This window comes from Melospiza melodia, chromosome 24 (assembly GCF_035770615.1).
Source record: "Melospiza melodia melodia isolate bMelMel2 chromosome 24, bMelMel2.pri, whole genome shotgun sequence".
NCBI classification, from domain to species: domain Eukaryota; kingdom Metazoa; phylum Chordata; class Aves; order Passeriformes; family Passerellidae; genus Melospiza; species Melospiza melodia.
In genome coordinates, this window is record NC_086217.1 from 4,253,547 (window position 1) to 4,391,604 (window position 138,058).

The following is a 138,058-nucleotide window of genomic DNA, read 5'->3' on the forward strand; positions in this document are numbered from 1 at the left end:
ATAGAAGAAAAAGTTTCATCAGAAAGCTGGCTAAGAATAAAATAGAAAAGAATGATAACAAAGGTTTGTGGCTTGCGCAGAGAGTCTGAGCCAGCTGACTGTGATTGGCCATTAATTAAAAACAACCCCATGAGACCAATCACAGATGCACCTGTTGCATTTCACAGTAGCAGATAATCAATGCTTACATTTTGTTCTTGAGGCCTCTCAGCTTCTCGGGAGGAAAAACCCTAAGGAAAGGATTTTTTATAAAAGATGTCTGTGACAGAGGTTTGTCTCCAAGACCAGCAGAGAGGAGGGGCCACTTGAATTTGCTTTCTACAGGGACCCCATTTGGAGTTTTCCTCACAAATTTACCCTAAACCAGGACACTGGGGCAGTGGTGCAGGTGAGTCCCATCTCCCAGAGGATGCTTTGGCGCTGGATCTGGAGCTTTGGCCCTGCCTCAGTTACAGGCAGGACCCTGCACCAGGGATGCTCCTTCTGGGTGAGCAGGGGCTCTAACTGGTGCCAAACTGGTTTCTTTTGGGCCAGCTGGCTGCTGAGTTGGTTCTCTCCATTCCCTGCTGCTGCTGAATTCAGGACAACAAACAAATCTGTGTGTGTGTGCAGTATAACTCCAGCACATTGATTTTTGGGGCTATTGCTTCTCAGCTGCCGAAGAAGATAATTCAGTGCTTTATTACCATGCTTGGATTGTAGATTTATCCCTCTAAACAGACAGTGAGCTGGTAGTTAATTAAGCTTTTGTTTCAAGCAGCAGCACAGGGAAAGGATTGGCTGCTGCAGAGCTTCTCCTTGGGGATGAGGGCCCTGGGGGTGGGGAATGCCACGTTCCCATCCCTGGGGGGATGGATCCTGCATGGCTGATCCTGGTGGGAATTGGAAGCTGCAGAAGTAACTCTGACTCTTGTTCCCTTCTGATCTCAGCACCCTGCCAGGATGGGCATGGAGATTGACAAGAACATATTTCTATGTTATTTATTTTATTTTATTTTAAATTTTAATTATTTTATTTTTAAATTTTAATTTTTATTTTAACTTTTATTATATTTTATTTTATAATTTAATTATTTAATTATTTTAATTAATTGATATTTTATTTATTTTAATTATTTTAATTTTTATTTAAATTATTTTATTTAGGTTTATTTTATTTTATTTTATTTTATATTGTAATTATCTTTTTTATTTTTATTTTTTATTTTATTTTGATTTTAATTATTTTATTTTTTATTTTAATTGTTTTATATTATCTTTATTTTAATTATTTTATATTGTAATTGTTTTGTTTTATTTTATATTTTAATTATCTTGTTTTTAGTTTTAACTATTTTATTTTATTTTATTTTATTTTATTTTATTTTATTTTATTTTGTTTTATTTTATTTTATTTTTTTTTTTTTTATTTTTAATTTTATTTTTATTTTATTTTCCAGGTCAGTGCTGCAGGAGGCACCTGGAGGAAGCCAAGGTGGCTGAGCTGCCTTCTGCCTGCCCAAGAAACATCCAAACCCTTTGGGGGCATTTTCCAGCCCAGGATCAGCTCTGGAAGGAGGAATGGGAGGACACCATCTCCTCCCTGGTCCCTTCTCCCCTCAATGTCACTCACCCCTAATCCTTAAATAATTAATTTGTGGTGCTCCACCACATCCCAGACCTTTCCTGCTGGGAAGCTGCTGCCACTGGGAAGAGCTGGTTTGGCACAACCCAGAGCTTGTGGGATGCACAGAAGGACTTTGGGGTTTTCCTTATGGAGGTCAGAGGGTCCCACCCCACAGAATTCCCCCCAAACTGAGCCCTGGTCCCCCTGCTCTGCACTCCTGGCTGGGATGTCCCCTGTCCCTCCCAGGCTCTTGGGAAGGCACAGCTGGATCCTGGCACACACCAGCAGTGCCCTGGTTGCCCCACCACCCCCTGCATGCAGTGTTTGTGTGCACTAGGGAGGTTTCCAGCCCCATGGAGCTGAGCTGATCTTGGAAAGAAGCTTTGGAATGAAGGGCTCTGTCTCCTGCTGCCGGCTGGAGCTGGGCTCTGGAGGGCAGCACCAGATTTTGAGGTGGTTTTACAGCTCAGGTGAGCACCAAGGATTCCTGTCAGGAGCTGGGAATGGAGTGAGCAAGCAGGAAATCTGGGGTAGCTGGATCCCCACAGCACCTTCACCAGGCTGCTGCTCCATCCCTGCTCAATGGCCAGGTGAGGAACACCAGGTGGCTTCTCCAGAGGAGCCCTGGTGCTCCCAGCTGCACCCAAAAGAGCAAATGAGCACCCAGCTGGTGTTTGGGGGCTGCTGGTTGTGTCCATGAGGGCTCCAGGGAAGGGTGTCCTTGCCAAGGCGACCCGAGGGCTTGGCTTGGCAGTGCTGGCTGCAAATCCTCAATCTGTGCATCCATCCCTCTGCACCCTGCTGGGATCCCACCCAGACCTGCTGTGGCAATGGCTCCTTCCCTGGCACCTGCCCACAAAAAGTGTGGATAAATACAAAAATCCTCCAGCATTTAAGGAATCCTGGAGAATATGGTTTTGCCTTTCACTTCTGGCTGGAAAAAAAAAGTGCTGTTTTATGACAAAAAATTCTGGTTTGGGGTAAATTTCCAGCTGCTGTTCTTGAGCTCAGTCGTGGCTGGTGCTGTTGCAGCTTCATGCTCCCTGGAGCTTTGCTGACCCTGGTTTCCACTGGGGAGAAGGAAGCAGTGTGAGCATCTGGGGTGCCTATGGAAATGCAGCACCACAGCAGCATTTCCTCCTCCTCAGCCCCACAGGAAAACCCTGTGGGCTCTGAGTCTTCACACTCAGAGAAAACCCTGGGATTGTGCACAATCAAGGTTGGTTTGTAGAGCAGTGGGTGACTGGTGCTGGAATTCAGCACCTGAGGTGCAGATCACTGAGCCAGGCCAGGCAGGTGGGGCTGCAGGGAGGTTTCTCTCTCTGGAGGAAACTGGGATGGAGAAAGGCTGGGGAAGACCATGGGAGGAGAGCATCCCACCGTGGACAAGGCAAAGGACAGCTGTCCCTAGTGTCCCCCTATGCTTTATGGTACCCAGAGCAAAGAGGGACAGCCAGCCATGGGGCCAGCATGGCATGAGGGGCTCTGTTGGCACCACAGCCCCCCAGCCCACAGCCTGGCCAAAGGGGGACAGCGTTGTCCTTCCAGCCATCCTGTGCTCACCCCAGGGTGCTGCATCCCTTCCCTCACGCCCCATCCTGGCTGGGCATGGAAATGGGGCTCTGTGCACACTTGGCTCCTTTAAGCCCCAACTTTTGTGAGGTTTCTGCGCTCGTCACCTTCCGCAGGAGAGCCGGAAACACCTCTGCTGAGCTCAGCACTGCTTGCCCTGCCTCAGCTCTTTGTCTTGTCAAGGACACCACCCTGGTCCCCTTGGCAGCACCCTGGAGCACCCGGGGACTTTGGGGAGCCACGCTGTGGCTGTGACCGTGCCCCCGAGAGAGATGGGGCCGCAGGGCTGCAGCCTGGCGCTGTCAGAGACTCAGACCCGCTTTTACCCACAAGGGAGGTTTGCCCTGGTCCTGATCACCCCCCAAATCAAACATCACGCGGGCACGGTGCTGGGTGGCATTTCTGGTCATCCCTGCCTCCCGGGGTCCCCACGCCGGGATCAGTCACCTGCGCGGGGATGCTGCCGCCCTCTCCGCCCACACCCGCTTATCCCCCCCGCACAAAACGCCATCCCCTCACCTCGGGGGGGTGCCCACCTTCACTCCCCCTTCCCCGCTGCCCGAATCCCCCCCCCGTGCGGGCGCGGTAGCCGCTAGATGGCACGCGGAGCGCGGCGGAGCGCGGCGGGGGCTCCGCGGGGCGGCGCGGGGCGGAGCGGAGCAGCAGCGCGGGGTGCGCGGAGCGGAGCGGAGCCCGGGGGCCCGGCCATGGGCTCGGCCGGCAGCGGGCAGGGGCAAGGCTAGGGCGGGGGGGGTCCCCGCAGCGCCCCCCGCCCCGCACAGCCCCGCTCGCCGCTGCTGGGGGGGCGCGGGGCCGCCCCCTGCCCGCGACTCCGAACGATGATCACTGTCAACGCGGATGGCAAGATAATGGTCAGGAGATGCCTCGTCACCTTGAGACCCTTTAGGTAAAGTTGGGGTTTCCTCCCGGCGCTGCTGCCTCGCCCGGATGCTGCGGGCGGGGAGAGAACGGTGCGGGGGCTGCGGCTGCGGGGCAGCGATCCGGGTGGGGATGGAGCCCGGCTGGGGATGGCGGGGAGCGGGCAGGGATCGGGGCAGGGAACCGGGCAGGGAACAGGGCAGGGTCCGGGGAGGGAAACGGGCAGGAATGGGGGCAAGGATCCGGGCAGGGATCGGGGCAGGATCCGGGCAGGGATCCGTGGGGCGTGAGGATGGAACCCAGCTGGGGATGGCGGGGAGCGGGCAGGGATCGGGGCAGGGCTGGGGATAGAGCCCAGCTGGGGATGGCAGGGATCGGGCAGGGATCCATGCAGGGTCCGGGCAGGGCTGCCCGCGGGGCAGGGATCCGGACAAGGATCCATTCAGGGATCCATGCAGGGTCCGGGCAGGGCTGCCCGTGGGCACCGTGCGGCTCCTGCAGCTCCCGCTGGCCGCCGGTCCCGGCTCGCCCCGGTGTCTCCGGGGTTATCGCGGGGCTGCTGCCGCTGGCTTTTCTGGGAAAGGTTCATGGGGATGTTGGTGCTCGAGGGGATTCGGTTCCTCTGGTTTGAGCGGGCTGGTGCAGCTGGGGATTCCCAATCCCGCCCTGAGCTGGCAGTGGGGCTGGGGTGGATGTCCAGACCTGAACCCCTCCGGCTCCAGCACACCCGTACCCACCCTTTGCTTTTTCCCCTTGCTGGAACTCCCCATTTCTGCTTCCATACATTCACTTCCCCTCTCCAGCCCTTGCTCTCCGGCTTCTTTGCTTCGCCGGAGACGTGCTTGGGTTGGTCCCGAGCTTGAGATGTTGGGAGATGCTGGCACTTAGGTGGTTTCGCGATGGGGAGAGGGACCAAAACCCCTTAGAGATAGAGGGGAACGTGCCGGGGGACGAAGCTCAAGGTGGGGCCAGCCCAGCCCAGCGGCTCCCAGCGCTCCCTGCTGTGTTTGGAGCTCTGGGGTCACCGCAGGGATCGGCTCGGTGCCTTTTGCTTAGCCCGGGTACCGCCGGGAGGGAGGGAGGACAGGCTGGGCTGGCACTCGGGTGTGAGAGGTTTCCTGCCTCTCCTCGGGAGCTGCTCGGCTCTGTTTGCACTCAGGTGTGAGAGGTTTCCTGCCTCGCCTCGGGAGCTGCCTGGCTCTGCTTGCCTGGAGCGATTTCTGCTCTGGATGCCGCGGCACTGCCCTGGGACTGAGGAACGTGGCCAAGGGGATGGCACAAAGCACTGGCAGAGGTGTGAGGGCTCCCAGAGCTCAAGGTGGGCTCTGGCAGAGGTGTGAGGGCTCCCAGAGCTCAGGGGTGAGCCTGGCAGAGGTGTGAGGGCTCCCAGAGCTCAGGAGTGCAGCAGGGAGTGACTGTGAGGGACACAAGAAGGGCACACTCATCCCAGGGGATGCTCTTTGTCTGGCTGTTTGCTCTCCTAACTTGGGTTGAGTTCCACAGTGAGGAGGTGGCTGGCTGGCGCATCCCTGTGCCCTGGGCATCACCCTGAGGCAGGGGAACCCCATCTCCAGCAGTGACCTGGGGTCAGGGTCAGGGGAGAGCACAGGGATGGCAGGGTGATCACAAAGTCCCATCAGGGGTGAGGGGTTTGTGGTGGCTGGATGGTCTCTGGTTGCACAGTCCTGGCCATGTGCCCTGGGCTGGCTTCTGCTCTCCTACCAGTACAGACCAGTGCTGGTGCCACTGGAACCACCGGGGTTACCTTGATTTAACAGCCAGGCTCTCCCTGTGCAAGAGGAGGAATTCCCAAGCCCCTCTCCTTACTGTCCCACAGTGCCAGGACCTCTGCCCCTCCTCCCTGCTGCTGCCATGAGTGTCACCCCTCCATGCCACAGTCCTGTGTCACCTTGCTCCCAGCCCAGCGTGGCTGAGTGTTGGCACTGCCCAGCTCCAGCCTGGTGCCAATCAGCTCTGCACCCCTAACATCAGCACCCCCATCCTCAGCTGTGGGTCAGGGATAACCCCCAGCAGTTTTGTTTTATTTTATTTTATTTTATTTTATTTTATTTTATTTTATTTTATTTTATTTTATTTTATTTTATTTTTAAATTTTATTTTATTTCTTATTTTATTTTTTAAATTTTATTTTATTTTATTTTATTTTTTAAATTTTATTTTATTTATTTTATATTTTATTTTATTTTATTTAGATTTTATTTTATTTATATTTTATTTTATTTTATTTTAATTTATTTTTTATTTTTTTTATTTTTATCTTCAGTGGGAGAAGGTGCTGGCAGCCAGGATGGGTCCTGTGAATGCACAGGTTCCCTGCTGCTGGCTGGGCAAAGCCTCCCTGCTCTGGGAATCCCTGGTGTGATCCCCTGCCTGATGGGGATCAGTGCCATTGGCAAACAGCAGCAGGAAACCTGATCCTGTGCACCAAAACATTTCATTAACCTCCCTCCAGACACGCTCAGCAAAGCAATGCAGAGCCCTGAGCTGGGAGAGCACCTGCAGAGAGGGAGCAGATCAGTCTGGGAAACCACAGGAACGGCCAGGGGTGGCTCTGACTTCATCTCAGCACCAAAGGGGTCTCACCCGTGATGGTGAGAGGCAGGAGAGCTGGGTCCAGGCAGGAGAGCTGGGTCCAGGCAAGAACTCACCAAGGAGCCCTGGCCCACCTCACCCAGCCCTTGGCTCTGTAGCTCTGTTCACCAGCTGGGAACCCAAGCCAGGCTTTCTGTGGGATGTGGCAGTGGTCAGTGAGAGCTCCCTCTGGTCCCTGCATGGATCCCATGGCTGAGCATCAGTGTGACAGCACCACAGCCCTGTCAGGCTCCAAGCAAAAGGGGTTTGAGGGAGGGGAGTCATTCATCAGCCTGACTTGTGCTGGTAGGAATGGTGGCTCAGCTTTTGGGAGTTGAAATCGTGTGGAATTAAAGGTGTTACCTGACCTGCAGCCCTTGGTTTCCCCCTGCAGGATTCTCCTGTGGGTCCCAGCTGGGTGATGTGGCACCATGGGCACAGTCCCAGTGTCACATCCCCAGTGCCACAGCCCCATCATCCTGCTGGGTGTGCTGGCCTTCCTCCCCCAGCACATCCCAGCTCAGCACTCAGACCTCTTGGTCACATCCAGCCTTCAGTTCCATGGGCCAAAATCCTCCATGGCTGGGGCATCACTTCCAACTTTCATTTAATTTTCATTTAACACTTGAGGAATTTCACTTTCTTTTCTTTTGGGCACCAAGCCAGAGCCCAGAACTGTGAACATTTCAGTTTGGGGAGGATGTGGAGAGTGACTTGGCACCAAACTGTGCCAAAGTGATGAATTAAACGTGACATGGATGACAGGCAAAGCCAGCATGCAGGATAGATGTTATTTGGTCCTTGGAGCTCCAGAGTCTTCAGAGAGTTTTGATTTTGGGGGAGAGAACCCAGTGCATTTGGACCATCTGGGATATGGTAGGTTTTACCTACTTTGCTGTAAATTTGTTTTCTGTATAGGGAGTTTCCATTCAGGTGAGTCTGGGCCAGGCACTTTTATTCACCTGGAGAACAGGAGCAAAAGAAAGGATTTGGGGTTCTCAGGCTGAAAGCCCAGCCCTGCACCATCCCTGCTCCCTGGAGCACAGCTCTGGGCTGGATCCACTCATCTCCCAAGGACAGCAATTCCAGTAGAGCTCCAATTCCTCTTTTTTTCTTTTTCTAATTTTTTTTTTTAAGGAAAAAAAGCATCTTGCATCTCCCCTACTCTCTCTGTAATCCGGTCAAAATGAAAGAGGTTTAGTTTCCTAGGGAGATGGTAGAGCACAGATCACCTTTGTAGCTTTTTCTTCCCTTCCCCTTTTTCTTTCTGCTCAGTGTTTAAGGATCCCTCCTTGCCAGACTATAATTATGAAGATTAAAAAGCATCACCAAGGTCTTGCATAATGATGAAGATATTGTCAATAGGAGGTGTGAGAGCAGGATCAGGGCTGAGCATTTACTGAGGTGATGCTTTTTTAAAATGGGGATAGCAGGACAGGGCCATGGGTGGGTTTTGGACCAGGATGGACCCTGGGGTGCAGGACCTGCCTGGGCTTTGAACTCTTTCAGTTTGTTTCTTCTCCAGCCTGCTGTTCTCTCCAGACAGCATTCCCTGAGGGCAAATTCAGCCCTCCAAAGCCAAGCTGGGTGCAGCAATCCCCTCCGGAGTGCTCCTGAGAGCCTTTCCCTGCGCTGGGCTCAGGCTGTGGCAATGGCAGATCAGGCACTGACGTCCCCAGCTCACCCCCTCTCCAAGCTATTTATGGGACACCACGTTACTCTGCAGCATCAGGGACGCTCTGCTGCCCCCACCATCACCTCCCTGCTGGAGCTGGACCTCAGCTCTCTGCAAACCTTCCTCACAGGCAGCTCTGGAGGAGCTGAGGGCTGTGTGGTGTCTGTGTGCACATCCCACAGCTGGAGAAGGGGTGGCTCTGCTCCACTGCTGACTGCATTTGGGGCTGTGCCTGCAGGGATGGGAGCCTGGATCACTGAGTGCACAGTGGTTTAGGTATCCTGTAGAAACTGCTTTCCACTCCTCTAGGGGCAGCTCATTCAGAAATGAAGGGATCTGAGCTGGCCCGGGCTGCACGGGGATGTCAGGCAGTGCTAGCGATGCACTTGAGCATCCCCTCACCAGGTGGGTCAGCTCTGCCAGGTGGGTCAGCTCACTCAGGTGGGTCAGCTCCAGCTCTGCCAGGTTCAGTTCTCCCAGGTGGGTCAGCTCACCCAGGTGGGTCTGCCCTGCCAGCTCTCCCAGCTCTCCCAGATTCAGCTCATCCAGGTGGATCCCCTCTCCCTGGTGGGCCAGCTCTGCCAGGTTCAGCTTTCCCAGGTGGGTCAGCTCCAGCTCTCCCAGCTCTCCCAGCTCTCCCAGCTCTCCCAGGTTCAGCTCTCCCAAGGTAGATCAGCTCACCCAGGTTCAACTCACCCAGGTTCAGCTCTCCCAGGTGGGTCAGCTCCAGCTCTCCCAGGTGGGTCAGCTCCAGCTCTCCCAGCTCTCCCAGCTCCAGCTCTCCCAGGTGGATCAGCTCTCCCAGCTTCAGCTCTGGCCTGGCTGTCAGGGAGGGTTTGTGCTGGTGCTGGGTGTGCTGCTGGCACAGCTCATTGGTGCTGACAAGCCCAGGGTGCTGCTTTTCCCCCTGATTAGGTGGGAGGTGAGAAGGCTGACATGCCCAGAGCCAGGTGCCCCTGCTCCATGGGGATGGGGCAGGGCTGATCCACGGGGATGAGCAGGAGTTGTCTGCTGTGAGCAAGGCAGATCCTCTTGGGGCAGGCAAGGAAACCCTTTGTTCCTGAGCTGGCTGCTGCTGAGATGAGGCTGCCCTGGATCTGGGCTCAGGTGTGTGCTGTCTGTGTGACAGCAGCATCAGAGCTGCCTGCACGGAGGTGGGAGCTCAGGGCATCCCCTGGCAGTGCCCAGGAGCCTCTCCAGGCAAGGAAAGCCTGGCTGTGCTGTGCAGGGACAGCAGGGAGCTCCTCCACCAGATCTCCCTGGGGAAGCCCAGCCCTTCTTGAGCTGCTTGACCTGACACTTGAGCTCTCCACAACATCTCCAGGCACTAACAAGGGCTTTGAAGCAGGTCACTTTATTTGTTAGCCCTTTCCAGCAGCAGATAATTGCAGTGCAGAGCTGAAGGCTGTTCCTATTCCTGTGCCTTTCAGCTGTGCAGGGATGCTCAGTGGAGGGCTGGGGGCTCCACTGCCCCTGGAAAAGCCTGGGTGGCTGTGCTGTGGCAGCTCCTGAGCCCTGTGGAGGATGCTGAGAGCTTGTAGGAGAGCTGAAGGCTGCTGTGCTCTGTGCTTTGCTTCCCTTTGGCTCAGGGATGCTGAAAGGCAGCAATGCCAGGGCACCCCTGAGGGCTCCCTGCCCCACTCAGGACTGATTTACCTGTTACAAACCTGTTGTTTCTCCAGGCTGGCTGGGGTTGTCTTTTCTCTTTCTCCTCCTGGAGATTTCCCCTGGGTTTGAATCACGCTGCTGCTCTGGGAGTGTCACATTGACACCTGGCAGTGGCTCTGCCAGGGCTTTCCCCTTTTTTTTTTTTTTATTTTTTTGTGGCTGCTGCACCTCCAAGGAGTCCTGGGGATGATGGCAGCGTCTCTGAGCAGTGGAAGGAGGCCAGACATCCATCCCTTGGCACAGAGCACTCTGCTTTTCACTCCAGCCTGGCACAGAGCTCTTGCCTTCAGCCCTTCCACGCCCAAAAGAGGGACTTGGCTGAATTTGGGCAGGGCAGGAGCAGTGCTGGGAGCTCCTGTCCCTCCTGGAGGTGCCATCCTGCCCTGTGTGTTCCCTGGGAGCCACTTCCCTGCCAGCCCTGTGAGCAAAGCAGGGCTGGGATGGCCCCAGGCCACACGAGTGCAGGTCCCTCCTTGTCCCCTTGTGCACAGGGCACACAATGACAGTGCTGCTGGCCTAGTTACAGGGGAACAAAAGGCTTTGTATAAAAAACTAAAGGGTTTTTTTTTTTTTAGATCCTTTGGGAGGAAGGGAAGGTAAAGGTCTCTCTTTACTCCTCTCTCCCAGAGGAACACGGGAATTGTTTATTGTAGTGGTTCCTGTGCTCTGGGCTGCTGGGCTGGCCCTGCTGGAGCATCGCAGGGCAGTTGTGGTCTGGTTTAGCTTCCCTGCTGAAGATGCAGATCCACCACTCCCCCTGAGTGCATGGGGGTTTCCTCAAGGCCTCAATTCCTCAATTCCTCAAGGCCTCAATTCCTCAATTCCTGAATTCCTCAAGGCCTCAGTTCCTCAGGGCCTGCATTGGAGAGACTGCAGGGATTTCAGAGGGGGCTCTCAGGCAAACCCCCTGCTCAGTGCCAGGGTTTGTGTCCTGGGCTCTTTGTGAAGGGTCTGGGGTGAGGTGCTGGTGGGGCTGGGGCTGCACAGGTGCTGCTCCCTGCCAGGGCTGGGTGAGGCACAGGGACGGAGCTGGGATTGCCCCAGACACCCAAAGCCTCTCCTGCTGCTGTGCAGAGGGATTACCCCAGGGGCACGGGGTGCTGGGGCTGGCTGCTCCTCACACCTTGCTCCAGCTCTGCTTTCTCTCTGCAGGATTTTCGTGCTGGGCATTGGATTTTTCACGCTGTGCTTCCTGATGACATCCCTGGGAGGGCAGTTCTCAGCCAAGCGCCTGGGGGACTCCCCCTTCACCATCCGCACCGAAGGTGAGCACGGCCCCACAGCCTAGCCTGGCTCACTGGGAGCACACAGTGTCTGCTAGGGAAGGCAGGAACCTCCCCTGACATGGAAAATGCAAACCCCCGCCCTCTGAATTATTATAATTTTGGAATTAAGGGGCTCTTGGGCAAAGATATGGGAGCAGGAGTAACAGTTATTAGGGAAGAAAATAAAAAGATAAAATAAACAATGCAGTAAAGCAAAACAACACTGACAGAGTCAGAACACAGCCTGACACCTGACATTTTGAAAGTAAGGGGCTCTCAGGCAAAGATATGGGAATAGGAATAACAGCTCTGTACTAGGAAAATTAAAAATACAAATGCAATTGTACAAACAGACAAAAACAGCACTGCCAGAGTCAGACCATGCCCTGCCCCCTGTGTGTCAGGGCGGTGTCCCAGCCCCATCCCATGGGGGCTCAGCCCTCCTGCAGTGCCAGCTGTGGCTCTGCTGCAGCAGGGATCCTGCACAAGGGGGGAGTTTTCCTCTGCAGCTCCAGGGCTGCTGCAGATGGGCCTGGGCTCCCTCTGGCCATGCAGGGCAGCAGAAAGCTGCTCCTCTGGCAGTGCAGGGGGCAAAGGCTGCTGTGCTGTGCCAGGCTCAGATTGCATCCAGGCAGGAATGCTTGGCTCCTCCCCTGGGTGGAGCATCTCCCCATGGGGTGCTGGGATTGGATCAGCCCTGCAGGGACACTCAGTGGCCATGGAGAGCAGAGATCTCCTGGAGGGAGGGTTGGCTGTGGGAGAGATAAAGAAAAAACTGCCCCATGGACAGCAGAGAACTGCCCCAGCTCTGACAGATGGGGACAGAACACACACCCCCATTTCCAACCTCAGATCCTCATGTGGTGTCCCCATGTGCTTGGTCCAGCTGAGCTGATGAGTGCCAGGGATGCAGGAGGATGGTGCTTGGATCTTCCATTCCCATGGGTGTAGCCATGATATTTTCTGAAAAATCCTTTCCTTGGTATTTTTTCTCCTGAGAAGCTGAGAGGCCTCAGGAGCAAAATGTAAACATTGATTATCTGCTGCTGTGGAATGCAACAGGTGCATTTGTAATTGGTCTCATGTTGGTTGTTTCTAATTAATGGCCAATCACAGTCCAGCTGTCCAGACTGTCTTGGTCACTCACAAGCCTTTGTTGTCATTCTTTTTCTATTCTTAGCCAGCCTTCTGATGAAATAATTTCTTCTATTCTTTTAGTATAGTTTTAACATAATATATATCATAAAATAATAAATCAAGCCTTCTGAAACATGGAGTCAGCTCCTCATCTCTTCCCTCATCCTCAGACCCCTGTGAACACTGTCACACCCAGCTCCTTCCTGGCCCTTTTTGGGATTTTCAGGATGGCTCAGAGCCCTGTTGGCCTCTCTTGCCGTGTGTGGCTTTGCCCTGTGGCTCCAACCTGGCTGTGCTCACACCCAGAGCTGTGGCAGGTGGGGCTGAGTGCTGGGGATGCTGACCCTGGCTCCCAGCAGGATCAGGATCAGCACTAGCAGCAGTGTGGGTGTGTGGGCTGCCTCTGGTCTGGCCTGTGGAGGGTCTGGCTCAGGTGCTTGGAGGTCTCGGTGGGTTTGAGCACTTGGGGCCTGCAGGGAGTGGAAATTGCTCCTTAGGGAAGGGGAAATAAAAGGCCTTTGTGGTTTTTATGCAGGTCGTTTTATGCAGGTTTTATGCAAAGCCTTTTTTTTATGCAGGTACTGAAATGTAGAAGAGAAATATTCTGATTTTTAGCAAGTGTTATGTTGTATTTAACACCTATTTTGGCAAGACACAAAATCAGCTCAGGAGACACTTGTGTGGTGGGACAGTCACTTCCCTGCTCTGGGAGGACACTGCTGCCATGGACTGAACTTCCCCTGATGTTTTCTCTGAGATTCCAGTCAGGTGAAATGCACAGAGGGAACTGCCCGGCTTGAGCTGCCCCGAGCAGGGTGAGATGGGCTTGGTGAGGCCATTGTGGTCTTCTCCTCCCATACTAGAACCATGGAAGGATCTGACCTCCACAGCCTCATCCAGGATGTGATTTTGGAGCAATAAATCCCTTCCTTGAGGAGCTGGGAGAAGTGCCAGCTGCTTCCCTACAGGAGGAAGGGGATAAAGTGATGTTTTCCAAAGGCTGGATGGTGTTAAACCTCTTAGTTGACCTTCCAAGAGCTGTTTTTGCAGCCTGTGGCAGCTGGATCTGTGTTCTCCCTGTGGGTGGAGGACATGGTGGCTGATGTTCCTCCCCTCTGCTCCCCTGGCTGTTCCCATCACCAGCTCCATTCAACCCCTTTCTGTGTTTTCCCGGTGGCCCCAGCCTGGAGCAGGTGGCAGGGTCGGTGCTTTTCAGTGCTCCTGCCCTTGCTCAGGGTAGGTGTCCCCATGGGGAGGGTGGGTTTATGTTCCTGTCCCCAAGCCAAGCACATACCTGGTGAATGAAGCCTGGTTTGAGGGGATTTCTTCCTTCCTGGGATAAAAAACAGCACAAGGAGAGCGGGCAGGAGCCCCCAGACCAGCACCTTCTCCAGAGCTGGCATTTGAGGAGATGGGCTCTGAAAAATCACTGAGCTTGAAATGAAAGGTGTCGTTGTCACAGCTGCCCTGTGGCCCAGAGGAGCCCCAGTGTCCCTGAAAGGTTTGTAGAGAACTGAAGGAAAGGCAGAAACGCTGATGAGCTGTGGCACAAGAGCAGCAGAGGTTTCCAGAACCTTTGCTGGTTCTAAATTTGAGGGTGAAATAATGGCAAAAATCTCATTACTCAGCTCTTCACCCCCTTTCTGGATGCCTTGGAGTGGTTTTTCCCATCCTTATCCTGAATTTAAGCCACACCTTTGAATCCACTGGCTGCATCCTTGTCCATCCCTTGTTTCCTGGGAGCAGTGTCAGCACAGCCCCAAATCAAAACAAATCTCCTTTTTCAGACCTCACACCTCAAATCCTCCCCATTCAGGGGTTCAGGTGATTAAATCAAGGTGTGTAAAAGGGTTCTCCCTCCTGCCTGAGCCTCTCTGGCTCTGCTGAGGGCTGTGAGCACCAGCCCTGCTGCCTGGGAGAGATGCTGCTTTGCTCCAAGGTGCTGCAGGTTGAATGCTGCTTCTGGTCTCATTTAAAGAAGAAAATAAGTAAATTATGACCTAGGTCCTCTAATTTTTCAAGGTGCTGGTCTCTTAGCTTTCTAACTGGGTAGATGAGCTGATGAGGTGTGGGGCCAGCTGAGGTGTGGCACAAAGAGCAGCAGAGGTTTCCAGAAACCTGCAGAAGCACCTGGGGTCAGCCCAGAGGGCTCTAAATTTGGGGTGAAATAATGGCAAAAATCTCATTACTCAGCTCTTCACCCCCTTTCTGGATGCCTTGGAGTGGTTTTTCCCATTCTTATCCTGAATTTAAGCCAGACATTTGAATCCACTGGCTGCATCCTTGTCCATCCCTTGTTTCCTGGGAGCAGTGTCAGCTCAGCCCCAAATCAAAACAAATTTAAAACAAAACAGATTTAAAACAAATGTCATTTTTTCAGGCCCTCACACCTCAAATCCTCCCCATTCAGGGGTTCAGGTGATTAAATCAAGGTGTGTAAATATGTTCACCCTCTTGCCTGAGCCTCTCTGGCTCTGCTGAGGGCTGGGAGAGATGCTGCTTTGCTCCAAGGTGGTGCAGCTTGAATGCTGCTTCTGGTAATGCCTGACTGGTTTCATTTAAAGAAGAAAAGCAGTAAATTATAACCTAGGTCCTGTAATTTTTCAAGGTTTTGGTCTCTTAGCTTTCTAACTGGGTAAGGCAAATCCTGCTTTGTTAGAAAGCTCAAAAATTCGATGCAAATCCAATTTTTTCCCCTATATTCAGTGGCTTTGCCAAACAAACTATTGCTTCCAGATGAATTGCTGCACATTTGGCTGTTGTTGTGCTGCTTATTGAGGAAGATGAGCTTCATTCATGGCCTCACACACTGGTTTAAGCACAAAGCATCCTCTCTGCTGTCTCTGGAGGGAGGTTGTGTTCTTTGTCCCCAACGCTTGGCAGGCACAACCTGAGAGGCTTTTCCTCACTCTTTAACACCTGGTTCAGGCTTTTGGGGTTCATCCTTTCCTGTCACAGCTTTTACAGAGGCTGCTGTGGTTCCCACTGTGCTAATTTTATTTTCTGAAGTACGTGCTGCCTCCCAGGCTCAGGATGAGTTTTGATTTAGGAGTGAAAAGGGGTAATAAAAGCATAAAGAGCCATTAACGTTCCTCCTGGCCACGGTGGGGTGTTTGTAGGGACTGGCTGTGCCCCAGGGTGATGAAGCTGTTCCCAGGGGTGAGTAACCCCCAAAGCAGAGTGGGACCAAGGCTCAGGGAATGTGCTGGCCAGGAGCTGCCCAATGTCACCACAGACTCTCTCTGTCACCTGGGACAGGCTGTGGTGTTGAGGGGAGGATCTGGTGGCTGGAGAACCAGGAATCCACCCATGGCCAAGGCAGGAAGGGTGGGGAGCTCTTGGATTGCTGTTGATAATTGCTGTCCCAAGATGTGCAGGGTGTCTCTGCTCCAGCACGTGCAACTGAAGAACGAGTCTGGACTCTTCACTTTTCGGTCCTGAGGTTGTTTATTAATTCTTATCTATAAAATTTCCTCTCTGCCCAGCCTAGATCTGCTCAGCAGGGCAGCCACAGGCACTCTCTGTTGTCTTTTTATACTACAAACTACGTATAACATATTTACACTTAATTCCCAATGCCTATCACCTATGTTAGACAGTGAGCTTCTACTCTAAACCAATCCCAAAGTGCCAACATCACTGCAGAAAATGGAGAACAAGAAGAAGAAAGAAGGACTAGACACGCCCAGATTCCTCCATCTTGTCCCCATAACCCCCACACCAAAAATCCTAAAATCTACATTTTCACCCTGTGAATATTTTATTATTACACTATTCAAACCTGTGTGGCTTTCAGGTCCTCATACAAAGCAGGCAACTTACTTCATGGGTCAAAATCAAGTCTCCAGGTGTTCTGAGCAGCATGCCAGGGTCTCTGAGCCCCCTGATGGGGTTCTCAGCAACTCTGGACATCCAAAGGGATGTGCTGAGTTCCCACAGGGAGCCTCCCTGGAAATGGGAAATGGGGAATCACAGCCTCTGGGGAGATGGGAAAATCCATCCCTGCAAACTCTGAGGTGAGGGGAGGGCAGGGCTGAGCCCTGTGCTTGGGGCAGGAGCTCAGGGGGCTCTCCTGGCTGAGGGGAGGTGCAGTGAACATCCAGGTGCTGCTTATTAGCACTGTGAACTCTCCAAAGGTCTGTTTGAATAACAAACTGGCATTTAATTAACATGTGCTCTGGATCCCAGGGAAGGCCAGGAAATATTCCTGGCAGTGGTGGTGGCTGTTCAGCACACAGTGCTGGGCTGAGGCGAGCTCAGAGGGGCAGGTTAATTGTGCTGGGCTGGTGATGAGCTTTTGGTGTGATGAGGGAGGGGAACCTGCACAAACCAGCGACCTGGGGAGAGGTCCTGGGTATGGCCTCAGCTCTGCCATGCCCAGGCCTGAGTGTTTCCCAGGAATGGGCTCCTGGTGGGAAGGAGCCTGGTCCCTGCTCCCCCTGGGCTCCTGTAAGAGCCCTTTGGAGCATCATTCAGTAACTGGTGGGTGTTGCAGGGGAGCTGCCAACATCCCCCTCCACGTGCTCTGGGTGGGCAGCTCTACACTGGAGCTGGAGTATAAATGGGGTGGGTTTGTGGTGAGTGTCAGCTCCTTCCTGGGCCTGAGCCCAGCTTTTGTGGCTGTTTGTGCTGCTCCTTGTTCCCAGGGCCGTGCCAGACCCAGCTGAGCAGGGGAAGCTGCCCTGTGCCCTTCAGTGCGGGCTGGGCTGTGGTGTGGGAACCCAGAACATCCCTCTGCCTGTCCAGCACGGCCAGGACCCTGCCAGGGGGCTCAGACACCCTGGCACGGAGCCCAAAACACCTGTGGGTTTGATTGTGACCCGTGGAGCAAATTACCAACCTTTTATGAAGATCAGCAAGCCATGACAGTTTAGGTAGAATAATAGTGAAGTTATCACAGGGTGGAAAAGTAGATTTTGGGGTTTTTGGTATGGGGGTTCAGGGGGCAAGATGGAGGGATCTGGGCGTGTCCAGCCTTTCTCCTTCTTCTTCCTGGCCTCCATCTTCTGCTGTGATGGTGGCACTTTTGGATTGGTTTAGAGTAGAAGCTCACTGTCTAACATAGGTTATGGGTATTGGAAAGTAATTGTAAACATTGTACAGGTAGTTTTTAGTATAAAGACATAACACTGCCCCGAGGGCAGGCAGAGTGCCTGGAACTGTCCTGCTGGATGGACCTGGGCAGGGCAGGAGAAAGAATTTTATAGATAAGAAACAATAAACAACCTTGATACCAAAAACTGAAGAGCTTCGATTCATTCTTCAAGCACCAGGCTGGGAAAAGAAACTTTTAACATTCTCGGGGTCGCAGCGACCCAGAAAGACCCTGAGACTGGGGGATGTCAAAAAATTATTTGCTTTAAAATAATCCAAAAAATCCTTTGGGCTGTGGATGGATGCTGAAGTTCATGGTCCCTGGTCCACTTTAGGCTGAGGCTGTTGCTGTTTCTCCCTGAGTGACCTGCCCAGCCCAGCTTTGAGCCTCAACTATTGCAATTCAAAGGGAGGGAGACATGAAAATGCCCCAGCCCCGCCCAGAGCTTTCCTGGCTCCTGAACTGTGCGAGCAGTCAGTCATAACCAAAATAAACATAGATGTGAGGCAGGAGCATGAACAGGAGAAATGGATAATGTCACAGTCCAGAAGTTAATCCCATTTAAAATTTGATTTTTGTATGTGAATACCTTTCTTGGAGGCTCTCTCCAAAAGCCAAGCTTCTTGGTGTGTGCCAGAAATCATTCCTCAGATGGACTCTCTGCTTGGTGATTCGCTGCAGCAGAGGCTTTGCATCTTAACAATAAATAAAAAAACCCTTCTGAAATGCAAGTTATTTTATCCTAATCCTCTGCTGTCAAGTAAACACAGAAAGAGGTTCCTTTGTTTTGAAATGGCCACTGAGAGAATTTATTCAGCAAACAAAGATGTAGATAAAAAAGGGAAACAGAGAAGTCTATAAATTTTGAATGTGGGAGATGCTTTGGAAGGGCTCTAGACTCAGGAGATTGAGTTTTCTGTGCCCTCTCATTTAGAATTTAATATGTTTGATGATCCTTTTTCCCCCCAAGCATCTTCCTTGCAGTTGGTTTACTGCCAGAGTCAGGGGGCAGGAGGCTGCTGCTGAAAAAGCACCAAATTCTGTAATCATGGTGCTGGGAGGGATTTGGCTGTGGTCCCTCAGGCTGGATTTGGTGGGATGTGCATCCTGCTGGTGGAGCGTGCTGCTGCAGGGGATTAGCCAAGGAAAATAGGTTATTAAGTGTTAAAACATGATTAGATGTGGCTGGAATGGTGCCTGCAACTGCTGGGGCTGCTTCAAAGAATCAAAAGCCTTTGGATTCCTCTTGCTGTTGGTTCCTGCAGGGCTGGGTGTGAGGTGCTGGAGGAATTTGCTGCAAACCCAGGGGAGGTGTGGGACAGGTCCTGAAATGGCTGGAGCAGAGCCCTGCCCTCGTGCTGGGCTCCTGCTGCCTGCAGAGGGGTCTGGTTTGATTTCAGTTCACCTTGCTGTCAGCTGCCTGTCTTGGTTTGGAAAGCCAGGAGTCTGCTAAGGAAGGCAGGAGCCTCCCCTGAAATGGAGAATGTAAACCCTCCCCACCCCTCCCAATTGCTATAAATTTGAAATTAAGGGGCTCTCAGGCAAAAATATGGGAGCAGGAAATAATAGTTCTTTAATAGGGAAAAGAAAAAAAAAGGATAAAATAAAGAATGCAGTACACCAGAACAACACTGACAGAGTCAGAACCCAACCTGACACCCTGTGGGTCAGGGTGTTGGCAGCAGTCCCATTGGAATTGTGGCTCAGCCCTCCTGCAGTGTCAGGGCTGGTTCTGCTGGAGCAGGGATCCTGTAGAGAAGGATGTATTCTTCCTCTGAAGATCCAGGGGAAGAAGAGGCAGCTGCTGCTCCTCTGGGGAATGCAGTGGAGAAGCTGTGCTGGTGTTCCAGAATCTCCAGATTCTATCCAGGCAGGAATGCTTGGCTCCTCCCTCTGGGCTCACATCTCCCAATGGGATGCTGTAGTTCTTATCAGCCATGCAGGGACATTCAATAGCTGTTATCAGCAGATGTCCCCTCCCAGGGGAGTGTGATTGTGGTCACTCAGAGAGAGAGATAAGGCAAACTGCCCACTTGACAAAGGTGGGGATGGTAATGGAAAACATCTTGCATTGCCATCTTCAACACTGACCTTTGATAGAAGCATCTGAAGTGGCTCACAGGTATCTCTGTCCTTGGGGTCACTGCTGCAGGGGTCCTGGAACCCGCTGCCTTTGGGTAGTGGGGCTTTGCTGAGCTCTGGGGTTTGTGTTTGCTGTTCTCATAACTGTTTTTTCAACCTGTATTTAAGTGTTTCCTGCTGCTCAGCTGCAGAGCTCAACACCTGCCTTTTCCCACCCCAGCATCTCCAGCTGGTTTCCTGTGGCTGAGCACAGCTGGGCTCCTGCGCTGCGTTTCCTCCACTGCTTTAGGAGCAGGATTGGTGGGAATGGGATGAAGGAAGGACAGAAGTGGGGGAGAGCTGATTTTAGAGCTAAAGCTGGAAAACAGAAGTGAGAAGAGGTGAAGCTCAGCCTCTACAGGGCTGCTGCACCTTGTGCTAGGTCGCTGAGAGGTGTTTTGGGGTCTGATCTCAGGGCTGCCGGATATGGACTCTGATGGGGTGATAAGCAGCTTGTGGGCTAGAAAAGAGGTTTTCCCAGTCCTACAGCATCACTGCAGCTGGGCAATGGTAACTCAACCTGAAATCTCTCTGGGGGTGGGCAGTGCAGCCCCTGCAGTGACTTCCCATGGTCTGTGATCCAGCAGAATTGCAGGTCACCAAAGAACAGCTTCTGCTGCAAAAAGATTTGGTTATTTACTTCATTTTGGAGGGAATAAAAATAAATGTAGAAAAGAAAAAAAAATACATACATATACATATATATATATATATATATACACACACACACACACACACACACACATATATATATATATAAAATGTGGGAGCCTGCCCTTGCTGGCTTGGGGTGTCTTGCCCCACATGCAGACCATGGGGAGGGAGGCTGAGCACTGGGGCTCCCTTGTGGTGTCACAATGGCTCTGGTTTGCCACGTTGGGCTACAGGACTCAGGAGAGATCCAGAGCCACCAGCCAAGGCGTGTTGTGCTGGAGATGGTGTGTAATGTCACCTGGCAGGAATCCTGCCCTGCTCTCCTCAAAGCCTCTCAGTATTCCAGCTCTGCCTCTCCTGCTTGCTCCAGTTCCTGGAGTCTCACCTGCTTAAAGCGATTTCTTCCATCAGTGAACACAGAAGAGGAGAGAGGACGATGTTCAGGGCTGTGCGGCACAGCTGTAAGCTTTGCTGTTTGTGGTTTCTGTTTCTCTCCAGAGCAGGGGTGTTGTGGAGGGGTGGGAATTGTGCTGCAGATGGTAATGCTGAAGGTTGCTCGGGGTTTTGTAGGGCATTTTCACCATTTCAGAGCCACAGCACCGTGAAGCAACGGGATCTCATGTTATTTCAATGCCTTGGATTGCTCCCTGAGGAGAGGAGCAGAGAGGCCAAATAGAAATGTGAGAACCTACATGATCTCCTCAGAGGGGTCCTTTGCTCCTGCTCCCGGCTCTGCTGCTTTTCCTTCTGCTCCAGCAGCGTCCCAGCTGGGTCAGCATGGCCAGGTAACATCACCATTTGTTCTCACAGAGGAGGCAGAAAGGTCAGGCTCGGATTTGCCAATGATCAGAGTGAGCTCGAGCAACTCTGCCATCCCCCTCGCAGTCAGCTGTGCTGGGAAGGCAGGAGGAGGAGGAGGAGGAGGAGGAGGAGGGATCTGTCCATGATCCTGACCCCCTGTGTACCCTCTCCTTGTGAGGGCTGACAGCAGAGGAGGGCACAGCTCAGTTCAGCTCCATCCTGGCTGCACTGAGATGCTGCTCAGCCCAGTAGAGCTTTAAAATAAAACACAGGTGTGTTCACCCTCCCTTATTGCTGTGCCGTGAGGGCCCTGATGAAGGAGGAATGATGAGGAGGACTCCATCTTATCAAAGGCTAATTAATTATTTTATTATACGATATTGTTCTATACATCTAAAACTGAATCTGCCAGGCACTCACTCTGCACACCCTGCACAGAATCTCGTGACTGTCAGTGACAGTCCTGACACACACACACACACACACACACCTGAGAGGCCAAGGAAACAAAACACCATCACTCTGGGTAAACAATCTCCATGTTGCATTCTACTTTGGCACAAACACAGCACAGCAAATGATGAGAATTGTGTTTTCTTTCTCTGATGTTCAGAGAATGTGAAACCCAGAAATATTCTTGGGAAGAATTGTGCCTCGCTTTTCTCTGTGAAGAGAAATGTGGGGCTACTCTCCCTCTCTCTCAGGAAAGGTAATTTTCAGGACCCATTTGAAAATTTGGGTCGCTGCCACTTGTGACAGATTCCAGTCAGCTTCTGGGCAGAGCACACAGTTCTTCTCACACTTGGGGAGCTTGGGGTGGGCAGAACACCCAAAAGTTGCTTTGTGGCTTTGGGAATCCCTTTTCTTACCTGCTCTGGGTGGGGAGAGCACCTGGGAGTGAGGGCTTGGGCTGCTGCCTCCTTGAGACACAGCCCACACACCTGTGGTTCCAGGGATGTTCCTGTTCCCTTTGCTTTCAAGTGTGGCATTCACATCCTCTGAAAAAATCCCTTTGCCCAGGATTTCTCTCCTGGGAAGCTGAGAAGCCTCAGAGAAAAGGAAAAAAATTCTTATCTCATTTGCTTCTCCTGTGTTGTGTTCATGTGGAATGTGTTTGGAGATTGTTTACCCACAGGTGATTGTTTCATTGGATTCTGGTGTGGGTTGATTGACTCTTTGGCCAATCAGGGCCAAGCTGTGTCAAGACTCTACAGAGTCACAAGTTTTCATTATTATCTTTTCAGCCTTCTAGAAGCATCCTTTCTGTATTCTTTAGTATAGCTTAGTATAGTATTCTTTAATATAATATAGTATCATAAAATAATAAATTAGCCTTCTGAGAACATGGAGTCAGATGCATCATTCCTGCCTTCCTTGGGACATTCCCAGCAATACAATATTCAAGAAATCATGTGAGTTTTAAATTTATCTTGCTGCCTTTAACGCTCAGCGGAGGCGACAGGAGAACCAGTTGTGAAGGCTCATGTGAGCAAGTGACAGTGACAGGGAAGGGAGGGATCTGGGCAGGCTCTGCTCACAAACGGGGCACTAATTATCCCCAGTTTCCTCCTGAGTGAGTTATGAGCCTCTCCTGGGCTGCTGGTGTCATGTTTTGATGTTGTCTGCTGAGCAGCCCTGGATAACTGCAGTGTTTGTGAGCAGCTTGTCAGGATCAGCGGATGCTGGAGTGTGTCTTGCTGGCAGAGCCCAGGATGCTGCTCCAGGAGGAGGGATCAAACTCTTCTCAGGGTCTGAATCCAGAGTTTGCTCAGGTAAAACTCCCTCAAAAGACAAGAGGTTCCCCTCTTGTGGGGAATGAATTTGTAGGAAATTTTTAAAACTTGGTAGAAGCTTTATGTAGTGTATATTTGTATGTAAATTTTAAGATAACAAATGTTGACTTAGATATGATATGGAATAGGATAAATATTGTTAAGAGTATTCAGAGTAACACTATTGTTAGTGTTTTTAAAACACCTTTCAGTGTTACCCCATCTCTAAATTAAAAAAAAAAAAATGAATCCCCCACGCTCTCCCATCCCCTTTTCCTGCACTGCCTGGGTGTTGTTATCCAGGCTGCTTTCCCAGGTGCCAGGTGTGGGTCTGAGTGTGGTGTCACCTCCTCAGCACCAGCTGGCACCTGCAGATCCTGCGTGTCCTGCTGCTGCATGCAGAGCTGGATTAGGCTCTCCTGGAGCCTGTGGGTGCCAGCCAGGGGGAAGCCACGTGGAGAGCAGGCTGGGCAGCTCCTCAGTGCTTGGGGCTCACTTCCAGCCTCTCTGCTCCAGCCCTTCCAAAGCTACTCCATGGATCCTCGGAGGCTGGAGCAGCCAGCTGATGCTGGAAGAAGTTGTGTGGTTGGTGCCAAGTGGAGCTGGCTGGCTCTGGGAGCATCTCCTCGCTGAGGAGCTGTGCTGGGAGTGATGGGCTTTTGATTTCTCCTGGAGCAGCAGGGCTGGCTCTGGGGCTCCCCTGGAAATGCTGAGCTTGGCACCGTTCTGTAAGAGCCGAAATGAGGGATGTGGGACTCCAGGCACTCTCCAAAATGCAGTTTATTGTATTCAGGATGTCACAGCAGTCCAGGGTCGTGGGTGACAGAGCTGTGCCTACAGCTCTCAGCTCCAGCTGCAGGCAGGCCTGGAGACCCTTTGGTTTTGGTTACAATGCATTATAGACTTTTCTTTGCTGAGCATCTTAATACAGTAGAACCAATCTAACCCTTATCTATACCCTATCATAACTACTATAATTACCATATTCATGTTACCATTCTCCAATCACTAAAAGTTAGTACATTACAGTTTAAGCTAGAAGTTGTTTTTCAGTTTTCTTGCAGGGGAAAATTCTGAGACCTCTTTTCTACTTGCAACATTTGCTGCCTTGTTTGCCTGTGCTCTCTTTCTGCTTGGTACAAACATCTTCTTGTTTGAGGTGGGTTTATCCTTTGCTCTAAGCCATAAAAACCCCTTCTAACTAACACACCCTTTGCCTCCTTGGTTATCCAGTAAGTCTGGCTCAGCAATTCCTTTCTTCTAAATTAAATCTTGCTTCCATCTCTATTCCTTCCTCAGACTCCACATTCAAAAATCTTCCTGCTAAGCACACATATCTGTGAGACTTTCTTGTCAAACTTTCATCCTTCCCAACCCCGTTCTCTTCCTTCCTTGTCCAAGCATTGGTGGGGAGAAAGGAGTTAAGGGAGACACCAAAGCCAGGCAGAGCCCAGCTGCAGGGTGAGGACTTTCTGCCCCAAACTTTGCCTTTAGCCAGCCCCTGCTGGATGCTCAGCTGCCCCAAGGGCTCTTTGAGCAGGTGACACAACATCCATGAGTGCCAGCAGTGTCACCATGCTGGGGTTTCACCCCATGGCCATACAGGAGTGTCCTTAATCTGCATTTTTTTGGGAGCCGACCATTGTTTTGTCTGGGTTAAATAAAATAATGTCGCCTCTCCTTCTTCTTCTGCTGTCCCCACTTCAGCCCCAAGCTCTGCATCCATCATTATGTGCACTGTGCTCCCATCCTTGACCGACTCGTGGAGAGGGAGTTTAAATGGAGGTGTAAAACTTTACTGCCCTCATTAAATTGGTGTTGCAGGCAGGGAAATGAGAGCTGTTGAAATAATGAAAATAAAGGCATCCCTGGGGCTCCACGTGACACTGGATGCTCCTGCCCACTTCTGTGGGGATGTGCAAAATGCAAAATGCAAAATGCAGATTGGTGCTTTGCAGGGCACAGAGGGGTAAAGAGAAGTGTCAGGGCTGCTGTTGCAGTGGTTAAGGCTTAATCCATCCTGGGAAAATGTCTCTTCCCGAAGAAGTGCCTGTTTCATGCAATCACTGCTCAGGATTGAATGCCTGCAGGCTTCAAGGGAAGAAAAAAAATTATGCCTCCAAAGCCATTGGAAAATGGAAGTGTGAATTCACACACCTTGAAGTGGGGCAGCAGTGATGAGGACCTCAGGGATGTGTGCTGGCCCCTTGTCAGAGGAGGCTGGAGCAGCTTCTGCTGCCCTGGCACTCTGTTATCTCCATAAGCAGGGACACCCAGGGAATGATTAAATCAATTAATTGATTTTCTATAGCTCATAAGGAAGTCAAATGGCATTTCCATCAAGTTGTGATGAGCCAACACCCCACCATGGCCAGGAGGAATGTTAATGGCTCTTTATGCTTTTATTACCCCTTTTCACTCCTAAATCAAAATTCATCCTGAGCCCGGGAGGCAGCAGGTACTTCAGAAAATAAAACTAGCACAGTGGGAACCATAGCAGCCTCTGTAAAAGTTGGGTTTTCCCATTGATTTATTTGTTTCTCTGCCTCAAACGAGAGAGCAGGGCTCAGTTCAGCTTGAGAAGAGATTAGCTGAGGCTCATCCTGCAGCTCTGCCAGTGCCCCCCAGCTCTGGCCCTGCTCGGAGGATCCGGCCCCTGGGCTCGCTGGAGACTGGTGGGTTTGGAGGAAGGGATGATTTATTTGCCCCTGGAAGCAAAATGGCAGGATGCCCAGCACTGTTTGGCCAATCTTTTTGGCTGAAGGAGAAAGGGTGATCATTTTAGAAGTGTTAAATGAGTGAGTTCTGAAGAAATCGCCTTTTGGGGCAGCTGCGAGCGTGGCTGTGGGCTGGAGCACTGGGTGTGCAGGGCTGGAGGATTGATGGGGTGCTGAACCTCCTGGAGCCTTTTCTGGCTGGTTTTGGGCTGTGCAAGTGCTGGGTGCAATCCTCCCTTCCCTGCAATCCATGGGGCTGTTGGCAGTATAATTGTCCCTGGATGGGCAATAGGGACCATCAGGAGGAGAACCTTGAATGCTGGTGCTGTTGGAGAGACTCCTCCTGTAAACACCAAGAACCCACACAAAGGTTGGTCCCTGGGTCCGTGGAGTCACTGTGGGGCAGTCCCTGTCCTGTGGGACCTGTGTGTGCTGATTTCTCCTCAAACTGGGGGTCTCAGCTGCAAATCCAGGCTCCAGTTTGCCCCCAGTCCCAACAGCATCCACTCCAGTGTGGGGTGCAGCCATGCCCCAGGAGCTCTGCTGTCCTTTGGGCTTTGCTACAGCAGCTGCCCTTCTTCCATCTCTGTGCTGGAGTCCTGGTGTTTTAGGAAGCAATTTAAAATCAATGTTAATCTTGTAATTTGGAAGCCTGTCCTGCGGTGTGAGGTGTTTGAAGCGCTGCAGAACAGCTTAAAATGCAATTTCAAATAGTGCTGGCTGGCAATAGAGAAGCAACTAAAAACTCCCTGCTGCTGCTCTTTTAAAAGAAAACAGTGAAAGGGGGATGAGAAAGAGGAAGAAAGATGCATTAAAAATATAAAAAATACATAAAAAGAAATAAAAAGAAATAAAAAGAAATAAAAGCTGAACTGCAGCTTGTGTTGAGGTTGTGTGTATTCATCTCTCCTTCCCAACTCCCCCAGTTGTGGGGGGGGAGGAGGAGATCCAGCTCTCTTTACCTGCAGTCATGGCTCATGGAAGGACTCCTGGGACTGTCCCCATGTCCCAGAGGAGACATCAGGTCTCTGGTGTGTGTATGGTGGGGTAAGAAGCAATAAATCTGGGGGGAACAGCCCTGAGCTCTCCTTACAGCTGTGAAACGCTCCTGACTGGGAGTGTGAGTGTTTGTATTGTTTATTTTCCTGCCTTTTCTTATGTGTATGGAAATTGGGAGCAGACATGTTTGGGTGGAGCTGCAGGCTGTTCCTGCAGGGCTTCCTTTGGGATGGGAGGGAGCTGGAGGGGTGGAAGAGCATCAGGATCCTCTTGTGCAGGCTCAGCTCGGGGTCCTGCAGCTGAGGGAGGGAGGAACGAGACCCCAGAGCTGTTGGCTGTGGATCCCAAGTGAAAGGAATGGTCGATTTGTCTTTACAAACAAGCTGTGGGTCTGCTGGTAGATAAAACCAGCACTGGGAGATCAAAGAAACAATGGGAAGGATTCCACTGATTGATGAATGGAAAAAGATATTTACCTTTATAAATAAACTGTAGGTTTGCTGATAAATGAAATTGGATCTTGAAAGGTGAAAGAAACAACGGGAAAGTGCCATGGACCCCAGGCACTGCTGCTGTGGGGGGCTGCAGGAAGGCAGGGGGGTCTCCTGAGCCCAGGGAAGGGTTGCAATTGCTGCTGTCACATGGCTGCACCTGCAGAGCTGTCTTGGTTTGGAAAGCCAGGTGTCTGCTAAGGAAGGCAGGAGCCTCCCCTGAAACGGAGAATGTAAATCCCCTCCCTCCAAATTGCTATAAATTTTAAATTAAGGGGCTCTCAGGCAAAAGTATGGGAGAAAGAATGACAGTTCTTTATTAGGGAAGAAAATAAAATATAAAATAAACAATGCAGTAAACCAAACCAACACTGACAGAGTCAGAACCCAGCCTGACACCCTGTGGGTCAGGGTGCTGGCAGCAGTCCCATTGGAATTGTGGCTCAGCCCTCCTGCAGTGTCAGGGGTGGCTCTGCTGGAGCAGGGATCCTGGAGAGAAGGATGTATTCTTCCTCTGAAGATCCAGGGGAAGAGGCAGCTGCTGCTCCTCTGGGGAATGCAGTGGAGAAGCTGTGCTGGTGTTCCAGAATCTCCAGATTCTATCCAGGTAGGAATGCTTGGCTCCTCCCTCTGGGCTCACATCTCCCAATGGGATGCTGTAGTTCTTATCAGCCATGCAGGGACATTCAATAGCTGTTATCAGCAGATGTCTCCCCTGAGAGAGGAGTGGGTGTGGAAGAGATAAGGAAAACTGCCCAGTGAGCAGAAGATAGCTGCCACACAGATGGCAAATAGAATAAATACATCTTGCCTTGCAATTTGGGACAGGAACCCATGGTCAGGTCCTGCCTGCCCTTGTTTTTGGGAGGGCACAGAGGGTCTGACAGGCTCTGCCTGCCCAGGGGTGCAGGGAGAGTGAGGCAAAACACCCTGAGGCTGCACACTGACACAGCAGTGCAACAGGGGAGGCATCAGTCCAGGAGGAGGTGATACAGGCAGGTGGGACATAATCTACTTTACCAGCCAGTGGCTTAAGGCTGCTTAATTTGGCTGATTACCAGGAGCTGCTTTACTGCCAGTGCTCCCAGGGCTCAGCAGCAGATCGATGGTGCTGCTGGAGCTCTGCTGAAGTGTCCCCTTCACCAGAAGTTCCTGAACTCCTTCATGGACAGCTCCAGCTGTGTGGCAGCTCCCTGTGTGCCTCCTGTTGCTCTCTTCCTTTGGGGCCCTGGCTAAGCAGGTCTGTGTTTTCTCTGTATAATTTAAATCAGTGAATCTGGAGCAGTGTAATGGCAGATGTGGGTGGATTTGCTGGCAGCAATAACTGGCTGTGAGCCCATGCTGGGGAATGGGTGCCTTTAAGGGATGCAGCCACCCTGAGGGACCTTCTCCATCCCTGGAGCAGCTTCCCCAAAGGGATGGAGACAGGAGGGGCCATTGCTGCCAACCTGAGCCTGGCCTTGGGCTCACTTGTTTGCAGTTAGAGCTGGGGCTCTGGGCTGTGATTGCAATGGATTATGTGTCAGAGTTAGTCCTTGGCTAGTTGGCTCTTTGGTCTTTTAATCTGCTTGAATCAAAATCAATAGTGAAAGTAAATAGAGGAGCATCAGAGGGGCAGGAAATCAAAGGCTGGGGCTTTGCTCCCTGGGGACATGCCAGGGTGGATGGGATCCCAGGACAGCCCTGGGTACCACCCCAAGGAGCTGGGCATGAGGTCTGGGTCTGCCTCAGCCCCACTGGAGATCCTCTGCTTTCCTCTGCAATAAATCTTTCAAGATTGTGCTGCCCTTTTGAGGGGTTTAAATAGCCTGGAGTTGTCCTTTAAAGGAGAAAACCACAGCAAATGATGCTTTAGATTGAAATTAATTCAGCTGGTATTTTCAATGGACATAGGTAATATCTCACTGTGTCTGAGCTCCAGCAGCAGCAGGGGATTTGCTGTTGTGGGATGGCCAGGCAGGGCTGTGACACTCTGAGAAGGGAGGGGACCAACAGCCAACCAGCCAGGTTATGGATATTGGGAATACAGTATGGGATTGCATTTTAAAGGAGACTCAGGGGTGCCCCCATCACTCTCACAGCTCCTGAAAGGTGCCTGTGCTCAGCTGGGGCTGGGCTCTTTCTGCAGCAGCACTGACACAACCAGAGCACACAGCCTCAAGCTGCACCAAGGGAAATACAGGTTGGATATGAGGATAAAGTTTTTAACTGAAAGAGTGATAAAGTTCTATTGTGGCAGGTGTCCCCCAGTCAGAGAAATAAAGAGCTTTGACTCCATGATTTCAGAAGGCTGAATAAAAGCTTTATTAAGCTATACTATACTACCTACTACACTAGAGGAAAATTTTCACTGTGAAAGTGATGACACACAGGAACAGAAAAGGCATGGATGCACGATCTCTGGAAGTGCTCAGGGCCAGGTTGGATGGGGCTCTGAGCAGCCTGATCTAGTGGAAATTGTCCTGGCCCATGGCAGGAGGGTTGGAACAAGGTGATCTTTAGGGTCCCTTCCAACCCAAACCATTCTGGTAACAGGAAGGAGTGGCCAGGGAGGAAAGGAGATGCTCCTTTCTCAGCTGCTCTCCACTCCTGCATGGTCAGAGAACACGGAAACAGAATATGCTGAGCTGGGAGGGATCCACAAGGATCACTGAGCTCCACTGAGCCTCACCTTTGAGTTCAGCTTGGCACATCAGCAGAACTGCCCTGGCTGCTCATCCTGCTCCTGTTCTGGAGGTCCCAGTGGCAGGTACTGGCAGGGGGTGACGCCTGCTCACGGCTGCTTTCACTCCAAGCAGGTATTTTAAAGACAAGTGCATCATTAGTGAATTCCCCAGGGTTTCAGCCCATCCAAATTTGAGCATATTGGCTGTTGACTATTCCGCTGGTTTCACAGAGAAGCTATTCCTTCTTCCACAAGACATCACCCTTAGGGGTTGCTTTCCTTTTTTCCCCTGATTTCATCCAATTACTTAGCTGTGTGCTCTTCAGAAGCCCCATAAATAATTCTCCTCCCTCTGCTGTGTTTACCAGCGTGTCTCATGAAATCCGGTAAGATATGATTGATTGCAATCATTATTTCCTAGTGCTGCTTTGAAAACCTCTGTCAGTTCAGTGATTGCCTGGAAAGCGTGGCTGCCACTCAGGAAAACTGTCAAAACCCTGTCATACCTTAACAAACTCCAATTAATCCATTGGTTGGGTTTACTTGTATTCGCTGTCCCATCATTGCTGATTATCAGGGGAAATTAGAATATTTTCCCTTTCTAATTAGCAGCTTGGTGGCTTTGTTTTTTTAAAAGAAAGTGGTTTTCAGCACTGTTTAATTTTTCAGAACTGGAGTTTTGTGCTGTAAGGTGGGTTTGGGTTTATCTTGGCTGCCTGCAGTGCTGTGGGTAAAATCTCCTTGGGGATCTTCATCACTGGCTTTAGGGAGAAGCCTGAGCTCCTGGCCAGGATCTCCTCCATCCTCTGGATCCCCGTGCCTGGCTCAGGCAGCTGAGCAGCCCTGGGTGGGAGTCTGAGTCTCTGTTCCAGGTTAACAAATTAATCCTGGCTCTTGCATTTTTAAAAGAGTCGCTTCAGCACTTTTGCTCCTTTCTTCTGGTTTTAATGAGACACACTTTCCAAGAGATGCAATAATCATTGCCAAAAAATGTCAAGGCGTTGTTAGCTTCCTTAAGCTGCTGGAAAAACAACAACAACAAAGCCCAGGAACAGAAAGAGAGAGGTGTTGATGCGGAAGAGCTTCGGCTTCATCTCCGAGTGCCAGGGGAGGGCTGGGGGAGATGTGTCCTGCCTCAGCTCTGCTTTCTGGCAGGCTGCCCCAAAAGATAATGCAGGGAAAGCTGGGATTTTTTATTTTTTTTTTATTGCTATTTTTACTTAGTATTTGGGATTTTTTAAAAATTTCTTTATTTGAGCAGGAATATCTCGGCTCACTGTTGACAGCAAAGCTCAGAGCTCTGCTCTCAGAGCATCCTGCAGAGGCTCAAAACCAGCTGGGAATGGGATGGTGGCAGTGACAGGAGGGGAGATCTCAGGGAAATTCAGGGGCCAGGCTGGTGGTGGGTGCAGAGTGGAGTTGTGGCTCTCTGGGATCCACAGGGAAGTGGATTTGTGCCCTGGTGGGAATATCCTCATCCCTCATCAGTGATTTGGGAGCAGAGCTGTCTTGTCAGCTGTGCCTCTGTGGTGAACCTTTGGAGCATCATCCTTGCCTGGGCTGCCAGGAATTCTCCATCCCCACTGCCTTCCCAGGCACAACCTCTGTGTGTTCCCAGCAAACTGTCACAACCTGACCCCCCAAACAGGCTGGGATCCAAATCCCCAGGCCAGGATGGGCTCCATGGGAATCTGGGGGTGGTGGTTTCAGCCTCTCTGGTCAGCTGGAGGGGTGGTGGTGTTCACAGGGGTCCCAGGATGAGGGAAGAGACAAGAATCTTGACTCCATGCTTCAGAAGGCTGATTTATTATTTTATGATATATATTATATTAAAACGATACTAAAAGAATAGAAGAAAGGATTTCATCAGAAGGCCTGCAAGGAAAGGAAAGAAAATGGAATGATAATAAAATCTTGTGACTGACCAGACAGTCCGAGACAGCTGGACCGTGACTGGACATTGATTAGAAACAACCACATGAGATCAATCAAAGATGCACCTGTTGCATTCCACAGCAGCAGATAATTTTTGGTTTTATTTTCCTTGAGGCCTCTCGGCTTCTCAGGAGAAAAATCCTAAGGAAAGGATTTTTCAGAAAATATGGCTACACTGTAGGGGTTGGGTCAGGTTTTTTCCCTGACCTCCAGCCGCACCCACCGCAGCACAAGGGATCAGTAATCACTGCCTCATGCAAAAACTGAGTGCAAGGTCTAAGCTCTGACCTGCTGGCCATGCTGGGATGTCAGAGCAGGAGCAAATTCTGAGTAAAAATGTCCATTTTGGGGGATGGTCAGTCCTGGGGTGGACAGAGGGTGCTGGGGGCTGCAACTCATGAACACAGCCCAGCTGTGGGAGGGATGTCACTGGAATGGGCTCAGTCTATGGACAAATAACTAAAGTGGATTTTCAGATTTAAGCCCATGTCAGAGCTATTTCCCTTAGCTCTGCCTTTTCCTGATTTGCTCAGCTGTGTTTGGGGCAGCCCTTGTCAAAATGGAGCCTCAGATTCCAAAATTCCACTTTTTAACCTCCCCATAGCATCTTTTAATTGCAGGCTCATTGGTGCTGCTGCTCTTCAGTGGGACAGGCTGTGACTTTGATATCATGCAAGGGACAGGGTGACCTTCCTGGTGGGTTGGCAAGGTGGCTCCTGCACTCCCAAACCCACCCAGGAAAGTCTGGGGCTGCACAGGACCTTGGGCACCCACTGATTGAAGCAGAAGTCACTGATTCTTGCCATGGAGCTGAGGGAATGTCTGGGGAAGAGCCCAGTTTCACTCTCCATGAATGGTGGTTTGTCCTCTTTTTTTTTGAGGAATTGCTTTTGCTCTCAATGTTTCTTCTGTTTTGTTAGATAGAGTCAGGGAAAATAATGTGCTGCTGATAATCCCAGCCAAGCGTGGAAGGCAGCCTTTGGCAAGGTCTGGCTGGCCCAGTGTCATCTTCTTGGAGGGGTTAAGGGTTGGCTCCCAACGCCGTGTTCGTGAGTGATCCCATGTTATCCCAGAGCCTGGAGCTGCAGTGCCAGTGCTGCCTGCTGGGGAGGATGAAACAGGAAAGCCTTGCAAATATGATTGCCTGGCAAAAGATTTTGAGAATATGGAAATTATAAGTGAGATTGAAATGAAAGCAAGCTTTGAGATACCTCAGTTACTGAACAACTGGAAAACAATGGTGTGGCCAGCTGAAGGTAATCCCCTTTTGATGGGGGGGATACAATGCCCTCTCTTGCAGACAGGCCCAAGGGTCAGAGCAGACCCTACAGCTTGGCAGAAGGGGCCCAAAGAGGAGTTTTTAGGGTTTAAAATGTAACACAGTATGGTAATGTAATGATTCTTATAGGCTGTATGTAAATGCTATAGGATTTGTATCTTGTACTAGATTGGTTAGTGAGAATCAGAATATTCAACACAGAAGAAGATTTATTGTATTGTAACGGGAACCTCGCTCTCTTACCCCTTTTGCACTCTCACCCTCTCATCCTCTCTCCCCCTCTCTTCTCTCGGCCCTGCTCTGAGCTGTGGCTGGCAGCTCCCAGGCCCTTTGCAATAAACCCCAAGTTCCACAACCTGGCTTCAAAAATCTCCCATCTCCATCCATCTCCCCGATGCTCCTCCGCTGCCTTCCCTGGGAATCAGCCTTCCCAGCCCCTGGGAGCTCTGGCTGAAGTGTGGGTGAATTCCTGGGGGAGCAGGGATGGAGCCAGGGCTTGCAGCTCTGCAGCAGCAGTGGGAGCTGTCACGGTGCCCCTGATCCACCACACCACACCCTGCTCCCATCTGAACACCCAGACACCCACACCAAGGCCTCTGTGCTGTTTCACATGCTCAGCCAGCTCCTGTGGGGAGGAGAAGCCCATGCCAGGGCTGTCCCTGGCACACCATGCCATTGGGATGCCCTGGTCCATTCTGCCCCCCTGGCTGTGCCAGGATAGGGAATCCCAAACACCATCTGGCTTTGCAGGACTGGTTGTGCATCTGTTTGGAGGTGCATGAGGTGTCCCTAAGTCCTGGTAGCAACCCAAGACATCCAGCAGCTGCTTTCCTTCCCAGTGCCACCCCCTGGCTCCTGCTGCTCCCTAAATTAAATATGTGCTGCCTCTTGGAAAGCACATGAGAGTGGAACGGCAGAGATAAGCTAAACGGGAGAGGTTCAGGGGATTATGCACTGATTAAGTTATTACCAACATGAAATGAGCCGAGCTGAGATGAAACAGCAGCTTTATTTTCTGTTCCCTGACTCTGGGCTCATTGCCTGTCACTAGATGGCAAATCAAGCTGGGAGCCAGGAGCTCCTGGATCCCCCTGTGCTTTCCAGCAGGTCAGTGCCATGCACACCCATGGGACAAACAGTGTTAAACAAGGCTGGGAACTGGGGGCCTTCCCTCCTGGGGGAGTTGATGCAGCACTTGAGCTATTTCCAGTGCTAGGTCTCCCACCCCATTGCAGATTTGAGCAGAAAATTTCTTCTTTTCTGGATCAGGAAAATCTGGTGCTGCTGGGAGGATGTGTTGGGGAGCACCACCCCTTTGATGAGTTTCCCATGTTTTTCCTTAGGCATCCTCTGCAAGCTGCTGTCAAAGGCAGGATGCTGGGCTAGGTGCAGAGTGAAAAATAGAAGTGGCAAATGAAAGGCTGTTTGCTTGGTGCTTGGGAATGAAGTCAGTTTGCCATAAGCCCTCGGGACTGTGACAGTGTTCACAGGGGTCTGAGGATGAGGGAAGAGATGAGGATCTGACTCCATGTTTCAGAAGGCGTGATTTATTATTTTATGATATATATTATATTAAAACTATACTAAAAGAATAGAAGAAAGGATTTCATCAGAAGGCTGGCTAAGAATAGAAAAGGAAAGAATGATAACAAAGGCTTTGGTCTCGGACAGAGAGTCTGAGCCAGCTGACTGTGATTGGCCATTAAATACAAACAACAACATGAGACCAATCCCAGATGCACCTGTTGCATTCCACAGCAGCAGATGATCAATGCTTACATTTTGTTCTTCAGGCCTCTCAGCTTCTCAGGAGAAAAAATCCTAAGGAAAGGATTTTTCAGAAAATGTGTCTGTGACAGGGATAGGTTGGATCAGGTGGATAAGTCAGGATTTCATGCCTGGTGAGGGGGCTGGATCCAGGCTGAGATAACAACTGGCTGTCCTGTATTTTCTGTCCCATCTTTGATAGGACTGGAGGAGCCCAGCCGGATCTGGGCAGGGGTTTACCCTGCTTGGGCAGTGTGATGGGGCTGTGGGGCACAGCCAGGGAGGGGACATGGGGACAGCAGGGCACTGAGAGGCTCCAAACACCACCGAGCCCACTCATGGGGGTGGGGAGCAGCAGGGGCAGATGTGGGGCTGGAGCTGGGGTCCCAGGGTGGGGTGTGCATGCCAGGCTGGCCGTGTCTCAGCTCTCTCTGTGTGCTGCAGTGATGGGCGCGCTGGAATCCCGAGGGGTGCTGCGCAGGATGAGCGACATGCTGGAGATGCTGATGAAGAGGATGGACATCCTGGCCAGGCTGGAGAACAGCACTGACTTCCACAAAGGGGATGAAGCACGATTCCCTCTGGACAGGTCAGTCAGACCCTGTGCAGCAGGGCTGGGCGTGGGGGCTTTGCAGGAGCAGAACACCCCAATGTGCTGAGCTGCTCTGAGGGTGGTGGGACCCAGCAGGACCTGGGGCTTGGGAGGATCTTTTTTAGCCTCATTTGCCATGTCTGGAGCTGTTTCTTTTGGGATTTCTGAACTGACTGTGATTTTTAGGATTTGTGGTCACTCCCAAGCTTGTCAGAGTCCAAGAAGCATTTGCACTATGCTCTCAGACACACTGTGATTTTTGGGGGTGTGTCCACTGCAGGACCAGGAGCTTGACTCAGAGATCCTTGTGGGTGTTGTTGTGATATTCTATGATTCCATGATTTCCTGAAGCAGCTGTCCCAGCTGCAGGTGTGGCAGTGTCTGCACTGCTGTGCTGCGGTGCTGCTGGAGGTGGGACATGCCAAAGCAGCACCTGGCATGTGGGATGTGCTCCCTGAGATCGGGACACTTGCTCTGTGCCTGTACTCCATGGGTAGCTGTGAATCTGGTGGCTGTTCAGAATCCAGGGCTGATGTGCTCAGCATTGGAGTTGAGCAAGGTTTAAAATGTCCAGAAGGGTTTAAAATGATGCCCTGGCTCCCTGTGCTGCACATCTCAGCTGGCATTGTGAGAGGTGCCATCAGACCTCCCTGTTGTGGCACACTGATTCACTAGAAAGACATTTCCCTGTCTCTGGGAGCCTTTAAACATTCATTGATACTAACTGGAGTGTCAGTGCACAAATGGTAACTGGTGGTGGGGGAGCAGAGATGAAAAACCACAGGGGCAGCACTTGGGACAAGCTTGGCCGTGTGGAAAAGATGCCAGTGTGGATTTTGCTCAGGTGCAGCCTCAGGTGACACAGGAGAGGTGGATGGCAGGGATGTGACATGCAGGGGTCACCCCTGCCCTGCTGCATCCTGCTGGATCCCTCATAACATTCCCACCTCCACCTCCTGCCATCACTGTGCTTTCCCCTGCTCCCATCAGCATTTCCATCCCTCTCCCTCGCTTTCCTCACGAGCCTCTTTTGTGTCTATAACAGAAAACAGTCAGTGAGCCTGTAATTAAAGGCTGAGCTCTGCCACAGTGCCTGCACACCTGAGCTAGAGCTGCAGGGCAGCCGTGGAATGCGTGGTCCTGACTTTTATGTACCATCATTTCCAGCACTGAGAAAATATAATTTGCCTCAGCCATGGTAGGTGCTGGGATTTTGTTGTTCCGAGGCTGGCTGGTACCCAAGTGACTGAGATCACCAATAATCCCAGAGAGGAGTGGACAGGACTATTACAGCCAGCACTGGAAGGTGCTTGCTCACATCGAACCATTTTCTTGGCCAGTTTTGTGTTAAAAGAACCACTGATTTCAGGTGATGGTTGTTTCTCTACACCAGCAGCCAAGAGAGAAACTTAAAAGCATTTCTGTGGGCTGGCAGCAGTGGCTGCAGATGGGGATTTGGTGTTTCAGATCTGCTGTGGGAGTGATGGCTCTGGGGCCATCACCTGGAGAGAGGATGGGAGCTGATGGACCCACATCAAAAGATCCTCAAGTTTTGTGTGTGTGCTCAGATGGGCCTGAGCTGGGGGCTGAGATCACAGATGTCTTAATTGGCAGTAATGGAAATTCAGGGGCAACGAGTTTATCACCTTTTGCTCCTTATAAGTCACCCCTAAAGAGAAATCAATTCTCTTCACCTGATTCTGCATCCAAACCCATCTGTCTCCTCTCCTTGTTCTCACCCGGCCTCTGAAGATCCCATTCTGGTCATGGGGCAGAGCATGTCCAGGTGAAGCAGCCACCACGGGGGAGTTTCTTGTGGGTGGGATTTTGCTGTGGCAGTCCCTGATGAAGCACTGGCTGCATTTGCCAACACTTGGGAAGTATTTCCTGAGCACTCCCTTCCTTCCCTGCAGCGCTGGGTCTGGCTGAGGGCTGTGCCCAGAGGGGATGGGATGTGTTGGAGGTGTCACAGCTGGGTTTGAGTGGCTCCACCTCTGGTGCTGCCTCAAGCAGGGTGACCTTTCTTGGCTTGTCCTGGTCCCTGCTGCCCCCTGAGGGGTGCATGAGGCAGCTGGAAGGGTTCAGAGCTGTCCTGCTCTGAGCAGAGCCTGGCTCTGGGCTGATCCCACAGCTCTGGGTGCTCTCTGAGCTGAGCAGAGCAACCCAGGGGGAATCCAAAAGCAGCTGCTGTGAAACCCTGGTGCTGGGTGCTGAGCTCCCTGTCCTGTTGGGGAAGATGAAACAGGAAAGCCTTATCAATATGATTGCCTGGCAAAAGATTTTGAGAATATAGAAACTATAAGTGAGATTGAAATGAAAGCAAGCTTTGAGATCCCTCAGTTACTGAACAATGGCAAAACAATGGTGAGGCCAGCTGAAGGTAATCCCCTTTTGATGGAACAACACCCTCTGCTTGCAGACAGGCCCAAGGGTCAGAGCAGACCCTGCCAGCTTGGCAGAAGGGGCCCAAAGAGGAGTTTTTAGAGTTTAAAATGTAACACAGTATGGTAATGTAATGATTCTTATAGGCTGTATGTAAATGCTGTAGGATTTGTATCTTGTACTAGATTGGTTAGTGAGAATCAGAATATTCAACACAGAAGAAGATTTATTGTATTGGAATGGGAACCTCGCTCTATTACTCTCTTACCCTCTCATCCTCTCTCCCCCTCTCTTCTCTCATTCCTGCCCTGAGCTGTGTTTGGCAGCTCCCAGCAGGGCCCTGCACCCAGGCCCTTTGCAATAAACCCCAAATTCCAGTCCTGGCTGCAGAGATCTCTCATCTCCATCCATCCCCACCATCCCACCCCACAATGCTCCTACACTGTCCCTTGAGGGCGACCACCTGCAGTCCTGGGGACCCCTGTGCTGAGGTGGATTGGGCACCTCCAGCTGCCCCAGGACCCAGCAATGACTCCTGGACCCAGATCAGCCCCACGGAGACACCCAGAAGCTGTTCCTTGTTAGGATCCTGGGATTCCACCGAGGGCTTGTCTCCTTCCCTCCCTGCCCCCGTCTCTTTGATCACCAGTGACCGACTTGAGGCTGTCAGGGAAAGATAATACAATTAAAGGGTGGTAATTTCAAAGGGATTTTACTCTTCAAAGCGTCCCTGCTTGGCACTGCTGCTGCCTTCGTCTCCTTCCCGCTCTGCACAGCTGCCAGTGTGGGCTTTGTGCTTCCAGTTGCCCAAAAGTGGATTAATTCTTGTTTTTACAAAGTGCTCTCCTGCTTAAGGCCGGATCTCCAGTGGAATCAGGAGGGCTGGGTTTTGCAGAGCTCCAGCTGAGGGGAAGGAGGTGAAGGCTTTGCTGAGCTTTATGGAGTAACCTGTGAGCACTGCACCACTCCAGCAGAGGCTTGGTGGGGTGGCTTTACCCCTTGGAAAGTGCAAGGAAAACTCTGTATATGCAGGGTGGCATTAATGGCCTGCCTTGGAAAGCCTCCCAGATTTCCAAGCTGCAAAATCTTTCTTCCTCCACTGGGGCTGTCTCACTGAACATTCCACAGGTGCCTCCATTTCCAGCCGATAAAACTCTTGGAAAACCCAAATGTCCCACTCCAATTTTCTCCCCCTTGGAAGAGCTGCCCAAAAGTTTTGTGGGCTGGCACACAGGCTGCACTTGTGAACTCCAGGGGTTGCTGGCTGCCTTCTCCAGCCCTGCCTGAGCTCCCTGCTGCCTGCATCCTGCCCGTGCTGGGAAGGGAAGGATGGATTCCCTAACGAGGGCCAGCAGGCTGCCAGTCAGCTGCAGGAAAATCAATACTGCTGTTAATTGAATGCAACCCTCGTAAATCATCCGAGGGGAAGGAAATTAGGAGTACTTATGGAAGCCTCCTGGAGAGCTGTTTACTGGGCAAGGGAAAAATATTAGTTTGCAGGGGAAGTGTTGATCTCTTGCTGAAAAGTGCTTAGGAGGGAGGGAGGGAGGGGAGGATAGGGTCTGAGGGGCTGACCCAAGCTGGCACTGTAACCCCGCAGTGTTGGGGCTTGGAAAAGCCCTTTTCCAGGAGCTGGGCTGCCCCTGCCCACCTCCTGCCCCAGGGACATGGCAGAGGGCAAGGCTGGGATCTGCAGCACTGGCATTCCTGGTCATCCCTGTCCCCACGTGGTGGTTAGCCTGCAAAGGGTGTTATTTGCTAACGACTGATTAATCTTCAAGCTTAATTACTGCCAAGGCTCAGTTAATTTCCACACACTTTAAGTATTTGTTCTTGTAATCATTACATGACTCCATATTCCCCCAGTAATTAAAAGTCTCGCAATATGACACTAAATGGATGATGTTCCTGCATCCTGCCAGCCTGGCTCTATTAATTCCTGAATTGTTGCTGGTGGTGAGCTGGCTGCAGAGAAATCCCTGCCAAGGCTGTGGTGTCCTGCAGCCCAGGTGAGCCTGGAGCAGTCCTGGACCCCTCTGAGCATTGGCTCCCATCTCCTGAGGGGCTCAGAGGGGGCAAAGCTCTTCAGAGCAGCCAAGGGAAGGTGAGACCACCCTGTGGTCCAGCCTGGCTTTGCTGGGTGCTGGTTCTGCTGAGCTGAGCTCTGCTGCAGGAGCAGGGGTGCATCAGGAGACAGGAGCCTCCCTTCCCAGCACTCACCTTCCTCACAGGTCCCACAGCCTCTTCCATCCTGGCAGAGGGGATGAATTTTTCCTTGCCAGCTCCTGAGGATGTCTGCCTCTGTGGATGATTTCACAGAATTCACAGAATCACTGGGTTGGAAGAGACCTTCAAGATCGAGTCCAACCCAGCCCCAACCCCTCGCCTAAACCCTGGCCCCCAGTGCCACATCCAGGCTTTGTTAAACACACCCAGGGATGGTGACTCCACCACCTCCCCGGGCACATTCTAGAACTTTATCACCCTTTCTGTGAAAAACTTTTCCCTGCTCTCCAACCTGCATTTCCCTTGGTGCAGCTTGAGGCTGTGTGCTCTGGTTCTGTCTGTCCTGCCAGCCCCAGCTGAGCACAGGCACCTTCCAGGAGCTGTGCAGAGTGATGAGGGCACCCCCGAGTCTCCTTTTCTCCAGGATACACAACCTCATTTCAGTGTTACTTGGAGAGGATGGGCACAGTGTAGGGACTCACTGCTGCTCTGGAGTCCCCATCAGGATCAGGAGAAGACATAAATGGGGAAATTCAGGCCTGGGCAGCTGAGATAAGTTACTTTTCTCTTAAGACAGAGCAGGGAGGTGGCTGTGTGCTGCCAGCAGGTCAGCAGGGTCCATCCATGCACCCACATTTCCAGAGGGGCTGTGGCACCATGGAAGAGCCCCACAGCCCAAATGGTGCTGGGCATCACCAGCATGGTGATAGGAGAGGTGCCAAGGTATGCCCAGGTCACTCACACCCTCCCTTCCTGCTCCCAGGCTTGCACCTCCCCCAGCACCTCCTGCTCAATTTGCTGAAGTTAATTCAGCAGAGGCTCTGCTTTCGTTTATTTTTAAACGTTATTTTTATTTCAATGTTTATATTTATAATTTTATATTTACATTTATACTATATTATTTATATCTATATTAAAGTTATATTTGTATTTATATATTTATTTATACTTTTATTTACATTTATCTTTATTTAATATTTAATATTTAATATTTAATATTTAATTTTATTCCCATGCCAAAGCATTGACACACTGAAAACTGCTTTATCACAGGGCTGGCAAATGAGGTTTCTTGAATGAGCACCTGAGGCCAAGTGCAGTGACTGCTGTTTTTGTGCTGTGGTTGTTTTTGGGTGGCTGCACAGGGGCAGGGCTGGGCAGTGGTGGTGTGGGGCTGCCTTTACCCAGCCTGTGTGTCTGCTTTACCCCACAAGGAAAATCAGAGCCTGTTAACCTCCAGCAGATCCCCTGATTTTGGAGCAAACAGAGGGCCAAAATACCCCTGGCTAAAATGAAACACAGCATGAGCACCAAACACACAGCTGGCAAAGGAAATGGGGGGCTGAGGAATGTATCTTGCCCCAGGGGATCCTCTGCCCCAAGGATTCTGACCACAACTGGTGGTTTTGGGCTCACTTTTAGGCAGGTGCCTTTTAGTGAAGCCTGTGAGGCTGGCAGTGCCTTCCCAGCTCACTGAAGGGAGTTTTTCCCAGCCTGTAGATAAATGTATCTGATTTATGCCCCAACAAAGTGGTGATCCCATAACCCTCCTTTTCATGATCCCCTGTGTTCCCATAAATAAACCCACAGCTGCCCAGGCCTGTGGCTCAGCCCAGTTCTGCTCTGAGGGTCAGGAGGAAAATGAAGTTTTTGGGCTTGTGGCTTCAGCTTTGTGTTCTGCTTGGGGAAGATCTCAAAGCATTTTGAGAGTATTGATAAAATATATAGCATTGATAAAATATTTTAATTAATGGTGTTGGTTATACTTTGTGCTGGTGAGCTACAGGGTTTGGTTGGAAAGCTGATTTTCATAATTCTTTTCATAAAGTTTATTGCCAGCTCACTGAAATGTCAGTGTCCCCCCCTGGGGTGTGCAGCCATGGGTTTTGGGTTGGCTCAGGGCCTCTTAGAAAAGTATTTGTGTGAGAAATATCACCCACAATCAACTGAAATGAAAATAAATGGAAGTGCTTTAGTGAGCTAAATGCTGCTGCATTTATAATGTGATTTATTATGTAACTTGGTGTTGGAGCCGTTCAGTCAGGGCTCTGCCCATGCATCATCTGGCATTTGCTTCAAAGGAGTTTCCAAGGAATGCTCCCATCCCAAATCGTGTTCTCTGGGATAATTTCCCTGGGTGAATTCCCAGTGAGGACAAACATGGCCAGAGTGAGCTCAGGTCTTTACTCAGGTGTTCGTGGAGGGGAGACTGAGCTGTTTGTGTCACCCTGAGGTGGAAAACCTTGGGATGTACAGAGACCCCAGAAATTACACTGGGAACAAATGCTGTCCTCTGGTTTTTTAAAAAATATTTTTATTTCATTTGACTGGCAGGGGCAGCCTGTGAAGAAGAAGCCCACTTCTCAGTGGCATGGACCTTCTCACATGTGCAAAGCCAGGTGTCCTGTCCTTGTCCAGTGTCAGAAAGGCACTGAGGGTATGAGTGACCTGGCAGAGCCCCCTCCAGGGGGGAGCAAAGCAGATGTGCCTCAGCCCCTGCACTTCTTCCCTCCAGCATGACTCTAAATTTCTACCATGATGATCATAAGCAGAGCTTTGGGCTTTTTCTCTGCTTGCTGGGGGTCTGAGCCTTTCCCAAATGGGGCAGGATGTGGAATCCTCCCTGCACATCCCATGCCAGCACGGGGTGTGCTGCCCTCCCACCACAAGGACCAGCACTCATCCAAGCCCAGGGGAGCAGCACTGCAGGGATGAGGATTAAATCCAGGGTTACAAGGCCAATAAACAGAAACTGCCCAGCTGAGCCTCCTGAGCCACTGCTGCCCCTCGTGCTACACCTCCTGTGTTGGGGTTGTCGGTGTCAGGGGACTGTGACACAAATTTCAGACAGAGCATCAGCACCCCAATAATCCCCCTGGCTCTGTGTCCTGCCCTCTCCCACATGGGCAGGCCTGGATTCTGGGTTTTTGGATACAAACCATCTCAGAGAGGATATACAGATACACACTGGGGCATGGATCTCCCAAAAATGTTTTACCTCCAGCATGGATGAGTTTTACTTGTATTCTCTTATGTTTGTGGAGCAAAGCTTTTAATTTCTCCATCTTCTTGAACATTTTAATAACTTTTTTTTGTTTTCCAGCACTCTGATGAGGGCTTTTCCCCACATCCCTGGGACCCCTCAGCTTTCCAGCCACTGAGTTGGTAACTTCCCAGAGCTGGGTGACTCTGAGTGTTTCCCATTGGAGGGGATTGGGGATGAAGGGACAGATGGATGGATGGGAAGAGCATCCTGAGCCCTCAGGGTGATCTGCTGGAGCTGCCCTTGGGGCTCATTTCTCCTGGAGATGTCCCAGCTGTTTGAACAGGCACCACCTCACAAGCTGCAGCAGGAACCAGGCGGACAGAAAAGATCCTTTTTCCCTTGGCATTCCCTTTCCCTTCCCTGTGGGATTTCAGCTCCCTGTTCTGGAGACTGATGCTGCTGTGGGGCTGGATGTGATTTGTGTCCCCAGAGCAGTGAAATAGCAGCACCAGCCCTGCTGCTTTCTGATCTGCTTTGGGTCTTTGGGCAAGCAACTTAAAAAAATATTTAAAGAGGCAAATGGCAGCACAGACACAAGTGGAAATCCTTTGGTAAACTGCTCTGTGCAAATGCTGAATTTGTTGATGTATTATCTTCAGAACATCTGCTTTTCTCCATCTGTATTGGTCTTCCCAAAGCCATGGCTTTCACAAGTTAATAGCAAGAAATATCGGATGAGCAAGCAAATATGTTTAGGGCTTGTATTATGAAGACAACACACAAAGAGAAAGAGATTCATCTTTTCATAATGCCACTTTTATAAAAGGCAATAAAAATACAGTGGCTTGTAAAGGGATAAACAGGCTGAATCCAAGCTGGTGCTGTGGAGTTGGGGACAAGAGCAAAGTGAAGGGAACCAAATTAATGCATAAAAAAGTGACAGAAAACCCAACCTCCGGCTATATTCTATGGCAAATGATCTGTCAGTGGGGAAAGATACATCTTAATAGCAGTTTTTGAAAGGAGATGAATACTGTATACAGAGCATTATAAGGCACAGTGTGATCTGAATCCTAATCAACAGGGGGAAATATAAATCTGAAAATAATGAAGACGAAATCTATATTGATGGTTAGGAGTTAAAATACTGTATTTGCTGTAGTAAACGGTTTTAAGGTCCCAGGGAAAAATTTATTCTAAGAAAGCTGTGGTAATTTAGTGTAGTTTCAATAGCTGGCAGAGTGCCAGCACATTTTGGTGGCATTTAGCATGTCACTATGGAAAAATGTAAAAAGCAGGAAGGGAAAAGGCACAAAGCTGCTCCCTGGGCAGTGGTGGTGCTGGAAGAAAGGAGATTCTTTTTCCACTGGGCTGGCAAGGGCTGTGCTGGCAATCCTGGCTTGGATCCACCACGTGGTGGGATATCCCTGCTCTGCTGAGCTATTGCTGAGCAGAACAAGCCACTTACCTTGTCCTTCCTGGTGTCTCCAGTTACTAACAACAAGGCTTCAAACTCCTATGAGGCACAGAGAACCTTTTCACATTGAAGATACACCTTTAACTGCCTTATTTTCTTGTCCCCTGCCTGGGTGACAAATTGCTGTGCTGATAGTTGATGTAACTTATGCTTAACCTGCTTGTCATCTCCTTAATGCCTCACATGAAATGTGCTGCTCCTGTGATGGCCTTGTTACCCAGCAGATACAAACACTGGGACCTGTCAGTGTTCCCAGCTGGCAGCGTGGCTCTTCTCCCCAGGTGTGAAATCTCTCCCTAAGAAAAACCCCATGAGGGTTTGGTGGCATCCAAGGTTGAGGAGCATGGGAGATCTGAGCCTGGTTCTGTGTTTCAAAGGGACTTTTCTACTTTTCTCCCTCTCCTTTTGATGCCTCAGGTTTTGGCTTTTACATTTTTCAGATTCTGTGCTACTTTTGAGCTTCACATGAGGGGATGGTGAGCTCTGTGCACAGAGCAGGGAGGCAAAACAATTCCTGCTCCAGCTGGGCACCAAGGACAAATGATCCAAATCTCAGCCCAAGAGCACAAACACCGTGGGCTGGAGAGAGAAAAACAAGGATGGGACTGGATGGGCTAAAGCTGGAATGGGACAATGAACTGCAAGATGCAAATGGAGCAGAACTGATCACAGTGAGAGACCCCGTGCCCGGTTGTGCATTTTGGGACCATTTTGGTTCATCTTGTGTGCAGCCCTGGCTGGGCTCTTGTGCTGCCCAAGGTAGATCCATGGAGACCTTTCAATAAATCCCTGCTTTATTCTTTAGCTCTGTCCAGTCTCTGCTCTAGGTCAGCCTTCACAAGGCATCACTTTCATATGTTCCAGGAGTCATGTGGACATTAAAAATGTCCCTTTCCAGTAATCCTCTGTGTTTTGGGGAAAGCCTTGTGGTGCTCATGCAATGCCCGCCCTGTTTGGAGGACTGGAGTGTGATGCTCAGAAATACATTTTGCATCTAAGGTGAAATCTTAGTGTTTGGGGAGCAGCTGTAGCTTCACAAGTGTTTTGAGGTGAAATCTTTGTGTTTGGGGAGCAGCTGTAGCTTCACAAGTGTTTTGAGGTGAAATCTTAGTGTTTGGGGAGCAGCTGTAGCTTCACAAGAGCTGGGCAAGCTGGCACAGAGCCTGGGCCAGCTCTACCACCCAACACTGTGGCTGCCTGGCAGGACAAGGCTGAGCTGGAAGAAAGCAATTTATTTAGGATAACAATCCTGATTTTTTGAGCATTTTTGAGCATTTTTATGGCTGCCCAGTGCTCAGCCCTGGCTGAGCTGAGGCCTGGACATCATCAGTGAGGAGCTGAGGGCTGAGGTTGCTGTTGATTTTTGAGGCTCACCTGGTTCCTTGGGTGTTTGGGAGCAAGTAAGGATTGGGATAGCTTCTGGGAAGAGGCAGAAGCTAGACTGTGAGCTGATCTAAGTGCTCTGAAGGGTGAGAGCAGTGCTGCTGTGGCTGTGGTCATCCTCTCTCCTTGCCATGAGTGATGGAGAAACCTGGTGAGCACCTTCACCAAGCCCACATGCTTTTCCTGTTGAAAACAGGAGTTTGGGATCACTGGCTCTAAATTCACAGCATCCATGTGATGTTTCCTCCTAAACTGCCCATCCCAGGTGTTTACTGAGTGCATCTGCTGGAGAAAAAAGGGTTGCAGAAATGGGGGTTTGCAAGCTTTCAGACCAGGACAATTTTATCTCCTTGGAGCCATGCTGACAAGCAGAGCTTATCTCAGGTTATTTTTGTGCCCATATTTTCCAAGGGCCTCACGAGCAGCCTCCCTGCTGCACTGGTTACAGCAGAATACCTGGGGTTTATTCTCTGCAAAGGTTGGAAGTGACTTGGGGGCAATGGTGTCCTCTGCATTTAATTATTATTTCTTAAAAGCCCAAGATCAGTGGCTCCCTGTGGAGATATGCAGCCTGAATATTGATGGTCGTAAACCATGCCAGAAGGAAAAATGTGGGCTGCTCGCTGCTGGCAAATGGACTTTAAATCAACAAGCGAAGCAGTGTCGGTTCATAAAACCAGGATTTTTTTAGCCTTGAGGACAGAGGTACTTTAAATCCCAGCCTTTGGGTTCACTGATCTGCTGGAGAACAAACATAAAACTTCACCACGAAGGACCTGACATCAGCACATATTTTTTGTGCCATGAGTATTCAAGGTAGCCCTTTTGGTTTTGCTCACTGCGTGTGACATTCCCCTGTATTGTAACGACCTCAGTGGCAGCAGCAGGGAAAACTTACGACCTAAACATTGAAGAAGGGAAAATTATTTGCTGGGATAACTCGTGGAGATGTGGTGGCTGTTTGTGGTGGAAGTGGCAGGTATCTGAGGTTGGAAATGCAAGATGTGCTGGGGGTGTGTGTTCTATTGCCATCTGTCAGAGCTGGGGCAGTTCTCTGCTGTCCTTTGGGCAGTTTTTCCTTTATCTCTCCCCCAACCAACCCTTCCTCCAGGAGATCTCTGCTGTCCATGGCCACTGAGTGTCCCTGCAGGGCTGATCCAATCCCAGCACCCCATGGGGAGATGCTCCGCCCAGGGGAGGAGCCAAGCATTCCTGCCTGGATCCAATCTGAGCCTGGCACAGCACAGCAGCCTTTGCCCCCTGCACTGCCAGAGGAGCAGCTTTCTGCTGCCCTGCATGGCCAGAGGGAGCCCAGGCCCATCTGCAGCAGCCCTGGAGCTGCAGAGGAAAACTCCCCCCTTGTGCAGGGTCCCTGCTGCAGCAGAGCCACAGCTGGCACTGCAGGAGGGCTGAGCCCCCATGGGATGGGGCTGGGACACCTCCCTGGCACACAGGGGGCAGGGTTGGATTCTGACTCTGGCAGTGTTGCTTTGTATTACTGCATTTTTATTTTTATATATTTTTAAATGTTTTATTTTTTCCTCATAAAGAACTGCTATTCCTATTCCCATATCTTTGCCTGAGAGCCCCTTAATTTCAAAATTATAATAATTCAGAGGGAAGGGGTTTACATTTTCCCCTTTCAGAGGAGGCTCCTGCCTTCCTTAGCAGACACCTGTCTGCTAGGCACAGGAGAGGTGTTGGAGTGGGAGGGCTTGCTCCTTGTCAGGCCTGGCAGGCTCCACTGCTGATGGATGGAGTTCTGTTTGCCTTTTTCCAGCTTACACCAGGTTTTAATTGACACTGAGCCTCTTTACAGAGCTCTCTTTTCCTGTTCACACAACATGTTCCTGAGATGAGCTGTTCACCCAGGACAGTGTTGATTCCAGGTTTGATTCCATGGAAGCACGTGCAGCAATCCAGGCTGGTGGGATCTGACCTCAAGCCTTGGTGGAAGGTGCCTGTGGGCTTTGCTGGGGCTGCAATGCCCAGCTCAGCCCCAGCTCCCTGTGCCTGCACAGCCCTGCCTGCTGCTCCTTGCTGGAAATCCACTCACCTGAATCTCAGAATCACTGAGGCTGGAAAACACCTCTGATATCACCGAATCCAACCATTAACCCAGCACTGCCAAGCCCATCACTAAACCCTGTCCCTAAGAACCACATCTGGGTATTTTTGGGACACTTCAGGGATGATGACTCCACTGCTTCCCTGGGCAGGCTGTTCCAATGCCTGGCCTCACTTTCAGTGAAGAAGTTTTTCCTGTTATCCAATCTAAACTTCCCCAGGTGCACCGTAAGTCTGTTTTGTCTTGTCCTGTCACTTGTTCCTTGGGAGGAAAAACTGATCCCCACCATTGTGGATGGGCTGGATCAGGAGATCCACATGTCCTGTGTGTTTTTCATCGCTCTGCTCCAAACTCAAACTTCCTCTGCCATGCTCAGTTTTACCTTCTTTTCTCTGTATTTTTATTCTTTTACTCATTTTTTTTTTCCAGCACAGCTTTCTACTGCAGGACCAATTATCACAGCAGAGGATTTTCAAACACAGCACACCTAAAATAAGAAAAAAAACATTTTTTGCCAGTCTATTTAATATTTTTCCTGCATAAAATCCACAGGTGGATCCGTGTTTAACAGCACACTTCAAAAAATGGCAGAATATGTATAAAACACTGATTTAAATAGGTTTTCAATCAAACCTCCTGGAAAGCAGTGACTTCTTTGCCTGTTAAATGCTGCACCAGGCATGCCTGTGTTTCATCCTGGAGCTAAGTTCAATCTGCTGGGTATGGATTTCTCTTTGAGTACCTCTGAGTGTCACCACTGGGACACTGTGGTACTTTCTGAGACCCCTGTTGAAGGGAGGAATGATGAATCTGACTCCATGTTTTTTGAAGGCTAATTTATTATTTTATTATATTATTATATTAAAGAATACTATACTAAACTATACTAAAGAATAGAGAAAGGATCTAGACAGAAGGCTAAAAGATACTACGGAAAAACTCGTGACTCTCTCCTCAGAGTCTGACACAGCTTGGCCACGATTTGCCATTAAGTAAAAACAATTCACATGCCGGATAAACAATCTCCAGCCACATTCCAAAGCAGCAAAACACAGGAGAAGCAAATGAGATAATATTGTTTTCCTTTTTCTCTGAGGCTTCTCAGCTTCCCAGGAAAGAAATCCTGGGCAAAGGGATTTTTCAGAAAACATGACAGTAACAGGAGACATCAAATTCTCAGGGTTAATTTGGTTTCTTTCCCAGGTTCCAGCCAGCAGCTGGGTTGATGGAGAGGATCCAGGCCATAGCTCAGAACGTGTCGGACATTGCAATAAAGGTGGATCAGATCCTTCGGAACAGCCTCCTGAATGGGAAAGGTCAGTGGTCCCCGTGCCCCAAACCCCCTGTGTGTTGTGCTGTGCCCATGGGAAGGTCCAACCATGACAAATTTGGTAAAAATCCCAGAAATGGAGGCTGATCTTGAGGCTGCCTTCCTTGGGAAAATCGTGCGTGACAAATCTGAATGGCAGTCAGGAATAAATGCTGAAGAATTAAATGCAAAATTAAAGGTGACGAGCAGTGCACAAGCCCCTGGATAGAAAAATTTGGTGGTTTGAATCCAAATTCACAGGGGCTGGGATTCAGCAGCAGGAGAGACATTCCCATCCCCTTGTGTCACTGCTGGGAGGGCAGCTGGGCTCTGCAGATGCTTCCCCACATGCTTGTGTGGTTATTGGGGTTTAGGCTGAAGATCCTTCCACTGCCTCTTGCACCTCATGCTTTTCAATTATGAGCAAAGGAGGGCTTAGAGGAGGGCTGGTGGCTTTTATTGGCCCAGCCATGGAGGGAGAAATGATCCTGATGCCATTTTAACCACTTTATGGCTTATTCTGGAACTCACCCTGGGGGCTGAGTCTTCTTCCAGCAGCTCAGCAGGACAGTTTTTATTGCAAGTTTACAGCATAAAAGGCTGTCAAGTGCTTCCCTAGATCCTGCAGCCTGCTTACAAGAGTGGGGACGGGTGGAATTTGGGGTCTGGACCAGGCAGAGGGCACAGGAAAATGCTGGAAATGGATCTGCTGAGATTTAGGGAAGGAGAACATTCCCTGCATTGAAGCAGGGTGGTTTCCTCTGTTTCTTCCCTGATTTGGGAAGGATGCTGAAGATGCTTCACATCTTGATGTTCTGTTCCATCCAGTGGGATGGGGCTGTCTGCCAGCCCAGCTGTGGCACCAGTGAACATGCTTGGGGGCTGCCAGCCCTGTCCCATCCCATCCCATCCCATCCCATCCCATCCCATCCCATCCCATCCCATCCCATCCCATCCCATCCCATCCCATCCCATCCCATCCCATTCTCCTCACAGCATTTCTGGCTGCTCCTCTGTCACACTCCAGCTCTCCCCATGCCCAAATTGTCTCTCTACAGGGATAGAAGGCAGGAGGGATCAGTGTGAGGTGCCCAGGGACCCCAAGTACCCCGACTGTGCTGGGAAGGTGGAGGTGAGTTGGGGTTCCCTGTCTGGGATAGGGTCTCCAGCTGGGATGAAAGGGCCCAAAGCAGTGACCCTGGGGGTTAAACTGGGAAGGGCAGTGGGGAAGGGGATGATTTCCAGGATAAAATGTTTGTTAATATTGGAAAGGTGCAGCCCATTGAAGGAGGACGAGCAGACCCAAAGGTGTGGAAAGCAAAGCAGGGCTGTGCTTTGATGAGAAAACACAAGGGAGGTATCCAACCTTCTCTGGCAGCTTTGCTACAGAAATGGGATTGTTTTCCCCGAGTAATACCCTCACCACGTGTACCTTTAGCTGGAGAGGTACAAAGCCTTGAAGCCACAGGCTGTAGCAGAATCAGCTGTGGGCCCACCTCTGCCTGCAGCCTTCCCTGCCTGCAGTCTGTGTGTTCAATGCCAGAAACACAGCAAGGAGGAAGCTCTGCCACATCACCTCTGAATATCTGGAGCATTCCCTGGTGAATAAGCCCAGCAGTGCCCAGAGCAGCACCTTGTTGAGGTGGCCAGAACCTCCATCTCAATCCGTCCTGCCTGACCCAGCCTGCTCCTCATACTGGAATGCAGCCTGGCACTTGGCCCAGAGCATGATGGCTTTGTCAGAGAGCATATTTACATCAACTAATTAAAAGCATTGCCCTTTTCCCTCCTCTTGCCAACCTGCTTCAAGCTCAGGCTTCTGCAGGGCCCAGTCTCCCTGGAAAGATGTTGAATGGTACAAGAGAATGACGTGGGGGGTACAAGAAAGTGATGTGGATTTTTCACTTCCAGGGGTGTTAGCCATCCTTTCCTTCCACGACTTGAGTAAATTCAGGATGTAATGCAATTGTGGAAGGCTGTAATCCCATCTCCCCTCCTGGTGATTGCTGTGCTTTACAGATTGGGCACAGCAAACTGTCCCTGAGCAGATTTGTTTTTGTAGTTGAATTAGGAAGAGGCTGGCAAGAGCCGTTGTGGGGGATGATAAATCGCTGCTCTGGTCCCTGGTTATTCTCCTCTGTGTGAAATCATCCCTGGGGACTGCTGGCAGATCTGTCTGCTGCCCTGCTGCTCCGGGGGCGAAGAGATCAGCAGCTCCCCAGCAAAGCCAGCCACAAGAAATCCCTGTGGTGCATCATTTCCTGGGGATTAATGGCTGTGCCCCCAGGGAAGGCTGGAACCAGAGCAAGAAACCCAGGGAGCCCCAGCAAACCTCCCTGGCTCTTCCTCTGCCCCAAATTCCCTGGAGGCCCCGAGTGGGTGAACACCAGCCCTGTGACACTGAGGCTGGGTTTGCAGCCCTTTTCCACCCTCTGCCTTTCATTTTTATCTCCCAGACAGAGAAAGGGGATGGAGAACAGAGGTTTTTCACAGCAGGGGCAGCTGGCAGGGCTGGCACACCTCCTCCATGGGCCTCACGTGTTTCTGTGCCCCTTGCAGTGGATGAGGGCCCGCTGGACCTCTGACCCCTGCTATGCTTTCTTTGGTGTGGATGGCACCGAGTGCTCCTTCCTCATCTACCTCAGCGAGGTCGAGTGGTTCTGTCCCCCCCTGCCCTGGAGGAACCACACGGTGGCCGTTCCCTCACCGCCGCCAGCGCCACGCGCGCAGGTAAGGTGGGCCCAGCCTGGCCTCTGCTGGGCCAGGGGCTTTGTGGGGAGGCATCAGCAGAAATAAATACTCAGGTTCAGCAGGGCCATGATGCCTGATGTGGATTTTCACACATTCACAGGGTGGCTGGGGTTGGAAGGGGTCTCTGTGGGCAGGGAACCTTGCAGTAGAACCTGTTGTTCCAAGGCTTGCCCAACCCGGCCTTGAGTGTTGCAAGGGATGGAGCATCCACCACCTCTCTTTGCAACCTGTGCCAGTGTTTTACCACCCTCACCATGAAAAGTTTCCTCTTTATATTTATTCTGAGTCAGCTCTCTCAGTTTAAAGCCATCACTCCTTGTCCTGTTGCAACAGGGCCTTGTTGGGAAGGATGAAAGTTTGACAAGAAAGTCTCACAGATATGTGTGCTTAGCAGAAAGATTTTTAAATGTAGAATCTGATGAAGGAATAGAGATGGAAGCAAGTTTTGATATAGAAGAAAAGAATTGCTGAGCCAGTCTTGCTGGATAACCAAGGAGGCAAAGGGTATGTTGGTTAGAAGGGGTTTTTATGACTTAGGGCAAAGGATAAACCCACCTCAAACAAGAAGATGTTTGTACCAAGCAGAAAGATAGCACAGGCAAACAAGGCAGCAAAGCTGTAAGTAGAAAAAAGATTTCAGAATTTTCCACTGCAAGAAAACTGAAAAAAAACTTCTAGCTTAAACTGTAATGTACTAACTTTTAGTAATTGGAGAATGGTAACATGAATATGGTAATTATAGTAGTTATGATAGGCTATAGATAAAAGTTAAGGTATAGATTGGTTCTGCTGTATGAAGATGCTCAGCAAAGAAAAGTCTATAATGCATTGTAACCAAAACCAAAGGGTCTCCAGGCCTGCCTGCAGCTGGAGCTGAGAGCTGTGGGCACAGCTCTGTCACCCATGACCCTGGACTGCTGTGACATCCTGGATACAATAAACTGCATTTTGGAGAGCAGCCTGGAGTCCTGCATCCCCCATTTTGGCTCTTACAGGCCCTGCTAAAAATTCTGTCCATCTCTTTTTATAAGTCCCTATAAGTACAGAAAGGTTGCAAGAAGATGTGTCTGGAGCCTTCTCTTGTCCAGGCTGAACACCCCCAGCTCCCTCAGGCTCTCTCCACAGCAGAGATCCTTCATCCCTCTGATCACACTCCAACACATTCATGCCTTTCCTCTCCTGAGGAATCTGGTTTCTCATGAGGAGCACTGTGTTCAGTGGGATCCCTCTGGGATTTGGGGCATGAAGTGGAGGAGCTGCCATGGCTCCAGGGGAGCAGGAAGGGCTCAGATCAACTCTGCTGAGATGGACAAACCTCCCCCAGGCCGCGGGGCAGCCCAGGGGCTCCTCTGGCTTCTCTTTCCCTACACTCACCGTGCAGAGCGTGCTCCTTCCCTAGGCAGCATTCCGGAGGGACCTGGCTCGCCTGCTGGAGCTCATTGGCACGGGCAAGGAGTCCCTGAGCTTCATGAAGAAGAGGATCCGGCACCTGGCCCAGCAGTGGCTGCGCGCGGCGCGGCGCCTCGAGCAGAGGCTGGCGGGACGGCAGCGGGACCAGAAAAACGTACGGGGACACTTGGGGCAGCTGAACCCAGCTGGGAGGGAAATTCATTTATGGGAGCATGTGGGTATTGTGTTTACAGGGTGCCCTGATGAAGGGAGGAATGATGGATCTGAGTCCAAGTTCTCAGAAGGCCAATTTATTATTTTATGATACTATATTATATTAAAGAATACTGAACTATGGTATACTAAAGAATACAGAAAGGATACTTACAGAAGGCTAAAAAGATAATAATGAAAACTTGTGACTCTTTCTGGAGTCCTGACACAGCTTGGCCCTGATTGGCCAAAGAGTGAAAATAACTCACAGCAGAGTCCAATGAAACAATCACCTGTGGGTAAACAATCTCCAAACACATTCCAAGTAAACACTATATATTATCCTATACTAAAGAATACAGAAAAGATACTTTTATAAGTATAAAGATATAGTATATCTTTTTAGTATAAGATATACTTAAAAGTTAATAATGAAAACTCCTGACTCTCTCCAGAGTCCCAACACAGCTTGGCCCTGATTGGCCAAAGAGTGAAAACAACTCACTGCAGAATCCAATAAAACAATCACCTGTGGGTAAACCATCTCCAAACACATTCCACATGAGCACAGCACAGGAGAAGCAAATGAGATAAGAATTGTTTTCCTTTTCTCTGAGGCTTCTCAGCTTCCCAGGAGAAAAATCCTGGGCAAAGGGATTTTTCCAGAGAATGTGAGTGCCACATGTGGGTCTGTAGGGTTGGTCTGTTGTTTGTGAACATGACTCCACAGGCATTTGGGATGTGGCAGGACTGGTGTTGCTGAGCAGTGGGGTGGATTTTGGAAATGGGTCCTGGTGGGTGGAGATGGTGTCTGGCTGCCATTGGAGTGTGACAGGTCTCCTCTGAGGATAAGCTGAAGTTCCTGGCCCTCCTGTTGGTGTTTCTGTTGTGCCTTTGGCCCCTGTATGCAGGGAAATTCAGCTCCAGCCCATGGTTCAGACTGTGATCTACATGGAGAGCACGAGCCAGGCCCCAGGACACAGAGTGGCAGTCAAAGGGCCAAGTTCTGGCCATTGGGTCTGTGCTAATTGGACATGGCTCATTTGTCTGCACACCTGACTGAGCTCCCTGAGTAATTACTGCCTGCAAAGGAGCTGGAGGGAATCAGGGACCATAAGTCATTCTGGGCTGGAAAACCCAGATTGTCCCTTTCCCCAGTGCTGACCCCTCTCCTTGTCTCTGCAGATCCTTGTCCATATTGGCTTCCTGACAGAGGAGTCAGGGGACGTTTTCAGCCCACGGGTGCTGAAGGGAGGCCCTCTGGGTGAGATGGTGCAGTGGGCTGACATCCTGGCTGCCCTCTTCATGCTGGGACACAGCCTGAGGGTCACAGTCTCCCTGAAGGAGCTGCAGAGGTGAGTGCTGGATGGCATCAAGGTCTTGGGTGGAAGCAGCAGGTCTGAGAAGGCTGGGGGAGGCTCTTTGCCCACCTGCATCTCAGACAGTGCTGGTGCTGTGCTGCACCACCAGTGTCGTGACTAGGGGAGATCCCATCCTTCTGCATCCCTGGAAAAAGTGGGAAGGACTGATGGTGATGCTTTGCATGGAGCTGATGTGGACATATCTGGAGCAGGGCTCTGCCCTGTGGCTTCAGTGCTTGATCTGAGCAGAATTGTTCCTGCTGCCAGCACACAGCATCACCTGTGTCCCCTGACACCTGCCTGGAGCTGGCCATGGGAAAGCTCCCTTTGCCGGCCCATTCCCCAGGGATGCTCCCTGCTGGGCTGCTGGCCAGGTGGCTGCAGGATGCAGATGTCCTGCAGGTCACTGGCTCTTCCCACCATGCATGGCTGCACTCAACCCCTGGGGCTTTGCTAGTGGTTAAGCAGCCCTTCCCTTCCCTTCCCTTCCCTTCCCTTCCCTTCCCTTCCCTTCCCTTCCCTTCCCTTCCCTTCCCTTCCCTTCCCTTCCCCCTCAGGAGGTGCTGGGGGTGACTTGGGGACCTGTGGGGGGATTTGCTGCTGCTGGAGGCACTTCCCACAAGGGGATTGTCTCTTTCTGACATGGGGCAACACAGGATGGCAGTCTCCAAGAGAAACCAATATTAGATGGAAAAAGAGGGAGAAGCTAAGAGTGGGCCCTGTTCCTCTCTGCTGATGTTCCTCTCTGTTATTACTGGGCTGACACTGCTGCCTTCTGTCACCTCATAAGATTTGTTCTCCTCCTGATCAGAGGGCAAGAACCAAGGAAATTGCAAATTAGATGGGTTATAAATCAAGAAGAGCCTCGAGCTGCCTCGGGGACTGGGCAGGCTTTAGGAGATGCTAAGCCAGCATCAGCCACATAATGAGCCATGCTGAAAAGGGAGTGAAAAAACCCCAACAATCCTGGAGAAAAACAACAAAACCCCCCAACCCAGCCCTTGCAGCATTCAGAATTAATGGATGGAATTAGCTCCTAACTAATTAACTTTAAAAAAATCCCGGTCCTAATGCAAGAGGCTGCATCTCCTCCAAGAGGCAGGAGTGACATGCTAAATAATACCCGTGTAGTCAAGGATGAAAGGAGTTAATGGCTGGGAGGGCTGTGTTGCTGTTGTTGTGTGGTTCTTGTTTGTGTTTTATAATGACAAACCTCATGGTGGTTGTTTAGGGAGGCGGGGAGCTTTTGCAGCACCCGTTTCCCTCTGTGAGTGACTCTGGTGAGAGCTGCCCTGCTGCCTGGAGTATTTTGCCTTTGCCAGAAGCCTGGGAGCTTCCATGTCACTTCTCAGTGATGAGAGCTCCCCTGATGCAGATTTGGATGTGTCCCTTGGGACTCCTGGGAATGGCAGCTCCATCTCTTCCCCTCAGTAGCTGAGATGGGAAGTGAGTGAGCTGGGCTGGGGCTGCACATCTTGCTCTTCTCAGTGTCCCAGAAAATGTCCCCACCTCCCCAGACACATGTCCTGTGCCTGCCTTTGGTAATGTTTTAAATGCTGGACACTCACACTGAGTGCTCACTTTCATGTTGATGGTGTTAGAAAAATAAATCCACAAACACCAGAGGTTTATGTGCAAAAAGGAGGCAGAGGAGTCCTTTGACTGTATTTGAATAAAGAGAGAGGCCATGGGGCATTCCCCTGGAATCTCAGATTTTTGGAGGACACAGCCTCCCTTTTTACCCCAATTTCCCTTTTCTCTTTCCCCATTGGCTGAGGTACTTGAGAGGTTCAGACTTCCCAATACACCTGATACCAGAGATTCCCCTCTAATGTACAACTCTCCCTTTTCATTTTTAATTCTTACGGAATTTAGAGTTTTCTTCCCCATTGTTTCTTTCATCTTTCAACATCTAATTTCATTTATCTGCAAACCTGCAGTTTATTTGTAAAGGCAAATATATTTTTCCATTCATCAATCAATGAAATCCTTCCCATTGTTCCTTTGATCTCCCAGTGTTGCTTTTAGCTACCAGCAGACCCAAAGCTTGTTTGTAAAGACAAATCCACTATTCCTCTCAGTGGGGTGGGGTCAGTGCAGGCAGGAGCTGGGATGTAACCACATCCCCTCTGTCCCTTTGGAGACCAAGCCCAGCGCTTGGAGTGCCACCACTGGCACCTTTGTGCAGCCCCTCAGGAGATGGGTTAATGTGGGTGTCACAGGGGGCAGAGGAATGAGTGGTGCCAGCAATCCTGGTGCTGGATCCTGCAGATCTGTCAGTGACATCCCTGCTGCTGGGCTGCTGCCTCTGAGGAGAGCTGGGAAAAGCTTTTGTGACCAGGAGCAAGTGGGAGGCTTAGCTTAACGTGAGTAATTAGTCCTGAGGTGTGCTAAGAGTTAATCTTGAGCTCTTCCTTACAGCCTGGAGGCGTTTTACCTGCAGCCACAGCTTTGGGCAGGGGTTGCAGAGAGCCAGGGATGCACAAAGGGCTGGAGCTGGGCTGGGGGATGCAGCAAAGAAAAATCCCTGTCCCTGGGGAAGTGGCAACCCAGGCACTCTGATTCCTCACCCCTCCTGTCCCCTGCACCCCCTTGAAGCAGCAAAGCTTTGCACCTCTGTACACTGAGCCTGAATCTGTCCTCTCCCATCCTGGCTGTCTCTTGCTGACCTTGAGCAGTGTTGGGATGGGTTTGGGGATATTTTGCTTGTGCAGTGTTAAGGTGGGTTTGGGGATATTTTGCTCCAGGAGTGTGAAATGTTGACTCCATCCTTGTGCATTTTTCTTTGGCAAACCCTGCTTTTTCCATGGCTGGGAGCTGTGGCTGCTCCAGCCCAGCAAAGCCTTCACTGGAGCCCATAAATTATTCAGCACAGATTAACCTCTCTCCTGGTTTGGATTTTTTTGTTTTTTTTTTTTGTCTCTTCAAATTTCTGAGCTGATTTTTCTGAATGTATTGATCATTGGCAAGGGATCACTGGAAGATTTGCCTGCATACACTTCAGCCAGTGGTTATCAGAGCTGTTCATGATTAGCATCTGTATTGATTGCAATGCAGCAGTGCCTGGAGGTGGTCTGGAGTGGGTCAGGAATGCTGAGGATCAAGAAGATGAAGGAGGAGAAGTAAGGCCCTGGTCAAAAAAGCTGGTGATGGAGGGCTGGGGGTGAAAACATGTTGGGAATGTGACACCCATGTGTGTGCTGGGCACCTCTCCCTGCCCAGCAGTGAGGGCCAGGGGTGTCAAATGCTTCTTCCTCAGGGACCGATGTTAATCTGGAACAAAGATAAGGAGCTCAGGGAATCTGCAGGCTTCATCCCCAGCTCAGCTCAGCACTGTCCAAATGTCCCTGTGGGGTCTGAGAGTTTATTTGGGTTATGTTTTACCCACCACAGACTTTAAAGATCTGTGAATTCCACTGCCGAGTCCTACCCAGGGGCTATTTTTTCTCCTGTAGTTGAGCTAAGTGCAGGTGTTTATTCTCCTTTGAACTCCCAGTGAATTTGTGACCTGCTTCTGGTGCCTCTGGAGAGGTAAGGGGTGAATCACAGGGTTATATGTTCCCTCCCAACCCAAACCATTCTGTATTTCTGTGTGCATCTTCCCAGAAGGAAAATGAACTGCAGAGAGCAGGGAGCCAGGAGCTGTTTTCTCTCTGAGATTTGTGCTGGGTGGGCAGCCAGCAGCATTTTGAGCCTTGTCTTGAAGCAGGGAGGGAAGAAGCAGAACCCCAAATCTGAACAGCAACACTTGATTCATGCTGAAGATCCCTGGTGCTGTGTTGGTAGCCCAAAAGTGCTTTCAGGGAGGTGAGAATCCAGGCCAGTGTTGGTGTTGTTGCTTGCTTGCTAGGGGAGGAGTGGGAAGTGCCTGAAAGCTCTGAGCTGGGTTGTTAATGAGGCAGCTCATGAGTAGATGGTGGAAAATTACAAGCAGCACTTTGGAGCAACGGCTGTGCCCACAAAAAAAGCTTTAATAAACCCATGCCCTGGGGTCAGGCAGGAAGGATCCTCTCAGCCTTTTTCCCTGGGAGGAGCAGCACAAGGGGCACTCCTGGATGCTCCAGCTCCTACCCTCATCCTTGAGCCATGGGAGTGGTCGTCTTGGCATGTCCAGCTGCTTTTCTGGAGCTAAGGAAGAGGCTGGGGGAGAAGGGGCTGCAGAGCTGTGAGCTGCTGGGGAGTTCAGAAAAGCACTGAAAGGTGATTTTCTCAATGGTCCCCTCGAAATTAACTGCTCATAAAGCAGGACAGAAAGTCGAAGAAAATGGGATTTGATGCCTCTTGGGGTCAGAGCTTTACAAAGCATTCTTGGAGCTTAATTGCTCCTGTGTCAAGTTCTGGACTCTTAATTCTAGTCCTGGCAAAGCGCTGGGTTTGCAGCACGTGCCTGTACCCTGTGCTGGCAGCCCTTTCCTTCTGTGGCCAGCATGTTGGGTGCTGAGCCACCCTCCCTGTGCTGGGGTGGGGAGGATGGAGCCTTGGAGCTGTGGTGGGCCTTGGCTCTGCTCCCACTGCCCCATCTCCTCTCAGTGCCTGGCACTCAGCGAGAGCTGTGATTTTCCTGCTCTTTCTGTGCTCACTGAGGTGTGCTCAGCCTGCAAAAAGGGCTGTTCAGATGGAAACACCATGTCCAGAAAGCACATTTCTGATTGTCTCCTGGCAGATTAAAGCCATCTTTCTGTCTCACATCTGTTCACATGAAAACCTGTGCCATGCCCAGGCTCTGGCTTCACTCCCCTCGCCAGCTGGCAAAACCAGTCCTGCTCTTGTGTGGGAGAGAAAGGAACTGCTTGTGGAAACAGCCAGAAGTGGCTGATTCCATGTGATCCTGATGGAGCTGCAAAGAAAAGCTGTGGATTGATCAGCTCTGCACCACTGGGGAGGAACCTTCAGCCTTTACCAGGTGCTCCTGGTGCTCGAGTCCAACCTGGCTTTGGGCTCCCCTATGGATGGGGCAGCCACAGCTTCTCTGGGCAGCCTCTGCCAGGCCCTCACCACCCTCACAGAGCAGAGATCTTGTCCTCCAAAAAAAGGATTTCTTCCTTTTTTTGGAGCTGCTGGAGCAGCTGGGACAGCAGGAGAACAGTCCATCTGTCCCACATCTGCCCAGGCACTACCAGCACGTGAGTGCTCAGTTTCTGCTGCTCCCTGCAGGAATCCAAGTATTGATTTCTCCTTTCCTGGGAAGTTCCTTCATATTTGCTGAGTCTCTGACCAGAAAGAAGTGTTTGTTCTGGCACCGTCCTGTGCATCTCCAGGTCTTGGAAATAAATAAAAGGATTACTGAACTTCCTTCCTGGATGGGTAGGGCTGTGTTATACAAGATCAATGATGGACCAGAGAAACAGTCCAGGAGCACTTTGCAAAAGTGAAACCATTTCAGCTACTGAAATTGGCTGGAAATCCTCATTTCCAGTGAGTGTTCATTCCAGCAGGGAGAGAGCTGAGGGCAGAAGGCAGGTGGTAGGATATTCATTTTATGGGCTTAGATTTGCACTTGTTGGTTGAGATGGGGTTGTCACAGACCCCTGGGAGCTGCTCAGGCCTGGCTCTGGCACCTTTAATCCCTGGATAACATCCCTGTGCCTGCTGGGCTCTTGCAGCTGAGGGAGCAGTGAGAACAGGATCCCTGCTCTGTTCTCAGCCTTGCTGATGGCACAGATGTGGGCAGAGAAGATGCAATTAAACATAATACAAAATATTGGCCCAGGCTGCCAGGAGATGCCCACGAGATCCATTTAGTCCTGGACTTCTCAGCACCAGGAGTGATAGTGCAGAAAGAAACGTTGGGTTAATTTGAAAATAGGTCAATGGGATGTAAAGATAACCCTGCAGTCATCTGACTCCAGAGCGCCTGCACCATGCCCAGGGAGGGGACGGTCCCCTGGCTGATTAAAGTACCTCTGAGAGGAAAATAGCAGGACAAGAAGCTGCTGGAGATTTATTCTGGAGTAGGCACAGCTGGTGGAGGCAGCTGGCGGAGAGGCGAGCTCGGCATCCGCTTGGATCGGAGCCGCTCCGGCTGCTCCCTCCCAGAGAGGAGCCAGGGCTCAGCTGATCCAGGATTTGGGATGGGACAAAGCCCTGGATCACCAGCCAGAGGTGCTGAGCTGGTCACCACCCATGGCTGGTCTGGGAGAGGAGGTTTCCCCAGCAGATCCCCGGGCTGTGCTGGCGGCAAAGGCGGCGTTTGCGCTCATCAATTTTATTTGCGTAATTTCAAGCGCCATTAATAGTACATGGCACGAGGAAAAATCAGGGAAATTGCACTCCAACCATGAGTGAAATTGGGTTTAGTAGAAAATTAGTTGACTTAACTGGCAAATGATGAAAGCCTGAATAAAGAATGTTTAAATAAGGAGGAATAAAAAAAAAAATTTCTCCCCCCCCGCCCCCATCTCAGAGGTGCAGGCTGGATTTGCATGAGTGGAATATTAAAATCAGTGGTTATAAAGTGTTTAGGGAGGATAAGGGGGGTAAATGGAGAGATGTTCTGCTTAAAGCACTGCTCCTGCTCTCAGAGCTATTCCAGCCACGCAGCGATGGCACAGGGAGTATAAATGGATGTGGCAAGTCCTGAGCACCTGGAGAGGGGATGTGTGGCAGATTGTGGCACTGATGGGAGCTGGGAGAGTCAGACCTGCTCTTCCCAACTGGTGGGAACTTTTTTGGAGGCTTCAGTATGAGTTACACTAATTGCTGTCTCCTGCAGCCCCTCGTCAAGCTTGGTTAGGGCTTCCTTAAATTACAGATTATTTTGTAGTGCAGTGGCTTGTGTGACATGTACCAGCTAGAGGATGGTGTGTGCTGCAAGCACAGTGTAATGGTTTGGGGATTTTTAGTTAAATACAAGCTTTATGGATTGGTTCCACCACAGTGCAGGTTGGTGTAAATCACTGTTTGTCTGATGACTGAGGAAAAAGCAGCACTGTGTGAGCAAATGTGTTGTTTAGAATTCATCTCTACAAAATCCTGGCTTAAAAATTCCCCTTCAGCCTTCCCGGGAACTGAGTCTCCTTGGTGCCCTATTTATTGTACCGAGGTGGCTGTGGGAGGTGAGAGCCTTTCTATTCCTGCCATCTTCCCAATCAGTCCTGTCGTGTAAAATTGTGCATAAAAGTGACAAAACTGCAACCTGTTCCCCCTGCGGCATCCCCGGCCAGGCTGCCCTGAGCTGATGCTGAGATTCCTTCTGACAAGAGCAATGAAGCAGCTGCAAAAGCAGCTCTTTGTCTTAAATTGAAATTCTCTGTTTTTCCTGGCTTTGGCCAGCGAGGTTGTTCCACATTTACACATTTTCTGGAGTCCCTGTCATGGTCAGGAGTTTGGGGTGACCCTGCACTGGGTCAGGTTGGGGATGGGGCTGGAAGAAGGATCTTGATTCTCAGTGCTCAAGGGCTTGGAGCTGCATTAGAATCATAGAAAAGTCTGTGTTCAGAGGCACCTTTTAAAGGTGTTCTGGTCCAAAACCCTGCAATGAGCAGGGGCATCTTCCACCAGGTCAGGTTCAGAAGAGGAGGGAGGTGTGGCCAGGAGCCAACCAAGAGCCCTTTATCATATTTCTTATGGTAAACAAATTTCTGGCTCTGTGTGGCTCCTTCTCCTTCTGTGGAGAACAAATCCTTGTGACAGTTGTGTCCCTTGGTTTTCCCTGGATGGGAAAGTCATCAATTCCCTCTGGAAGCAGCCATGGGATTGAAAGGTGAAATGCTGAAGGGCTTGACAAGGGCTGAGGACCTTATGGAAATGCTCCTCAGAGGATGGACCCTGGGGCCATGGGTCCATTTGAGCTTCAGCTGAGGAACACATAAATCCCAGGTAGGGCTGGAAAGGGAATTGTCAGGTTCAGAAGGGAAAATGCTGAGAAATTGAGAGAACCAGTAAGAGAGCTCACAAAGAAGGAAAGATTCAAAGCCTGGGAGTGTAAAGCCTGACCAGAACTTTTATTCCTTAAAGAAGAGAAAATACCTACAGGCATGGTTGGGATGAATTCCCATCTCCAAATAGAGGTTTGGAGTAAGTGAAGAAGCCAGAAGAAAACAAAAACAGACGTCCTGGCAGGCAGGAGCTAAGGGTGAGATTTCACAGTGTCTGAGCTCAGATTTGTGAAATAAACCAGGAATTCCTCAGCCTTGTTGGAAGGACTGAGAACGGAACGGGACAACTGTGTGGTGGGAGTGAGACAGCCTGGGTGGACCAAAGCAGCTCAGCAGTTTGGTTTTCCATGAGGATAATTCTGCTTTTTGGGTGTGAATGAAGTTAGGAGGATGAGGAATTATCATCTTTAGGAGGAAAAACAAAATACAGGAGCATTAAAACTGTGGAGTGAATCAGCCTCTGAGCAAACTGGCACTGGGAAATCACAAGTACAAGCAACATGGATTTTTGAGAAACCTGCTGAAGCTGGAAGGTGTCACAGGGTTTTTTTTTTCCTGAGAAGGAGGAAATATGGTCCAGACAAGCAGATGGGCTGTCAGGCTGACATCAGTGGTACACTTGGTGGAACAGCTTTGGAGAGAGGGATTCATCAGTTCACAGAGGTAATTGGAAATGGAAGGAGACACACCACAGGTTTAGCAGCCCTGTATCTTGCTGGATTAATCACATCTTGCTCTGGCAGTGAGGTAACTGATGGTCTTGATAAAGAGATTACTGTCAGTTGAGTTTATCTGGATTTTCATAGTGCATTTTATCCACTGGAGGAGGGCAGAGGGGCTGAGTGTGGCTGTTTGTAAGGAACTGGCTGGAAGCCCTCTGAGTGAGACCCAGGGCCCAGCTGCCCCCTGTTTTATGGAATTATTTCATAAATGGGACCAAAAGTGAGAAATATGAATGAAATGTGCCCAGCATCCAAGGACAGGCATTGCCAGCAGAGTCAAGGAGAAAGCTGAGAGTGCTCTGGGATGTGGTGGGGAAGGAGTGGAATAAGAGAGACATTCCAGGGATGTGGAGCTGGGAACAGGGAGCTTTAGGCTCAGCTGGGAACCTTGCAGGCAGAGAGGAGAGGAAAGATGTGGCTTTACAAGTCTGTCACTGGTGTGACTGCAATGAAAGTAAACGAAATCTGGTGTCTTCAACAAGAGTGGTCCAAGGGAGGGTGTGTGGGGACTGGGATGCTGGAGAGCCCTGGCTGGGGATGCTGTGCCTCACAGTCCATCTGGGAGGAGCAGGAGCTCAGCTGGAGCAGCTGCAAAGATGGGGAGGGACCAGGACTCTCCCGATCCTTGGCCTGGGAAATAAAAACTGGGGCGAGGAGAACCATCTGCCTCCCCCTCCATCAAAGAGGAGCTGTTTGATGGCTCAGCAGGGAAAGGAGTGTTTGTGCTGGGGGCCGATCCCTCCTGCTTCTCCCCAGTCACCTAGGGGTGCCTCCAGGACGAGGGAACTGCCCTCTGACCAGTCCTCTGCCTTTCGACCTGATTTACACCGACTACCACGGCCTCCAGCAGATGAAGCAGCACATGGGGCTCTCCTTTAAGAAATACAGGTAAGCAAAGCCTGCTCTTCATCTCCATTTCATTAGTTAACAAGCAAAGATTAATGACCCACCCAAGGAGCCAGACCTTTTGATTTTACCTTTGATTTTTGCCTGCCTGGTGCCTTGCTGTGCCCCCTGCTGCCACAGCATGAGGCATTCTGTGCCTCAGGTATTTAGGATAAAACCTCAATAAAAGAGAGAGAGTTGGAGGAAAGACCAAACCCTGCATGTGCCTGCAGTGTGTTGATATGTGCTTCCATTCCATTCCTGCAGCCAGGGGAGGGTGAACCTTGGGAATTTGTAAGGAGCCCTATCCCTGGCTCCTTGAACATCAAGACAAATGTCATCATCCCCTGGTACATCACCAGCCTGGAAAATCTGCGATTTAATTTAGTGCTGATAGACCAGCTATTTATTACATTTTTTCCCATCTCTTCCACTATCCTACACAATTTTATTAGAGAGAAAAATGACAAGCTCTGTTATTGCTTTTATTATAAATGCATTTGCTTTTGAATTCAGCTTGTTTCGCTCTTCCCTTGCTTGTTGTTCCTCTTCTCTCCTCAGCCTTGTGCTGGTAGTGCCTGCCTCAGCATTCCCAGGATATTGGGAAAGGCATTAATAATAAACTTTTGGGAAGTTCATCTGCTGGGGAGCTGAGGGTCCTGCAAAGGGAAATTGTCCTGCAAGGAGGGAGCAGTGCTGGGAAGGGCTCCTTGGGATGCTGCTGCACCCTTTGTCAGGAAAATTAATCCAGAAATGCCAGAGGTTTATGTCCAAAAAGGAGACAGAGGAGTCCTTTTACTTTATTCGAATAAAGGGAGAGGCCATAGGACATTCCCCTGGGGTCTGTCTAATTTTTGCAGGATGCAGCCTCCTTTTTACCCAATTTCCTGGACACATTTCCCTTCCATCTTTCCCCATTGGCTGAGGTACTTGAGAGGTACAGATTTCCTGAAATGCCTGATACCCAAGATTCCACTCTAATGTGTAACACTCCCTTTTAGTTTTTAATTCTTATGGAATTTATGTTGTTTTTTTTTTTATTCTTATGGAATTATGGTTGTGTTTCTTTCATCTTTCAATATCCAATTTCATTTATCAGCAAACCTGCAGTTTATTTGTAAAAGCAAATATCTTTTTCCATTCATCAATCAATGGAATCCTTCCTGTTGTTTTTTTTTTTTATTTCTCAGTGCTGGTTTTATGTACCAGCAGACCCACAGCTGGTTTGTAAAGAAAAATCCACTATCCCTCTCACTTGGGATCCACGGCCAACAGCTTCAGGAGCAATGAGCTGCATCTCTGCTCCCCTCCTGCAGCCCCTGCCCCTCGCACTGTGGGTTCTCCTGCTGGCATGATAATGTATAACACTCCCTTTTAGTTTTTAATTCTTATGGAATTTATGGTTTTCCCCCATTGTTTCTTTCATCTTTCAATATCCAACTTCATTTATCAACAAACCTACAGTTTATTTGTAAAAGGAGATATCTTTTTCCATTCATCAATCAGTGCCATCCTCGCCATTGTTTATTTTACCTCTCAGTGCTGGTTTTATGTACCAGCAGACCCACAGCTTGTTTGTAAAGACAAACCCCTCATTCTTCTCACTCTCTTTGGGGTGCAGATGGGGTTCTTGGGGACAGCAGGTGTGCTCAGGGGGTGTGTGCCCCGCAGGTGCCGTGTCCGGGTCATCGACACCTTTGGGACAGAGCCAGCCTACAACCACGAGGAGTACGCCACGCTGCGCGGCTACCGCACCAACTGGGGCTACTGGAACCTGCAGCCCAGCCAGTTCATGACCATGTTCCGTGAGTGCTGGAGCCCGGCGTGGCTGCCTGCAACAGGGGCTTGACACAATCTGCTTGTACAAATGGGTGTGATGCCGTTGGGGGTCCCAGGATGAGGAAAGAGATGAGGATCTGACGCCGAGTCTCAGAAGGCTTGATTTATTATTTTATGATATATATTATATTAAAACTAAACTAAACAAATAGAAGAAAGGGTTTCATCAGAAGGGTAGCTAAGAATAGCAAAAGAAAGAATGATAACAAAGACTCGTGTCTCAGACAGAGAGTCTGAGCCAACTGACTGTGATTGGCCATTAATTAGGAACAATTCTATGAGACCAATCACAGATGCACCTGTTGCATTCCACAGCAGCAGATAATCATTGTTTACATTTTGTTCTTCAGGCCTCTCAGCTTCTCAGGAGAAAAAATCCTAAGGAAAGGATTTTCCATAAAAGATGTCTGTGACAAGCTCTTCTGCCCAAGCTGGCCAAAAGCAGCTCTTTATATAGGATTCAGGGGTTTTGCAAATGGTCCAATAGCAAGGGTTAAAGGAAAGTGACCTATAGTCTTAGAGGGAGATAAGCAGGGGTCCAAAGGCAGAACAGGGGCTTCTAGCACAGTCACCATGACTTGGCATTTCCTGTCTTAGGCTGCTGACTGCCAGGGAGCCCTTGCAGGCTTAGGGCCTGCTACAGGTCGTGATGGTTTGTTTACTGATCTCACAGTGCAAAAGCTACACAGAGGGGATTTCAGTATCAATCAAAATGAATGCACCTTAATTGAGTGCCCACAGTAAATGGGATAGAAGGGTTGGAAAGGAGATGCAGGATAGAGAGAGAGGAAGAAAAAGGGGGGGGTGCTGGGTGACTCAAGCATTCCATTTTCCCAGCTGTGTGAAGCCCCTCTGGCAGCCTAAAAACACCTCACTGTGTGAAGAGCAGCTCGAGTGGGTTCTGAAGCCTGGATTTCATGAGCTGCTTGGGTGGGGATTCAAGCTCCATTTTCCTCCAGCAAGGCTATGTAGCCAAGCTCATCTCAGGCTGTATCCCCACCCCTGGGGACATCCCAAAAAACATCTCTCCAGCCATCTGTCTCCTCCCCTTGGTGCCCACAGCTCACACTCCTGACAACTCCTTCATGGGCTTCGTGTCAGAGGAGCTCAACCAGACTGAGAAGCAGCTCATCAAGGCCAACAAAGTCAGCAGCATGGCCGTGGTGTATGGCAAGGAGGCCAGCATCTGGAAGGTGGGTGTCCTTGGGCTGCTGGGGACAAGCCAGGCAGGCAGGGGTAGGCACAGGCAGGGCTGGGAGGCAGCCCCAGCCTCTGGATCTCACCCTGAGCTGTGGAGGTGCAGATCTGGGTGTGTTTGTGGAGAACCATGCTTGTCTTGGTTCCTGGGGGAGTGATGGGACACATCCAGAGCCTCCCACAAACAGGGAGAGGCTGGTGGGACACCATTCCCTGCTCCTTGCTCTGGGTGGTGCTTCCTCCCAGCAGGCTCTGAGGCTGAGGATTTCATATTGATGATTTTATGTAATTAGCTATAATGATTGCCACTAATTAATTGCAGTGATTGCTGCATTATGATGGGGATAGTTTGTGTCTGCTTTCAAGCACTCTGTGAAAAGGGGTTGTGCTCCCTGAGCCTGGAACACCTGGGGGAGAGGGGTGGGGACCCACCAAAAACACCCCCCTGCATCTCCAGAGGGGCCGTGCATGCTCCCCCCACCTTATCCAGAGCTAGCAAGCTGCTTTTCCTTCCAGGACTGTAAAAAGGAGCTAATTTTCATTGCCTCATTGTTGATTTATTTCTATTTTTCCCTCTGTGCACTGCCTGGGGCTGCTCCAGTTGCAGGTACTGTACCACACCAGCTGCTGCTGGGCTTTGCCTCTGCTCCTCTTCTCGGGAGAGAAAAGGTTTCTGTCAGACTCGACTTTGCCTTGACGTGGGCTGGGTCCTCTGGAGCTGCTGGGATTGATGTGGGTTGATGCAGTGGGGGCTGTACCTCCTCCCCTTCCCAGCTTTCCTGATTAGCAGCTGCTAATTAGCAGGGATGCTTGTGGTGAGCCAGGATCCAGCCAGGCTGTCTCCTCTTTGCTGGTGTTTGTGGGGTTTCCATCCCTGCCCAGGTCTGAGAACAAATCCCCCCTGCCTCTGCCTGGTTTGGAGCTCCCTAAAAGCCCTACTGAAACCCACTAAATCTCATTTTAGGAGAACTGCAACATCTTGTCTTATTTTTCTACCATTCCCCTGCCCTTTTTTATCCAGAAGTTTCCTTGGAGCTTAGTGAAGGTAATTTGGGAAGGCACTAAAGAGAGTTCAAACCCCAGAATGGACATTTCCCTCCACCCAGGGTGCTACAGGCATTTGCTGTTTTGAGTCAGAACTCACAAACAACATCAGTTTTTCCCCCAGACTGCATATTTGGGGTAATTTATTGCTGGTTGAAGAGGCTGGGGCTCCTTGAGGCCAAGCTGATTGGCCTTTCCTTCCCATCTTGTACACTCCATGGAATAAAAAAGGGAATGGAGGAGTTTTTCCTTATTTTGAGTGATTTTGAGGTCTAGAAAGGCACAGAGCACCTCCATCTTCTGGAGCCAGGTGCTCATTTACCAGCCTTGGACCAAACACCCTCTCCAGAGCAGGATGTTTTTGACATTTAGAAACATTTCATTAAACCTCCCTTCCCTTTATTTCTCATTTCCTACCCCTCTGAACTTCTTGCCTCTGGCTCACAATAGGAGCTGAAGTTTTAATAAGCTGGGAAAGCCTTAGAGCCTTGGAGGATTCCTGAGATCCATGGCTGAGGGCAGAAATTCAGCATTTGAGGAGGTTTTAAGGCAACATACAGAGTTTTCTCAAATTCCCCATTTAGAACTCCTTATTCCCCCTGGTCTTTGCTCTTTTGGGGCCGTTGCAGCACTGGAAAATCCAGAATCCAAAGGATGGGCCCTTTGTGGTTTTTTCCAAGCAAAAAAACTCTCCAGTAAAGAAATTGTTAAAAAGAAAGGCTGCTTTGGAGCAAAAGGAGGGAGGCCTCTAAGAGAAGAAAATTGATGACCCCTTTCATTTTCCAGGTAGTGAAACGGGATTAAATCTGAATGAGAAAATCCTTGGAACTTGTTACTTGGAATAAGAGGCTATTAGCAAGCTCAGGCTCCTTCTGAGCCCTCTGAAGCCTTTAATTCAGCAGTTCCAGAGTGGAAGCTGCCCTTGGAGGGGACAGGGGAGGCAGGAACCTGATGATCAGAGTGATGGATCCTGCAGCCATTGGGGCTCTCCAGGAGCCTGGGGCAGTCCAGGATGTGTTTCCAAGAAATGAAGAGGGACGGGTGGGGATTTTGCACTGCTATGGGTCTGCCTGAAGCATGGCAGGTGCTCTGGCACAGCAGTTTGAGAGTTAACCCCCCTCCATAACCATGGGGAGGAGGTCAGACCCATCCTTTGGTGTAGTTCACATGTCTGCCTTCCTCCCCAGGGCAAGGAGAAGTTCCTGGCCATCCTCAACAAGTACATGGAGATCCATGGCACTGTTTATTATGAGACACAGAGGCCACCTGAGGTGCCAGCATTTGTCAAGAACCACGGGCTGCTGCCCCAGCACGAGTTCCAGCAGCTGCTGAGGAAGGCAAAGGTGGGTGAGGCCGTCCCAGGACCCTGTCCCCCATTACCTGTGCCCCTCCCAGGCCTGCAGGCACTCCCAGCTGGGATAATTAACCATGAGGGATAATTAGGCAGGAGCCAAGCAGAGCACATTTCAGATCAAGATGTGTCTGAGGAGTTTCTCCTTGCAGACTGTCCAGGGGTCTACAGGCAGAGTGCAAAGTTTCCTTATTAATTCATTTATTGCTGAGTGGGGTGGGTTTTGTTTTTGGTTTTTTTTTTTTTTCACCTTATAGCTGTGATAAAAATAAACCAGATTCTTGCAGTGTGTGGGTGTGGGCACATCCCTGTTGCCTTCAGCTGCTGCCTGGGGGAAATATTCCTGATTTACCAGCCTAAACAGCTGTGGCAAAGCAATGTTGTTCCATGCAGGGCCAAAGTGATGGCTGTAACCACCATGGGGGATCTTGCAGCTCCTGGAAACTCCATGGCTGTGCAAAGTGGGCTGTGGTTGATGGAGTGGGGTCGTGCATCCTGGAAAAAGGAGACTCAGGGGCAACCTTATCACTCTGCACAGTTCCTGAAAGGTGCCTGTGCTCAGCTGGGGCTGGGCTCTTTCTCCGGGCAACACTGACACAACCAGAGCACACAGCCTCAAGCTGTGCCAAGGGAAATACAGGTTGGATATCAGGGAAAATGTTTTTCACAGAAAGAGTGATAAAGTTCTGGAATGGCTGCTCAGGGAGGTGGTGCAGTCCTCATCCCTGGGTGTGTTTAACAAAGCCTGGATGTGGCACTGGGGCCCAGGGTTTAGTTAAGGTGCTGGGGCTGGGTTGGACTTGATGATCTTGAAGGTCTCTTCCAACCTGGTCATTCTATGAATTCTATGAAAAGGGGAATTTTCAGCATAACTTATTGAACCCCTTTAGAGAGTTGGTGTGCAGGAGCAGAGCAGCAGAGAGGGGAGGGGATGTTGGTGGGTTTATCTGGGAGGTTTCCCTGTGGGGAAAATCACTCAGTCTCATGGCCTCTCGCTGGTCAGAGTGACTCTGAGATGCATTAGAAAGTCTCTTTTCCCAGCCTGGTGCTTGAAGAAGGAGTCAGGGCTCTTCAGTTCTTGGTCTCAAGGTTCCTTATCTATAAAATTCTTTCTCCTGCCCTGCTGAGGTCCTTCATCAGGACAGTTCCAGGCACTCTGCCTGCCCTCGGGGCGGTGTTATATCTTTATACTAAAAACTACATGTACAATGTTTACAATTACTTTCCAATACCTATCACCTATGTTAGACAGTGAGCTTCTACTCTAAACCAATCCAAAAGTGCCAACATCACAGCAGAAGATGGAGGCCAAGAAGAAGAAGAAGGAGAAAGGCTGGACATGCCCAGATCCCTCCATCTTCCCCCTGAACACCATTCTAGAAAACCCCAAAATCTACCTTTTCACCCCATGATAAATTCACTATTATTCTACTTAACTGTCATGGCTTGCAGATCTTCATCTGAGGTTGGTAACTTGCTCCATGGGTCATAATCAAACCCACAGGCACTTTGTGCTCTGTGCCAGGGTCTCTGAGCCCCCTGGCAGGGGTCTTGGCTGCTCAGGAGGATGTCCTGGGTTCCCACAACTCAGCAGCACTGTGTTTGTGCCTTGCAGCTCTTCATTGGCTTTGGGTTCCCCTACGAGGGCCCGGCCCCGCTGGAGGCCATCGCCAACGGCTGCGTGTTCCTGCAGGCACGCTTCAACCCTCCCCACAGCTCCCTCAACCACGAGTTCTTCCGCGGGAAGCCCACGTCCCGAGAGGCAAGTCTGGAAAACTCTGTTCACTGTTGGAATATTACCAATATGGCTGGATGGGATGTGCCTGAGCTTGTCTGGCCCTTGGTGCTGAACCAAATAGCGGCAACTGTGGTGATTTCACCCCACAGACACTTTGGGCTGGCTGGGTGTGTGGTGTTTCACCCCACAGACACTTTGGGCTGGCTGGGTGTGTGGTGTTTCACCCCACAGACACGTTTGGCTGGCCGGATGCTGCAGTTGGGCATGTGGGGACAAGTCCAGGCCTGCAGGAGCTCTGAGGGCTGCAGGATGGAGCTTCCCCCCATAACAGGGGCTGCTCCTCAGGTTTCCCTCTGTGGGGAAGCTTTAAGGTGATGGTGAAGGAAAGGAGTCGGTTCTGATGGAGGGTTTGGATCCAGAGCTTTATTCTGGCCCACAGGCCTCTGGATCCAGCAGCAGCTCCAACAGAACTCCCTGAGCCCGTGGTTGCTGTTCCTTTGAACCCCAGGAGAGGGGCAGGGAAGGGGCAGGGAGCCACCAAACAGGTACAGGAGGGGAGGGACAAAGGAACAAAGGACACCTGGATGGCCCAATGCCCCCCAGGGGTAGAGGGCATCCTGTGAATCTGCCAATCACTTGAGGCCCTTCTGGAATTCCAGGATGGACAGACAGTGCTGGGAGGGGAAAAGAGAGGTGACTGACACACCTGGGAGGGAATTATCAGAGGAGGGACCAGGTTCTGAGGTAAACCCTGAAATCACAATGCAACAGTTCACTCTGCTGTAAACATTTAGAAAGTTTAAAAAAGGACAGTAGAAGACAAAGACAATAAAGCAAGGATTTACTGCCAGGTGCCTCTTTGCATTCAGCCAAGAGCACACCTGCTAATTTGGAAACACCCTTTATAGACCATTTCTATTGCATTAGCCTGTGACATATTCATAAACAATATAAATATAATAGTAAATATAAAAAAATATAAATATATTGTATTTATATTCTTTATGAATATGTCACAGGCTGATGCAATAGAAATGGTCTATAAAGGGTGTTTCCAAATTATTTATATTTATAATCATAATTATATTTATAGTTATATTTCTATTTATATTTATAGAAGTTAATATTTACTATTATATTTATATTGTTTTATATTTACTAATAGTAAATATTACAATTATAAATACAAATATAAATATAATAGTAAACTTTTCCCCAAAACTAGTTTACATATTCCCAGAACTGTTTAGCATAGCTCCACCTCAGATCTGCCTTTTTAGAGCATGCATATTCCTTGGCTGTGGTTTTAATGCATTCTTATAATCACCTTCAGTTTTGGGCCTTACTTTCTATCAGTGGCAAGCATTGATACTTGGCATATCAGTAGCAGGGCCCTCATCATATATTCCTTGGATATTATCCCATCCAAGCAAACATTTTAACATAAGCATATCTATATCAGCTATTTCTAAGTTTTAGTTAACAACAGAAATAAATCTGTGTCTTCAAAGCAAAGTTACTTTAGCCCTGCACATATAGAATCCATTTTAATATTTGCAAAAAGCCAATATTATAACATATATCTATAACACAAGTGTGATGTGGGGGCTGCATGGAGCCACCCCCTTGGCACCAGGCCTTGGGCCAGCCTGGGGAAGAGCAGCTGCCAGGCTGAGGTTACTTTTTTTGGGCAAGATTTCCTCAGTGGATGTCTGCAGATGGGGTTCCTGGTTCAAGATTTGCCTTGGATAGAAGGGGCTGTGCTGTAGGTTTGGGGTTTCCAAGGAGAAGGTTGAGCAGGAGCCTTCTGCAGACCCCCAGCCCCTTCCCCACCAGCCCAGACCCACAGGTCCCCACACCCTGCTCCCAGCCCAGGGCAATGCCCCCTGCTCATCCCTTTGTCCCCCCAGAGGGACACCAGCACCTGCACAGTGTGCCAGGGCTATGAAATCCCTCCCAGGCTTGCCCAGCGCTGGGAATTCAATCTAAGTAGAGCAGGAACTCTTTAAAAGTTAAAGGCTTGGGGAAAATTGCCTCTTTTATTATTAATAAAGTGGATAATGCAGTGCAAAGCTCCCTCACTGAGCAGGGAGTGAGCTGGGGGCTGTGCAGCTGGGCTGGGCTGGGCTGTCCTTCCCCCCCTGATTGCCCCATGCACCCCCAAATTTTGTGTTAATTGTGCAGCTGGACTGAGCTCTGCTGCCTCCCCTGATTGCCCCATGCACCCCTGAATTTGGTGTTAATTTGGGCTGGGCTGGGCTCTCCTGCCCCCCCCCCCCCCCCCGATTGCCCCATGCGCCCCCAAATTTGGTGTTAACACCCATTTGGGCAGGGCTGGGGCTGTACCTCAGCCTGGAGCCAGGGTGAGGGCTGTGAAATGTCTCGGGGTGTTTCTGTGCTGGAGGGGAAAGAGGGGATCAATCTCCAGGAGAGAGAAGAGGAAGGACAGCACTGAGGGGGATGAACCACACAGCTCTTCTCCTCCAGCTGACAGGGGCTCAAGCCCTTCTGAAATGTTTTATGGTGCCCCCAAAACATGTCCTCTGCTCAGCAACCTCTCTCTTCCCTTTCCAGAGGAGATCAGGGCTGAAACAGAAGAGGTAGGTCCCCAGAAATCACCTGTGTGGGCAGCCCAGGGAAAAGCAAGGATGTCAGTACCTGTGGAGTACCAGTGTGTGGGCTGCCTGTGGCATCAGGGTCATGCAGCTTCCAGCACTGCTCTCTCCCAGTGCCAGCCTTTCCCAGCCTTTCCCAGCCTTCAGTGGCAATGGATTTTCCCCCTGCCTTGTTTCTAGAGCCGGCAAACCTGGGAGATGTGGTGCCTTCACACACCTTTCCTGCTTTGGGGGTTTTTACCATCAGACCCACAGAATGGCTCAGGTCAAGGGTAAATTATTCCTGTGGTACAGAGTGGAGATATTCCAGGCTGCCAGAGGAATTCAGTGTTGTTGGGAATGGGGCACCTCAACCCAGTGGGAATTACAGCACATCATTCTGAGGCTGAGAAGCAACTGGATTCAGAGGAATCCATTTTCCAGCACGCCCTATTGCAGTTGGTCAAACCCCACTGTGAATGTGAGGCTGCTGCTCCTCTCTGCCAGCCAGCTGTGAGCAGGAAACAGCAGGGATTGCAGCAGGGATTCCATTCCAGCAGGGATTGCAAAATCCAGCTGGCACCTCTGTGTTTCAGGTGTCCTCCCAACACCCATATGCTGAGGACTTCATTGGGAAACCCCATGTGTGGACTGTTGACTACAACAACTCTGAGGAGTTTGAAGCTGCCATCAAAACCATCATGAGGACACAGGTATGACTGAAAAATCACATATCCCACATCTTCAGAGCAGTTATGGTGTGACCTCCCTGCTGCTGGGGTTGGACAAGTGTCTTGGTTTGAAAAGACAGATGTCTGCTAAGGAAGGCAGGAGCCTCCCTTGAAATGGAATATGTAACCCCTCCTCCCTCTGAATTGTTATAATTTTGAAATTGTATAATAATAATTATATTATATATTATATAATAATTATTATTATAATTTTGACATTTTGTTCTCAGGCAAAGATATGGGAATAGGAATAACAGTTCTTTATTAGGAAAAAAAACTTAAAAGAAAATACAAAAATAAAAATGCGATAATACAAAACAGCACTGCCAGAGTCAGAACAGCAGCTGTCCCCTGTGTGCCAGGGAGGTGTCCCAGCCCCATGCCATGGGGGCTCAGCCCTCCTGCAGTGCCAGCTGTGGCTCTGCTGCAGCAGGGATCCTGCACAAGGGGGGAGTTTTCCTCTGCAGCTCCAGGGCTGCTGCAGATGGGCCTGGGCTCCCTCTGGCCATGCAGGGCAGCAGAAAGCTGCTCCTCTGGCAATGCAGGGGGCAAAGGCTGCTGTGCTGTGCCAGGCTCAGATTGGATCCAGGCAGGAATGCTTGGCTCCTCCCCTGGGCGCAGCATCTCCCCATGGGATGCTGGAGGGACACTCAGTGGCCATGGGCAGCAGAGATCTCCTGGAGGGAGGATTGGCTGTGGGAGAGATAAAGAAAAAACTGCAGGGACACTCAGTGGCCATGGACAGCAGAGATCTCCTGGAGGGAGGATTGGCTGTGGGAGAGATAAAGAAAAAACTGCCCCATGAACAGCAGAGAACTGCCCCAGCTCTGACAGATGGTGAGAGAACACACACCCCCATTTCCAACCTAAGACAACAAGCAGCAGCAGATGTTGGAGCCTGGCTCTCCTTTTCCTTTCCTTTCTCCTTTGGATTTTTTGGTCCCTTCCTGCAGCCCCAGGGGCACAGGTGCTCCCACCTTCCTTTGGCATTGTAGGTGTTTTCCCAGGGCACAGCTGTGCTTTTGAAGGATCCCCTGGGAATCCTGTGGGCAGGCCTGGAGCAAGGGAAGGCTGAGATAGGGTTTGGGACCAGCAGGCTGAGGCTGGTGCAGGGGGAGAGCAGTTCTGCAAGCTGGTGTGATAACAAAGATAAACCCAGAAAGCTGCAGCCCTCTGCACCTGTCTTCCCCTCACTTCACTGATTGTTTCCTTTGGATGGAGAAGATCAATGGGAATAACTCAGGAGCTGCCTCTGTGAGGGATGTAAGGAAGGGGAGAACCCCAGGGAAGGCAGCACTCCTGCTGTGCCCACTCTGAAAACGCTCCCTCATGAATATTTAGCTCCCACCCTGTGGCAGGAGCCTTTCAAGTTGTCCAAATTATTAAAGTCAGTTTTCCTGGAGGGGAGGAAAGCGCTGATAGCCATTTTGCTGGCCATTTGCTTCACCTGGGATGAGCTGCAGTTCCGGGATGTGCTGTGGAACCCAGGCTCTGCCTGGGGCTGTGTGGGCTCAGGTGAATTGGTTTGGAAAGCCAGGTGTCTGCTAAGGAAGGCAGGAGCCTCCCCTGAAACAGAGAATGTAAATCCTCCTCATCCCTCCCAATTGCTATAAATTTTAAATTAAGGGGCTCTCAGGCAAAAAAAAAAAAAAAAAAAAAAAAAAAAAAAAAAGGGAGCGGGAAATAACAGTTCTTTAATAGGGTAGAAAAAATGATAAAATAAACAATGCAGTACACTAGAGCAACACTGACAGAGTCAGAACACAACCTGACACCCTGTGGGTCAGGGTGTTGGCAGCAGTCCCATTGGAATTGTGGCTCAGCCCTCCTGCAGTGTCAGGGCTGGTTCTGCTGGAGCAGGGATCCTGTAGAGAAGGATGTATTCTTCCTCTGAAGATCCAGGGGAAGAGGCAGCTGCTGCTCCTCTGGGGAATGCAGTGGAGAAGCTGTGCTGGTGTTCCAGAATCTCCAGATTCTATCCAGGTAGGAATGCTTGGCTCCTCCCTCTGGGCTCCCATCTCCCAATGGGATGCTGTAGTTCTTATCAGCCATGCAGGGACATTCAATAGCTGTTATCAGCAGATGTCCCCTCCTGAGAGAGGAGTGATTGTGATCACTCAGAGAGATAAGGCAAACTGCCCACTTGACAAAAGATAATCTGCCATACAGATGGTAATAGAATACATCTTGCCTTGCAATCTGAAACATTGGGGTTCACTGTGCTGGGTGGGATTTGGCGGGCACAGGGGTGTGGTGGTGCTCAGAGAAGGATCATCCTTGCTTTTCCCTGCATTAGAAGCTGCAGAGGGGGTTGCCTGTGGCAATCTGGGGGCCTGATTCAGGTAATGTGGCCATGCCATCACCCTGTGTCTCACCTCCTCCAGGGTGATTACTGCAGCTCTTCACCTCACATTCATTTTCTCTGTGAGTTTGTAAAGACTCATCAAACCCAACTTAGGAAAACAGTTGTTGTTCTGCACATTCATTCCCGTATCTTGATTAGAATTAAATTAAAAATAATGACATCCCTGCTGCTGTGCTGCCAGGCCAGCTGTCAGAGCTTGACCCTCCACCATCTGGGCTGGAGACAGCCCTGAAGTGAAGGAATTGCTGTGTGTGGGAGGCTGGGAGCTGTTTTGGGAGAGAGAAGGAAATTTTCACTTTTTCCAGAAGAGAACAGAGAAAATAGTGAAGCCTGGTGCTGCTGTGCTGTTAAAATGATTAAAGAATGGTGAGATTGAGGATGGAGGGAAGGGCTGTGCTGGTTCCTGGGCAGCTGTGTTGTGCTGCTGCTATGTTGACTGGATGGGCACCAGGTCATTTAGGTGCTTAATGGTCTGGTTAAAAATTAAAGAACTAAAAAGTATTTCAGGGAAGGGCTTGGTGGCATAATGAGCACTGGGCAGGAGGAGCTGGTGTTCAGAACTGGGCACTCACTGGAGTGAGCAGCTGCTGTGCCCATCCCTGGTGTGCCCAAACCAATCTCCTCTCTCAGCTCTTCTCCTCATTCCCACTGGTGGGAAAATTAATCCACAAACATCAGAGGTTTATGTCCAAAAAGGAGACAGAGGAGTCTTTTTACTTTATTTGAATAAAGAGAGAGGCCATGGGGCATTCCTCTGGGGTCTCTTAAATTTTTGGAGGACACAGCCTCCTTTTTATCCCCATTTCCCTTCTCTCTTTCCCCATTGGCTGAGGTACTTGAGAGGTTCAGACTTCCTGAAATGCCTGATACCAGAGATTGCCCTCTAATGTACAACCCTCCCTTTTAATTTTTAATTCTTATAGAATTTATGGTTTTTCCCATTGTTTCTTTCATCTTTCAATATCCAATTTCATTTATCAGCAAACCAGAATTTTCCATCCATCCATGGAATCCTTTCTGTAGTTTCTTTTACCTCTCAGTGCTGGTTCTATCTACGAGCAGACCCACAGCTGGTTTGTAAAGACAAATTCCTCTCACCACTCTGGATCAGGACCCCCACTCTGCAGTGCCCTCCCACAAACCATCTCAGTCTCTGGATTTACCTTCAGCTGCTGGAAGTCCTAAATTTGCCTCAGATGAACAGCTCGAGTCACTGAGGCCCATTTGCATTGTGACACGAAGTCACTCTGGAGAGGAGGGATTCCTTCCCACCAAGGAGTTAATCCCCAACTCATCCCTCTGGGGTTTTGAAGGAATTGTAAAAATCCTCCCAGAGCAGAGCAGGGAGTGAGTGTGAATAACTTACAGCAGCCTCTTTCCCCCCTCCCCACCTTTTTATCTTTTAAATGGAAAGGTCTGCTTTATTAGAGATGCTGTCAAGGCAATTAAGCCTAAAAATTGACCTACCTTAGAGGTTTAAAAGCCTTATTATGGGCTTTGGCTCCAGGAGTCCATGGGTATCTTGTCTTTAAAATACTGTTTGTTACAGCAGGAATTGAAAACAAGGGCATTAGCAGGAGGAGCAGCAGAAAGATGGTAGCTGGGCAATTTAGTGTTCCTGTTCCCAGCCAGTTACTGGAGTTTGGAGAAATTATTTTACTGACTCCATTTTTTTCCCCCCAAAGGCAAAATGGGGTGTTCTGTTATTGGAATATCTAATAAATTTGTCTGTGTTTCAGAATAACCACCATCAATTTATTTTTTTTTCTGTCAAAACATTTCATTTCAAAATTACTGGAATGAAATACTATGGTTTTGTTTCCCATCTGCCTGCCTTTGTTTGGAAATACCCTGCCAATTTATTGAAAGGAGTGCTGGATCTGAAATGATGCATTTCCCTTTGCTTCACTAACTCAGACAGATTGAACCTGAAACACAACATTTCCCCCTCCCTGATGGGTGAAAACATTGAAAATTGAAAACTGACCTGAAATTGAATTTATTTAGGGATTTTTTGTTGTTGTATGACTGAAAAATCACATATCCCACAGATGTTTTGCATCTTCTAGGGCAGAACTCAGTAAGACATTTTTGGGGATATGACATCTTGTGACAAACTGGCTCTGCCATCAGGTGGAAGCTGTGCTGGGGATCTGTCTGGGAATTTGGGAGCTGGTTGATGAACCTGGCAGTAATCCTGACATGGTCAAGATGACAACCAGCTTCGCTCCCAGGGGGATTTGCTGATTCCCAGCAATATTTTAATGTCACTGCAGCACCCCAGTTTCTCCTGCTGCATCCTGGGGCAGGCTGTGCCATCCCAGAGCTGCTGCTGGGCTGGCAGAGCTCCCCTGGCTGCTGGCTGTGTGCAAACAGAGCACTTGGGATGCAGCCGGCGTCCCTCCCAACCCAGTTCTGCCTGAAAGAAACTTCTTCCTTCTGGAGGCAGAGCTGAATCATGCCTGGGACGTGGCTGGGGTTTGCAATCTGTGTTTTTTCCCCCCAAGAACAGCCCTTGGTGCTGCCCTCTCTCATCCTTTTGGAGGGGGCACCCGTTCCAGGTCACCCTCCAGCTTCTAGGCAGGGTTTTTGGCAGGCTGTGACTCTGCCATTCATCTCTCTGGGAGCAGTTCTGGGTTTCTCTGATGGTTTGCATCCCCCAACTATTTATAAGGAAGATTAAAACTGGGGAAGCACCAAACCCCTCTACCCCAGAGACCAAATCTCAACACAGGGACAGGGGACAGAGAGACAAGTTGTGTCCCCTTGGGACAGGGGATGCTGGAGGTTTAAAAGCCTTATTATGGGCTTTGGCTCCAGGAGTCCATGGGTATCTTGTCTTTAAAATCCATCAGAATCCACTGATGGATTCTGTCTGTTATCCTGGGGTTAGAGGCTGGAGAAGGAGAGAGGTTTGCAAGCACCACCATTTTCTGGGCCTTGAGCTTTTCCCATTGTCAAAACCAGTCCTCACACAAGCAATTTAATAGACCCAATATTCTGGTGTAGTGAAGGGAGAAGGCTTCATTATATTAAAGTCAAACATACAGGACTATAATGGAAAATTATACATTTCAGACTATGCCTGAAAGAGCGGCACATTAAACATCCCAGTGAAAATAGCTGGTTAAAATGTTCCAGCCTGCTGTTACGTGCCAGCACTGAATTGCATTATTTTTCTACTTATTTGTCTGGTGACGTTCAGATTTTTTTCCACCCTGCTTTCTTTTCCTTTTGAATGAAGGAGACTTCATCCTCCCTTCCAGCTAGAAACGCAGGGCTCTCATGGTGGCATTCCCATGGGACACCAGTGACTCCCTGCCTGGCTGATGGAGGAGCACTGGGGCTGGGAAGCTCTCCCAGCTGAGGAAAGAATGGCAAAATCCATCTTTCCAACACCTCCATTCCCTCCATGCCATCCCGTGCATCATTCTGCAGGGATCCCCACCTCAGAAGCCCCCTCCTTCTCCTCCTCCTCCCTCCCAGGGCTTTGGGGACATCCTGAGCTGAGGAGGAGTGCCATTAACAACATGGCTGTTGAGAAGAGGCTGAGCCTGTCAGATTTTAATTAAACAATTATCTTCTCGAAATTGGCATTTTCTCAGTCCTGAGTGCACGAGCTGAATCCTAACAAAACCTGGAGAGGAGAGCAAAGGGAAGGAGAGCCCCTGAGAGGGAGAGGAGCAGGGGCTGCAGTGGGCTCCTGATGCTCAGGGAACCCCCTGGGAGCCTGTGGAGAGGTGGGATTGCACCTGGAGCATCACCTTTGATACCTGTGCAGCACAAGGAGGGTTTGTGTGATGTGCTGCAGCATTTTGGGGGGTGAGGCTGTTTGTGGAATTTTATCTCCACTATGCCTGGCCAAAGGGGGTCCTGAGAAAAAGCCCCCCATGAAGGCAGTGGTGAGATGAGACTGAGCACTAGTGATGCTGAGCAAGGGGGGGGTTTGTCTCCTCCAAACTGATCCCAGGCAGCCCCAGCCTGGCTCTGAAACTGAGACAGGCAATTTTGCTTTCAGAGGGCTCTGCCCCAGTTAACTGAGAGCCCATCAGGAATTCAGAGGCAGGATTGGTGCCTGTCACTGTGTCAGCCCTGATTAGCGTGCACATCTGTAATTAGATGAAGCAGCTGTGATTTCCAGCCTGCCTGAGATCTCAGGTGGGATATTTATGGCAGGGAGATGCTTAGAGGGTTCTCAGCAGACTGAGCCTTTGAGCTTGGTTTTGACAGGTACTTCAAAAGGAAATAGCTATTTTAGAGGTGCAGAGCTCAGAAAATAGAAGCAGCAGTGTTTTCTGGATTAATTATCTTTGGGTGGTTTTGCTTATAATCCTCCTGAATAAAAATCTGCAGAGATACACAAAGGGAAGGGAGGTCCCAGGACTGACACCAACCTCCTGCACTTCATGTAACATCTCTTTGGAAAATAAGGGAGTGCGGAAAAATATGTCTTCCCAGGGCAGAAAGTTCCTTAAAAAAATATTTTTTAAAGATTGCTCTTCCCTTGCCCGCAGCTGCAGAGCATTTTGTGAGCTGGAACAGTTCATGCTTTAGTTTGAAGTGACCTATTGGATGAAAACTGATTTGATTGTATAACTTTCTAAAAGCGGAGGAAAGGGAGATTAAAGTGGAACAGGGATGATTTCATTTTCACCAACAGGTCGAACTCAAAGTACTCCTCTCTCTTTCTCACTTTATAAAACTCTTGTGAGGTTTCTCCAGCCCTAGCATTCTTCCCTGCTTGCTTTGGTGGACAGACACGAGTCGTGGGCTTTGGTGGGTGGCAGAGCCATGCCCACTGTTCTGCTCTCTCAGGGGCAGGGCAAGGCTGTCCCCAGCTGCTGCCTGTGCTCTGCTCTTGCCCTTCACAGGTGGACCCTTACCTGCCTTACGAGTACACCTGCGAGGGGATGCTGGAGCGGATCCATGCCTACATTCAGCACCAGGTTGGGGAGAATCCCTGTCCTCCCTGGGGAGCCATCTCTGTCCTCATGGCCAGCTTTCCCTCTTCTCCCTGGGGAGCATCCCTGTCCTCATGGCCAGCTTTCCCTCTTCTCCCTGGGGAGCATCCCTGTCCTCATGGCCAGCTTTCCCTCTTCTCCCTGGGGAGCATCCCTGTTCTCCTGTGGGCATTGTGCAGCCAGTGCCCTGATTGCAGAGAGCACCAGGAGATGGGGCTGGGGGAGGTTTGTCATGGGCCAGAGGTGCTGGGGGTTGGTGGAGGACACCTGGGGGTGCTGGGTCTGGGTCAGGGCCTTTCTGCTGCAGGGAATGAGGCAGCACTGAGAGGAGAAGAGGTGAGAGAAGCAGAGGTTCATCCCCTACAGCAGGAGGTGCCATCTGTGCATGCAGGTGACCTCAACCTGATGAGCAAAGTCATCATCCCAAGTGTCCTTCTGTCCCACTAGTGGCCTCCCTTCCCCACTGTTAACATCTCAGAGCACTAACCCGTTATCTTCTCTACCACCAGGATTTCTGCACCACATCATCTCTTCCTCCGTCTCCCAAGACCAAGACTCCTGCTATGCAAAGCCCTCCAAGCCCGCTGGCGCTGTCCCCCAACTCCACGCACCTGGTGTGGTCCCCCAGCGCGGGCTGGGCCCCCCAGGCGTGGCCCCCGGTGGCCTCGCTGCAGGTGTGGGTGTCAGAGCCCCAGCACACGTGCACCGAGACGTGCCGGCACCACGGGCTGGTCTGCGAGCCCACCTTCTTCAGGTTCCTCAACAAGGAGGAGGTGTTTCTACAGTGAGTTGGGGCCTTCTCAGGGAGCTTTCGGGGGAGGCCACCAGCCAGATGATGTTCTCTTTGCTCCCCACATCCCCTGCACCCATTTTCCTCCCCAAATCCCAGTGATGAACCCTCATGCCCACATGCTCCCTGTTAGCTGGGATTAGCCAGAAAATTTAGGTGGGCATCAGCAAAAACCCCGAGGAGCAGCAGAAGTGCCCAGTGTGGATTTTAACACCCCTCCCCTCCCAGATGGAGCAGCAGCACTGGCACTACCCTCCCACCAACCCTTCTCAACTGATGAGTCCTTCATCAGGACTGTCATCATTATAGCATAAGAGTTGTATTGTCATTACACTGCAAGGGTTCCATATTGCTGGAGTTTCGTACTGCCTCGATGTTTTCTTGGAGGCTTCTCCTCTAGGCACCAACTCTTCCTTGTCCTCGCAGTTGCCAACTGACTCCACTTCCCCTCAACCAACCAATCCACTCTTTTATAACACTCTCCTTATTTGCTACAGCGGGGGCCTGTTAAAATCAGGCCAGTTCCCAATCTCTAATATTTGGTTCAGCTACAACTCCTTAATGGGGTAAGATTACTTTCTATACTACCTTTATTTTCTTATATTGTATCACCCTACAAGGAACCTCCTCAGGAAGGACAAAAATCCTTCAATGACCACTCAATGGCCACTCACCTGAGCTGCCCACCTTGCCTTGGTCCCCAGCCTCAGCATTGAGTACGAGATGAAGGCAGTGCAGGCAGGGCCTATCTTCACTCTTCAGAAGGCAACAGCAGCATTTCCAGGCATGGTTCCACTTCTATCCAACCCCATTCCTCTCCACCTCCCGTGTGCTCTCTCCTCTTTAATGTCTCTCTCTATAAAACTGCGTTTTGAACACACAGTGGTGAAGTTTTAATAGAGTATAAATCTGCCACCGGGCTCTGTGCTGCTCTCTGGGCAATTTAAATGCGAGCGTTGCCGGAGCTGTCACGCTGGTCAGGCAGGCGCCGCGTGTCCCGCTGACATTTTTATGTGATAAATTACAGCTGGGGCCTGCCTTTCACTCTTTCCCCCTGCACGTCCTCCTCCAGACCTTAAAATGAGCTGGCTCAGGGACTCGTCAGCTGAGAAGGGTTGGTGGCAGGGCAATGCCAGTGCTGCTGCTCCATCTGGGAGGGGAGGGGTGTTAAAATCCACACTGGGCACTTCTGCTGCTCCTCGGGGTTTTTGCTGATGCCCACCTCAGTTTTCTGGCTAATCCCAGCTAACAGGGAGCATGTGGGCATTCCCTGATCTCCTGTCCATTCCAGGGAATGTTATCTACAGTAACATACAATAACAGAATGTTATCTACATCCATGGAGGTGTCCATGGAGCTCTGTCCATGGAGCTCTGTCCATGGACAGAGCTGTTGGTCAGCAAGGGGCTGTAAGAGAGCCATTGAACTTCATGAGCTGGAAAGGACCCACAAGGACCAACTCCTAAGATTTGGGTTGGTTTTGTGGGTGATTCTGAGCCATCTGTAGGTTAGGGTGATCTCTGGGCTGCAGGGTTGAGTTGCCAGGGTCTCCCCTTCCTGCATGGTGTGTTGGGCTGGTGACAAGCCCTCGCATGTAGCCAAGGGGTGGCAAACACAGCTCAGCAAAGGAACCTCCCCAGGAAGGACAAAAACCCTTCAATGGGCGCTCACCTGACCTGCCCACCTTGCCTTGGCCCCCAGGCTCAGCATCGCGTGCGACAGCACCGAGTACGAGATGAACCACCTGTACCCCGCGGTGGCCGAGAACGTCCGCGAGTGCTACCTCCAGAAGGAGCCGCTGCTCTTCAGCTGCGCCGGCCACCACGCCAAGTACCGGCGCCTCTGCCCCTGCCGCGACTTCCGCCAAGGACAGGTGGCTCTGTGCAGGGACTGCTTGTGACACGGCGTCCCCACCGCCCCGGGGACGCTGGCACAGGGTGGCTTCTCCTCAGAACTCCGCGGCGGCCGAGGAGCTGCGACGGGTCCCTCGCGGTGGGTGAGCCGGGGCTCTCAGACTCTCACCCGGGGGCTGTTCCATGTCCGACTCTGGGGGCTGTTTGATCCACCAGCCAGCTGTGAATGACCCTGTCCTGAACTTTGGAGTCATTTTCTTCCCGAGGAGCATTGTCCGAGCGCATCCTGGACCAAACCCACCTGGACCTGGTGGCACTGGGATGGGGTGGTGGGGAGAGAGGGGCTGGGGACACCCTTCCCCTCCTCTGGCGATGGGACAAGCCACCAGCAGACTGCAGTTTCAGGGTTTTCATCTTCTTCAAGCATCCTCAGTTGTTTTATTTATTGATTTTTTTAACCCTCCCCCTGACAAGTGGTAAATTAAAGGGGAATCCACACCCAGCCATTCTGTGGGAGTTCTTGGGCAGAGCTGCATTGGGGGTGGGACAGGGGTGATGCTGGTGGCTGCTGTGGGTGTGGAGCTGGGGGAGGACAAAGCACAAGGAGAGTGGCTGGGTTTGATGGGCACATTGGGGACTGCACCCCTGGTAGTCCCAGGAAGAGACAGTGATGGGACGGGGCTGGGTTGGGCTCCTCGGAAAGCTGCTGCTCCCCAGGCAGGGCAGAGGTGCCCAAAATGATCCCTCCAGCCTCCAGGCTGCTCTTCACCCTGCTGGGCCATGCACAGAGCTGAACATCATCCCCAGGGATGACTGGAGGAGGAGGTGAGGGCACAGGGGCTGCTCGGGGTTCAGCTGAGTGGGCAGAGGGGAGGATGTGCTGCAGCACATGGAGGGAATTCCTGGTGGGCACTGACCGAGGGCAGAGCAGCTGAAGAGCAACATCCTGACTCTGTGTGCCCCAGATGCTGCCAGCAGAGCAAGAGGTGAGCTCCAAGCAACCATCTTCCATGGAACTCTTTGCTTCTTCAACTTTCCTTAGTACTGTTTCTCTTGCTTTGGGGGTGGTTTCCCCCCACTACTGATGTGTCCCCTCCTGGCTGGGTTGGTGCTGGCTGGGGTCACCTGGTTTGTTCTTGTAGGGTTGCTCACCAGGGCAAGGTGTTGCTGTAAGGTTGGTGCTGAGCCCTTCTGCTGTTTGCAAGGGTGAATGAGGAGATTCCTTCATGCCATAAAATGTGTGGCTGGAAAATCAGGGGCTGGAAACTCCTTCTCAGCCATGGAATTGCTCCTGGCCTGGCTGGTGAGGGAGGCTGGGGGGGTGGCAGCCTGACATGGCACTGTCCCTGCAGGATCCTGGCAGAATTGTCCCCTCTGGCTCACAGTGACTGATGGGGAGCAGTGGCAGGATGAGTGCAGGAGGTTGCCCTGGAGCTGTGCCACACCCCTGGCACCTCCAGCCTGTCCTCCCTGTGCCAGCTTCTGGGAGAAACTCCCATTCCTTCAGCTGAGCTGCAGCTTTGGGCAGAGCCCAGCCACCCTCACCGTGTCCCTGCTGTGTCACCACAGGGTGCTGTGTCCTTTGGGCCACATCCTGCCCTGGATGAGCTGGACACACTGCTGTTATCCCAGAGCAATTTATCATCTTCAGCTCCCAGCTGCGTGGGCAGCCTCCATCCTGCCTGTGACGCCAGCCCAGGGGAAGGATTGATTAAGTAATTTTTGTGTCTTGCAGCCAGTGTGCGTCTAAATAAAAGCAGCACAAGCCTCTCTTTGCAGAGCTGAGCAGCAACACCTCTCCACAGCCCCTTTCATCTCAGCCTCAAAGCATCCCCTGGCACACAGTGCTGCCAGAGCTGGGTGGGCAGGAGCTGGCCTGGGAGAGGCATGGGGGGTCTGCCAGCAGGAACCACCAGCAGTTCACTTCCCAGGGTTGTAAAAACCAAATAAAACTGGATTTTATAGGAGATCTAAGCAAGTTTTAAAGAGCAAGAGGCTCGGGATGCCTCGTGAGGCAGCGCTTGTTACACATCAGCTCCCTGGGCAGCTTTTTCCACAGTTTCTGCTCAGCTGCTTTTAAAATAGCCTTCACCTTTCAGCAGTGCAGCGCTGCCTCCCACTGCAGAGAGCCCCAATTATCCCCTGGCAGGAGAATTTTTCTCCAGGCTGAAATAAAAGGTGGCTGGCTCACCTTCGCTGCTGTCATGGGAAATAATGATCTGTCTGGAGCCTGGCTGGATCTCAAGGCAGCCTGGAAATGTGGGTGGTGGGGCTGAGTGAGGCTCTGCTATTGCCTGGCATGTCTCTGCCCCATTAGTGGGCACTGAGTCCTGCTCAGAGGCTGCCTGGGGAAAAAGCTTCTCCTGTTGGTGATGGAGCATCACTCGTGGATGCTGGATGTAGCAGGGACCAGAGTGTGACTGCTGGGGCAGCCCCTCCTGCCCCATCCCACATGCCTTGGTCTGTAAAATCCCGTGGCGGGGTAAGCTGGGGTCTGGACTGCTTTGGGAATGCCAGTGCTGGGTGTTAACATCACTTTTGGGTGCAGAATTGGCATCAAAATATTTTTTATGTGGTGAGTGTGTGTGCCAGGGGCATAGTGGCACCCTGATGTGGAGGTGGCACCAAGGAATGGAGCTGCTGGTGCGGGACAGAAGGGACTTTGTCACCTGGAAATGCTTTTCTCTGCCCTGGCTGTGCTTGGTGATCACTGGGGCATCCCAGCTGCCTTCCCAAGCCCTTTCCCGAGCAGGTCTCCAGCCTGGTCTCCCTGGCCAGGACACATTTCCATTTGGAAGGGAGAGCTGAGGATGCAAACAACAAATTCACAATTTATTAAGCAGGAACATGAAAGAGTTTTGAAGGGAAGCAGAGCCACTGCCATATGAAAGAGGTTCTAATTCCCACAGCTAATTGCAAAGAATAAATCCCCTGTAGGGAGGGGGAAAACGGTGTCAAAACTGTGAATAAACCCAAACAAAATGGAACGAGGAGTTGTCAGCTGCACTCTCTGGTGCTGCTGGCTGGGACAGTTTGTTTAACAGCCAGAGTGGGTTCATGGGGAGCCCCTGGGGTCCCCTCAGGGTGGGGTTGGACCTTTTGATTTCCAGATTTCTGGTGGCATCCACCCAGCAGAGCCTCCTGGAATGTCTCAGATTTTTTTCCTAACCTGTTTTCTGGCAGCTGTGAAACCAGGACAGGCGTGTCAAAAGAATGATATTGTTCTGGAAATCCATTTTCCTTACCTAGAAATGAAGCCAGGGGCGATTTATGTTTCTGAGCCTCACTCTTCTTCTAAATAAATCCACACAGAACTTTCTTTATGGAATTGATTTGGGGTTTTTTTTCTCCCTATTTTTAATGTTGCTGGCACCAAACCCTTCCCCTGCCAGTGCAGTGGGGGGAGGATGAGTGGTCCCTGCCCTGTGTCCCCCTCAGCATCCTCGGCACCTCTGTTGCAAATGCAGGGCTACTGATGAGAGGAGAGAATGATGCATTTGACTCCATGTTCTCAGAAGGCTAATTTATTATTTTATGAAACTATATTATATTAAGGAATATTATACTATACTAAAGAATACAGAAAATATACTCTTATAAGTATAAAGTATAAAGATATAGTATATCTTTTTAGTACGAGATATCCTAAAAAGATAATAATGAAAACTCTTGACTCTTTCCAGAGTCCTGACACAGCTTGGCCCTGATTGGCCAAAGAGTGAAAACAACTCCCAGCAGAATCCAATGAAACAATCACCTTGGGTAAACAATCTCCAAACACATTCCAAGTAAACACTATACACGGTATACTATACTATACTAAAGAATACAGAAAAGATACTTTTATAAGTATACAGTATATCTTTTTAGTATAAGATAGACTAAAAAGATAATAATGAAAACTTGTGACTCTTTCCAGAACCCCAACACAGTTGGCCAAAGAGTGAAATCAACTCACAGCAGAGTCCAAGCAATCACCTGTGGGTAAACAATCCCCAAACACATTCCACATGAGCACAACACAGGAGAAGCAAATGCGATAAGAATTGTTTTCCTTTTCTCTGATGCCTCTCTTGCGGCCTTTCAGCTTCCCAGGAGAAAACCCCTGAGTGAAGGAATTTTTTTCCGAATTTTTTCATTTTTTTTCTATGTGAATGCCACATCCCTGTCCTGCAGCAGTTCCTGCCCTGCAGAGCCAGCCTGGAGCAGCGATCAGGGCTGGAAATCACAGCCAGGGGACCTCTCAGGGCTGCTCTGCTCTTATCTCAGCCTTTATTAGCAAATGGTTCAAGCAGCTTTTCCCTCCTGATCCTGCGCTTATCAGCTCCCGGTAAAACAGCAAATCACATCCCTGATGTGGCCGGTCCGGGCAGCAGAAACCCATTTATTTCCCCTAACGGGTTTATCAGCAGATCAAGGAGCTGCTGAAGATGTAAGCACCGTGGTTATTTCCCCGGGTGATGGATCTCGCTGCCACACAGCCTCCGGGAGCCTGACAGGGATGGCTGATGGACCCTGCTGGCGCTGCTGCCTCATGGATCTCAAGGTCTTGCTTTAATTGAGTCCTGTCTCCCTGATGGCAGGGTTTTTCCTACCTCTTTTTCCTTTTTTTTTAATATTATTTTTCCCCCTTTAGGATGACTTTCCCGAAATAAACGGATGCATTTCATCTCCTGTCCCCTTCCCTCATCTCTCCCTCCCTGTGGCAAATCCAGAACTGTGAAGAAAGTGAACAAATTGAAAATCTGTCCTCAGACTAACTGGGTGGAAAGAGCAGCAAAATCTTCTGCCTTTTTTTCCTTTCTCTTTCTTTTTCATTCTTTATTTTACTGTATCTTGTGGAAGGGACGTGGACTGAGGGTCAAAGTGCTTTTCAGAGCTGTGGGGCTGAGCATTCACGTTTTATCAGCTCCAGCAGTGGTGCCCAGCCACGCTCATTGTGGCTCGTTAGTGGAAAGCCATTAAAACTCGGGATCGATATTTTCTCGGCAGAGATAAGGCCCATTCAATGTTATCCCCCGAGGCAGGCACAGAAATACCAAGAGACATCCCCAGAGCAGAGCCGGAATGCTGAGGGAGCAGCTTCTCCTGCCAGTGCCTGAGGAGGGGACAGGAGGGGACATCCCCCAGCCCAGGGAGGGTGGCAGCTCAGCCAGGACCCAGCCCTGAGCATCCAGCACCTCTGGAGAGAGGAGAAATTGAATCTGGGGAGGATGGGGAGAGAGGGGAATGTTTGAGGGGTTTGGCCTCCAGCCAGGGCTGCTTGGCACAGGTGCCACTGCTGCCTGCAAAGGGCATCAGGAGGGCAAAGATAAATGAATTAATGAAGTGTCCATTCCCAAACCCTGGCTGCTGGCTCTGGAATGCCAGAGGAAAGGGGCTGGGGGGTGTCCCATCTCCTCTCCATCTCTCAGAGGGCTCCCACCACCCTTCACCCTCTGGAACTGAGGTGCCAGCAGAGATCAGTTAGAAACAGGAGAGAAGTTTGTTTTCAGTGTTAGAGAGAGCTGCCAGAGGTATCAGCTTCTCTCTAAATATAAACCAGAAAACAGGAAATAACGATCTGTCCTAATTTAGTGCCTTTCATCTAAGGATTCAAAGCATCTGACAGCATCACTAAGAAATAAGGGAAGACTTTGCAACCTGCATGGAAATGCAGCCACTCCAGAGCTTTGTGTGCAAAGCATTTCATTTTCATTTTGTGCTGAATGTTGCGCTGCAACCCCTCACTCCCAGCCCCAATTCCTTCCCAAATTCCCCCAGTTTGCCATCACTGGGACTGGGACCTGGAAGTTCAGCCTGGCAATGAGTGATGTTCTTGCAGCTTGACACCATGCACAGCTGGCTCAGAGTGTGGAGGAGTGTTTATTTAATGAATTGATTGCATTAATTAATTTTCAGGAGAGTGCTGAGAAAAATAATAGGGATCTCTAGCAGCTCAGCCAGCTGTCTGGCTGTGTGCAGCAGTGGGAGCAGGGCAGGGTCTGTGCATGGAACGGGGAGCACAGCAGGCCTGGACATTGCAGGGACAGATGGGAATCACAGAATCATGGGATGGTTTGGCTTGGAAGCTTTAAAATTCATCTCATTCCAACCTCTGCCATGGGCAGGACACCTTCCATTGTCCCAGACTGCTCCAAACCCCATCCAACCTGGCCTTGGACACTTCCAGGGATCCAAGGGCAGCCACAGCTTCTCTGGGCACTCTGTGCCAGGGCCTCACCACCCTCACTATAAATACTTTTTTCGTTATAGTCAGTCTGAAATGACTCTGTTTTAGTTCATCACCCCTTGTCTTATCACAACAGCCCCTGCTAAAAGTCTGTTCCAATCTTTGTTATCAGCTCCCTCCAGGTCCTGCAAGGGGCTCTGAGCTCTCCCTGGAGCCTTCTCCTCTCCAGGTGAGCACCCCCAGCTCTGCCAGCCTGGCCAGAGCAGAGGGGCTCCAGCCCTTGGAGCATCTCCAAGGTCTCCTCTGGACCCACAGGAGCCCCTCCTTGTCCTTCTACAGAAACTGCAGCTGGGGAGATCCTGGTCTGCACTTCCAGCAAAGCTTTCCTCAGGGAAAGGCTGCACAGAGCCTGGGCACTGGAGCTGCTGCTTCTCCCTTCCCTGGCATTCCTGGCATTCCCAGTCCTGCACCTTTGCTGCCCACAGAGCCCCTGGGTGTGCTTTGTCCCACATCCCTCACCAAGTCTGGCACACCAGGATTTCCTTGCATGGTTCGCTCTGGAGACAAAGGAGGAGCCAGGCAGGTGTGGGGATTTACTTCCCATGGCTCTGGAAGCAAATTCCCCAAGGAACAGCAAAGGTGTGCTGGGATGCTCCCACAGGAGAGGAGTGCAGGGAAGAGGCTCCACCAGATCTACCTGCAAGGTTCCTCAGCCACCAGACCCTCAAGACATTAACAAGAAGACATTCCTTGGCTGTCCCCAGGCTCCTGTGACATTCCTGTCCCTCTGCTTATTCAAGTTTGGTACTGAGGTCTGAGCCCTCTTGGTTCCTGTCCCCACCCTTTGCCATCTCTGCTTCTGGCTCAGACAATGGCAGTGCTGGGTGCTAAAGTGGAGCCCCTCAGGCTGTCACCAGCAGTCCCACCCCAATCTCTGTGTCACCACACAGCAGTGACAGCAGTGACAGTGCTCTGCCCTTCCAGGTGTGGCCAGGCTGGGACTGGGTTTGGGAGCAAGAAGTTCATAAAAGAAAAGTGGGAGGCAACAGATTTCCACACTTAATTAACCCACCAAATTAATCCCAATTAGGAAGCTGTAATTGGGGTTATAATGGCTAATCATCTTTCCCCCAAGCCACAGCTGCACTATCTCCCTTAACTGCATCACAAAGGGGAGGAGGTGCAGTGATGGGTCCATGACACCAGAGCTGCCACCCAGGCGTCCTCTTGGGGAGAGGATTTGGTCTGGTCCCCAAATCTGCTTCTCCTCCCCTGGGGGACAGGTGAGAGGACACCCCTGTGTGACCCAGTGTCCCCTGACTGAATTTCATCAGCAGCACCTTTTCAGGAATGCTGCAAATTCAGCTACTCAAGCTCCTGTTTGAGCAGGTTCCTAGCAGCAAACCAAAGTGCAGGGACATTTCAGGGACTCCCCCGCTGCTGCTTTGTGCTGCACAGAGCCTGGCAGAGAACATCTGCTTGTCCTCCTTTTTCTGGGCACGTTAACCAAGCAGTGCCAGGTGGGCTCAGCAGGGATATGGAGCTGCCCTTTCCTCCTGCTTTGTTCTGGATCACACGAGGGGCTCTGGATCCCTCTCATCCCAGAGGCAGCTCAGTCCTGTCTCTAAACCCTCCTTGCTTCACTCCTGCTCCCTAAATCCCCCAGCAAAACCCCTAAACCCCTTCCCAGCACCCCTCTCCTGTGGGAGCATCCCATCACACCTTGCTTGTTCCCTTGGGGAATTTGCTTCCAGAGCCATGGATGTAAAATCCCCACTCCTGCCTGGCATGGGGAAGGGTTCTGCCAATACTCTCCTGAAAATTGGCCAGGAGGCTGAAAGATGAACTCCTGGAGAGGCTTCTCCCTAAAGTCTGGCTGCCAGCATGGCCACAAGGGAATCTTGCATGCCCAGGGTCCTGGATGCATCAGAGCAGCCAGACAAAGCTCCATTAAATACACCAGAAAGGACAAATTCACTGACAAAACCACACTGCCAACATTCAGCAGCACAGAAAATAGAGGATTATGCTCCTTACATTTGGCTCAGCATCATCCAAAGCTGCAGAGAATTGTGCACCACAGATCTGGGGGTTATCTTCCTTGGAAGCCTGTTCTGCTGCAGAGGAATGATTCTTCTCTTCCTCCTCCTCCTCCTCCTCCTCCTCTGGCCGCCCCAGCACAGGCAGAGCCTTCTCACCTGCCCACCCCCAGCTCCTCCATCACCCACCAGGGGCTCAGGCGGTTTTGTAGCTGCTATTTTGGCTGGGTGTTTTTGTTGTAAGTGTTGTTGAACAGGAAAAATAAAAAACTCGAGGCCCCTGGTGGTATTTTTAGTCCCGTGTTGGTGACTGGCTGAAAAGCCTCAGCAGGACTGTAAAATAAAATTAATCTGCATCTGCCATGCGTCACTTTTACAAAGCTTGTCTCTCCTTCTGCTGCCACGGGGATGGTTTGCAACCCTCAGCTTGGGAGAGAGCCAAGTACCTGCCAGGCAGCCCCAGAACACAGACAGCGCTGGGGAGCCAGCAGGGATGGGGTGAGGGGCGGGCAGAGGGAAGGAATTTGGATTTTCCTGGAGTTTGCAGGGAGGTTGTGCCTCATCTGCCTGCTCAGGTACCCCACGAGCTCTGTCCCTGCAGGTGGAGGGAGCTGCACTGGTTATACTGGTTTGCTGGCAGGGCTGGGGGAAACTGGGGGATTATTGTAAATGCAGGTCCACTGATGAGGGGAGGGAATTATGCTTCTGACTCCATGTGCTCAGAAGGCTAATTTATTACTTAATGATACTATATTATATTAATATACTATATTATTTTTAAAAATCCTATACTATACTAAAGAACACAGAAAGGATACTTACTAAATACTAAAAAGATAATAATGAAAACTTGTGACTCTTTCCACACAGCTTGGCCCTGATTGGTCAATGAGTCAAAACTCACAGCAGAATCCAATGAAACAATCACCTGTGGGTAAACAATCTCCTAACACATTCCAAGTAAACACTATGTACTATCCTATACTAAAGAATACAGAAAAGATACTTTTATAAGTATAAAGATATAGTATATCTTTTTAATATAAGATATACTAAAAAGATATTAATGAAAACTCGTAACTCTTTCCAGAGTCCTGACACAGCTTGGCCCTGATTGGCCAAAGAGTGAAAACAACTCACACCAGAATCCAGTGAAACAATCACCTGTGGGTAAACAATCTCCAAACACATTCCATATGAGCACAACACAGGAGAAGCAAATGAGATTAGAATTGTTTTCATTTTTTCTGAGGTCTCTTGCTGCCTTTCAGCTTCCCAGGAGAAAAAACCTGAGTGAAGGGATCATGTTCAGAGAATGTGAATGCCACAGGGGATGGGCTGGGGTGCTCTGGGAAGCCCTGGCATTGCCCCACCACCCTGGATGGGGAGCAAGAAGAGTAATTGCTATGGAGGGTTGGAAACTGACTGCCATGGAAACCAGTTTGGGGTTGATGGGGCATCCCACTGGTCATGGGTATGGGGTGATGGTGATCCATGTGGCATGCAGAGGCTGTGGACCCTCTGCATCCTCCCCGTGGGTTATCAGGGGCCAAACTGGAGTATGAAGTCCCCAAAGTGGAGAAAACAGCAGCCCAGGCTGGAGTAATGTGGTGGGGCTCTCTCCTCAGGAAGGCAGCCTGGGCTGGGCAGGGCTTGTGGCCCAGACCCCCAGGTTTTGGGGGTAGATTGAGGGGCTGTGCCCCCCCAGGGCTGGGCTGGTGCTCAAGAGCTCAGCTTGCCCTTGCTGGGGCTGAGCACAGCTCTCACGTTCACTGTAACCTCAGGATGTCCTTTAATTTTTAATGCTTCAATAAAACAGTAATTACAAACACTGGAATTGGTGTTTTTTAAGCAGAAAGTATTCACTTCCCAGGGTTTAATTATTCAACAGAAATTAAGGAGAGTGGGGCTGGATCCTGCTGGCACTCCTGGCTTTTCCTGCTCCCCATCTGTTTTGCAGCGGGGAGGGCTGGGGGCAGGATGGGGCCCATCTCTGATGTGTCAGGGCTCCCCAGTGCCTTAAAAATCCAGGGCAGAGCTGTAGGGGGGCACCAATGGCTGGGCTGGGTCAGGGTGAGGAGATTTCTGGGGGACAGCAGGAATCCCCCCCTAAATGGCTCCTTCTCTGTTCCCTGCAGGGTTTCCAGCCAAGGCAAGGCATGATCAGAGCTCTCTGGGAGGTTGGAGCCTGCTGGGATCTGAATTGATGCCATTGGGGTCTGTGCATTGTCCCCAGGGCAAGTGGCACCTCAGGAGGTGACACCATCACCCAGTGGCTGCCCCTTGAGACCCTCACCCAGTGCCTGCCCCCCTCCCCTGACCAGGAGGGATTCAGGAGCTCCCAGTCTTTGTTTTCTGGAGTTTTCTGCAGCCTGGGCTTAGCTCTCAGTTCCCTGGGAAGGTTTCAGGCATGCTTTTAATCACTGTGCTCCCGCATGGTGGAGTTTAAAGCACCTGTGATGGGAATGGTCTGTGGGGAGATCAGGAGAGCTCTCAGGGGTGCTGGAACACAGCAAAGCGGGGCCTTGTTGGGGCCTTGTCGGGGCCTTGTCGGGGCCTTGTCGGGGCCTTGTCGGGGCCTTGTCGGGGCCTTGTCGGGGCCTTGTCGGGGCCTGTGGATTTGGGCTGGTTGATTTTGAACCCCACCCTGCACCGGGTAGCAGTGGGGTTGGGAAAGTCTCGATGGAGGAAGGGAGAAAAAGAGGGATAAAACATTCCCTGTGAGGAGTGGAGGGGATTTGGGGGGTCCTTGTGTGGCAGACATCTTTTATGAAAAATCCTTTCCTTAGGATTTTTTCACCTGAGAAGCCTCAGGAACAAAATGTAAACAATGATTATCTGCTGCTGTGGAATGCAACAGGTGGATCTGTGATTGGCCTATGTTAATTGTTTCTAATTAATGGCCAATCACAGTCAGCTGTCTCGGGCAGACAGCCGAGCCACAAACCTTTGTTATCATTCTTTCATATTCTATTCTTAGCTAGCTTTCTGATGAAATCCTTTCTTCTATTTTTTTAGTATAGTTTTAATATAATATATATCATAAAATAATAAATCAAGCCTTCTGAAACATGGAGTCAGATCCTCGTCTCTTCCCTCAACTTGAGATCCCTGTGAACACTGCCACACCTTGTGCTGCGATGGGACCTGTTTGGATTTCCAGTTTCTTGCACCCACATCTCACACCTCAGCCCTGTTCCCGCATCCACAAAGCCCCTTTTCTGCATAGGGCACCCTTTGCATTGTCCTACCCCAAGCCACAGGTGAAGGGCTGCAGGAGCTGGTGCTGAATGGTGGTTTAGGGACCCACATCTGCTGGAAAAGCAATTTGTTCTTGTAAATATCCACAGTTAACTGTGCTAACTTCACTGGTGAGCAAACCTGTCTGTGGGGAGATGGAGAGGTGGGAATGCCTTTGTCAGGGCTGGGGGATGAGCTGAAGTGAGTGGGGTGGGGATGATGGCTCTGCTGATGAGGTGCTGGGGATGGGGAAGGAACGTGGGCTCATTTGCAAGGGAAATGAAATTATCACCTGCTCTGTCTGCTGTACTCACAGCCAGAGCCTGATGAGCTGTGCCTGGAGGGGGCTGGAGGTGGGTGACCATGAGAGCACCCTGGGGTGGGGGCCCTCTCACAGATGGGGCAGCTGCAGCCTCCCTGAAGGGTCTGGGGTGATCCCCTGCCCTCCTTGAGGTATTGGGGTGATCCCCTGCCCATCCTGAAGGGTCTGGGGTGATCCCCTGCCCTCCCTGAAGGCTCTGGAGTGACCCACTGCCCTCCCTGAGGTATTGGGGTGACCCACTGCCCTCCCTGAGGGGTCTGGGGTGACCCATGGCCCTCCCAGAGGGGTCTGGGGTGACCCACTGCCCTCCCTGAGGTATTGGGGTGACCCACTGCCCTCCCTGAGGTATTGGGGTAATCCCCTGCCCATGGGGTGGCCTTGTTGTCCCCTTGGCCGCTGCCCTGCTCACCTGGCTGTGCTGTGCTGCGTTCAGGGCAGGTGCCAGCAGTGGATGGGGTCAGTCCCTCCTGGCAGAGGGGTGGAGATGGTGCTGATCCAGGGGGATCCCCACTGGAGGAGGGGATCCTGGTGATGCCCAGGGGTCTCACACTGTGCTGTCACACAGATTTGCGTCCCCAGGTGGGTCTCAGCACGGGGGGTGGTGGCTTTGGCATGTTCTGGGAATGGACAGGGAGGGTTTCTGCCCCTGGTGGGGTAGCAGGACCTTCCCTTGGTGCCCCTGCCAGGCACAGGCTGGAACCAGCTTCCCCCCCGAGCTGGGGGTGCTGCAATGCAAATATTTTCTCATTCCCACCCCCTAGAGAGCCCATGAGTTGTTCCCAAGATAGGAACATAACTCCCAACTCTCCTGAAAATTTCCTGAAAATCCTGAAAATTTCAAGAAAATACCTGCCAAATCCAGTTTGTCACATCCCTCATACTTTAAACATACATGACACAACTGCAATATTTCACAGTATCACCACGGTAAACTTTGCCAACCTTTTATGAACTTCCTTAGTTAATTTTAAAAAAGGCATATTAAAGAAAACTCTGAAATATAGATAGGAATATTTAAACAAATACAGCCACCTGAGAGTTTCTCAGGGTGGGTGGTGTCTGCTGGCCTGGAAAGAGAAGGGAACTGGGCTTGAAGGGGGAGCAGGGAGAGGGGAGGGGTGCCTGAACTGCCTCACTTGATGAGCTGTGGCAGTGCTGGCCTGGTGAGAGACCCAGCTGCTGCTCAGAGAGAGTTCACAGCTCTGTCACCAATCATTTGGGGCATTTATTCGCCTCTAACTTTGATTTAACTTCACTAGATTATAAAGAACTAAAAGTCATTCCAAGGCTCTTCACTCAGAGGGAAAAAAAAATAATAAAAAAAAAGCCCAAATGGGGTAGTTTGATGTTGTCAGAATGATTTTCCACTCCTTCAAAATAATCTCACAAAACTGACCCAGATTTTACAAGGCACTGCAACTTTCAAAGTCCTGCCTGCCTGTGCAGGAGATGAGTCTGTAAAATATATATATATTTTCTTTCTCTCTCAGTAATTTCACAGAACCTGTGCCTTGCCTCATTCCTGGGGGATCCCTGAGGCTGTGATGCTTTGTGGGAAACACGATCCAGCCTGGTGGCTCATCCCAGAGCTGAAAGCTGCTGTGATGCTCCCAGGAATGAGGTGAGATGTGCTGGGGAGAGGCTGCAGAGTGGGAAAAATGGAAAAACCCGAGGTCACTGCAGGTGTAACAGCAATGCCCTGCCCCAGCTGCCTTGTGGAAGAGCCTGTCCTTGGTTTTTGGGCAGCTCAGACTGACTCAGGTGTGGGTGGAGATGAGCAGAGGGTGAACAGTAATTGGTGATCTTGTGTTCTTGTGCCTGGAGCAGCAGGGAGAGAGGTGAGCTTCCATTTGGGAGAGGCTGATCAGCAGGCTGATGGAGAGGCTGGGTTAATTGCTGCTTCCTTGTTTATTCAGTTGATTGGCTGGGCACTGGAGGAGGAGGAAAAGGCAGCCCTGGGCTGAGAATTCAGAGAACCAGTAGGGCTGGCAGGCTGTGTGCCCCCAGCCACGGGCTGAGGGACCCATGCTGCCCCCTGTTAATGTTAATAGTTCATTTTCATGAGCTGTCCCAAGGTCCTATTTCATGTCCCAGTTTTCCTGAGTTAATGATGATTGTGAGGGGATCTGACTGATCCTCCTGGAGTCCTGCAGCTGTGGGGGCTGGATGGATGTCCTGGATGGCCAAGCAAATTGTATTCTGTTTGCCATCTGCATGGCAGCTGTCTTCTGTTCACCGGGCAGTTTTCCTTATCTCTTCCACACCCAATCCTCTCTCAGGGGGGACATCTGCTGATAACAGCTATTGAATGCCACTGCATGGCTGATAAGAACTGCAGCATCCCACTGGGAGATGAGAGCCCAGAGGGAGGAGCCAAGCATTCCTACCTGGATAGAATCTGGAGATTCTGGAACACCAGCACAGCTTCTCCACTGCATTCCCCAGAGGAACAGCAGCTGCCTCTTCTTCCCCTGGATCTTCAGAGGAAGAATACATCCTTCTCTCCAGGATCCCTGCTCCAGCAGAACCAGCCCTGACACTGCAGGAGGGCTGAGCCACAATTCCAATGGGACTGCTGCCAACACCCTGACCCACAGGGTGTCAGGCTGGGTTCTGACTCTGTCAGTGTTGGTTTGTTTATAATTATTTACTGCATTGTTTATTTTATCCTTTTTTTTTCTTTCCCTATAAAAACCTGTTATTTCTGCTCCCATATTTTTGCCCTAGAGCCCCTTAATTTAAAATTTATAGCAATGTGGAGGGAGGGGGTTTACATTTTCCATTTCAGGGGGGCTCCTGCCTTCCTTAGCAGACTCCTGTCTTTCCAAACCAAGACAGTGGAGGAGGGCAGAGCTGTGGGATGATTCCCACAGCTCCCAGTGAAGAGCTCAGCTCATCCTGGGGTCTCCAATCTGTGGGTGCAGAGTGGCAAAAGGCACAGCTGTGAGGAGGGGTGAATGGGCATGGTGAGGGTTTGGGGGCAGTCCCAGGCTGCTCTGTGCCCCACTCCCATCCCCAGCTGGGCTCTGTCCTGCTCATGGGAACACAAGCACTGCATTGCCTGATGGAGATAGAGCCCAGGAGCACCAAGGGGACTTTGGGCAATGACAGGAATGACAGGACAAGGGGGGGATGGCTTCACTGCCAGAGGGCAGGGATGGGTGGGATATTGGGCAGAAATTGTTCCCTGTGAGGGTGGGCAGGCCCTGGCACAGGTGTCCAGAGCAGCTGTGGCTTCCCCTGGATCCCTGGCAATGCCCAAGACCAGGCTGGACAGGGCTTGGAGCACCTGGGACAGTGGGAGGTGTCCCTGCCATGGCAGGAGTGGGATGGGATGAGCTTTAGGCTCCCTTCCAACCCAAAGCACTCTGTGATTCTCTGACAGCATTCTGCCTTTAAAGATGCATGGATGTTTCCAAAGGAGATTGCTGTAGGCAGGTGCAAAGTAGGCAGCTACCTTCCAAAAATGGGGAAGTGGAAAGAGAGAGGAAGATAAAGACGAGCCAGATGAAAGCAGGGGCTGTGCCAAAAGTGCCTTCTATTTATGATCACACAAGGTCAACAATAATCCCCACAGCTACGAGCACATAAAAATTGATTCTTTCCTGAAGAGATTGATGGATTCGTGGTCAGGACACATTCTCTGATCCTGCTGCCCTCGACACAGCTGGAATTTATGGAGATGGTGTCTGTTCCTCTGCAGAGGTCTAAATAGCTTCTCAAAAAGCAACCACTTTCAGTGCTGACCTGGGGTCCTGGGAAGTTGCTGTAAATAAGGGAAATGCCTCCTCCAGCTGCTGGGCTGTGTGTCCACAGCTGCCTGCTGGGGTTGGGGCTCTTCATCCTGCCTCAAATCCCAGCCTGAGGTGAGTGGGGTGATGCTCACCCCACACACCCAAAATCTTCCCCAAATCTTTTCTGCTCCTGCACAAAACCTCGGCACCTGGGAGAGGTGACATTCACAGGGTCACAACCAAACCTGTGTGGTGCAGACCCTGTGAGGCTGAAGGCTCTTTCACTCTCTCCCAGTACTGCTGTGGCAGGGAAGAAGGGCTGAGCATTTCCAAATCCTCCATCTCCTTCCCCAGCTCTTCCCAAGCTCATCTTGCTGTTTAGATGTCAGCTGGAAATCTCCTTCACTTCTTTATTTCAAAAATACCTAGCTTTAAAAGCTGTGGTGTTTGAAACCACTTTGTTTCCCACAAGTGGCAGGAAGCTACCAAACAAAGCCCATTTATTTTTCAAAGCCTCATCTCTGCAGCCATTAAATCCTCAGCTCTCCTGAATTCCTGGGAAGTTTTCTGGGTAGTGCCCAGACCTGGGAGCAAAGAGCATTTGCTGTAATATCCCTGTGAGTAGTTTGTGGCCTGTATCTCCCATCTGGTGAACAAACAGCTCTAGGTGTGCTCCAGAAGGCCTTTCTGCAAGTGCCTCTGCAGAGTTTTGATGCATTTTGAGTGTGTTACATAAACTGCTGCCACACAAAGGGATCCCAGTGCTGGGGGCTTGGGAGGTCGGGGAGGGATGGGCTGATGGGGATGTGCAAAGAGAATCGATGCCAGGCTTTTTAACAACCACACAGGTATTGAACAAAGCTTTTAAAGGGTCTTTCAGGCAGCAGTGGGCTCCTCTGTGTGATGTGCTGGGAACAGGGACCTGTGGGAGGGCTGGCTGCCATTCCCAGAGCATGTTTGGGGTTTGTCCTCACTGTGTCCAGGGTTGTTCTCCAAAGTGCAGGGTGAGCTTGGACTGTGGTATGATAGATGAATAATGAAATGGTTCACTCTCACAATTAAAGGGCAAATATTATGTATATGTTAGGAGAAGTTTTATAGATTTATTTTTATGTTCCCTCCCTTTTGCATCGTTATCAGGGGTTGGCCTGGGTTTGGGACATTTGGGAGGGTTGGCTCATTGCTATGGCAACACCTGAGCTCAAAAAAAGATGTAAAAAAGTAAAACTCCACCACTGGACAGTGAAGGAGGAGTAGATGGACAGAATTTTGGGAGGGGCTAAAGGGTTAAAAGGCAGAACATCCACTGTGTGGATGAGCACATGGTGAGAAAAATCCTCTGCTCCCATAATATTTCCTCTATTCAGTCTTCTCTTGTACTTTTGATAAGGTTTTAATAAACTATTTACGTTTTTTGGAACTGAGCATCATTTCTCACAGTGGCACTGGTGGAGCTGCTCTGCTCTGGGCTGTGCTCCTGCCCTGCCTCCCCTGAGCCCTGGGGGATCCTGGGGGGTTTCCTTCACCTCTGGTGTCCGTGCTGCCTCCAGCCATCCCCTCATGCTGCTGGAGAGAGAGCACCCCAATGTAAGAGCCTGAATGAGAGATGTGGGACTCCAGATTCAGCTCTTCAAAATGCAGTTTATTGTATTCAAGATGTCACAGCAGTCCAGAGTCATGGGTGACAGAGCTGTGCCTACAGCCTGTGTGAGCTCCAGCTGAAGGCAGGCCTGGAGTCCTGCATCCCTCATTCAAGCTCTGACAAATGGTGCCCCACGTTGGGCGCCACTGTAAGAGCTGTAATGAGAGATGTGGGACTCCAGGCTGCTCTCCAAAATGCAGTTTATTGGATCCAGGATGTCACAGCAGTCCAGGGTCATGGGTGACAGAGCTGTGCCTACAGCTCTCAGCTCCAGCTGCAGGCAGGCCTGGAGACCCTTTGGTTTTGGTTGTAATGCATTACAGACTTTTCTTTGCTGAGCATCTTCATACAGCAGAACCAATCTATACCTTAACTTTTATCTATAGCCTATCATAACTACTATCATTACCATATTCATGTTACCATTCTCCAGTCACTAAAAGTTAGTGCATTACAGTTTAAGCTAGAAGTTGTTTTTCAGTTTTCTTGCAGTGGAAAATTCTGAGACCTTTTTTCTACTTGCAACATTTGCTGCCTTGTTTGCCTGTGCTATCTTTCTGCTTGGTACAAACATCTTCTTGTTTGGGGTGGGTTTATCCTTTGCTCTAAGCCATAAAAACCCCTTCTAACCAACATACCCTTTGCCTCCTTGGTTATCCAGCAAGACTGGCTCAGCAATTCTTTTCTTCTATATCAAAACTTGTTTCCATCTCTATTCCTTATTCAGATTCTACATTTAAAAATCTTTCTGCCAAGTATCCATATCTGTGAGACTTTCTTGTCAAACTTTCATCCTTCCCAACACCCCAGCACTATGGGGAAAGGACAGGGAAGGCAGGACACAGGGAGAGCCTGTGTCAGCCTTCAAACCTCAGGGTGTCTTAGAGAATTACCCAGACCCCATTGCCCTGGCATTTGGGCATCTTCACATTTTAATGGCATTTCCCCTCTCAATGTTAATGGCATTTTTCCTTACAATGTACACTGAAATAGGGGCAGAGAGAAAAAAAAAAGGCTACACAGGGGACTGAAATTTAGCCAGAACATGAATGTTTCCTCAAATTGTTTCTGAAATCTGCTCTCTGCTCATTTTCTGAACTGAACTGTATCAAACACAGACAAAAATTTACTACCAACAGGCTCCTTGCATGGCAGATTTGGCTGAGAGATCAAAACCTGAAATGCTCTGGAGTCCAGTCTTATTTTCTGATTAGGCAAAAGGTAATGTGGTAGCTATTTATTATTTTGTGATGGAAGAGACTTCATTTTCTGTAATCCACCAGCAGTCATCAACATTGAAAGAGCTCCTGAAAGTACCCAAAACCAATTCTGCTAATTTTCCAGCCCCCAGGGTCAGCTGGAAAGCAGCTCAGAGCCAGGAGAGGTGGAACATGAAGCAGCCTGAGCATGGGCAGCAATGTCAGACTCAGAAATCTCGGTGGAGATGTCCCTGTTGCTTTGACAGTGCTGCCCCTCACCTGCCAGCTCAGTGTGGGCTCGCCAGCTCTGCACACCTGGGGCTCAGTGTCTTGGATGGAACCATCCCATGATGTCCCCCAGGCTGTCCTGTGTTGGGGAAGATGAAACAGGAAAGCCTTATAAATATGATTGTCTGGCAAAAGATTTTGAGAATATAGAAACTATAAGTGAGATTGAAATGAAAGCAAGCTTTGAGATCCCTTAGTTACTGAACAACTGGAAAACAATGGTGTGGCCAGCTGAAGGTGATCCCCTTTTGATGGAACAACACCCTCTGCTTGCAGACAGGTCCAAGGTCAGAGCAGACCCTGCCAGCTTGGCAGAAGGGGCCCAAAGAGGAGTTTTTAGAGTTTAAAATGTAACCCAGTATGGTAATGTAATGATTCTTATAGGCTGTATGTAAATGCTGTAGGATTTGTATCTTGTACTAGATTGGTTAGTGAGAATCAGAATATTCAACACAGAAGAAGATTTATTGTGTTGTAACGGGAACTTCGCTCTCTTACCCCTTTTACTCTCTTACCCTTTTACCCTCTCATCCTCTCTCCCCCTCTCTTCTCTCAGCCTGCTCTGAGCTGTGGCTGGCAGCTCCCAGCAGGGCCCTGCACCCAGGCCCTTTGCAATGAACCCCAAGTTCCAGCCCTGGCTGCAGAGATCTCTCATCTCCATCCATCCCGACCGTCCTACCCCCCAACGCTCCTACAGTCGTGGAACAAGGATCCCTTCCCATGCCCAGGGAGCCTCCAAATCTGCCCTCAGGTGGGGAAAGTCAGGCCCCTGACCTGATCTCCTCCTTGACACAAATTCCAGCCTCCTTGGAGCAGTGCTGAGCTTCCTCTGTGAGCCCATGCTCACAAACACTTCCTTGGAGGCTGCTGCCTTTTCCAAGCTTTCCTGGCTGGAAAATGCTGCTGTGGGGTTTGCTGCTGCCTCCATCCCTCCCTCCCTGCTTGCAGCAGAGCTGAGCAGTCCCTGTGAGCATCCTCACAGAGGCACCACCTCCTCCACACACTGAGCTGCCCTTTGGCTCGTGGGACCTGCTGGGAGACACAAAGAGGGAAATGCCAGGGAGCCCTGGGCAGCCTTGGGCTTTAAAATGCCATTTTTCCTCATCCCCTGGTATCTCCCTGCTCACAACAAACCCTTCTGCTGCTGAGCAGCAATCCCACACAAATCCCTTGGTCTAAAGCTGCTTCCCAGAGGGGGTTTAACAAACCCTGGTGATGCTGTTCTCACTCCCAGTGCATCCCAGCACCAGGAACTCCGTGTTTAACAAACCCTGGTGATGCTGCTCCTGCTCCCAGTGCATCCCAGCACCAGGAACTCTGTGTTTAACAAACCCTGGTGATGCTGTTCTCACTCCCAGTGCATCCCAGCACCAGGAACTCTGTGTTTAACAAACCCTGGTGATGCTGCTCTCATTCCCAGCACATCCCAGCACCAAGAACTCTGTGTTTAACAAACCCTGGTGATGCTGCTTCTGCTCCCAGCACATCCCAGCACCAGGAACTCTGTGTTTAACAAACCCTGGTGATGCTGCTTCTGCTCCCAGCACATCCCAGCACCAGGAACTCTGTGTTGAACAAACCCTGGTGATGCTGCTCTCACTCCCAGCACATCCCAGCACCAGGAACTCTGTGTTTAACAAACCCTGGTGATGCTGCTCCTGCTCCCAGCACATCCCAGCACCAAGAACTCTGTGTTTAACAAACCCTGGTGATGCTGCTTCTGCTCCCAGCACATCCCAGCACCAGGAACTCTGTGTTTAACAAACCCTGGTGATGCTGCTCTCACTCCCAGCACATCCCAGCACCAAGAACTCTGTGTTTAACAAACCCTGGTGGTGCTGCTCCTGCTCCCAGTGCATCCCAGCATCAAGAACTCTGTGTTTCACCTGCCCTGGGGGAGCAGCTCTGGCAGGGGTGAGCCGAGCTCACCAGTTCAGCTCAGTGCTCCCTGCCAGGCTGCCCAAGGGGCTCTTACTCCCAGTTTAACCTCCTCCTCCTCCTTCCTGCAAGGGAGTAAACAGAGGAACTCCTTCCCCTTCACCTCCAGCCCTGCTCCCTGAGCTCTGGCTGCCAGATGGAGCGAGCTGAGGCTTTTCTGCCCTTCTCTGCTGCCAGAGTGTCACGGCTGTGCTGCTGCCAGGGGAGGGGGAGCTTCTCCCAAGCCTCTCTCCAGTGCTTTGCACCATCTGCACACGAGCCCAGGGGCTGGGCCAGTTGCTCAAGGCTCTGCCTAAATAAGCAGCATCTCTGCTAAGTGTAAAATTGGAAGCAAAGGGGAGCTGGAGCAGAGGCAGCGGGGGTGTGTGAATGTGCTGCCTCCCCTGCACGCAGCCAGGGCTCATCTCCAGAGGATTGGCTCTCCTCTCCACGTCCTTTGTCTTTTTCCAGTGGCTTTTGATGGGTGTTAAAAGCAGCCTGGCCTCAGAAGATGCTGCACACAGATTTATGGGGGCTGTAAGACACCTGCTGCAAGAGCCCTAGCAGGGATGTTTGCTGCCTGCAAAAGCTGTTTGACTCACTTTCTTGGAGGCTGTTGCAGCTTCACAGGCTTTTGATGGACCAGGGAAAGCTCGGCCTGGGCAGGATTGACCAGGGAAAGTTCAGCAGCTGTGATTCCTTGTGGGATGGCTGCTGGTCCCAGCATCACTGAAGGAAAAGGACACAGGGGGGTCCTGCCCATCACCTTCCCCTTGGGGCTGAGCCCACAGCCACGGCCACCTGTGGGGGTGTTCTGTGTGCTGTCACCCTGAGCCACATGAGGACATCAGAGATGTCAGGACATTTCCTTTTCCAGAAGGAAATAATCAAATTTGCCCCGATTGTTAGAATTTTATTCACTTTTGAACAGCTTTTTTCAGACCGTAGAAGGGGGTGCTCAGGAAATGCTCCGTGCAATGTGGTGAGAGCTGAGAGTGCCTTCCCTGGAGCTCAGCTCTGTGAGCAGCAGAGGGACCAGCCCCTGTGCTGCAGAGAGGATGGGGAGCCCTTCCTCCCCTGCTGTTTTCCCAGTTTTAAATGAAAGCTGGGATGCTGCAGGAGACAGTGCTGGTGCACATGGCACTGTGCAAAGTTCTGCTTTGGCAGCTCCCACAGGATCCACAGCTTGAGGGCTGGGACCCATCACAGGAGGAAAAACAAAATCGTGTCTGTGTCAAAAGCAAGAAACTGAATCTGCTCTGCTGATTTCCCAGGTGAGGTCTCTGCCAGTGTTTAAAAAGGATAAATGAGACGACCTGGATAATTACAGGGCTGTCAGCTCCACTTCGATCCCAGGCAAATTGATGGAGTGGCTGATGTGGGAATTGATTAATAAAGAATTAAAAGAGAATAACAGCAGTAAATGAAAGGGAAAGGGCTCAGTGTCTATCAACAGGTTGAAGGCAGTGGGATTTGCAGAAGCAGCTTTTTGGGGCAGAGCTGCCTGCTTTGGAGGGAATGGGATTGTGTGACGTGTTTCACTTGGAGCACAGAGTGGACATCAGAGTGACCATCAGAGTGACCATCAGAGTGACCAGCCCAGCAGGGCCACAGCTGGATATCACCATGGGCTGCCAGCTCCCTGTGCCTGTACCTCCATCCCAGCTCAGCCTGTGCCCCTCCGGGCAATCTGAACTCCTTCCAGCACTGCCACATCCTCCTGGCCAGGTGTGGACACAGCAGAGCTGCTGTGCAGGGCAGGTGAGCAGGGCACAGAAAACACCAGGAAAACACCAGGAAACACCAGGAAAACACAGGAAAACACCAGGAAAACACCAGGAAAACGTGTTCCTGCCCTGCTGGCTGCAGCACTGTGCATCCCCCCGTGCTGTCCTGGTCTCCTGGCAAGCAGGAAGGGATGGCAGCATCCAGGCAGGATCCATCCCTGTGCTGGCTGCCTCCTTTTCCAGTTGCCATAGGAACAGACGAAGGCCTTTAAAGCATCGCAGTGGGGAGCGTGTCTAGGTCATGCTGTGGAGCAGGCAACCATTTTATAGTGATAATAAATCCAGGGAATTGGGAATTTGGCCGAAGTAGCACGCAAGGAAAGGACTTGAAAAGGCAGAATGGAGATAAATGAATGAAAATAATTTTATGACGAATGGCCACGCGTTGTGCTAGACCTGACTGAAATCCTCCTCTGGAGTTCAGGAGAGAGGAGCTGGGAACACAGATTGTGAGGAATTATTTGTCCCTGAAGCCTGAAGATAGAAAGGCAAAGGCAGCACCTGAAAGTGTTTAGGGACTATTGGATTTCAAACCCTTTGGTTATCATCAGTCCCTACTCTGTCTGGCTGTGAGTTACTGCTGGCCAAAGATTTACCATCCCTCCATTGGCATGGCAGCAACCAGAGAGGCTCCAAATCATCAGGGATGAGAGCTGGCCAAGCAGAGACAGCTCTGTGAAGGTCACCAAGAATCAGCACAGGGGAATGGGGGCAGATGGCCTGGGTGAGCTCTGCAGCTCCCTGAAGGTCTCCCCAAGCACTGCAGGGCTGGGGGGCCTGGGATGTCCCCTGGGATGTCCCCTGGGATCCAGGGGAGCTGCTGGGGCAGCTGATGTTGGGAGCAGGTTGGATACTGGATGTTCTCCTGCATTGTGCTGTGGAGCTGCTCTCCTGCTCCAGCCTGGGACCCTGTGTGGGTTCTTCCCACCATCCTGGCAAATTCCCTTCCTTTCATGCCAGGTCCATGGGCTGTGCAGCATCTTCCTGGCTTTGCTTCCCCTGCCTGGTGAGGCAGAAGCAAAAACTCTGTTCCAAAAGGTTCCTTGCTGACAGAGCCCAACCTGTCTGTGTTATCAGCAGCTTTATCACACCCAGCTCCCACTGCAGCAGCAGAACAGTGGGCAGAGGGGGTGCCAGGTCACCGACACATGGCAGCAGTGTCCTCGCATGCCCTAACGAATTGAGGGGCTGAAAATGAGTGGAATTAGACAAATCAGGCAATCTCTGTGTTCTCCCAGCTCTGGGAGCTGTGGGTAAATGCAGATCCCCCGTTTGCCCCAGCCTGGCACTGCTGGCAGGGCACAGTGGGCTCTGGGAGGCCCATGCTGATGTCCCCCTCCCCAAAACCATCTGCATCCTCCCCCTAACTGAGCTGAGATTTGAAACTCTTTTATGTCACCATGTCCTGTTGGCTCGGAGCAGCAGAATTTCTCACTGGCTTAATCACCTTGTTATGTCAAACAAGTTTGGGTTATTTTGGGATGGCTGGAGGGTGCCAATTTGCACCTCCTGGCAGCACAAGGCCCATGCTTTGCCTTAGCACTTGTTCTTGGCAAGACAAAGAAAGCCTTGAGTGCCTCATACAGCAAACAAGGCTCCTGTGGGACCTGGGACAGCTGGTGCTGGTGCTGCTGCTTTCAGCTGAAGCCCAGTTTGGTTTAACAAGGCCATGGGTAGAGCTTGGAGCGGCTGAGCTGGGGTTGGCCAGAGCCCAAGTCAGGCAGGCACCAAAAGCTGCAGCAGCTCCTGGAGCAGAGACCTGGCTGTGGGACCTGCAGAGGGGCCTCTGAGCCCTCCCTGACACCAAATCTCTGCTTGGGTGCTCCAGCAGAGGGAATTGGACTCTCCTCGTGCTTCCTTTATCCCATCCACAGCCCTGGATACTGGGCATCTTTCCCTGTGCTGGCTGGAGGCGTCTCCTCACTTTCCTGGGGGCAGGAGGATGATGAGGAGAAGGGATGATGCTCAGATGCTCAGGTCTCCTTTTGGAGCCATGGCAGGGGTCAGGGCAGGCACAGCTCTGTGTGCTCCCACTGCAGGCACTGGGGGCTGCAGAAGGGGGCTGGAGCCTGGCCCTGCCTGCCCTGGGGGGTCCTGGGGGTCAGCACAGAGCTGGGGGCATTGAAGTGTCCCCACAGTGGGTGGGAGTGGCCCTGTCCCTTGGCTGGCTCCAAGCAGGTAGGGTCTGGAGCAGCCCTGGGCCAGCCATGGAATCATTAAGGTTGGAAGAGACCCCTTGGACCCTCGTGTTGATGCCTCAGGTTTTGGCTTTTATATTTTTCGCATTCTGTGCTGCTTCAGTGTGTGGGTCTGGGTTCACATGAGGGGATGGTGAGCTCTGTGCACAGGGCAGGGAGACAAAACAATTCCTGCTCCAGCTGGGCACCAAGGACAAATGATCCAAATCTCAGCCCAGGAGCAGAAACACCGTGGGCTGGAGAGAGAAAAACAAGGATGGGACTGGATGGGCTAGAGCTGGGATGGGACAATGAACTGCAAGATGCAAATGGAACAGAACTGATCACAGTGAGAGACCCTGTGTCCATTTTGGGACCATTTTGGTTCATTTTGGGTGCAGCCCTGGCTGGGCTCTTGTGCTGCCCAAGGTGGATCCATTGAGGAGGTCCTTTTCATAAATCCCTGCTTTACTTTTTAACTCTGTCCAGTCTCTGCTCCAGCTTAGCCTTCACAAGGCATCAGTGTCCCAAAGTTAACCCCAGCTCCCAGAGCCAGCCTGGCTACTGGAATGTGGGTGCCTCTCCCAGAGGACACAGCTGTGATTTTGTGATTTTAGGATTTCTCTCTCTGGCCTCTCTTGCTCAGAGATTGCCTCTCCCCCACACCCAGCATCTGCCCATGGCCTGTTGGGATGCAGCAATGGATGCCAGGCCAGGTGGGTGTGGCAGTCATATTTTCTGGAAAAATCCCTCTGCCCAGGATTCTTCTCCTGAGAAGCTGTGAAGCCTCAGAGAAAAAGGAAAACAATTCTTATCTCATTTGCTTCTCCTGTGTTTTGCTGCTTTGAAATGTGTTTGGAGATTGTTTACCCACAGGTGGTTGTTTCATTGGTTTCATGTGAATTGTTTTGACTCATTGGCCAATCAGGCCCAAGCTGTGTCAGGACTCTGGAAAGAGTCACGAGTTTTCATTATTATCTTTTAGCCTTCTGTAAGTATCCTTTCTGTATTCTCTGGTATTCTTTAGTTTAGTATTCTTTAACATAATATATCATAAATATAAATTATAAAATATAAAATCATAAAATAAAAAATTAGCCTTCTAAGAACATGGAGTCAGATTCATCATTCCTTTCTTCATCTGGGAACCCCACAAATACAATAATGGGGGAGCTGAAGTGTCCCCCCTTCCCAGCAGGTGTGACCAGGGATGCCCTGGGCTCTCTGAGCTGCCCCTGGAATCCTCTGTCTCTTCCCAAACAAACAAAACCAGAGGGCACCTCACAGTGCTCCCACCCGAGCCCTTTCCTTGGAACAGGAACAGGGAAGGGGAATGTTTGCTCTATTTTGGGATTTCTGTGCTTCTCCAACTGCACAGAGTGGCTGCAGCTATTTTGAGGTCCCTTTCCTTCCCTGCCATCCCCAGAGGCTCCTCGCTGAGCAGTGGAATAGAAAACAACACATTATTGCTACATTTTGCTGAGCTTCTCTGTTTCATATGAAAGGAAGAGGCTCTGGAAGCCAGTCCAAGCCTGAGATGCCAGGAAGGAATTGGATTTTTTCCTGAGTGTCTTCCCAGGATGCTGCCAGTGGGGAGGTGCCCCACCCTGACCCTGCATGGCCTCTGGGCTGCCTCAGGTCCTGATAAAATCCAAAATTCTCTCTTCAGTCTTCTCTTCATCCACTCCAAAGGGACTCCTCTTCCTCAAGAGCCCGGGAGCCTGGCATGGAGGGATGGGAAACCTCTCCACTCTGAGAAACCCCCAGGTGGTGGCAAATCCAGGTGCCGGGGGGTCTTGGCATTCTGTGGGACTTTGGGATCCTGCATCCCTGGGTTCCCCACAGCACCCTGCCAGCGTGGGAGCAGGAAGGTGGATCCAGCTCCCATCCAGGAGGGATGGATTTCCAGCTGGAACACAGCTGCTGCCCTTCTCACCTCATCCTGGCAGTGGGATGCCCCTTGGGAGGATCCCTATGAACATTTTCCTATAAAACTTGCATGTCCATAAAAAACTCAGGAAGGGGTGGATTCAGTGGCTGCAGGGGGCCAGGATCCCATCTCCCCAGCCCAGGGCTCTGGGCCGCTCATCAGTGCCTGAACATCATGAGATGTGCAGCAAAATGGAGCATCAGCCACGGGTCTGCTGCTTCTCTGTGCCCCTGGCTCTCCCCAAATCCCACCTTTCTCTCCCTGACCCTGGGACTCAGGAAACGCTGTGGGACAAGTGTCTTCCCAAGCATGTGGTGTTTGGTGGAGCTGGGGAGGATTGAATGATCTGGGCAGCTTTGGGCTCTTGTCAATTGGATTTTTTAATCCATTCTAGCATTTGTAATTTAGGATTTTTAATCCATGAGAGTTCAGCACTGTCTTAGGTTACAAGATGTGCTGGGGGAGTGTGTTCTGTCCCCATCTGTCAGAGCTGGGGCAGTTTTCTGCTGTTCATGGGGCAGTTTTTTCTTTATCTCTCCCACAGCCAACCCTCCCTGCAGGAGATCTCTGCTGTCCATGGCCACTGAGTGTCCCTGCAGGGCTGATCCAATCCCAGCATCCCATGGGGAGATGCTCCGCCCAGGGGAGGAGCCAAGCATTCCTGCCTGGATCCAATCTGAGCCTGGCAGAGCACAGCAGCCTTTGCCCCCTGCACTGCCAGAGGAGCAGCTTTCTGCTGCCCTGCATGGCCAGAGGGAGCCCAGGCCCATCTGCAGCAGCCCTGGAGCTGCAGAGGAAAACTCCCCCCTTGTGCAGGATCCCTGCTGCAGCAGAGCCACAGCTGGCACTGCCGGAGGGCTGAGCCCCCCTGGGATGGGGCTGGGACACCTCCCTGGCACACAGGGGGCAGGGCATGTTCTCACTCCATCAGTAGTTTTGTTTTTTGTACTATTACATTTGTATTTTTAAAATTTTCCTAATAAAGAACTGTTATTCCTACTCCTATATCTTTGCCTGAGAGCCCCTTAATTTCAAAATTCTAATAATTCAGAGGGAGGGGGTTTACATTTTCCATTTCAGGGGTGGCTCCTGCCTTCCTTAGCAGACACCTGTGCGTTCAAACCATGACAACCACACTGAAGTCCCCTGCCACTCTCCCACCATTTCCAGCTGCATCCCTCAGCTTGCCAGGGCTGCTTCTCACCCTTCCCAAGCTTTCCCTGGCAGGGAAGGAGTTGAAAGCTGAAAATTCCAGAGATTACTTATTTCAGCCACCTCTTTTAATGATGATTTGAATGAGCAAAGCAGAAAGCTTGGTTTAAATTGCCAGCTTTTAATCTTGTTTCTCATTTGTGTGTTTTCTTTATTCGCATAATTTGATTATTTATTGGTAACCACCAACCTGCAGCTTTGATTCTTCTAAAACTCCTCTGTTTTGCTAAACAGAAGAAAACACTTTGTGTGTGGGAGGTTACTTAAGCAATTAAGTAGCCTAATGTACATTTACAGCAATTCTTTGTGTTTGGGTTTTATTATGTTATAATATAGGGAATGATGCATTTCTTCTTTATGAGATGATTATTAAGTTTGGACTCACACCGTGTGCCATGGTCTATTTGGATGGAAATTGGTTTTCAATTTAAGATGCCCAAAAACCAGTATCAAAATTGGGTTTTATTCGTTAAATAAAACTATTTAAAATGTGCTAGCCACAGATGAAAAAATTAGCTTATCTGAGCGTTCATTTAAAGCTGATTTCCTAAACAAGATAAGCTTTATCCACCAGGAGGGAGCTGAGTGTTTTGTTCCTACTTTTCATACTCTTTATGGGTTTAAAATGAATATAATACTTAGGATTTATTGACAGGCAAGAAAAAGCAAAGGAGCTTTGCCACTTTTCCTCATCCCAAATTCCTAGGGCTTGCAATGACTAAATTACTGCTAAAAGTTAATGCAGAAGGAATTTTTTTGCCTGCATTTTGGAGGGTAGGGATGCTGGGAGGTGCTGGATCCACCTCCCCAGCCTCTAAAACTTCCATGGTTTTAGAGCTTCTTTACAGAGCTGACAGCACCCACGTGCTGCCTGATGTTTTTACACAAGACACTAAAATTACAGGGGGGTACATCTCAACAACAAACTCAATTTTTAATTAAAAGGGGAAAAAAAAAGCATATTTCAGGTAAAGAGAAATCACTGTGAAACTGGGTACACTCCAAAAATAAAGGGGGGGAGCTGTGGCAGAGCAGGCAGGGAGCACTTCAGCCCCCAGTCTTTCCAGGCACAGAGAATTATTATTATTTGCCTTGCCACAGCACCGAGTCCAGTCCATAATTTCTCGTTCTCCTTCGTATGAACGGGAATTTTTTCCCATTTGCAGGTCAGAGCCGACAGTAATTGCCCACTGCTGCCTGCTCGGGGTTCTCACTGTAGCAATCCCACACAGAATAAATGGCTGTGTGCTGTTATCAGCAGTTTTCTGCCCGGCAGATCCGGGGGGGTTTTGTTATCTCAAGGAAAAGAATTCCTTGCACATAGACAGGGACGGGGCCATCCTAATAAAGATAACGGATTATGTGCATCGTGCCAATAAAAACGCCCCCAGGGTGGGTGAGATCTCCTTTTTGGAGAGGCCGGAGCTGTTTCAGGGCACGTCCTGTGGTGCTGAGGCTGGAATGGCCTCTGGGTGAGGGGGAATTATTTGGCATTTCCAGGGATGCAATTGCGGTGAGCTCAGGGATGTCCAGAGGAGCATCCCGCATCCTGGGGATGCTTTGGGAGCTCCTCTGGGTCTGGCTGCAGAGGCACTGTGAAAAAATGCATGTATTTTATGATTGGCTTTTCGCAAATATTAAAATTAATATTATATGTGTTGTGTTAGAAAGTAATGCTGTGTTAATTCTCTTAAGCACTGTGTTAAATGTAGTTTTAGGTTATAAAAAATGTAAAAATAGAAACGATGCTATGTAGGATACCTTTTTTTAAAGAAAGGACTTGCGGCGAGATAGCCACCACAGGACACCTCGTTCTTTCAGAGAAAAAGAATTTATTGCCCTCTTATCAGAAGAAATGAACTTCTTCCCGCCTCAAAAGTGCTGTCAGGATTCAGAGGAAGAAGTTGACACTGCCCAGACAGAATCCCGTGTGTGAATGGGATTTATGCATCATGGATGAGGTGTATGAACATGCAACAGGCTGTTGTTCTTAAGGGTTAATCCTTTGTTAACGTGGGTCCTTTTTCAGGCTTATTTTGCCCAGAAAAGGTACCCGGACATCCGTAATTCTTTGTATTTGTTGACTATATTGTCCTAATACAAATTGTCCAAATTATTATTACTCTAATTGTATTACTATTTTTATAACCATTTTATTACTATTAAACTTTTAAAATTTTAAAAACAAGTGATTGGCGTTTTTCACAGGCACCATCTGCCTCCATCCCTGGGCATCGCTCCCGCTGCAAAAATTTAATAATGAGAAAAGGCAAAAGCAGGAAAACAGGAAAACAAGGCGCTGCTGTGCTTGCAGCTCTCCAGCGACTGGCAGCAGCTCCATGTGGATCTATCACTAATGCTGCTTCGTGGGCTCCAGTCCTACTGGCATCATTTTTTTTAAAAACCCCTTTTCCAGAGTAATTGCTGTTTGTTTTGTCATTTCTCAGTGGACAATTACAGTTCAAAAACAAAGAGTGCCTTTGAAGATTGCGAGCGGGTGGAGGCTTCATTAACACACTATTAATGCTCCATCGAAACTCACTTGAACTCCACCTGCCTGGGGCCTGGGACACGAAAAATCTGGCTCTGCAAAGCGAGGATTATTTAATCTATTTAAAATACTCACAGTATGGTCTCCTGGATACATTTCAACGTCAGCGGTTTGGGAGGCTGAAATATCTCCTGTAGGTTTGTGCTGTTACTTATCATTCAAAAAAATATTCACTGCAAAGAATGATCCTCTCTTTTATTTTTTTTTTCCTGGAGAAGGGAAACAGAGAGACAAATCTGAAGCTGGTTTGTCTCAGGATGGGGCTCTTTACCTGGGATTAAAGTATTAAGAAGAACAGAACAATTTTGATCCAAAGAAGCAGCTCCCCAGCCTGGGGTCACCCCACCAAGCCTGACAGGGACTCGATCCTTTTGGGAGTGCATTGGGAGAGTTTCCAAGGCCTGATGGTGCAGTGATGTCAGGAGGGAGAAGAGCTGTTAAAAATAAAAAGGAGAGAAAATCAGGAAGTTTCCTGCTTAGCATTTTTATAATTTTTACTAAAAGGGAAGCTCTGGTAAATCAGGGGTTTGTGGTGCTCACCACCCATCCCTCCATTCATCCATCTGAGGTTACTCTGGTGTTTCATTGCTCATTAGGAATGTTCTTTCTTAATTAATATTATCCATCATCCGTGAATGAGGCTGTTTGCTGGGAGCTGGGCCCAGCTCCTGACTCTGCTCCCAGCAGGGTTTGGGAAGGTTCCACCACCCAGAGCTCTCAGAGCTCAATAATCACTTCTATTAAAGATGCTAACGTGGCTCTGGGGTCACGTCCCAGGGCACAGAGATTTTCCTAAAGAGAAGGAAAGATTTTCTTTCTGCTGTGCTGATGCCTTAGGATTTTATCTTTTCTATTTTTCAGATGCTGTACTGAATTAGTACATAATTCTAAACTCCTTATGAAGCATTGGTTAACTGTCTTCACATTTTGGTCAGACAAAACAATCCCTCTAGACCTGAGACCCAAGGACACTCTAGAGCCTCAGGCCCAGAAAAGTACAAACAAAAGTGAATTTGGGGGGCACAAACTGGGGGAATATGACTTCATTACCTGAAGCTGTAACTGGAGGATTAACCCCTGATATGTAAATGGACCGAAGTTAAAATTGTTTGAAAAACTCATGGCCATGGTACATCTTGAGACCATTGCAGACTCTGGGAGGCTTTTGACTGTTCAGGGTGTATCTATTGAAGGCCTTTAATAAATGCCCACTTTATTCTCTTAATCTAGTCCAGCCTCTGCTCTGGGCAGCCACTCCAAGGCAGGACGCAAACAGGAAGGTGGCCCTGACCCAGCGCTGGTGGGAGCAGGGCAGTGCAGGGCTGCATCCCTGGAGATGCTGGGCTGGGATGTTTGTGTCCCTCCAGGGGAGCTTGGGCACGATGGGCCAGCAGCACCAGGGTTTAATTTGTGTGTAGGCATCAGATTTTGGCCACTTTGCTGTGATTTCCAACCCACTCCTATAGCAAATTGCAGCCATGGAGCCCACTGAGCATCACTGAGCATGGGAGGGAAAAGGAGAAGGGAAAAGGGAGCTGCTGGAAAAGAGCTGCCATTAATCCATTCTTTTAAACCTGGAGAAGCTTCCTCCAGTCCATCTGAGGAAGATGAGAGGCTCTGTGCAGCAGGGAGGAGAGCAGCCCTGGAATTACGCCCTGGAATTACAGCACAGTAATTGCTTGGTACTTACAGTCCAGGTCTAGAAGATCTTCAAGCCATAACTCATTGGAAAGATATTGAGCTCTCATCACGAAGAGGAAATATGGGCTCTAAACAGGCAGCTAATGGTGTGCAATTTATCTGATGGCAAATCACCCACGTTCATTAGTCTGCAGCACAGCCAGAAACAGAAATTCAAAATTAGCTGAAGGAGAGAGTCAAGGAGGGAAGGACACATTTCCTTCCAGTGTTCCTTCAGAGTGGCTTTTGGAATTAGGGTGGCAGCTCTTTGTACCCAGCACAACCCAGCCAGGAAAACCCCCTTTATATGCATCTTCCTCCCTGGAGACAACAAAAATGCTTTATGTTATTATTTTCACACTATTCAGAGTTCTTACTGAGAAAAGCCTTCACATTCATCCAGGAAAACCTCTGACTGGTGGAATTTTTATTGTTCTTGCTCATCTTTGCCAGTGCTGTGGCTCCAGGGGTGTACAAAGGCCAGATACTCTTTTATGCCTTTCCAGCTCCTGAGTGTCCCCATGCTGGGGTTGGGAATGCCTTCCAGCTTCCTCTGCTTTACAGCTTCCTTCCTCTCCACTTCTTTTACTCTCTTCCAGGTATTTCTGGTGGAGGAAATGGTTTGTTGACTGCACCAGCCTTTTCCTGAGGGGTGGGTGATGTTTTCCAAGCATTGGTGAGGGCACTGCTGTGCAGGAGATGCTGGTGAGGAACAGCCCAACTGGGCACCCCCAGAAAACAGCCACAGCCTCTCCATCCATCATCCTTGTTTAGAAACATCAATTTAATTCATCCCTGTGCGTCTTGGGAGCTGTGGTTTCCCTTTGCAGGCCCGAGTGGAGGTGTCTGAAGCAGATGGGGAGGAGGGGATGTGCAGAGTTTTTCAAAGCTGCCAGGGGTGCAGGACTGACAGACAACAGACTCCTTCCTTCTGTTTCAGGGTGGAATCGATTCCTTCTGCCTCTGCTTAGGGTGGAATCACAGAGTTAAGGTAGGAAAAGGTCTCTAAACCCGTGGGGCTCAGCCATTAACCCAGCAGTGCCCCAGCTCACACTAACCCATGTCCCTCAGCATCACAGCTGCACAATTGTTGAGCTCTCACGGGGATGGTGATTCCAGCACAGCCCTGGGCTGCTCTTGGGTTGGCTGTTGATGTTCCCTGCCCCGAGATGTGCAGGATGTCTCTGCTTTCACCCGTGCAACTGAAGAACGAGTCTGGACTCTTCACCTTTCGGTCTTGAGGTTGTTTATTAATTCTTATCTATAAAATTTTCTTTCTGCCGAGCTGAGATCTGCTCAGCAGGGCAGCCACAGGCACTCTGTGTTGTCTTTTTATACTACAAACTACGTATAACATATTTACACTTAATTCCCAATGCCTATCACCTGTGTTAGACAGTGAGCTTCTACTCTAAACCAATCCCAAAGTGCCAACATCACTGCAGAAAATGGAGAAGAAGAAGAAGAAGAAGGACTAGACACACTCAGATTCCTCCATCTTGTCCCCATAACCCCCACACCAAAAATCCTAAAATCTACATTTTCACCCTGTGAATATTTTATTATTACACTATTCAAACCTGTGTGACTTTCAGGTCCTCATACAAAGCTGGCAATTCGCTGCAAGGGTCAAAATCAAATCCCCAGGTGGTTCTGGGCTGTGTGCTAGGGTCTCTGAGCCCCCTGATGGGGTCTTGGCAACTCAGGACACCCAAAGGGATGCGCTGAGTTCCCACAGGCAGCCTGTTCCAATGCCTGACCCTCCCACGAAGAAATTGTTCCTAGCAGTGAAATAAACCCTCCCTGGTGCAACCTGGAGCCTTTTCCTATTCATTCCCAGAGCTTGTTACATGGGAGAAGAGACTGACCCCACTTGTGCACCACCTCCTTTCAGGGAGCTGGAGAGCACTTGGGGCTGAAATGTAGCAAAACTCACTGGCTGATCCTGAAAAATCCCGCTTTGTTCCATGAGCTGCTGTGGAAAGGCCTGAAGGACTGACCCACACCTGCCCAGGATCCATCCCCCAGCAGCAGCCCCTGGGATCACTGAGAATTTGTGGGTTGCACACACTGAAAGGAAAAAGAAAAAGCTAATTTTAGTTTGCAGAGCAAGTGCCTTCATCAATTAATTATCCTTCATTGTGGAGTTATGGAGGAAGGGTGGGAGAAAAGCTGTAGCACTTCTTAACCCTTAATTTCCCCTTCTTAGCTCTTAATTTCCCCTTCTTAACTCTTAATTTGCCTTTCTTAACTCTTAATTTGCCTTTTCTAGATAATCAGAAGGACACAGGAGTTTGGGGGATGTTTGATTGAGGTTGCTGTGGATTTTGCCTCCTGTTTTTGGATGGCCAACAGGAAGTTATAAACCCCTGAAATAACCTTGATTTCTTGGAAGGGGATGCTTTGCTTCAAAGAATTCCTTCCATTTCCTCCCAGGGTGACTATGAGAATGATCCAGAAACAATGTGAAATCTAATTTTGTGTTAGTCATACACAAAGCACATCCAAGTCATCGCTTCGTGCTTGGAAATTTGTCATTTTAATGTGACTGGAGATCCTGTTGCAGTCACCTGCTGGTGCCAGGGCCAAATCCTTGCTGGGACTTTTGCTCAGCCTTGAGCCCCTCTGCAACTCTGGAATTCATCTGATCCTGTGCCCGGAAAAGAAACCAACAGCTCAAGGCTTGGAAGGGAGGCACCTTTTCTGCTGCAGACGTCTTTTTATGAAAATCTTTCCTTAGGATTTTTTCTTCCTGAGAAGCTGAGAAGCCTCAGGAACAAAATGTAAGCAATGATTATCTGCTGCTGTGGAATGCAACAGGTGGATCTGGGATTGGTCTCATGTGGTTGTTTGTAATTAATGGCCAATCACAGTCAGCTGGCTTGGACAGAGAGTCCGAGCCACAAACTTTTGTTATCATTCTTTGCTGTTCTATTCTTAGCCAGCCTTCTGATGAAACCTTTTCTTCTATTCTTTTAGTATAGTTATAATGTAATATATATATCATAAAATAATCAATCAAGCCTTCTGAAATATGGAGTGAGATCCTCGTCTCTTCCCTCATCCAAAGACCCCTGTGACCACTGTCACACTTTTCCTTCCTTTGCTTGGCCTCCATCTGCTCTGCAAGGTGCTCTGCTCCTCTCCAGAGAGGTGTTTTCTGCTGTTTGCTGCTTTTCATCCCCACTCCTCAAATTCCCAAACAATTCCCACCACCTTGCCTGGGACAGGTGCATCTCAGATGGACAGATATCCTTGGAGTCCAGAGATGGGAATTAATTTAAGATGTATTTTGGTGATGGACACACTCAGAGTGCAAAGTTGGGAATGAATAAATGAGGTTACATCTGGGGGCAATTCTAACAGAGATTTTCTTGGAGATTTTCCTGGCAGGGCTGGCTGCTGGCAGGAGTCCTGCCTGACCCCACATGGCACAGCCCCAAAGGCTTCCCCACCCCACGGCAAAAACCTTCAGATTCCATCCCAAATCTCAAAAATTCCTGCAAAACCTTTAATCCCCCAGGTCTGGGGCTTAAGAGGCGTCAGCCAGGTGTGATGCCCTGGGGCTGGTGGGGAGCAGAGGGACAGCCCAGGCCCTGGGGACACCTGGGGAAGGCACAGGGATGATGGCACCTCTGGTGGCTGTCCCCTCTTCCCAGTGGATTCACAACGGGAGCAATGATTTGCAGTTCCAAGCCAGGAACATTAAGAATAAATCACTCGTAACTGGGAAGATGATAATAACAGAAGCCTCTGGGGAAATCTGTACTGCTGAACAGCAGCTTTTATTATTTTTTTTTTTTTCACTTGAAGTCACTTAATGAACCCTCATGTTGAAATCTTCAGAAAGACTCACCTTAGGGGGTTTTGGGAAATATTGATAAATAGCGTTTGGCACTCCTGGGGCTCTCAGTGAGTGGCACCAATATCATCTCAGCAGATGGACTGGATGCCTCTAGTTTTTGTTTTCCCACCCTCTGTGGCTCTTCCTACCTGCAAGGGGCAGGCAAGGTCCAGCAAGAGGTCAGCAAGCCCCATCCCAGCACTCACACAGCCCAATTCCCAGGGAAAGGGGCTGTTAGCTCGGCAGGAAGATCCATTTAATCCCAAACTTTGCCAAGAAACAATATATTAGCTGCAAAACAGCTTCCACGCTTTATTTGAAGGTAATTTACAGCCCACACTGTGAGACAGAGCAATATTTGCAAGCAATTAAAGAGAGGATGACTCAACGACAGCCACCTCGGGTCAGATTTTCAAGTGTTCACCGTTGGTAATGAAGGGATTTGGGAAGCAGGGGCTGTCCCAGGAGCTCCTTGGGGGCTCTGGGCAGATTTGGCACTGGAGGAGAAGGAAAAGATGGGAGGGATGGTCCCAGGGAGCTGTGGGCAGGATAATCAGCACAAGGGAGAGTTTTGGATGGGGTCTGGGGTGCTGCAAGCCAAGCCTTGCCAGGGCAGGGAGGTGGAGGTGAAGGGGCTGGGCTGGCTCTGCCATGAGCAGGATGAACACAGGGTGTCACAGCTCAGATGGACATGATGCAGGGTGTCACCATGCAATTTCAGAATTTTCAACCCATACAGAGTGACACCACAGCATATTAGAAGGCTTCAAGCATCTGCCCACACAGAGTAACATTAGGTCACTTCAGAAGGTTGCAAGCATCTACTCTTTGATGTTGTTTACCCAACCTTCTACACCCCTGATGTTCCTGCACTGCCCCTGTGTGCCCTCTGCTCCCTGTGGTGGTTGCTCAGCACCCCTGGGCACTCCCTGGCTCATTGCTGTCAGTGCTGCTCACCTGCTGCTCACAGCTGCACCCACTGGGGATGAGGCTGGGCCACAGCCCCACTGCCAGTGACCCCAAACCGTGCCACACACTGCCAGTGACCCCAAACTGTGCCACACACAGCCCAGTGACCCCAAACTGTGCCACTCACAGCCCAGTGACCCCAAACTGTGCCACACACGGCCCAGTGACCCCAAACTGTGCCACACACAGCCCCAGTGACCCCAAACTGTGCCACACCTACAGCAGGGGGAGTTCCCATAAAATCCTCGGGGCAGCTCCCTCTCTCCTCCAGCAGCCTGGCACCTCTGACCACCCCCGTGGGCAGGGCAGGGAGGCCAGGGGGGATTGCTGGGGGTGTCTGAGCAGCGAGCACAGCCCCGGGGCTGTCCCTGTCCCATCCTGGCCGGAGGCAGTGTGAGGCTCTGGCTCTGCCCTGCCCCAGCTGGGGCTCTGCTGCTCACCTCATCCCTGTCTGCTCTCCCCTGGAGACACAGACAGCAAGTGTTTGACTCGGATTTACATCCCTCAGCAGAGATTCTCGCTGTACTTTGGACGTGTGAGAAGTAACTGCTGAGGCTGTGACAGTGCAGAGCAGCTGTGAGGCCAAGATGGGAAACTGAGACATGGCTCTGAAGTGGCACCCCTGGGTGTCACCAGGGCCAGTCCAAGCCCTGGACACAGGGCAGTTTGGCTGCTAGGTGGCATCCTGCTCCTCTTGCACCCAAGGGATGTTGTTCCTTCCCTCCCTGCCCCTCTGTTTCAGCTGAGGGTGTGTTCTGTCCCCATCTGTCAGAGCTGGGGCAGTTCTCTGCTGTCCTTTGGGCAGTTTTTCCTTTATCTCTCCCACAGCCAACCCTCCCTCCAGGAGATCTCTGCTCTCCATGGCCACTGAGTGTCCCTGCAGGGCTGATCCAATCCCAGCACCCCATGGGGAGATGCTCCGCCCAGGGGAGGAGCCAAGCATTCCTGCCTGGATCCAATCTGAGCCTGGCACAGCACAGCAGCCTTTGCCCCCTGCACTGCCAGAGGAGCAGCTTTCTGCTGCCCTGCATGGCCAGAGGGAGCCCAGGCCCATCTGCAGCAGCCCTGGAGCTGCAGAGGAAAACTCCCCCCTTGTGCAGGATCCCTGCTGCAGCAGAGCCACAGCTGGCACTGCAGGAGGGCTGAGCCCCCCTGGGATGGGGCTGGGACACCCCCCTGACACACAGGGGGCAGGGCATGGTCTGACTCTGGCAGTGGTTTGGTTTCTTTTCTGTACTATTGCATTTGTATTTTTAATTTTCCTATGGGAGTTATTACCATTCCCATACCTTTGCCTGAGAGCCCCTTAATTTCAAAATTCTAATAACTCAGAGGGAGGGGGTTTACATTTTCCATTTCAAGGGAGGCTCCTGCCTTCCTTAGCAGACACCTGTCTGTTCAAACCAAGACACCACCACACCTCCCACAGCTCCTCAGTCCTTTAAGCAGCTCTGTTTGCTCCTCTGATGCTCAGTGCTAACCTTGCTCCAGAAAATTGCTCTATTTACCTCCTGCTGTTCCTCAGCACTGCCTGCAGCAGCCAAACAACACCCTGGGAAGTGATGGGGGGCTGGAAAGGGAAGAAATGGGGTGGAACCCACATGGAAACACCAGTTGGGGGAGGCAGCTGGACAACAGGGGAGAGTGTCTGGGTGGGGAAGGGTTAATGGCCCCTCCCTGACTCAGCTGTAAAAGGGAGGGAAATGGGGTTTGCATCTCCTTTCTGTTCTCGGGGAGGGAGCAGTGCAGGGTTAGGGCTCTGCCATGGTTTTATCCCCATGCCCAGGGCTTTCCCCAGCCCCACGTTCCTGAGCAGCTTTGGTGCTGCTGGGGGCATCCTGGTGCCTTCAGCTGGAGCCACTGGCACACATCTGCCCTGGACATGTGGAAACCTGTCCTGGAAAGATGGAGACACCCCAGGGTCACACTGATGGCACAGGGAGAAAGCAAACACACATACACAAATGAACCCACCTTGCTCTGCCTGGTGGCCCCTTCTGTAAACAAACAGCTTTTCAAAGCCAGGGATAAATGGAATAAATGCTGGAATAAATCATAGCAGCCACTAGAGCAGGCACAGCTCCCTGGCCACTGCAGGTGGTAGGGACATCATCACTGTCAGGGCTCAGCCCAGTTGTCCCAATTTGAGGGGGCTTTGTGCCATTCTCCCCCCTGTTTTCCAGCCAGCTGGTCCATGGCACCTTGCCTGGCAACTTCCAGTGGTTACAGGAAATCCCAGAGCTGGTCCAAACAAGAGCTGCTGATTTAACAATTTTGCCATAAACCATTCTTTATTATCTGGGGTTTCACCAGATGACCCTGGCCCTGTTGAGGAAGTGCTCTTTCTTCTGCAGTCAGCTGTATTTTAATAAGTTCCATTGTGGGTAAAACACCCCCAGAGAAAATCCATGCATTGTTCCATTCATCAGCCACAGCAAGTTCAGGATAAAAATATTCCGAGGTGAGGTAATGTACTGTGACACTGTGTGAGTTAATTTATAAGAGAATTAACTGTGTTTCGAGAGAGGATAAAACTTTCTCCAGTCAGACAGGGCTGGGAAACGTACTGATGGAAAAAACCAGTTCTTCCTTAAAAGATGGGTTGGTTTGGGCATGTTTTTTTTGGTTTTTGTTTTTTAAAAGTTCAGGTGCTAAAAGTGGAAGTGGAGGGGAAATGCAGCTCCTGAGTTGATCCAGTCAGGGAACTTCTGCTGCTTTGCTGATTCCCATCAGCTGGGAAATGGGGGGAATGGCACTGGGCAGGTTTTGCCTTTGGTCTCAGCACCAGCAGGGGATTGTCACCATCATATTTTCTGCAAAAACCCCTTTGCCCAGGATTCTTTTTCTGGGAAGCTGAGAAGCCTAAGAGAAAAAGGAAAACAATAATTGTTTCATTTGCTTCTCCCGTGTTTTGCTGCTTTGAAATGTGTTTAGACATTGTTTACCCACAGGTGGTTGCTTCATTGGTTTCATGTGAATTATTTTTACTTTATGGCCAATCAGGGCCAAGCTGTGTCAGGGCTCTGGAGAGAGTCACAAGTTTCCATTATCTTTTAGCATTCTGTCTGTGTTCTTTAGTATAGTTTAGTTTAGTATTCTTTATTATAATATAGTAACATAAAATAATAAATTAACCTTTTGAGAACACAAAGTCAGATTCATCATTCCTCCCTGCCACAGAGCACCTCAGAAATTCAACAGGGGATGAGGGGAGCTGGGGACAGTGCTGCCCTGCCTGGTCCCCTCCTGGCTGCCCATTAAGTGATGCTGAGGGGATCATCCTGGGATGGCTGAGGCTGCCAAAGCCTTTCCTGGGCTGTGCCATCCCCTGCAGCTGCCCTGGGATGCTCAGAGCAGCTCCAGGGGCAGGAGGGCTCAGCTGCACCAAGAATTTTTTGGCTTCAAGCTTCTCCCAGCCAAAGTTCACAGGAATTTGGCCACCTGGAACATCCCATTGGCTTTGGGGTCTCCAGGCAGGGAGGAGACACGAGCACTGCTGTGTGTCCTGTGTGGGCTGTGGGTGCCGCCAGCTGTACAAGGCCTGCCATGCCATGATCCCAGGAGTTTCCCATGCTGCTTTTTGCAGCTGCACTTTCCTGGGTGCCTTTGGGACACAGAATCTCTGCTGTGAAAGTCCTGGCACCTCCTTGGGCTCCTGTCCGTTTCCCATCTGTCACTATTGGACACAAAACACACACAGACTGCTGTTCTCAAGGTGGAAAAAAGGGAAGTTTGTTTTCTGACTCCAACATTTACAGATTTTCAAAAGTGATAGTGGATTGGAGGGTGACAGTGCCACCTCTCCAATGACACTGGACAAACCAACAGTCCAGGAGATTTCTCCTCCTCCATAAAAGAATGCAAAACAGCAAGTTATTTACAGAAAGTGTGTGAGAAAGTTGGTTACAAGAATGTAAACATCAGAAAGCTTAGAAAATCTGTCTTGTTTTGGAAAGACAGGAGTCTGCTAAGGAAGGCAGGAGCCTCCCCTGAAATGGAGAATGTAAACCCTCCCCACTACTCCAAATTGCTATACATTTTAAATTAAGGGGCTCTCAGGCAAAAATATGGGAGCAGGAAATAACAGCTCTTTACTAGGGAAGAAAAATAAAAGGATAAAATAAACAATAAAGTACACTAGAACAGCACGAGGTTGTTCTGACAGGGTCAGAACCCAGCCTGACACCCTGTGGGTCAGGGTGTTGGCAGCAGTCCCATTGGAATTGTGGCTCAGCCCTCCTGCAGTGTCAGGGGTGGCTCTGCTGGAGCAGGGATCCTGTAGAGAAGGATGTATTCTTCCTCTGAAGATCCAGGGGAAGAAGAGGCAGCTGCTGCTCCTCTGGGGAATGCAGTGGAGAAGCTGTGCTGGTGTTCCAGAATCTCCAGATTCTATCCAGGTAGGAATGCTTGGCTCCTCCCTCTGGGCTCACATCACCCAATGGGATGCTGCAGTTCTTATCAGCCATGCAGGGACATTCAATAGCTGTTATCAGCAGATGTCCCCTCCTGAGGGAGGAGTGATTGTGGTCACTCAGAGAGAGAGATAAGGCAAACTGCCCACCTGACAAAGGTAATCTGCCATACAGATGGTAATGGAAAACATCTTGCATTGCAATCTGGAACAAAATCTTAAAAAATCAGGGTGACACCCATCAGATCCTGCAGGCAGACATAGAGACACATCCCAAGGTGACACCTGGCTGGGGACACACATCACACCTTGCTGGGGATGATATCCATGGGCTCTGGGTCTGGCTGCAGGGATTCCCTGGTCCTGCACATCTGATCTCCCATCAGAAATAAAGGATGAAGTCAGGAGGACCCTCCAGGCCTTTTATTCCAATGAATGTTTGCAAATTCTCCCTCCTTATCTGGCAGTTTTCACCTCAGCTTTGCAGAAGCAGTGAGGAGTCTCCATTCTGTAGCTATTTTTCACCATAATGATTTATAATAGATGACAAAAATGAAAGTGCTGGAGGAAGAGAGGCCCAGCCTGGGCACTCGGATGGCCCTAATGAAGTCTCATCCAAGTTCCCATTTGTTGTCAGCTATTAATTCTGTCCCCAATTCAGCCCCCAAATTACTTTCCTGAGAACTGAGTCTAAATATGAAAATCAATTAAGAAGGGAACGAGTAGCTACATCTGGGAGAGGAGGCAAATATAATGACAAATCACCTGGTTCCTTTCGAGCATGCAAATTAACATTTAGAGTGTATTTTGAGGAAGGGGAGCTTGGAAATGCTGCTTCACAGAACCTGCTAGATCAATTTTCCAAGCCTGAGTGCTGGAGATTCTTCAAAGTTACTGAGGGCTCTGTCTTGGGATAAAAATATAAAAAAGGCAAGAAATCAATGCTGATAATTAATTTAGCAGAATCTATTCGTTCTTTCTCCTTCCAGTCAATGCAAAGAAAAAAAATCATGCAGGAGCTGAATTTTACATTTCCACAGAGATTGTGCTGGGACAAAATGAATAAACGCTCATAAATTAGTTCAAAAACTCTGCTATGTTGCTGAAGTGGGGCTTTTTAATTAACTGGAGGAATTTGTCATCACTTTCCCCCCTGCCCTTGTGAGTGCCATCCAAAGTGCCTGGGCAGCCCAGCCCTCTGGAGATCCAGCAGCTCCACACCTGAATGTGGAAGAGTGTTAAGCTGTGATTTTTTAGTTTTAGGTCTGGTTTCACCTGGTGCTCAGTTTGATGTGCACAGAAAAGCCCAGAATCCACATCCCAGCCAGGATCCTGCTTGTGTCCTGCAAACAGCTGGCTGGGAGTTTGTGGGATTCAGACTTTTTAGTAGAGCTTGAGATGGGACAGGAATGATGTTTTTAAACTAAAAGAGAGTTGATTCAGACCTTACATGTCCTTATATGTATAAGGAATAAACTTATTTTATTTGTGATGAGGGTGGTGAAACACTGGCACATTTTCTGTTTCTGTAATTCGTTTGGGGTTTTGTAGAGTTCCTAAAGAATTTAGAGGAGCCTCAGTAAACATTTAAGGAGTTGTAGGGTTGGTAAATAGTTCAGGAGGGTTGCAGGGTTCCCAGAGGGGCTGGGCTGGGATCCTGGAGCAGGGGCAGAGCAGCAGAGGCAGACAGGAGCCACCTTTTAATTATTCAAAACTCATCTTCCCTCCCATTAGCAACAAATGGGAAGTGGATGGATTTGGGTAATTAATCCCCAGGAGGGTACTTGAGTTTGAAGCACAACCTGTCCACTCAAATCCATCCTGTGGAAATTGATTTAAATGCTCTGATCCTCCAGATTTTGGTTCTGTGGAAGCTCATTGCCAGGGAAAAGGCCTGGGCAAAAATGTGAAATTGGAAAATAAGAGGGGAAAATGGTCCTGGGCAGGTTTTGCCTTTGGTGTCAGGGATGGGGGGTGAGGGGAGCTGGGGACAGGGGTTGCAGCAGCTGCATGGATTCACTGGGAAAGGGGAAGGGCTGGTTTGGTGTCTCAGACCTGCCCAGTGACCCCTGTGCTGGGGCTGGAGGAGGGATGGGACCCTGCAGTGCCAGCCCAGGGTGCTGTGGAACAGAGGATGTGTGAAAATCCAGGGCTGGTGAGAGGAGTTTGCTGTGGTTGTTGTGCGTGTTTGGCCCTTGCTCTGTCACAGACATCTTTTATGAAAAATCCTTTCCTTAGGATTTTTCCTCCCGAGAAGCTGAGAAGCCTCAAGAACAAAATGTAAACAATGGTTATCTGCTGCTGTGGAATGCAACAGGTGCATCTGTGATTGGCCCATGTTAATTGTTTCTAATTAATGGCCAATCACAGTCAGCTGGCTAGGACAGAGGGTCTGAGCCACAAACCTTTGTTATCATTCTTTCTTTTTCTATTCTTAGCTAGCCTTCTGATGAAATCCTTTCTTCTGTTCTTTTAGTACAGTTTTAATATAATATATATCATAAAGTAATAAATCAAGCCTTCTGAAACATGGAGTCAGATCCTCATCTCTTCCTTCATCCAAGAACCACTGTGAACACTGTCACACTTGCTCCATCTGCAAATGGCTGAGGAGCTGGCTCATTCCCATGGAAATATACTGATTATCTTGATTAATGCATGGCAGACTCAGGGGTTTGCTGTCTGTCCCATCCCAGGAGCCCCAAGAGTGACATCCCTGGGGTGCTGGCCCACACCTCCAGCACATCCAGGCTTTGCCCAATGCTCAGGGAGTGAAAAATCAGATTCTGCACATGCACAAACAAAACTTGTGGTTTTCACTTGGCTTGTGTAAGAACACAGGGATTTCCCCCCTGCAGCCCAGGGGTGTGGGATGTGCTCCTGGGTCGCAGCTCACTTTTATCACTTTGGTAAAATCCAGTAAGAATTAATACATAATATCAAAATCTTAATCCCTCAAAACAGTTTATTTTCAGCCTGGATATCCCAGTGAAGGAGTGACAGCTGCTCACAGATTTCAACTCTTTATGAGGATCTGGTCCCTGAGATCAGATTCAGATGCTTTTCTCCAAGATGGGAAAAAAATCCTGCAGTGCCAGGCAGGTGCTGGAAAGAGAAAAAATTCAGTGGTGCTTTAGAGCAAGGGATGGTTTCTGGGACAGGAAGGACAGCTGAGGAAAGGTTCATTTATTATCCTTGTCATGGATTTTATTAGCAAAGCTCTATTGTAGGCATTTTTCTCTTTCTGCTGGCTCTTTGTTTTTCCTTACCAGTGGCTGAGCTGCTCTCCCCTGATCAGGTAATGATGGAGCAAACCCCATTAATCAGAGAATGGGAACAGGGACATTGCCCATTCATTCAGCCTCTTTTAAACCCTCAGATGGTTTGTTTGCTAGAACAAATCATCACCCCCAGTCCAGCCTGAGCCTCCCAGGACAGTCCCAGTGCCCTCAGGTCCCAGCTCACCCTCACAAACCCCCACAAGCTCCAGGCCATGCCTGGCAGCAGAACTGAGCTGTTGTTTTCCCTCTCTCAGTAACAAATAAATCTCCTGGTGGATGATGATTCTGTGATGGGTGTTGGCCATGATCCCAGTAGGGCAGGCAATCATGGGCAATTATTTAATTAGCAGGATGAGGCTCACCCTGGTGACTCCATGCACCAGCTCCAGGCTGAGGCAGCAGCCTGGTGCTCCAGAGGGGTTGGATTTTGTTTGCTGCAGATTTTCCAGCCCTGCCCACCCTCCCCAGGGCTCCTGAGCTGCCTCTGCCTCACCACTGGCCTGGGCCACACAGCAGCTGCTTGAAATGAAGGAATTTCTGTTTCTGTTGGGAAGGATGAAAGTTTGACAAGAAAGTCTCACAGATGTGGTTGCTTAGCAAAAAGATTTTTAAATGTAGAATCTGAAGAAGGAATAGAGATGGAAACAAGTTTTGATATAGAAGAAAAGAATTGCTGAGCCAGTCTCACTGGATAACCAAGGAGGCAAAGGGTGTGTGAGTTAGAAGGGGTTTTTATGACTTAGAGCAAAGGATAAACCCACCTCAAACAAGAAGATGTTTGTACCAAGCAGAAAGACAGCACAGGCAAACAAGGCAGCAAATGTTGCAAGTAGAAAAAAGGTTTCAGAATTTTCCACTGCAAGAAAACTGTAAAACAACTTCTAGCTTAAACTGTAATGTACTAACTTTTAGTGATTGGAGAATGGTAACATGAATATGGTAATGATAGTAGTTATGATAGGCTATAGATAAAAGTTAAGGTATAGATTGGTTCTGCTGTATTAAGATGCTCAGCAAAGAAAAGTCTATAATGCATTGTAACCAAAACCAAAGGGTCTCCAGGCCTGCCTGCAGCTGGAGCTGAGAGCTGTAGGCACAGCTCTGTCACCCACGACCCTGGACTGCTGTGACACCCTGGATACAATAAACTGCATTTTGGAGAGCAGCCTGGAGTCCTGCATCCCTCATTTCAGCTCTTACATATTTCCTCTGTCTTGGAAAAACATAAATGTTCTCTCTGAAGAGAGGATGCTCAAGGGTTAAGTTTTATTGGACGGCTCAGTTGCTGTGTCTGTGTTTGGAGCTTCCCTGAGTTCTGCCCCCAGTTTGATTATCATCAAACCCCAGCACATTTGTCATGGGGAAGAAGAACATCAAGTGACATTTTTAGGCCAGGGCCAAATTCATCACCTGCCAGGCAGCTCTGCAGCAGTGCCTGTGCATCTGGGGACATGGAGGGGATGCTCCCAGCCCAGGCAGGTTTCTGTGGGGAACAGGCTGATCCCGCACTGCCTGATGTGTTCCCTGTCCCTTTGTCCAGTTTGTGTCCCAGCACATCTTGTCCAGAGCCGGAGCCTGTGGGAGCTGTCTCAGAAGTTCCTGAGCTGGGTTTTCCCAGGCTGGGAGGGATCCTGTGCATGCCCTGGGCTCTGCAGGGACAGGGCTCATGCCCAGATGGCTCTGCATGCCCTCCATAGCCCAGCAGCAATGGAAATGTGTGTCTGAAGGTGGGGCCAGCTCGTGCTTTGCTGTCCCTGCATACACAGCCAAGGCAAAGACAAAACCCACTCAGGGGGTGTCACCAGGGCTGGTGAACCCACAGGGGCAGGATCCTCCCCAGATATGTTTTAGCCTTTTTTTCCTGCACCATCCATCCCAGAGGGTTCCAACAAAGCAGTTTTGATCTCTTGGCAACCTCAAAGGAACCCAGTGAGCCCTCATGAGGGCCCTGCTGCTCCCACCCTGACCCTGATTGGCTGGAGTGCCACTGTCACATTTTCTGAAAAATCCCTTTGCCCAGGATTTCTCTCCTGGGAAGCTGAGAAGCCTCAGAGAAAAAGGAAAACAATAATTATCTCATTTGCTTCTCCTGTGTTTTGCTGCTTTGGAATGTGGTTGGAGATTGTTTATCCAATATGTGAATTGTTTTAATTTAATGACCAATCAGGGTCAGGCTGTGTCGGGACTCTAGAAGCAGTCACAAGTTTACATTAGCATCCTTTAACCTTCTGTCTGTATCCTTGCTCTATTCTTTAGTATAGTGTTTCAGATTGCAATGCAAGATGTTTTCATTACCATCTGTATGGCAGATTACCTTTGTCAAGTGGGCAGTTTGCCTTATCTCTCTGGGTGATCACAATCACTCCTCCCTCAGGAGGGGACACTGCTGATAACAGCTATTGAATGTCCCTGCATGGCTGATAAGAACTACAGCATCCCATTGGGAGCTGTGAGCCCAGAGGGAGGAGCCAAGCATTCCTACCTGGATAGAATCTGGAGATTCTGGAACACCAGCACAGCTTCTCCACTGGATTCCCCAGAGGAACAGCAGCTGCCTCTCCTTCCACTGGATCTTCAGAGGAAGAATACATCCTTCTCTACAGGATCCCTGCTCCAGCAGAGCCACCCCTGACACTGCAGGAGGGCTGAGCCACAATTCCAATGGGACTGCTGCCAGCACCCTGACCCACAGGGTGTCAGGCTGGGTTCTGACTCTGTCAGGGTTGGTTTGGTTTACTGCACTGTTTATTTTATCCTTTTATTTTTTCCTTTCCCTATTAAAGTGCTGTTATTTCCTGCTCCCATATTTTTGCCTGAGAGCCCCTTAATTTAAAATGTATAGCAATTTGGAGGGGTGAGGAGGGTTTACATTCTCCATTTTAGGGGAGGCTCCTGCCTTCCTTAGCAGACTCCTGGCTTTCCAAACCAAGACATATAGTTTAGTATAGTGTTCTTTAATATAACATAGATCATAAAATAATAAATTAGCCTTCTAAGAACATGGAGTCAGATTCATCATTCCTCCCTTCCACGAGGTCCCCGAAAATACCACACTGGAGCATCCACATGGGGAAGGAACTCACCTCAACATTGCCCTGAGGTGAGCAGCAGGAGAGGAAAACAGGGATGAACATCCTTTTAACAGCCCAAGTTTTACATGCCAGACAGCACACGGCCTGGGAAGGCAGAGGATTTATTGGAAGAGACATTGTCAAGCTGAATAGCATCAGAGGGGGAGGCACTGGGGTTTGGCATCTTGGAGGCAGCAAAGTCTGGCTTTGAAGGAGCTGCTGCTGCCACACTCACATTTTGGCAGGGCAGCCCCACAGATTTTGGGGAGGGTTGGATGGGTGTTTTGTGCTGGGGTTTTATGCCTGCAGCCTGGCTGGATCAGCTCCTCCCTGGGCTGCAGAGAGTGGCAGCTCTGGGATTTGTCCCCAGGTGTGTGACACCTCCTCCCTCTGGGGCAGCTGTGGAGGGGGTGGGTGTTGTTCACACCCAAGAAAGCAGAGGTTTGGAAAATAAGAGATGTGTAAAGACTTGGTAAGAGGTCAGCACGGGGTGATGGAGGACAAGAAAGAGAAGAAAAAGGGCAGGACACACCCAGATTCCTCCATCTTGCCTCTTGAACCCCCATTCTAAATCCCCAAAATTCTGCTTTTTCACCCTGTGACAAATTAACTATCATTCTTCTCAAACCCTTGTGGCTTGTAACTCTTCACACAAAGTTGGGAATTGTTTCCATGGGCTAAAATCAAAGGCACAGGTGTTTGTGACCCCGTGCCAAGGTCTCTGAGCCCCCTGCCAGGGTCTGGAGCCCTCCAGGGCAGCCAGAGCAATGTCCTGGGTTCTGACATCCCCAGCAGCAGGGAGGGTCAGCAGGGCTCTTCTGGGGGTGGGTTTGGTTCCTCAATCCCCTTTCCTGGCAGTTTGTCCTGCCTCCTGCTTGGCTCAACTCAGCAAATGCAGCTCCAGACTGCAAAGCTGTGACCCCTTCTGAGTGTGTCTGTCCTCCATCATAGCCAGAAATTCCCATTTTCTCCACTCTAAATAGCATTTATGTGTGTGTGTGCATTTATAGATACACAGACAGCTTTGCAAGCTGATACCAATCGTGCAGTGCTGGGTTAGCAGTTGGACTCCATGATCTTTAAGGTCCTTCCCAACCTTAACTTTTCTGTGCTTCCATAATTATATTCATTTCTATATAAATCAAATACATTTGCTAGCTGATATCCAATTGTGCAGTGCTGGGTTAACAGTTGCACTCCATGATCTTAAAGGTCCTTCCATAATTAAATTATTCCCTGCTTCCATAATTAAATCTATATCTCATCTATATCTATATATCTAGATCTATATCTCTCTAAATATCTGTATTTATATAAATAAGCAGAATTACAAGTTGATATCCAGTCATGCAGTGCTGGGTTAATGGTTACACTCGATTTTAAAGGTTACACTTGATTTTAAAGGTCTTTTCCAACCTAAATGATTCTCTGCTTCCATGATTAAATATATCTATATCATCTATATCTATATCTATATCTATATCTGTATCTATATCATCTATATCTGTGTCTATATCTATCTATATATCTTTAAATATCTATATTTTTATAAATAAGCACAGTTACAAGTGATATCCAGTCATGCAGTGCTAGGTTAATGGTTACACTTGATTTTAAAGGTCTTTTCCAACCTAAATGATTCTCTGCTTCCATTATTAAATCTATATCTATATATCTATCTATCTATCTATATCATCTATATATCTAGATCATCTATATCTAACCTATATCTTTATATCTATCTATCTATCTATCTATCTATCTATCTATCTATCTGTCTGTCTGTCTGTCTGTCTATCTATCTATCTATCTATCTATCTATCTATCTGTCTATCTATATCTATCTATATCTTTGTCTATATCTGTATTTATATAAATAAGCACAGTTACAAGTTGATATCCAGTGCTGGATTAATGGCTGCACCTGATTTTAAAGGTTACACTTGATTTTAAAGGTCTTTTCCAACATAAATGATTCTCTGCTTCCATGATTAAATCTATATCTATATATCTATATTTAATCTATATCTATATAATCTATATCTTCTATATCTACATCTAATATATCTATATATCTATATCTATATATATCCAATCTATATCTATCTAATCTATATCTATATCATCTCTCTATATATCTCTATTCATATAAATAAGCACAGTTGCAAGCTGATAAACAGCTATGCAGTGCTGGGTTAATGGTTACACTTGATTTTAAAGGTTACACTTGATTTTAAAGGTCTTTTCCAACCTCTGCTTCCATGATTTTATCTATATCTATATCTATATCTATATCTATCTATATCTATATCTATATCTATATCTATATCTATATCTATATCTATATCTATATCTATATCTATATCTATATCTATATCTATATCTATATCTATATCTATATCTAATCTATATCTATATCTATATCTATATCTATATCTATATCTATATCTATATCTATATCTATATCTATATCTATTTATATAAATAAGCACAGTTACAAGTTGATATCCAGTCCTGCAGTGCTGGGTTAATGGTTACCCTTGATTTTAAAGGTTATACTTGATTTTAAAGATTTTTCTCAGCCTGATTCTGTGCATCCATGCACTGGAGGAATCAGCAGTGGGATTTTGCAGTGGGGGAAACTGAGGCCCAAGCTGGCTGTCAGGTACCTGAAGAAATGAGTGCTCCTCACATTAATTCAGTATTTTAGGGAAGGGATGGATCACCCTGGCTGCCTTTGTGCCAGCCCAGCTCCGGATTTCAGAGCAAACTGCTCATTTATTTCCCAAGTATTCTCCAATACATGAAAAATGAGATATGCATTGGGCTCTTGTGGGGGTGAAAGGCACCAGTGTGAATTGGGATTAAAGTTTTGGGGTGGTTGGTTTTGCTTCTTCCTTTATTTCCATGAGGGACGACAGCAGCAGCACCATGGCTGCAAAGGCTGAGCTTGCCTGGAGAAAATCCAGCCTGCTTTGACACTCTGCTGCCCTGAATGACAAGAATGAAATTAAAAAGAGAGGAGAGAAAAAAAAATTCAAAAGGAGGGGGGAAATGGAAAGAAAAAAATTCCAGCAGCCACTGCTCCTGCTCTGGCATTGCTAATCCAAAAGCTGAAGGTTTATTTGTACTGACTAAGCTGAAGCAAGCCACTTAATTCCATTTTAATTCCCTTCAGAAGGCTTCAAAAAGCCTAATAGCTGTTTTCCTGCTTGCTGGGAGCTCTGAGGCAGTGCCCAGCCTGGCCAGGCCCTGTGGATGCTGGGATGGAGGCTGCATTTGGATCAGCCCTGCCCAGGAAAGGCTGGGATGGAACTCTCACTCCAGGGGTTGTTGAATTATTCAGGGCAGGGCTGCTGTGTGGCTCTGCCAGGGGGTTCAGGGGTGGCCTCACTCTGTCCCCACTCCCACCCTGAAATGTGGCAGCCAGACCTTGGCCAAAATGTCTCTTAAAGCCTCCCCTCGTCCCTGTGGCTCCAAAAGCATCTTTGGGTGGGTTTAATAAAGTGCAAATCCCACTCAGGGTTTGCAGCATCCCTGGGAGCATCTCCAGGCCTGGGTGTGCATGGGGCAGAGCTCTCAGGGTTGGTTTTATCCTGGAAAAGATTCTCAGAGCTGGTTTTGCCCAGGAAGAGTTGCTCAGGGCTGGTTTTACCATGGCAGAGCTGCTCAGGGCTGGTTTTGCCCTGGAAAAGCCTCTCAGGGCTGGTTTTACCCTTCAAGAGCTGCTTAGGGTTGGTTTTGCCCTGGCAGAGCTGCTCAGGGCTGGTTTTACCCTGGAAAAGTTTCTCAGGGCTGGTTTTACCCTGGAGAAGATTCTCAGAGTTGGTTTTATTCTGTCAGAGCTGCTCAGGGCTGGTTTTACCATTAAAGAGATGCTCAGGGCTGGTTTTTCCCTGGAAAATCTTCTCAGGGCTGGTTTTCCCCTGTCAGCCCAGAGCTCAGAGCTACAAAATCCCCTGTCCATGCACTTGCTGCCCAAAATCCCAGGAAATTCAGCAGAACACCCCCCTGACTCTGCCCTCAGTTGGCAACAGGTGATTCCAGCCCAGCAAGCCTCTCTCCATCCACCCACCATGGATGCAAGGCAACCTTTATCTCCAAGAACCTCTTCAGCCAATAAACCATGGAAAAAAAAATGGTTTATTTATAAAACAAAAATCAAACTGAATGAAAAATTAAAAAATAAGCTCAAAGAAAGTGAAATCTTCTCCTCAGTCTGGGCTTTTGGGGTGTGGGCCCGGCTGCTCTTCCGTAGCCCTCTGAGTCTTGGAACATATTTGGAAGAACAGAAATGGAATTGGAAATGGAAGTTTTTGTATTTGAGGGATGGATGCCAGGTCTGGAAACAGGGAGGACAAGGGGAGCTCCAGGCTGGCAAGATAATGGGAGTTTTACCCTCCTGTGTCATTTAATAGCTCTGAACCTTCAGCCCACAGTAAAAATAGTTGAGAATTTGATGCAAAGCACTTATTTTTTTAACTAGAAAAGGAAATTGCAGGGTATATTTGCTGGGGAAAAGGTGGTATTGAAGTGTTTTGCTGGGAAAAGCTGAGGAATTACTTCAAACTCTGTCTAAATAGTCATCCACTGGTGATGTGAAACTGCATCTCATTGGGAGGTTGCCACTGATGTGTCATAACTCAGTGAGCACAAAATCAAATCTCTCTGCTTGGTAACATCCCCACACCTCATTTTCCACAAAAATAAGGCGTTTGGTATTTATTTGTTATGTGTCAATGCTGGGAGTGAGCCCAGCCTGCTGGAGAGGGTCCCAGGTGGACGTGGCAGTGAGGGGCAGCAGAAAAGCTCCTGAGGAGCTTCCTTCCTTCCTTCCTTCCTTCCTTCCTTCCTTCCTTCCTTCCTTCCTTCCTTCCTTCCTTCCTTCCTTCCTTCCTTCCTTCCTTCCTTCCTTCCTTCCTTCCTTCCTTCCTTCCTTCCTTCCTTCCTTCCTTCCTTCCTTCCTTCCTTCCTTCCTTCCTTCCTTCCTTCCTTCCTTCCTTCCTTCCTTCCTTCCTTCCTTCCTTCCTTCCTTCCTTCCTTCCTTCCTTCCTTCCTTTCCTTTCCTTTCCTTTCCTTTCCTTTCCTTTCCTTTCCTTTCCTTTCCTTTCCTTTCCTTTCCTTTCCTTTCCTTTCCTTTCCTTTCCTTTCCTTTCCTTTCCTTTCCTTTCCTTTCCTTTCCTTTCCTTTCCTTTCCTTTCCTTTCCTTTCCTTTCCTTTCCTTTCCTTTCCTTTCCTTTCCTTTCCTTTCCTTTTTTTTTCTTTTTTCTCTTTTTTTTCCTTTTCCTTTCTTTCCTCTTTCCTTTTTCCTTTCCTTTCTTTTTTTCCTCTTTTCCTCTTTTCCTTTCCTCCCTCCCCATCCCCAGTCTCCACTGACACCTAGTGGCCCTGAGGTTGCTCAGAGCTGTATCCACCAGGAGGGCTCAGCCTTTCTCATCTCTGCAGATGGGGACACGGAACAGGGAGGGGTGCATGGCTTTGAGCCCTGTACCTGCCTCATTCTGTGCTCTTCTCCTAAGATTAGGGGGAAATGATGGCAGGAGAAGCCTCAAAATGATGGGAGGAGAAGCCTCAAACTCCCTCATGTGAAGGATGTTTGGTAATCTGAGGCTCTCAGCAGGAAGCTTAAATATTCCAGGGTGAAAAGGCTTTTCAAATTTATGGTTCAGGATGAAAATGCTTGGTCCAGAGCTTTTTAAAACCACAGCAAGCCCTTGCTGGATGCAGTTCTCCTGCTGTGCTGCGCTGCCTGTGATGGATGAGTAATGGGATGGTTGATCCTCACAATTAAAAGGCAAATATCATGTGTTAGGAGAAG

The 138,058-nt window shown here is 49.8% G+C and overlaps 1 protein-coding gene across 1 annotated transcript; it reads left to right on the forward strand.

Annotated features, from left to right (window-relative positions):
* Positions 1-3,933: 3,933 nt before the first annotated feature.
* MGAT5B (alpha-1,6-mannosylglycoprotein 6-beta-N-acetylglucosaminyltransferase B) lies at positions 3,934-85,280 on the forward strand. Its single transcript, XM_063176081.1, has 17 exons — positions 3,934-4,085; positions 11,145-11,257; positions 35,135-35,279; positions 49,008-49,120; positions 50,172-50,245; positions 51,673-51,843; positions 53,264-53,428; positions 54,652-54,821; positions 64,183-64,314; positions 65,983-66,116; positions 67,213-67,343; positions 69,579-69,734; positions 71,358-71,504; positions 74,671-74,787; positions 82,042-82,116; positions 82,641-82,915; positions 84,623-85,280. Exons 1-17 carry the CDS (start codon positions 4,018-4,020, stop codon positions 84,819-84,821), a joined length of 2,385 nt encoding a protein of 794 aa, XP_063032151.1. The 5' UTR covers positions 3,934-4,017; the 3' UTR covers positions 84,822-85,280.
* Positions 85,281-138,058: the final 52,778 nt, after the last annotated feature.

Coding starts and splice junctions, on each gene's coding strand:
- MGAT5B (XM_063176081.1), top strand. CDS start 4,018: ATGATCACTGTCAACGCGGATGGCAAGATAATGGTCAGGAGATGCCTC. Junction 49,121..50,171: donor CAGCCTCCTGAATGGGAAAG/GTCAGTGGTCCC, acceptor GTCTCTCTACAG/GGATAGAAGGCAGGAGGGAT. Junction 82,916..84,622: donor AAGGAGGAGGTGTTTCTACA/GTGAGTTGGGGC, acceptor CTTGGCCCCCAG/GCTCAGCATCGCGTGCGACA.